The sequence below is a fragment of the Coptis chinensis genome, chromosome 9, assembly GCF_015680905.1.
Source record: "Coptis chinensis isolate HL-2020 chromosome 9, ASM1568090v1, whole genome shotgun sequence".
In the NCBI taxonomy this organism is placed as follows: domain Eukaryota; kingdom Viridiplantae; phylum Streptophyta; class Magnoliopsida; order Ranunculales; family Ranunculaceae; genus Coptis; species Coptis chinensis.
Genome location: NC_141464.1, coordinates 42,774,150 through 42,881,181, shown reverse-complemented (window position 1 = coordinate 42,881,181; position 107,032 = coordinate 42,774,150). Strand labels below are relative to the sequence as shown.

General features: G+C 38.3%; 5 protein-coding genes, 2 long non-coding RNA genes and 1 pseudogene across 12 annotated transcripts; 3 read left to right on the top strand and 5 right to left on the bottom strand.

Annotated features, from left to right (window-relative positions):
* Window positions 1-35,682: 35,682 nt before the first annotated feature.
* On the bottom strand, window positions 35,683-36,804 carry LOC147476153 (acid phosphatase 1-like; annotated as a pseudogene). The gene is made up of 4 exons (XR_015207807.1): window positions 36,723-36,804; window positions 36,284-36,527; window positions 35,980-36,190; window positions 35,683-35,896 (listed from the first exon to the last, which is right to left on the bottom strand). The product of XR_015207807.1 is annotated as an acid phosphatase 1-like (transcript).
* Window positions 36,805-41,440: 4,636 nt separating this feature from the next.
* On the top strand, window positions 41,441-42,461 carry LOC147476152 (MDIS1-interacting receptor like kinase 2-like). Its single transcript, XM_086584851.1, has 2 exons — window positions 41,441-41,785; window positions 41,918-42,461. The coding sequence occupies exons 1-2, from the start codon at window positions 41,578-41,580 to the stop codon at window positions 42,265-42,267; spliced, it is 558 nt and encodes a 185-aa protein (XP_086440977.1). The 5' UTR covers window positions 41,441-41,577; the 3' UTR covers window positions 42,268-42,461.
* A 4,285-nt stretch (window positions 42,462-46,746) lies between these two features.
* LOC147476151 (uncharacterized) lies at window positions 46,747-47,094 on the bottom strand. Its single transcript, XM_086585642.1, has one exon. It carries the CDS (start codon window positions 47,092-47,094, stop codon window positions 46,747-46,749), a length of 348 nt encoding a protein of 115 aa, XP_086441768.1.
* Window positions 47,095-50,185: 3,091 nt separating this feature from the next.
* LOC147476150 (uncharacterized) lies at window positions 50,186-59,688 on the bottom strand. Of its 3 annotated transcripts, none has more exons than XR_015208980.1 (4): window positions 59,588-59,688; window positions 59,269-59,365; window positions 58,859-59,070; window positions 50,186-50,371 (listed from the first exon to the last, which is right to left on the bottom strand). It is a non-coding gene; the product is annotated as an uncharacterized LOC147476150 (long non-coding RNA). The 3 variants fall into 3 exon arrangements; XR_015208979.1 differs by lacking the exon at window positions 50,186-50,371 and adding an exon at window positions 58,541-58,777; XR_015208978.1 differs by lacking the exon at window positions 50,186-50,371 and having other exon boundaries at window positions 58,541-59,070.
* A 506-nt stretch (window positions 59,689-60,194) lies between these two features.
* Window positions 60,195-64,103, top strand: LOC147476149 (uncharacterized). Its single transcript, XM_086582891.1, has 3 exons — window positions 60,195-62,275; window positions 63,418-63,508; window positions 63,729-64,103. The coding sequence occupies exons 1-3, from the start codon at window positions 60,299-60,301 to the stop codon at window positions 63,917-63,919; spliced, it is 2,259 nt and encodes a 752-aa protein (XP_086439017.1). The 5' UTR covers window positions 60,195-60,298; the 3' UTR covers window positions 63,920-64,103.
* Window positions 64,104-64,239: 136 nt separating this feature from the next.
* Window positions 64,240-71,394, top strand: LOC147476148 (glycerol-3-phosphate dehydrogenase SDP6, mitochondrial-like). 2 transcript variants are annotated; one of them, XM_086582894.1, is made up of 6 exons: window positions 64,240-66,532; window positions 67,106-67,579; window positions 68,245-68,570; window positions 69,023-69,183; window positions 70,036-70,294; window positions 70,875-71,394. In XM_086582894.1, exons 1-6 carry the CDS (start codon window positions 66,190-66,192, stop codon window positions 71,199-71,201), a joined length of 1,890 nt encoding a protein of 629 aa, XP_086439020.1. In that variant the 5' UTR covers window positions 64,240-66,189; the 3' UTR covers window positions 71,202-71,394. The 2 variants fall into 2 exon arrangements, with proteins under 2 accessions (XP_086439020.1, XP_086439018.1); XM_086582892.1 differs by having other exon boundaries at window positions 68,239-68,570.
* Window positions 71,395-71,869: 475 nt separating this feature from the next.
* Window positions 71,870-77,086, bottom strand: LOC147476147 (ent-kaurenoic acid oxidase-like). The gene is made up of 9 exons (XM_086584865.1): window positions 76,749-77,086; window positions 74,958-75,282; window positions 73,706-73,855; window positions 73,241-73,498; window positions 73,038-73,118; window positions 72,874-72,952; window positions 72,385-72,491; window positions 72,174-72,292; window positions 71,870-72,082 (listed from the first exon to the last, which is right to left on the bottom strand). Exons 1-9 carry the CDS (start codon window positions 76,988-76,990, stop codon window positions 71,977-71,979), a joined length of 1,467 nt encoding a protein of 488 aa, XP_086440991.1. The 5' UTR covers window positions 76,991-77,086; the 3' UTR covers window positions 71,870-71,976.
* Window positions 77,087-92,531: 15,445 nt separating this feature from the next.
* On the bottom strand, window positions 92,532-95,437 carry LOC147476146 (uncharacterized). Of its 2 annotated transcripts, none has more exons than XR_015209084.1 (5): window positions 95,355-95,437; window positions 94,524-94,640; window positions 94,250-94,414; window positions 93,958-94,096; window positions 92,532-92,836 (listed from the first exon to the last, which is right to left on the bottom strand). It is a non-coding gene; the product is annotated as an uncharacterized LOC147476146 (long non-coding RNA). The 2 variants fall into 2 exon arrangements; XR_015209085.1 differs by having other exon boundaries at window positions 93,958-94,083.
* Between the last annotated feature and the right edge of the window lie 11,595 nt (window positions 95,438-107,032).

The following is a 107,032-nucleotide window of genomic DNA, read 5'->3' as shown; positions in this document are numbered from 1 at the left end:
CTAGTTCTTCTTTCTTATCTTCTTTCGTAATATTTTTCACTGCCCCCGGTGAAAACTGCACCATTGTAGAATCCAATAGGGGTTTCTCCTCTTCAATTGATAATAATTGTTGACGAGAAGAGAATAGATGATGCTTTACAGCAGTATCATATGATGAAAGTTGGTTGGATTTGTCCTCACTTTCCAAGATACTATTCCGAACCACATGATCTGCCTGGGATTTTGTATAATCTTCAGTTGGTGTAGAAGTAGAATCTTTTGAAGCATTCCTTGGATCATTCGGTTGGTGGTCAGTGTGTTTGTCTGTCGTGGGATCAATGGTAGCACAAGTTTGTCGTTCACGAGAGCTTATAGAGGCAGCTCGAAACAAAAGGTGTTGGCACTGCCGCTCGCTTTCATAATTAGACGGTGGAGGATATTCCCATGCAGGATCACTGTATCAGTGTTTCCTTGTTTGAGATAATTTGCCTTGTTGGTCAGGAAGAGAAGGTTCGTGGGTTCGCCTAACTAACAAAAGTGATTTTTTTCCATGGTGGTGGTAGTGACAATTTTTAAGAGGGGAAACACCATCCCTCTTTGTGTGGTTAGAATCGGAATCATACATCGATTCGTGGGAGGAAAATTCGTATCCCTTCTCTGACTTGAATTTTCGTCGCAAACTAACAACCGGTGATGGAGGAGGGGAAGAAAGTTCACACCTTCTTGAAGGGGCAAAATTCTCGCGGCGGCTGCAATCCATATCATAAGTTCTCCCATAATTGTGATCGGCATAGTACTTCGACCCATAGAAACTTCGATGATCGGGCGGTGGCGGTGACTCTCTTCTACTTCTCCTACGATACTCCATAATAATTAACCAAGAAAATTAAAGAATTTTTTTTCCCACAATGAATAGTGCTCGGTGAACAGTAACCCGCAATGAACAATGTTCCGGTGAACAGTACTCGTGAACAATATTTCTTTTTAAAAAAAAAAATCCAAAAATCAATTGGCTCTTGATACCAAATTTGATGTATCTTGTTGGCGGAAGCTTCAACAATGGATGAACATCAATAAGATTTAATAAATCAAACACCTAAATCTAGGGTTTAAACCTTCAAACATGAAGAACAATTCACAAAGAATTAATAATCAATAATGACCATCCAACAATGAAGGCCTAGATGCCTTTATATAAGAAAACAACTACTAATTAGGAAGCCAAATAAAATAAAAACTACTAATTAATTAATAATCCATGCTCATGCATCACAAACAATGTATATTTTTTCATTAGAGCAAACAATTCAGAACCTAACAATGCAGAGATCTAAGTTTTATAACAATACTACAACTACTTGATCGAGTATTCAAGAAGAATACTGGCCTTAAAATCAGATGTTTATCTTTTAATGTTCCCACAAAAGATAATTTTATTTTTAAGTTCTTGCCAATGGTGTTGAAAACATGATGTAGGTTCTTGAAAATGGTTCTCATGCAACCAAATGGATAATAGTATAAAAATTACAGAATCCTAAAATTACAAAATATTTAAATTCTAACCAAAGTCAAGTTCGTGAAAATGTTGAAATTAAGAGCCAAAATATTAAGGAACAAAACCAAAAATAAATCGCCAAAGGCCATGGCACATGAAATTGGGAAGACAGAGGTAATGCATGGTAAAGTTTAATGCCAACATTGCCCACTACTATTAACGTATATTATATGCGAATTCATACCTCATTATATACATTGTAGCCTTGTAGGCCTTCGTCTTCATATATTGAAAAGAGATGAACAAATCCAAAACTTGTTAAAATAGTAAAAAGTCTATTTCTTGATGTTCAAATAGTACAAACTGAGAGCGCACACACACATAAAAAGAAGAAGAATAAGAAGTAAAAGAGCCATAGTTTAGTCAAAACATTTCAAGAAATGGCTTTTATAATGGGTGAAACATTTATGTTTCAATAGCCATGAAGCAAAAGGAAAGAAATAAAAGAAAAAATATTAGAACACAATGTACATATGTCTCACCTTCAAGGTCATGTTTGAATTTCCATCTTTGTCGCCTCCCATTGTAAACCCAACCTGATGGTGTGCAAGTGAATGGAAGTGGACTTCCAATATGCTACATAACCAAACACAATTAGATCTAAGAGTATAGGAGGACACATTAGCTTTAAAGAATAATAAGAGGACATCTTGTCATATATACAAAGGAAAATAGACTTATAAACGTCTACTGCCCGATTGTGAAATCTTGTTGAGCGTCTAACCTTATGGCCTGGTATGGAGTTGGAAAGCTTCTTCTTCTTGCCTGATTGCAATTTGCACATAACCACCATTAAAGGAGAAAACACACAGAAGAAAGTTCTGACCATTTTTTTTTTTTTTAAAGTTCTGACCACCACTTCCAAATGCAAAGAACACTAATGTATTAAGAAAATTACACTTCTTAGCAAACCTTATCGACATTTAAGAAAGTATGTCAACTTCCATTCAAAGTTTGGATTCACATACATTTCCTACCACAGCTACCAGCTTATTCAACATGAATGGAGGGTGGGATTTGTTATGGGAGTGTTGCACACGCTTGAAAAGTTTTGAATTTAGATTAAACCTTTAAAGTACGTATATTTTTCTTACATCAGGCAGTCCTTACAATCTTCTCAATCAAAACTGCAACCAATAAAAGTACAAACTAATTTTTATAAAATAATGCTCTTCATAATGTACAATGAAATATATTAAAGGATTAACGGCTACAAAATTAGTGTCTTCACCATTTTATAAAGGTTCCCGCTTTCCAGGTTCCACTTCTCTCATTGTTGGTAGGAACTCTACATCCTTCAAAATTTCACAAATAAAGTTGCTGCAATGCATTACAAAAAAAACAATGATAAAACAAACAAAAAATTGTTTTATCACCACCCCTAGTCTCATTGCAAACACTATCATTATCACCATTACCAAAATCAAGTCAGCTTTGTTCCAGCTTGAATCAAATGTTCAAGCTCTTTTATCCCAGATAAGAAAAATTACATCAAAAACAATATTAAAGGACTGTGCAAGATTAAGACTACCATGAGTTAGCTATAATATCAACATTGTTAAACATCTACTTAGTCATACAAACCATTTAGTTTTATTTTCTTATTATTAAGAGAAATCTAACACAGGTAGCAACCATAAAACTAAATAACTCAAAGCATATTCATCATTCAAAAAGGAAACACACTGATTTGGTGAAGCTTCTAGTTCACGCAAACTAAAGAAATGATGACCGTAACTAGCATTTGCTACTACCCAGGGTTCTCATTAATACTATGTGACAAATTAACTGTAAACTACATTTGTTCGCATCAGCTAGTTTAAGCAGGAAAATATAACTCTAGGCTAAAAACATTTCCGTTCATGTTTAATTATGGAACGGCAGGCTCTAGCCCAATCAATTTATTAACAGTTGATTTAGAGTATTGCTCTAATGTATAACTTGAAAACAGTGACTGACGATAATATGTACTAAAATTGAACGCTTAAGTTTATAAAGATGCTTTAAGAATATACAAAAAGATAGCAATCTACAAAGAAAACACTATACAAGATTAAGACTGATAAGAGCCCAAAACTGTAGTTTTAACCCCTTAATAATTATACTGTTAGACCAATTATGTGAATAATAAGTAAGAGTTAACACTGATTACGCGTTTTTATGCATTTCAGGCTTCAAAGTCCATTATGTGCATAAATGTACCACTTTAGCGAGATCTGAGAGCAAAAGTCAGTGAGAACTTCCGAAAGTCGTATCTTTGGACTCGGACCTCCGAATTGGGCATACCTTATGTCAAAACGACCGCTCGGAAAGAGCTTTGTAATGGTCCAAGCCTTGACCCAATCAGAGGAGCAGAAGTGGACGAAAAGTCTGTGGAAGTCAACTGCAGCTGAAGAGGCCTTTTTTGGATTTGAAAGAATTGGGTTTTGGGCCTGATTCTCTGGCCCAAACCCTGGCTCCAAGCCCATGCACGAATTTTGGATCTGAATGTATAAGAACAAGAGCTTAAGTCTTTGTTAATGGTAGATTAATTAGTAGAGAATTAGGGGTTCATAGCTTAGAATAGAAAGTAGCCATTAAAATAGCTTCTAGATCTAGATTTAATTGTTTTCTTTAATTAGTTTCAAATCCCTTATTAGATTAAACCTTCGAATCTTGTTCTTCATTTGATTAGATCAATAAAGTAGTATTCTTTATCCATTTCGATTTTGTCAATTCCAATTCTAGATCTAATTTCAATTCATGTCCTTAGTTCAATTTAGTCATTAAATTAGATTTCATTATTGTTTAATTAAATAAATTTCAATGCTTTATATTATGTTTAGTTTTAATATAAATGAAAATGATTGAATGATTCAAGGCTAAACCTCCATTAGAGGGTTGTGAAGCCTTGATGAAAGCTTGAGTCCGATTATCGTAGAGTTAAATTATTTTTTTCTATTCCACTCTAGAAATGATTAGTTCACCATGAGAATGGGTTTAATTGTTCACATGCTAGTTATAATTGGTAGAAATGCCATGTATAATTAGGGATTAGGAATAACCAATTGTTCTCGAAGCGATTCAATTCGGATTACTGACGATTAAAATTCGTTAGTGGATTAAGTTGAGTTATGGTGGAATCAATCCCCTCTAACTCCTTATCATAGAATCAACGTAGCATTCCCTTAGTATTCTGATAAACCCACTAGTTGCATCTTGTGGGTAGTTGCATCGTAGTATAATTCCCTTCATTAAAACTCTCATAGACTTAAAAGCGACTAGTTAGATTAGAAAACATCCATGCTAGAGCACTAGAGTGGAACGAACTTATCTACTCCACTATATCTCATAGGATTGAGAGTAGAAAGATTTGATAAACTAAAGAGCAACAAATAAGTTTAGTTTACTTACGTTTTGAATTCATCGTTTATTTAAGTAGGTAAAAGCTAGTCATTTCACGTTATATCAAATGGCGCTGCCATCTTAGTTGCACTTTAGCATTGTTTTCATAATATAATTAGTTATTTTTAAGTCCCATTTCACCCACCCACCCTTGTTTGATTCATCTGGTTTGCCGTTTCAGTTTTGGAAAAATTCCATGCGAAAACGACCGAAGCGTGCCAAAAGAGAGCGACCAGCTATCTTCTTGGACTTCGTTTATACAGCGGCCAGCCAAACAAAGAGAACACCAATCTTCTTGGAGCTCAACTTTGCCTTGGCCAGCCCTAAGAATGATAGCCCAGCCTTCTCTCTAATTTCGGGATTTCCACGGTTTGATTTGAACCCGAGTTGTCAAGTTTTTCAGTGTTCTATTCTCTTATATACCGAACACGCCGTAAACAAGACGCTATTCATAAAAGCGAAGCAAGGACCTTGATCGGTATTCCTTTCTTCCACACCTCGCGTCTCCTTTAGAGGTTTATACTAGTATATCGAAATTGTTTGGAGTGTTGCATGTGTAGTTAAGCTCGACTTAGTCTTGCATGAGAAGGTCCGGGTACAAAAACACCGAACGTAAATACACAACAACATCAACAATCAAGTCTATCTAAGTATATACCACACACTACACCTCTAGCTACTATTCCACACACACCATACGATATAATGGGGAAGAAAGAGAGACTCCTCTCTCGGACTTCTACAAAGCCTTGAGCGATAGCCCTAAATCTTGCATCGTTCTAGCGGACCCGATTGGGGATTTTCGATTCCCCAAACATATTTAATTGTTACCCGTTTTCCATGGTCTAGACCATGAAAAACCTTACCAACACATCGCGTGGGATTGAACAAGTCCTTATGACATTCCACCATCCTACGGTTGGTGCGGAACATTTAAACTAAGGGTATTTCCTTTCACATTAGCCGATAAAGGCGCGCCTTGGTTAATCGCCCAAGCGCCTAATTGCGTGGACTCGTGGGCTAAACTTGTTCAAATTGTTTATGGAACATTTTTACCCACCCCTAAAGACGGATGAAATGCTTTCCAAGATTCATTTCTTCCGACAAAACCTCATGAATCATTTTTCGAGGCATGGAATCGTTTCACCGATCTCCTTATAGAGTGTCCACACCATAACCTAGCAAAAGACCGTTAGTTAGTTGCCATTTTTTCAAAGGACTTCAACATCACCATAAAGAAGTCCTTGACATAATGACCGGGGTAGTTTCCTAAGTAAAGGAGCCACGGAGGCTTACAAATTTTTAGAAGACCAAACTAAACGGAATAATAATTGGGGAGTGATGATATCCCCCTTCCGCTAGTTCTTCTTCAACAAAGGCCACCGGTATGTTTGAGAATAAAACCGATCCAACTTAAAAATTTACTCGAATCTCTAACTAAAAAGTGGAGGCTATTTACGTTCAACAAAAGCCTATCCCCATCATGAATGTAAACTCCAACCCATGTACTTTCTGTTTGAGTCCGAGCACCCCCGACAATTATTGTCCTCTAGCTTATGAACAACAACCACCGAGCAATTGGGATAATGTTTACTCTATTAATAACTATCCTATTCCTAAAGCCCGCTTGAGACAAAGATCCCAACTTCAAATGGAGAAATAATCAACAAGTAACACCTCCGTGGTACAATAATCAAAACGTTAGGCAAGCAAACAATTATAACCAAGCTTCACTTAGACAAGGACAAGGACAAAGTCAAGGGAATTATAATAATTATAACAACCAAGCCTTAACCTAGGCAAGGTCAAGCACAAGGTCAAAATAATTATAATAATTATAATACCAATAGAGGTATCGTTCGGTTAATAATAATAACTATCACAACCCACCCATAAATAATCAACGAGATAGTTCCACCGCACCACCCGTGACTACTACACCTACACAACCGGATCGTTATCGACGCTTTTATACAGGTTACCCAACAACTTTTCCAATCAATGACTAAATCAAACGAAACGGATCTTTACAATCAATAAATCGGGGCATACAACGGTTAGCCCAAGAGAAACCAACCAAAAGGCGTGTTTCCGGTCAAGCTATACCAAACCCTAAAACAAAGAAACCGCGACCTTTGAGGTAAACGGTAATTCTAGTAATGCGGACACTACAATCGTAGGTGACCTAAATGCCATCACCACTCTCCGCTACGGAAGAGTGGTTGATAACAAAAATAATCTGCTACCTGTAGTTACCCCATCAATACTCCTACACCGTGATATCGAACTAGATGCCGAAATAGAAAACGAGGAGCCTACCACGGTAGAGGTACCGGTTAAACCACAACCAAAGAAACCGAAAGCCAAGGTTACACGGCAAGTAGAGCCATATCGCGAAATATAGAGCTTAAACCACCGTTCCTCAAAAAATTAGCCATGCTAACTAGGGATACAAACTTTGAGGAAATTAGGAACGTTTTCAAGAATCTAACGATAAACCTCCCTTTTCTCGAAGCTATTAAAAGCTTCCTAACCACGCTAAGTTTCTTAAAGAGTTGTGCACTACTAGGCATAAGACGAACATACCCAAAGACGCTTTTAACCGAAATTTCCCAACTTTATCCGAAAATAATGGAATTGTTAAGTACAAGGACCACGGTCGATCCCTCAAAAATGCACCTTAGGAGATTCCCACGGCGACCGCTTTATTAGACACGGGGCGAGTGTTAACTTACTCCCAGATACTTGTATAAACAAATAGGTCTACAGGAAATGCAACCTACAAAAAATAACGTTGCAATTAGTCGATCGGGTCTATTAAGTATCCTAAGGGTGTAGTCGAAAATGTGTTGGTAAAAGTTCAGGATTTCTACTATCCGGCTGATTTTGTAGTCCTCGATCACGTAAGCTAACGACTCTGTCCCGATCATTTTAGGGCGCCCTTTCTTGGCAACCGCCAATGCGCTCATTAATTGCGTGATGGTTCAATGTCCATGTCTTTTGGCCATCTTGTTTGTTGAAGTCAATGTTTTAAAACAAGGACACGCGGTTACCCGATTCGCCTATGGATGGAGAGGTTAGCATGATCGAGAGCTTTGCTCGAGATTATTTCAACAACACGTTCCCCGATAGTCATATGCCCAAAATTCTTTCCTTTGGAAAGTCGGACTCAATATTTTCATTCCTACACTAGTCGATACACATGTTATTGGCGAGGATGGGATAGATGACTTTCTCAAAGGCGTAGAGGACTACCATAGTAATGTGGATATGACCAATCTAGATGGGGAATTGATGAGTTTCTTCGGTAGGTGACAATTCACCCTATCAAGAACTAACTTGCCTGAACAACCACCTCGATGCCCCTCCTTCCACCCTTTCAAAGGAATCTCGAGTTTGCACTTTCGATCCTGTTGTTTCTTACGTGCTTCATAATTTTTTAAATCCTCCTAGCAAGCGGATACTTGGAAGGACAACCTATTTGACACCTTCATTTTCAGAATTGAGGCCGGTCCCTACACACAATGAATGAGTTCGATGCTAAAACCACATCCTCATTGTGTACAAAGCGCCTTTCTAAAACTTATCCATATCCACCATATCCTTCACAACCATTCACTTTTCCACACTTATTTACTAGTACACCCACTCATTCAAAAATGAAAAGAAGGTGCATGATAGGTTACCTGATAGGGTTATCCAACTTCGTTTGGATTCCACTAGGGTCTGTGTCATAGGAAATCTTGGTGTTTCATTGTATTTGGATATGTTTCCTCGATATTTATTTATGGAATGATCCACAACTATTTAGGTTGTTGATATATGATCAATTGTTCATACATATGTTTTAGATAAAGTCTTGAGTATCGACTATAAACGACTCAAATTTCGTGTTGGTGCATTTCCTTTCATTCCAATATATTGGTGAGTGCACCATTAAGGTAACCGGGCCCTCCTATGGAGTGTGTGGGTCTGTAAGTACCGGATCCTAAGTCCACGGTTCACATAGTTCCGTTTTTCCACTCTTGCATGTTTTCTCGGATTTTTGAGTCATGTTTCTCTATGGTGTGAATTATGTCTTTATTGCTTATTGTTTTTCCTTCTAAAACTAAAATAAAAAAAAAAAAATAAAATAAACATAGTAATCTATGAAGTCTCGAATCGACTTTAAAAGACCACATGCTAAAACAAATTTTCTAAAATTCTTGTAAAAAATTTGTTTGGGGTGTTCAAGTTTAAATTTTTCGTACTAAAGGTTTTATGTCCCATTAGAGTTGCTTAGGCCGTTTTATTGTATTACGATTCGGATTGACATGATCTATTAATTTAGAGTTCATTCGTTAAGATAACTTACGTCATGCACGCACTTCGAGGCGTTTTCCACTATCTCGTATGTCATCCGAAGTCGGAATAGAGTGTTTTATGGATCATTGGATAGGAAATTCTCTCTGATCATTTCCATATCTCATTCGCAAAAATCGGACATGTAACGGCGGGAATTTTGATTTGAAATTAGCGAAAAAATCGAAAAATAAAAAATTTCGATTTTGGGCTTGGAACCCAACTTCGCCCACCAGCCCCATGGAGGAAGCTCAAGCTCTTACCTTCTCCACGAACAGTTCATCGCGTTCTTCATCTTCCACCGCCATTACCATCTTCCAAACCAAGAAAAAAAAAAAAAAAAAAAAAAAAAAATAAAAAGAAATACCATAAACCCAGCCCAAAATCATATCCCAACCCATTTTGTTTTGCAAACACCAATCAAAACAAACTCCACCAATTTAAAACTCGAAAACCACCGAAAAATCAAACCAATTGGTGCTGCCGCCACCCCACCACCTCCACCGTTCTTCAAGTCGGTCAAGTAAAACCACCACCACCACATCTTATTTAAACCCCAATTCTTATTCCAAACACTAGATGGCTCAACAACGCCCGATTATTCGAACAAGTGTTCATCGCCGACCATTTCGCCGTTTTTTACGGTGAATCTAAATGGCTAGTAGAGACCGGAGTAGTTACGTGGTACTTTCGACCGAGGACTTCTATCCGCGAAAACTTGGTCGACGGTTCTATAACACCGGGGAGTTGGAGGGAGTAAGATTTTGTGTTGGTGAGGAAGAAGAGGAGGAGTTGACTCACGGATCGTTGCCGAGATTCTAGGCATTCCGCCGAGAATCAATCTGGATGCCGTTTTTACGATCCCCGCTTTGACGGGTTGAGCCGTTGATGGGCGCATCTTGTCATCAATGGGAGCTACAATCCAAACTCCCATTGTTGTGTGCGCCAGCATCCACGAGGACCAACCAACCGCTACCGATGGATTGGTCGGAATGTCTAAGGCAAGGACAAGGTCGACATTGACATCGACCGACCTGCCTCGCCCTATGGATACTCCAGAGCCGAAGTGCGATTTACGTATCCTGGAGTTTTTTGGAACATGATCGAGGTTCGGACGGTCGTTGGCACCTCTTCCCCGCGGCTTATCACTAAGATCATGTTGAAGATGAAGGCAACTCCTCAGGATTTACATTACCCCGCCTCGGGAACCCGCGTATCTATAGGGAGTGTGTCCAACAAGTCCGGAAATTGCCCGAGGATAGGGAACAGTGGGAGGAGGAGCAGAGGGTAGATGAGGATGAGTCGGAGGAGGATGAGGGAGGATGGCACCTGCTTTGATACGGATGCCTTCGGAGGTGTTGGTCGATCTTTGGCGCATGGCTATGCTTCATAGGGGCATCGTTCACTCAACACTCTCATGCGGACCTCGGACTCGACGGCGACCATTCACCACAACTTCGAGATCCGCACCCAGAGGGAGAATGAGAGATGGGAGCAGGCGAGGGCTGAGATAGAAGCCCAGCGCCAGTTTAGAGTGGACATGCTAGCACGCTTCCCACCTCATACAGACTCTGCCTCTGAGGACACAGCTACTAGGCATGAGCGTCGTCGACGAAGGACGACTGCTGCTGGACCTTCTGGAGCCCAGGAGCCCAGGAGCCACCACTGAAGTTCAGGCCCTCCGCCACCAGTGGCGAGGTGTTTAGAGAGGATGAGGAGTGATAGTGGTAGTTATTTGTGTTTTATAAGTTGTTGTTTTATTTACTTTTGTTGTCTTTATTGTAATGTAACTTTTATTTCAGTAATGCGAATCTTGTAGTGATACTCCGAATGAAATTATAATATAAGGGTTTATTTTCATTTTGTGTGCTTGTTTCATATTGACCACACCTTCCAAACTTGTTTGGGGGTGGTTTGATTATTTCAAGCTGTATTTTTTATAAAAAACCCTAGTGTTAGAATTTACTGCGGAGTAAGGTGAAAATATGGTAGTTTAGGCATATCTGTGATTGAGAATCATTGTAGGATGAAATCTAGATTAAATAGGTACATTCAGTCATAAAATCCAAATAAGAGAATCTTGGGTTTGAATTAGAATCCGGGGAGATGAGTTGTTTCCGTTTTGAAGTTTGGAAATTTTAGGATTCCGAAACCTGCCAAATTAGATTTGGCAACTTTCCGATCCATTCTAGCAACTTTAAACCTATATAAACTTGATACAATCTATCCTCACAACTCACACTACACCTAAACTCCATCACTCACCCTTCACACCCGCGATTCCCACGTTTAGGCCTCCATTTTCACAAAATCAGAATCGGGCCGCCACGCTTCTAGTTGAGCGCATCATACCTAAAAATTCTGTCGAAAAAATTTGGTCGGGCGGCGCGCAAGTCAAGCGACCAGCGCAAAGTTACTGGAAATCAAAATACAAAGAGGCGCCAGCTTCTAAGTAAGTTAATGGCGCCAGCATGCTGACTTCTCCGACCAGAATTTTCCGGTTTTTTTTTGGTAGTTTCCTGGATCATTCGTAGCTATTCCAAAGCGTAATTTTGAGATGACATCTCCAATATTGATACCGAACAGTCTTTTCGAAGATTTGTTCCAAAGCACTACTTACGGTGCTTGGTTTCGTGAGGTGATCACATATGTTGGTAGGAACCTCTTATGGTAAGACCGGGAACTTTATTCGACAAAGACTTGCATCTTATTTTTATAATAACTGCATTTTCTTTGAGAGACCGGACGGAGAACAAGTGTTCTCCATCAACATTGACAATGAACCAATGGAGATTACCGGGTTCTTGCTAGCATTTGTTCTTGGACTTGCTATGCCCGGCCGAGATACAAGACCCATGGTGCTATTAGGTTACGATAATATGCATGTCTACACTTATGAGTCTTTGCACGAGGCTTATGGGGCGTGCATTTTCAGTATTGAGGACCAAGGGGACTATAACGTTGCCCTTGGTAGCTTTGTCCATGAACATAGAATCTGTTATGTTTTGGATTATGCTAAACATTTTAGGGAATGGCGTTTTTCTTACGTGAATGACGCCACTTGCGCCGTTTTTCCTTGCTTTAGCCAATGGACGCCGGTTCTATGACCTTCCCGGACTTTGATGTCTAGTTTAGCACGAGCCTATACCATGAGGCATAAGTACCTTCTTATGCCTGTTTTAATTTCACGTATTATGCTATGTTTCTTTCCCTGTTTTTGTACACGTTTCACCGGATTGGATTAAGGTAGACACGGTCGCGACCCACCAATAGTATTATTCGATCTTTCCGTTGCAATGACTTGGCATGGGTGGCGGATACAACCTCACCGGGTTTAGCCACTACACCCCATCGGACCAAGTGGCACTTAATAGGTTAGCAATCATAGATGATAAATGGCGTGAAGCCCGGCAAATTATCATAGCATGGCAGATCGCGAAGGAACCTCACTTCTTTGTAGAAGTAGAGGATGACGAAGATGACGAATAACAACGGAGTGGAGGTAAGTTTTAGTTTCATTGAGTGTCCGCTATGTCCCAAGCAATTTAATTAGGTTAACCCCATAATGGGTGGAACTCTTATAGAGTTCGTCGGTTTTATTTCCTATATTAGTACGTTCTAACATTGTTTTGCGGATGTTTACGAATTTCACGCAGCGCTTCAATGGTATTTTTCCTACCCTCTTTATTTACAATGCTTTGAGGACAAATCATGCTTCTTGTTTGGGGGCATAGAATCACGTGTAATTAAGACATCCTGTTAGGATATAGATATATATAATATGCATTTGTTTTCTAGTTAAAATTTCAAAAAATTTAAAAATATAAATAAATAAGTTTATGCTATACACTTAGGAATATTGGTATTGTTTTCTTTTCTCCATGCTCTTAACAATCTAGAAGTCTCACATAGTTGTTGCATCGTAATAATTGTTAGAAACTTAGGTTAATACGTAGGTAATAATCTTTGCATCTATCTATAAATATATTACGTGAGTATCTATGATTGTTAGCGATAAGTTTCTCAAATCTAGGCTAGAGTACTTATTCTACAAATCCTGTGAGAATATAGCCTAAAGCCTTATATGAAATAAACATTTGAGAAATGACACAAGGGAGAAGTAAAATCCGGATAGAAAATCACACGTCCCACTTGCTTGATCACTAAACCATATCCTAAGTGAGAATTTAGGCGCTTTCTTTGGATCGATATAGCAAGAAATTCAAACCTATGAATTATTTTCCGCTAGTCGCCACTCGAGCCTTTCATTAGCCCTTCCATAAATCACAATTCCTTTACCCCTGTTACAAAACAAAAAAAAAAAAAAAAAAAAAAGAATAAATCAACCTACCCAATTTAGAATAAGTCTGAAAATAGAATGAGTGAAGAAAGAAGAAGAGAAAAAAAACCCGTGTAAACAAAAAAATTTGTTAGTTGCTTCAGAAAATAAAGAAAAGAAGTTTCCATCCAAAGAAAAGAAAAATAGAAATAAAATAAAAACTCCAAAAAAAATAGAATAAAAAGGAGTCAAAAGCCAAGGAAAAGAAAAAAAAAAAAAAAAAAAAAAAATATGGCTAAGGATGGAAACAAAGTGTAGAAGCAAAAGAAAATAACAAGGTTTTCTCTAAGTTACATAATACGAAGACTCTATTATCTCAGACTTGTCCTTTTGAATATCCATTTCCTTCCTTCTTAAACCATCTCCTAATCCCCGTAACACCTAATAAAGACCTCTAGCTCAATTAGGAATAGGTTAGTGTGATAGTAAGTGGCAGATGTGTTTGATTGACCCGGCTTCCTTGTTGTCATTGAGATTGTAAGGTAAAGTGTGCCCACTGCATTAATCGGAGTAGCTAAACTTGAGTGCAAAAATCAGTGTTGTTTCTTGACTATTATTGTGAGAACCTACTTAAGGACGCTTATTCCGAAGTTCTAAAACAAACCCGCTAAACATTTGATAAGACTACTCATTGTATATATGTTTATTGTAGATGATTGATTATTATGCATATATTAACTTAGGGTTTTGACCGGTTATTCTTATGTAATTGCTAGAGAGATGTATAGATAGTTGAGCATGAATAAGGAAACAATAGTTTTATTTTCTTAGTCGTTGTAGTATAGATGAAGTTTGTGAGTACCTTCATCGAAAAACTCTCACGAGGCTATAACTTCGTCCACTAGGGAATTCCTAGTGGTTTAAGGCCTTGTTGCATATGGTCAATGCAATCGCTCTCAAATAAAACGAGAGTAGTTAGAACTCCATTTTTGGTCACTTATTCTAATTTCTCATATTTGCTTGAGGACAAGCAAAATGTTGTTTTAAGGGGTGGTTTGATAAGAGCCCAAACTGTAGTTTTAACCCCTTAATAATCATCTTGTTAGACCAATTATGTGAATAATAAGTAAGAGTTAACACCGATTACGCGTTTTTATGCATTTCGGGCTTCAAAGTCCATTATGTGCGAAAATGTACCACTTTTAGCGAGATCTGAGGAGCAAAAGTCGTGAAACTTCCAAAGCCGTATCTTTGGACTCAGACCTCGGAATTGGGCATACCTTATGTCAAAACGACCGGCTCGGAAAGAGCTTTGTAATGGTCTAAGCCTTGACCCAATCAGAGGAGCAGAAGTGGACGAAAAGTCTGTGGAAGTCAACTGCAGCTGAAGAGGCCTTTTTGGACTGAAAGAATTGGGTTTTGGGCCTGATTCTCTGGCCCAAACCCTGGCTCCAAGCCCATGCACGAATTTTGGATCTGAATGTATAAGAACAAGAGCTTAAGTCTTTGTTAATGGTAGATTAATTAGTAGAGAATTAGGGGTTCATAGCTTAGAATAGAAAGTAGCCATTAAAATAGCTTCTAGATCTAGATTTAATTGTTTTCTTTAATTAGTTTCAAATCCCTTATTAGATTAAACCTTGAATCTTGTTCTTCATTTGATTAGATCAATAAAGTAGTATTCTTTATCCATTTCGATTTTGTCAATTCCAATTCTAGATCTAATTTCAATTCATGTCCTTAGTTCAATTTAGTCATTAAATTAGATTTCATTATTGTTTAATTAAATAAATTTCAATGCTTTATATTATGTTTAGTTTTAATATAAATGGAAATGATTATGAATGATTCAAGGCTAAACCTCCATTAGAGGGGTTGTGAAGCCTTGATGAAAGCTTGAGTCCGATTATCGTTAGAGTCATCGTATTTTCTATTCCACTCTAGAAATGATTAGTTCACCATGAGAATGGGTTTAATTGTTCACATGCTAGTTATAATTGGTAGAAATGCCATGTATAATTAGGGATTAGGAATAACCAATTGTTGCAAGGCGATTCAATTCGGTTCTGACGATTAAATCGTTAGTGGATTAAGTTGAGTTATGGTGGAATCAATCCCCTCTAACTCCTTATCATAGAATCAACGTAGCATTCCCTTAGTATTACGATAACCGACTAGTTGCATCTTGTGGGTAGTTGCATCGTAGTATAATTCCCTTCAGTAAAACTCTCATAGACTTAAAAACGACTAGTTAGATTAGAAAACATCCATGCTAGAGCACTAGAGTGGAAACGAACTTATCTACTCCACTATATCTCATAGGATTGAGAGTAGAAATCTTTGATAACTCAAGCACGTAAAAGTATAAGTTTAGTTTACTTACGTTGTGAATTCATAGTTCATTTCGTAGGTAGACTAGTCATTTTTACAGTTATCAAAGACCATGAGTTAGCTATAATATCAACATTGTTAAACATCTACTCAGTCATACAAACCATTTAGTTTTATTTTCTTATTATTAAGAGAAATCTAACACAGATAGCAACCATAAAACTAAATAACTAAAAACATATTCATCATTCAAAAAGGAAATACACTGATTTGGTGAAGCTTCTGGTTCACGCAAACTAAAGAAATTATGACCGTAACTAACATTCGCTACTACCCAGGGTTCTCATTAATACTTATGTGACAAATTGACTATAAACTACATTTGTTCGCACCAGCTAGTTTAAGCAGGAAAGTATAACTCTAGGCTAAAAACATTTCCGTTCATGTTTAATTATGGAATGGAAGACTCCAGCCCAATCAATTTATTAACAGTTGATTTAGAGTATTGCTCTAATGTATAACTTGAAAACAACGACTGACGATAATATGCACTAAAACTGAACGCTTAAGTTTATAAAGATGCTTTAAGAATATACAAAAAGATAGCAATCTACAAAGAAAATATGACGTATTCAGCATATTTAAACGCCATTTTCGGTCGATGCACCAATATGAAAAGCTCCATATACACCATTAGAAAAATTGAGAATATGTGCTAATCTTTAGAGGCATTTCATCAAACATTTGTAACTAAAGAAAAAACCCCAAATGTCACTAATTAAAATCATATACCTTAAGAAGCAAAGATTTGCAAAACAAAATTCCTCCCTTGTCCGATCCACCATCTTCTCCTCTCCCACCACCGTATCCTTAGAAGTTGAGTCAAGACCTGAACCCGCTGACAGAAGTGATCGATTATCCACTGGTGGGTAGCGAAGAAAAAGATGAATGAGATGGGTGGCTACTTTATCCAGCCGGAAGTAGGTGATTCTAGACCAGCAAGTGACTTCTTCCCTCTTTGCATTAGCTATTTTGTTAATACATATATCCGATCAGTTGGTTGCCCGCTGACTGGACTAAAAAAAGTTTATTTAGCAGTAGGGGTTCGAATCCTCTATAAATTCTGAGTATGTTTTACGGTTGTGACCGAACACGACTCGAGGAACTGGCAAAACAGCATTGCCCAAAAATCAAAGAACTGTGAGGATTTTCTTGACATTAAATTATCAAGAAATTGGTCCTAAGGCCCAATTTTGGGGAAAATGAAGTCTAGAGGACACGGTTTTTTGTGAGTAACTCACAAGGACAAATTTTGGGGAAAAGTAACTCACGAACCCACTATTTCAAACAAGGACAAATTTTGGGTAAATGGCAGTTATACCCTTCCGTGAAAATAACCCTCAAGGACAAATGACCCGGATTTAAAATAAATATTTTTTTATTTTACCCTTTCTGTCATTTTACTATGAACAATGAGTGTTCATACCTTCTGCTGGTGTATGAACAATGATTGTTCATATCCAAATAGGTGAATATACCTTATATAATATATTGATGTATGAACATTGAATGTTCATACCCAAAGGACCAAGGACTATGAACATCGAATGTTCATACCAAAAGGACTATGAACATTCAATGTTTATACCCAATCAATGTTCATACCCAAAGACTATGAACATTGAATGTTCATACCTAAAGGACCAAGGACTATGAACATTGAATGTTCATACCCAAAGGACTATGAACATTGAATGTTCATACCCAAGGACTATGAACATTGAATGTTCACTATGAACATCGAATGTTCATACCCAAATGACTATGAACATTGAATGTTCATACCCAATCAATGTTCATACCCAAAGGACTATGAGCATTGAATGTTCATACCCAAGGACTATGAACAATCAATGTTCATACCTACCAATTGAAAAAAAATTAAAAGTAGTCATGAACAATGATTGTTCATGTTTGATGTATGAACACTTTTGATGTATGAATAGTGATTTTCATACTCCCAAATAGGTAAGAACAATCCATGTTCATAACTGGATCAATGTTCATACCTATTGGATCATTGTTCATAGCTCCAATAGGTATGAACACTCATTGTTCATAGCTAATGTTTGTAATTGGGGGTATGAACAATGAGTGTTCACACCTGCTTAAAGGTATGAACAATGATTGTTCATACTAAATACACCAGGTCGTTTCATCTGGGCAAGGCCGTTAATTATTTCGCGTTAGGGGTATACTTGACATTTCATCTACCCGGTCCATTTTTTATTTCGCGTCAAAGGTATATCAAATGCAAATAAAATGGCGCCGCTTGGTATATGAGTGCCCCTTGATAAAACGAGGATTTCAATTTGGTACAGTTTTTTTTACCACCAAAACTGACTTACTATCCCTTGGTATACGAGTGCACTCCCCAACCATCTGAAGAGGCTTGTCCTTTCAACATCCCTAATGCACCTTGGCGACAACATCCGAATTTGGCTTGGGCCCCCCTGCCCAACAACAAGCTCCTCCGGGTGTCAACAACGCTCCTGTACGACCACCCGCGAACTACAATTCCTACCGTCAAGGAAATCCTCCGCAATTCCAGTAAAGTAATTTTCCCAACAACGCAAATATAGGGTACGAAAACAACCGCAGCCTTGTTCCCGCTAATCAAGGATATGGCTACCAAAATCAACTCGTAAACAATAACCGTGAACTTGTTCCTGTTGCTCTACTAGTACAATCCACTGTAGATAAAATAGTTGAAACTTTTCTGACTTACATGAATCAACATAATCAAATCCTAGCATCTATCCAACAGTCTCTTCACCTGTTAGCACAGGATAAAAGTCAAAAGGGCTTGTTCCCTGGCCAAGCAGTTCCAAACCCTAAGCCTACAAACACTGCCTTTGAACTCAACAATGCACCAGGATCTAGTAATCCCTGCCATGGTGAGATAAATGCCATCACCACTCTTCGTTCTGGCCGAATCGTAGACAATCACATACATATGCCAGACATCGAATCAACGGAAGCCGTGGCTGACGTCCTTCCAATTCCTACCTTGCAACTTGTAGTGGACAAAGTTGTTCCTTCCAAATCTACATCCACGTCCCTAAGGAAAGACGCCACTGATCCATATGCGTGATTCCGCCCTAAAGCTCCATTCCCTGCCCATTTGGCAAAGAACAAACCTGACGAACATTTTGATGAGATCTGCGAAATCTTCAAAAATTTGACCATAAACCTACCTTTTCTAAATGCGCTTAAGCATTTGCCCAAGCATGCCAAGTTTTTGAAGGACATGTGCACAACCAAACGTCATACGAATGTTCCTCAACAAGCGTTCCTCACTGAACAGTTTCCCTCGATTACTACTACCAATGATGTGGTTAAATACAAGGACCCAGGTCGACCAACTGTACCATGCACGTTGGGCAACAAATATACCGCTACCGCACTTTTAGACCTAGGTGCCAGTGTTAACCTATTTCCCTACTATTTATTTAAGCAGTTAGTTCTTCATAAATTAAAATCTACCAATATGACTCTACAACTCGTGGATCGCTCCATCAAGTACCCAAAGGGCATAGTAGAAAACGTCATAATCAAGGTCCAGATTTTTACTACCCAGTTGATTTTGTCATTCTAGATACCGAAGTAGCCTGTGACTCCATTCCTATCATTTTGGAACGTCCATTTCTGGCAACTGCTAACGCTCTCAAAAATTGTCAGGACGGGTCAATGACATTGTCTTTCGGGAACCTTTCTGTCGAAGTCAATGCATTCAAATTAATGAAACAATTTCCCGATCCTATAATGAAAGGTGAGATTAGCTTGGTTGATAGTCTGGCACAGGATTATTTCACAAACTCTTTTCCTGAAGACGAGGTACACCAATTTCTTTCTTTTAATAATCCTGAGTTTGACGATGACTCGTACATTAAGGATGCCCACACATTATTAGAGTCATCACCACTATTTGACCCTACTATTGTGTTACCATCTGATTCAGAAGAACCAGACTCACTCTTTTCCATTGAAAAGACGGCCCCTCACGAATCCTTAATCCCCATTCCTCCAACTCCAAATTTAAAAGATCTACCCTCTGATTTGAAGTACGTGCATCTCGATCCCGATGGTTGTCACCCTATAATAATTTCTTCTCACTTGACTACCGACGAAGAAGCACGTTTGATTCATGTCATTCGTGAACACCGCTCCGCTATCAGATGGTCCTTAGATGATATCAAAAGAATAGACCCTAGTGTATGCACGCATCACATACATCTAGATGACGACTCAAAGACATCGCGAGAACCACAACGTCGCCTTAACCCCGTTATGAAAGAGGTGGTGAGGGAGGAAGTTTTATGTTTACTTGATGCGGGTATCATATACCCTATCTCTAATAGTGACTGGGTTAGTCCTATCCACGTTGTTCCCAAAAAGTCCGGCATTCAAGTTGTACAAAATGAAAATGGTGAATGCATCTCCACTCATATTCTATTAAAATGGAGAATTTGCATTGACTATCGCAAACTTAATGCCAGAACACGTAAAGATCACTTCCCTCTCCCATTCATTGACCAGATGCTAGAACGTTTAGCGGTCATGCTTACTATTGTTTTCTTGATGGCTATTCCGGCTACTTCCAAATTGTCATCGATCCCGCCGATCAAGAAAAGACAACTTTCACATGTCCCTTTGGAACCTTTGCATACAAACGAATGCCTTTTGGTCTTTGCAATGCCCCAGGCACCTTCCAATGTTGCATGCTTCACATTTTCAATGATATGGTGGAACGTTATATGGAAGTCTTCATGGATGACTTTTTCATTTATGGAAATTCCTTTGACGACTACCTATCCAACATTTCTAAAGTGTTAACGCGTTGCGAAGAGAAAAATATGGTACTTAATTGGGAGAAGTGTCATTTCATGGTGACCAAAGGAATTGTTCTAGGTCATATTGTTTTGAAAGACGGGATAGAGGTTGATAAAGCTAAAATTGTTTCGCTACCTTTCCCACGAACAGTTCATGATATCCGTGCCTTTTTAGGCCACGCTGGGTTTTACAGGCGATTCATTCAGGATTTTTCTAAAGTTGCTCAACCTTTAACCAATCTCCTGCTAAAAGATGCGGTATTCGACTTCAATTTCGATTGCAAACAAGCTTTTGATTTGCTAAAAACCGCTCTGACTACCGCTCCTATCATTCAACCCCCTGATTGGTCTCAACCATTCGAACTGATGTGCGACGCTAGCGACTTTGCCATTGGCGCCGTACTAGGGCAACGACGTGATGACAAACCCATTGTCATTTACTACGCTAGTAAAACTCTTAATAACGCTTAACGTAATTACACAATAACTGAGAAAGAATTCCTAGCTGTTGTCTATGCTTTGGATAAGTTTCGCCCTTACCTAGTTGGATCATCCACCATCGTATATACTGACCATGCCACACTACGGTACTTACTCGCGAAAAAGGACGCCGAAAAATGATTGTTCCACTGATCCTTCTCTTGCAATAATTCACCCTGGAAATCAAAGACAAGAAAGGAACCGAAAATGTCGTGGCCGACCATTTATCAAGGCTGGTTGGTGACATTGACAGTGATTCTGAAGCCATCTGTGATTCCTTTCCAGATGAATATTTGTACTACATTTTCTCCTCTCCATGGTACGCGGATATCGTTAACTATATAGTTACTGAGGAAGTTCCTTTCTCTTGGTCACGTCCTGATCGTAAAAAGTTCTTATCCACTGTAAAATTTTATTTCTGGGATGACCCCTACCTCTTTAAGTATTGTTCTGACCAACTCATTCGTGGCTGCATTCCCGACTGAGAACACACTGACGTGTTATCTTTTTGCCATGAACAATCTTGCGGTGGTCATTTCAGTAGGAAGAAAACTGCAGCCAAGGCATTACAATGTGGTTTTTACTGGCCTACCCTTTTTAGCGATGCACACGAACATTGCATAGCTTGCATTCGTTGTCAACACCTAGGTCGAATTACTAAACGCAATATGATGCCCCTAAATCCTATTTTAATTGTGGAAATTTTTTATGTTCGGGGGATTGATTTTATGGGACCCTTCCCTATTTCTCAAGGTTTTCTCTACATTCTAGTCGTTGTAGACTATGTGTCCAAATGGATTGAAGCACTTGCATGTCGCTCAAATGATCATAAGATTGTCGTGAAATTTGTAAAAAGAAAACATGTTCTCTCGTTTTGGTGTCCCCAAAGCTATCATCAATGATGAGGGTAAACATTTTTGTAATAAAATTTTTGGTTTTTTAATGAAAAAATATGGAGTTATTCACAAAGTTGCTACTCCATATCACCCACAAACAAGTGGCCAAGTGGAAGTCTCCAACAGAGAGATAAAGTCCATTTTGGAGAAAACTTGTCAATCCATCAAGAAAAGACTGGTCTCTCCGCTTATCAGATGCCTTGTGGGCATACTAAACAGCATTTAAGACACCTATAGGGATGTCTCCTTACCGTATTGTTTTTGAAAAATCTTGTCATCTGCCAGTTGAACTTGAGCATCGTGCTCTTTGGGCCATCAAAAGTCTCAATTATAATATCAACACGGCAGGCGAGAAGCGTAAACTGTAATTAAATGAGCTTGAGGAGATTCAGAGTGATGCTTATGATATCTCAAAATTCTACAAAGCTAATATTAAAAGAGTGCACGACAAGCACATTTTGCGTAAAGATTTCAAAATTGGCCAAAAAGTTTTGTTGTACAACTCCAGATTACACATTTTTTCTGGTAAATTGAAAACACGTTGGTCTGGTCCTTTCATTGTATTAGCCGTGACCCATTATGGGGCAATCTCTTTGCTTAATCCACAAGATAACACTGAATTTCAAGTAAATGGACAACGCCTCAAACATTACCACAAATTATGCTCCCCAAATGTTGAACAGACTCTTCCTTAGGATCCGGTCTACATAGACTAGATGTTTTGTTTGGCGTACTCAATCTTGTTTCTGTAGAGGGTACGCCATTTTGGTAGTCGGGCCATCTTCTATTTTATGATCTCAAAAGTTCTTTGAAGTATGTGGTTGCAAGCGCCGAAACCTTAGTCCACGAAAACTCTATTTCAGAATTGAGTATAAATGTCTTCTGAAACATGAGCAAACGTGCCTGCCGGTAAACGATGGGTACCAAAAATTTCCCCTCCTTCCTTCTCTTCCCTTTTCTACTCTTTGCCTCGCGATCTTCAGCTAATCTTTTGGTGTAAGTCTCACTTATCACGAATAGGTAATGGTCGTAGTACTTTTGCTTGTAAACGACGTGCGCGAAGGATGGGGTAGTGTATGCATTGTCAAACACCTTTTTGTCTAGGTCTTGACTTCCTATCCGATACTAGCCAGTTTAAGGTATACTTTTGTCTGACACCAGCTACGCAGGATAAACTTCGCCGCCGCGCCGTTTCTCCCACGGGTTGGGAATCGTCTTGAGAATTTGACGTTAAAAGACTCGCAAACATCTTGAGAATCTGACATTAAAAGACTCGATTCATCTTGAGGATCTGACGTTAAAAGACTCACTTTGTATATATGTATATATTGTTGCATTTTCCCTTTGCATTAAGTTGTGCACATAGAGATTCGTGTTCAACATCGGATGTTGCCTACTTTGGACACTCACAGGCAATGGATTCCACCAGGCCAACCCCTAGAATTGGTTACTTTGAGTTCCCTTTGGGGTGGTTTGAGGATATATAGCCGTATGTAATAAGGGCAATATTATTTTAGACCGTAGTGCGCACGGTCCGGGATGGTACCGTCCTGTCTCTAACCCCATAATACATAAAGGTGAAACCACAATCTGGCTGGATTTGGGTTCGCTCTAAGAGCCGACATGATAGTTGCCTAAGAATTTAGATAGTGAGTTTTCTGGACATCCAGTATTTTTCACGTAAATCTCCCTTGTATATAAATAAAAACTCTGTTTATAAATAAAACACCCATCCTTCTTTTCAAAAAAATCTTGTGACCTTTGAGAATGACTCATATAATTGGATGGCATTTTTCGTGCCGATCATTTCGATAGCTCATTCATCCAATTCGGAGTCCGAACGAGTCGTGGGTGAGCGTTTAGATTTTTTTAAGCTTAAATTGGGCTTTAGGCTTGATTTGGGCTTGGGAAAATTTTTGGGCCCAACTAAATCTCATATTCTCGGCCCATTTAAACTCGAGAAACCGAACCACACGCGTAACAACCTCGTTTTTCTTCTTTGTTAAAAATCGGATCTTATTCCCTCTCGATTAAGTCTCGCACGAGACAGGCCCACGTTATATCCAGGTCTCGCGCACGACCACCACAACTCCAAATCCAATTCCCTTCTGTCAGCAACTCCAAATTCTCCCCCTCATCTCAAATCAATATCCATCCTCTTCATACGATCACCAATGGCCGGAAACAGGCGGATTTCGGTGGAGAAAAATTTTGGAGCTCTATTTGAGAATGGGTTGTTTGCTCCATTCTTCGATATGGAAATACACTCTAGAGGATGGAAATATTTGTTATATGCCAATGGTGGGCTCTATTCAACAGATTTGGTGTTGAAATTTTACAACAATGGGAGCTTTAATGGCAACCATTTTTGGGTCACCATCAACGGGGTGCGCCGCAAAGTCACACCCGCTTTGATCTCGAATGTAACAGGCATACCTGTGGTCGACACTCAGCAGCAGTCTGTGTGCCCATGGACTTACAACCTAATGCTTGACACACTTATCGAGGTCGAGTACAATATGGATGGGAAATGCGCGTATTAGCGCTCGGTGCGACGGAACCAGCTAGCTGTGACTAAATGGCTGGGACAGAACGTCATTGGCACCTCGAAGCCCTCGGACATTAACAAGACATTCCTCCACCTTCTCTGGATCCTCCAAGAGCGCAAGGGTAACTTCTGCATAGTCACCTTTCTTTTTGATATCATTACGCACGCCACCCTCAAGTCAGCCCCTCTTGCCGTTCTTGTAACGCAAGTTATGATTAATTTGGGTTTACTGTCTGCCACCCCATTACTCCCTATGCCACTATATGAGAATATGCTTATTTTCTAGAAATGCATACTGGCCCCTTGGGAACCCACAGCACCTATGGCAGCTGAGCACGCTAACGTAGGCCCATCTCACCCACCCTTCTTTGATGAGACTGCTATGAGTAAGATAAGACATCCTATGGATGCCTTATGTGCTATGAACAGTGGCATGAGAGACATGTACACTCGCCAGGTATCGATGAAACATACCTCGGGCGAGTTAAGGACGGATATGACCACTCATCACGAGTCGCTGACAGACAACATGGGCGAATTTCAGCAGGAAATGCGAGCTTCCATGAATGCATTTCAAGACCAAATGACTACTTGCCAGAACCAGTTCCAGCGAATGCTCATGGCGAACCAGCATCAGTTTCAAGCTCAGGTGATGGATACTCTAGGTGATATCCAGGAGCAATTAGCCTTCACGGGAGCTCGTCCTGCATGCCATCGCAGGACTCCTGGTTCTTCTTCTGTATCCCCTGAGGATTCTCCTGCAGCCCCTGAGGATTCTCAGTAGCCAGTTTATTTTCCCGGTCTTGTATATTATTTATGTCGGATATTTTATTTACGTGTTTGCATTTTTATTTTCCAACCTAGGATGCATGTTATTTCCTACATGTTCCAAAAATTTTGCCTTGTCAAATAGTATATTAGTTATCTCCATTATTATATTATATAGGTAGAAACATTTATAATAATATTAGTAATAATAATTTATATATATATATATATATATATATATATATATATTTATATATATATATATATATATATATATATATATATATATATATATATATATATAAATAATTATTATTATATATATATATATAACGGCAAATTTTACCGTAAACCAAAGTTTTGCAAAACAGCTAGGAAACAGTCAGAAATCGGTCATGAAATCGCATCCTAAAAACGGTTAGAAAATGGTCAAGAAATCACATCCAAAAACGATCAGAAAATGGCTCAATTTTCTTTCTATAAAAACGTTCAACACATCCTTCACATTCACTCCTTTCATCTTCTCCCCTCTACACTTCTTAGTCTAAATATCGTTTTTTAGTTCGCTCCAAATTTCAAGCTTCATAGATGCACTATAAAAGTTTGAGTAGCAGCAGATTGAATATGCTACTCAAGTCTTCATGCTCGGTTGATTTATTATAGTAATATTGTTAATGTGGCATATTGTCTTATCTAATATTTAAGTTTGTATTTTATTCCCAGTGTCATTATAATGTGTGTTCACATCTCTGTACATTGTTATATCTTATTGTGATATTATATCTACATCTTCCTTGTCATTCTACTTACACTATTTACGTAAAAAAAAAAAAAAAAGGCACTCCTTGTAGTCACATGCCCCGTTCTTCCCATCCACACTACATCCACTTTCGCGCCATGTTTTAGAAGATACACGTGGTCTAACTACCCTATGACACCTCGATTCATATTTTCTGGATCTTCGGATTGGTGTCTATTTATAGCAAGGATAGACACCTCTAAAAATTCAACTTCCCCTTTCCACTAAATTTTCTTCACCAATCCATCTTTAATGGCCCTCACTCGAATTTTCGTGTCCGAGCAAAATTTTATAGAAAATTTCCAAAACGGTCTTTTTCATCCATTTTTTGACACAGAAATTTTATGTCGAGGATGGTTCCCTCTTTTATATCATAAGCAGGCATTTTATTCCAGAGAATTGATCCTGCTATTATGTAAACACGGTTATTTCCAAAACGGGCAATTCTTTGTCCGTGCAAACGAATGCGAGCGTGAATTGACTATGGAAATCATCTCCGAAGTACTTCAAATTCCCATTACAAACCAAGGAGTACACCTTCAGGATTCACCATTCGACAATATCAGACATCTGATGTTTGCAACTATCCTTTACGGTGAATACAATCGGAAAAACCGTATTGTTTATCAGCGATCCTTGCAAAGAAACCAATTATCTGTGATCCAATGGCTAGCTCATAATGTGCTCGGCACATCTAAGACTTCCAAAATAACAAAACCCCTCCTCCATCTACTCTGGGTCTTGCAGACTAACTACAATGATTTTTGTATTATTAAATTTCTCTGGAACGCGATCGCACGTGCGAGGAAAAAGGCAGCTCCTTTGCCAACCATTGTGACACTTATCATGATGCGTTGGGGTTTTTCTATTTCTGTTCCTAATACACCTCTCAGAACAGCTAACATTCTCACCATTCACTCAGTTTGTAGGAACGGTTTCTGGAATCCCGACATTGCAAAAAACCACGCCGGTGCAGAAACCGACGAAGCTTGTTCCACTGATAACATCTTCACTGAAAATGCATTATGCAACATATTTAATCCTATGGAAGGCCTTCGTTTAATTTAACAAGGACGGATGACATTATACAAACGTCAGAACATTATCATCACTAGTCGTCTTGAATTTCACGACCTGCAGACAATACAAGAAGAGGAACAAGCACAATTCTTGCACAACCACAACCAGTTCTCGACAAATCACACCCTCATAATGGATAACCACGCCGAGATTTACCAGACACAGAGCGAAATGTTGCAACGGGTTGTTGCACGGATTGATAGCATCGAGAATCTTATAAATGGATTTCTTTCACAAAAGGACCCTCGCCATTACTTGGGCCCATGACACAATTTAAATTTTGCAATTTTATATTCTTTGTCATTTTCTTTTTAGTTTTTAAATATAGTGCAATTTTCATATGATAAATAAATGTAATTTGTTTTAATTAGTCATTTCCATCGTATTCTCATTTTTGTTTATCTTTGTCTATAGGTGATATCTTTCTTCACACGTCTTCTACGATGGCATCTCCAAAGATGATTCCAGAACAATCTTTCCATTCATTGCTGAATTCTCCTGCATATGGACATCTTTTCAGAGACTTCATCACTCGAGTTGGTTGGAACTCCTTGATACTACACCCTGAGCAGACATACTCTCCAGGTTTGGCAACTTATTTTTACAATCATATGGAGGATCTACCTGCTGATGGTTTCGTGCCGAATGGATTTGCAATCCGCATTGGTAACACCCGCCACCCTTTTTACGAGCCAGCAGTTGATATGGATCTAGACCTTCCACCTTTTCAGCCAAACATCCCCATTCAATACATGATAGAAAACAACTTTAATGACGACTCTTGGGAAAATTTTGTCACCCGTTATGGCGATGGCCTTGCCCAAGTCATTGAATGTGCAGAAGCTGGCCGATGGCCAGACAACACTATTCCACTAGCCAGTATGACCATGAATATTGGAACTGCCATGTTATTCATTCTTCTGAACATCATGGGGGATTGGCATTTTTCCACTGCCTCAAAATCAGCTTGTAAGACATTCCATGCCCCGCCCAAAGAACATCTGACCTTCGACATCACAGACCTAGTAATTGAGAACCTTAAGAGGGCTCGGTCTTTTCGGCAGTAATATATCACTTTGCCAGTTACAGCATGCAAGATAATGAGGACGTACTTCCCACAGTTTGCGGCCACTTTCCAGGACTGGGTAAATGTTACACCCCGAATTTCGACAGAATTCGGAAAAACATTATTTGTTTCCGACTCTTCGATCTCCGAGGTTTGACGCACTCTCAACTCCCAAAAACCCATAAACAGTTTAAATAATGCGGATAATTAAAAACCAATAAAATTTCAACTTAAACAAAAGTCATCTCCATTACAAAAATTTACAAATGAAAATGCAAATAACTTTATCTCAACTAAAAATCTATATCACCTCAAAGGAAAACAAGGCATATCTTGAAATGCGACGCTAACGCAAACCACAAGCAGCAACCAATCTTCTTCAACACTAAACCTGTCAATACTTATCAACTATGTCCATTTAATGAACACACCCGATAAGTAAACATGCAAATCGGGTCAGCATTATAAAAATGCTGGTGTGAGTAGCTTTAAAATAAAACATATACTTATACATATATATACACAATCTATAAGGCAATTAGTTCCTCCACCGAGGCGCCTTAACTTTCCACGACTAATATAACATCCTTACGTACAATAATTAAGGCAGGTAGTTCCTCCACTGAGGCGCCTTAACTTCCCACTAACCACACAACAAACTATACACATAATAAATAAGGCATGTAGTTCCTCCATCGAGGCGCCTTAGGTTCAACTAAACAAATAACCAACCAAACGTATTATATCCGTACCGCATTTCATGCTCAATAACAGAGTGGGTCGTCTCTGCCCAAGTAATTAGTTTGACCCACCCTTATGCCAAACCATATACAATCATATATTTAAAGATATATAGTTAACCAACATATTACCATAATTATATTATTTACGGCTTTCTTTGTGTGTCCCTAAAATCACGTCGTATCTATGTCTTACCTAGTTTCCCTGGCTACCACAATCGCTACCCAACGCCGAACATGTACATCCACATGCCTCCCCTTACATAATGTACTACTCCGTATGTAAACTACCCCGAAATGGGATGCCGCGCACTAGGTAACCCTCACACGGAAGCCATTATGCAAGTACTGCCACTATTCGGCATAAAATATCATGCGTCTCGTTCTATTTTGCGAACGGAATAATCAAGCCACTATTCGGGTCGCGCCCGGAAGGCCATTCAGATTTACTGAAATGCCAGAAGGGCCAATCACATTACTTACGCCCGAAGGCCATTCAGATTCACTGAAACGCCAGAAGGGCCAATCAAATTACACACGCCCACACAGGGCAAATCACATGAGTTATGGTAGTCAGGTTCTAGGATTTTCGTTACGTAATTTATTCAGGTGTCATACATTTATGACTCATAATCATTTCACTATATCACATGCATGTTAAATACATTATTGCACTAAGCCACAATATTTAGAAATATCTCAATTATATCTCATAACCACTTTCATTCTTTCACGTGCCAATATATTATTGCACTAAGCCATAATCCCGTGGGAAAATATCCACACATACTATACTATCTCATAGTAGCATCTCACATATAAAATAATGGAGTGTTTATACATTTATTTCTCCAAAACTATTGCATTTAATATATATATCCCCACATATTATATAATGTCACAATATCAACGTCAAATCTTAATTAGATAATGACCACCAAATTTATATAAGCCTCCACAGCATTTTAGCATTTGATTTGTCCATACAATTTACAACATAAAATGCAAAGACAATTAAAATGATCCCACAAATCACAATCAAAGCCCAATATATATATGTTTTACACACTACTCACGTCAAATCTTAATTAGATAATGACAAACAACGTTATATAATTTTCGACAATATTTTATTATTATATTTGTCCATATTCTTAAATATGTGAAAAACTGGAAAAAGTCAACATTCCACACTCAACAGTCAAAGGTCAAAGTCAACATTCAATGGTCAACACTCAACGGTCAAGGGTCAACAGTCAAAATCAACAGTCAATGGTCAAAGTCAATGGTCAACGATCAACGGTCAAAGTCAAACTGTCGTTTCCATGTTCGACAGGTTCAGGGTCATAGGCATGGTTCATGGCTAAGGTCAATGTGCATGGCTCATGAGCTCATGGCTAAAGTAATGGTTCGGACCCAACTGGCCAAGCCCAAACCTTAGAACCCGAAAGTCTAAAACCAACTTATTTATTCCACCTGACCCAATTGGGATCTATATTAAGTCCTATGGACTGGCCCAAACAATATTAGAAATTGGCCCAAAACAGTTAAGTGGTTCGGTCCAAAAATTGAACTGAAACCGGCCCAAAAACTTTAAATTAAACTGGTCCACAAATTAAAACAAAACCGGGCCCAATCAAAACAACTGAAACTGGCCCATAGAACTAAACCAAATTGGTCCAAGCTTAATCTGGTTCGGCCCAAAGAAAACCAATTAGAAAAGGCCCAAACAAAATAAGGTTTTTGGCCCAACCAACAAACACATTTCGGCCCAACATACAATAAGGGGTTTGGTCCAACCGATTAGGCCCAAAGCCCAAATCGGCTACTGTTCATCTTCTTCAACAGCCTCCACCACCAGCCCAAATCGACCACCACAAGCCTCCACACAACCACCCAAACAAACCAACCGAAAATGAAGAGGGTGCAAACCCCCACCACTTTAACAAACACAAAATTCCTCAAATCATTCAATCCTAACCTCACCCAAAACTAGATCTAGAATCTTATCACCGCCATTAACAAATTTGTTCCAAGCTTCGACAAATTTCTATTCGACCGCCCTCACCCACTCAAACACACCCCCTTTCAACCCATTATCACTCACCCAACCAAAATCAACCAAAAGCAGCTCAACCACCGGCGCCATTAACGCCTCCAAGCTTCGGCAGCCATTGACGCCCTCTACCGAGCTCCAACAGCACTTCCGCCAACCCCCAACCACCGGTCTACAGCCCCTCATCAGCCAACAACTTATAACAAAACCACCCAATAGTTCAAAACATGCACGGCGATTTTTCTCTGGCCGCCAGTAACGACCTCATTTCCAACAGTTCAACAGTTTAACAGTTTAACAGTTCAATACTAACCAAAACAATATACGAATAATTAACCCATTTAATAAATAACGCGACAGATTTTAACAGAAAAGAAATCGACAGTAACGAAGATTTTATAAAATAAAAATCTATAAAATATCTACTCACAAAAATGAACAGCTCGACAAAATCCTCCTAGTCCGAGTCGTCGCGCTCCAACGCTCCAGCAAACGAGGTTTTAGCTCTGCCTCCATTTTTAATATATTTTATTCTCTATGAACCTTATTTTCCAGAACAATACGAATATATACTTGGGTTTGAAACCCAAGCCCAATACAGACTCGGGCCCAGAAACCAGGCCCACATATCCAAATCCAATCCAGTGAATTTTTAAATAAATAATTTAATTAATAAATTAATAACTAAATACGTATTTTAAATACGGGCGTTATAGTAAAGGTAGACTCTATGTGTCTAACAAACAAGATAATCCGTTCTTTGCGATTTCAGGTATGGCGGCGCCCTGCAAAGTATCTAAAGAAAGTTCGTTGCTTCCTTAATGGCGATAAAATGATAGCTCATCTGGACACTTCAAGAAAAAGGAAGTGGGGCGAAGTCTGGAAAGCTATGATAGATTGGCGTGACGCAAATGAATGACATTTCTACAGAGACGAAGCAAGGATGGATCATCCCCCAGTTCGTAATTGGGGCAATGTGAGTTGATGTACATATTTGTTTTACGTTTTGATATGAAAAATAAACAACCTAACAGTGTGCTTTCACTTTTATGATGTATAATATATAGTGTGTTACAATAAATTTTTGTGGAAGATGTCAACTATATTTTTGCTCAAAGCCTCTCAGGTATGCTCTTTCTTCCTCTTAACACTTTGAGGACACAGCGTCCGACTGTTTGGGGGTGATGAGAACATTTCACAAAAATTAAGCATACATAGTTGTATATAGTTTTACTTTATGTCTAAATAAACGTATTTAGTGACAAATTCTCATTTCCTTTCTGTGATGAAAAATATTTAGAAATCTCACCCTAGCAATTGAATTAGGACTTCTTCTTAGAAACTTAATTTAATATGTATGCAATAGTTTTTACATCTTTTCATGAGCATTCATGCACTGACTATCATTAAATGTACACAGCAGTAAGTTTCTGGGACCCACGGTTAGACAACTTAGTTTCCATATCATGTAAGAATCTAACCAAAAAGCCTAAAAATGTGTGATATGTGAGTAATGACACAAAGGAGTAGTTTTTCCGAATAGAGAAGTTCACACGTCTACTTACTTGATCACTACCCGAATCCTAGGTGAGAATTTAGGCCTTCTTTGGATCGATATAGCCAAGAATTCACACCTGTAAAAAAATTTACCGCTAGTCGCCCCACTGAACCTTTCATTAATCCTTTCTATTTCACCAAAAATTCATTACTCATCTATTAACCACAAATAAATAAGCCTACCTAGATGATGAGTATGAGAAATAGGATGAAGTGCGGAAAAAGGGGGGTCAGAAGAAAAGAAAAAGAAAAATAGAAATGTGTTTCCAAAAATCAAAAGAATTATCAAAGTTAGAATTTCCTCCAAAATCAAATCAAAAGGGAATACAAAAGCTTGAAAAAGCCAAGTATGGAAACCTATGTTAGAAGCAGGAAAGAAAATAAGGATTTCTCTAGTATAAATACCTTGAAGACCTTATTCTCTCATACTTATCATTTTTAAATTTTCCATTCTATTTTCTTCTACACTACCACCTAAGCCCCATAAAACCTAATAAAGACATCTAGCTCAATTAGGAGTAAGGTGGTGTAATAATAAGTAGTAGATGTGAATTCTCGACCTCGGCTCCTCTGACTGTCATTGAGTATGTGAGCAAACGTGTGTCCACTGCACACTAGAGTTAGCAAAACTTGAATGGAAAAATAAGAGAGAAATTGTGTTTCGACACATACATGTGAGAACCTACTTAAGGACGTTATCCAAAGGATCTAGAAACGGCCCTGCTCGTACATTTCATTACAAAGATCACTGTATGCATGCTCATATGTAGATGTTTTGATTATTGTATGTATATTAACTTGGATTTCGAAAGAATTAATTCTTGTTTCCCCCGCTAGTGAGATGTATAGATATCTGAGATTAATTAAGAAAACGGGCCTTTGTTACTGAGTCGTTGTAGTATAAATGAAGTTTGTGAGTATCTTCTTTGGAAAACTCTCACGAGGCTATAACTCGTCCACTAGAGTATTCCTGATTCAAGGCCTTGTTGCATACGGTCAATGCAACCGCACTCTGCGAAATGAGACTTAGCTTAGGACAACACATTTTTGCCACTTATCATTTTAATGTCTCTTCTTTGCTTGAGGACAAGCAAAGTGCTATTTGGGGGTGGTGTGATAAGCACCCAAAACTGTAATATTAAATCCCGAGAGACATAACATTTTGGTCGATTATGTATTTAATAATTATGTTTTCGTACTTTTGCAAGTTTTCTCAGTTAACGTGAATATAATGATAAAACATGCATCGAAGTACGGGAATATTGGAATATTTGAAGTCTTCCCACTCAGCCCCAGTGAAGCCCAACAAAGCCTGACTAGAGCCGAAGTTTCCAAAGAAACAAAACCAGTGCAGAACGGGTTCGCATATAAAGAAGCAGCAAACTTCCGAAGCTCACATCTTTCAAACCTGGACACCGACTTCGGCTAGTGAACTGCTAGAGCAACCAGGGCGACGAACTCTACGCAAAGACATAAAGTTGTAAAAACGCCAAAATTGGCGCCGCCACTAGACACACCACGTGGACCCACTCTGCGGGCCCAAAAGGCATAACGAGTCAGCATAGGCAGGTAGCAAGTGATGGTCACAATTTTGTGCCACCTTGCAAAAGGAGAAGACACGTACCAATTCAAAGTTTAAATTGAATTGGGCTGAAAGACAAAACCAAACATAAATTTTGGTTTGATATGGGACAAGAAGACAAAAACTAAAGTAAAACAGTTCGAGACAAATCTTTGTATTTCAAAGTTTTGAATGTCTCAATTTAACAAAAAGACAAAACCCAATTAAAAGGCTTCACGAGAGACCAGCCTATATATATGTAAGGGGGGTCTTCAATATTTCCCCTTCAGCATTTTTATGCTTTAGCTTATGCTCATTAGTTAGTTAGTTAGTTTATCGTCTGTAGCTTCATTCCAGCACTTTACATTCCTTCATTTTCTCTTCCAGCATCTTCAATACTGTAAGTTATTTCTTCTTAATAAAAGTCATTTCTTTTCAAGATTAATATTTGTCCTGTATTTACTTATTTATTGTATACAACAAGTTTAATTATTCCTCCAATGACCATGAGCTAATCCCCTACCGGGGAGGGTTATCTTTACTTCGTGTGAGAATCTGGATTGATACTTTAATGTTCTAGAATCACCGCTAGGAATTAGGTGTAGATTATATATCCGGTCCCAAAATGATTGAGACTCGCATAAATTTGAGTCTTGATGCTCCGCAACGCCTCTCGCTAAAACCCAAAATGTCTCAAGTGCGACTTTCTGCAGTGTCGATACCTCCAATTTGTCCAGCTGATGTAGAATCGAATCAGGAGCTGAAATGATATTCCAGAGATTAAATATTAGTTCAACTCCTTATGCTAGTGCAATGCGACTCAGATATGCGGGCATTTCGCTAGGGATCGATACTCAACGTCGTCTCGGGTTTGTCTATGAACTCGACATGAATTAGAGCTGTAGTAATGTAGTAATATAAATTGTTGAAAAATAATTCTTGCATAAGTATGATTAATTCTCTCCCTGTTTCTCTATCTTTGTTTATTTACGTCGAAATCACCGTTATTTATTTACATTATTTGTATTACCGTTAAATTACTTAAACCAACTAAAAAACCTAAAATCCTACTCACCAAAAGTTGTAATTCCAGTTGTAAACCTTGTCGAGCCCTAAGGTTTGGACAATTCCTTACTCGACCCATCCTACCAAACCCACGTGAGTAAGATAACTTGACTAAACGGACGACTATACGGACTTTGGACTTTGGTCCTCGGAGTTCGGACTGTGGACTTTGGACTTAAGTATAAAACCAATAACGTGAAATCTTCGTTTTATCAGTATACTTGACTTTTCATCTATCCGGTCATTGTGAGTTACGGAAAAAAAAAAAAAAAAAAAAGTGTCCTTAAGAGTTACGTTTTCGGCAGTTTTGTCCTTGAGAGTCACTCCCTATTAAATTATTATCATGCAATGTAGTACATATGATTTGGAAGTTTGAAAGACCGAGTAGCTGTTGGTGAACCAAACAAATTACTCCACTGATCTCCAGAGTTTCCATGAATTCTATAGCCTTCGTTTTCCAGCTCCTTTCTCTTCTCCGATTTATATACCTCAGCTATTTTCCCGTGATCCGAAGGCTCCCTACGTCGCACATTACAATTTTAATTAAACATTATTGATCCTCATAAAAAACATGAAAAAGAAAGAAAGAATAGAAACCATACCGTAATATAAGCCTCTCATAGCCACTATACCCTGCTATTAGAAGATTTTTGATAGTGGAACTCCTTTGGTGTTCATCTCGTCCTGTCAATAGAATTATAGTAAATCCTAGGCGTCGGAGCTCATTGTACAACCTTAGACTTGCTGGAATTGCAAAGACACGCTGCCGAATCCGGCCACTGATTGAATGCAATGTCATTGAAAATCTCCGTCCTAGACATAACGCAAAACCATCAATATACAAGAATATGCATATAGCATAATACGGTAACTACATTAAAACTTAATTAATTAGTAATGGCATACTCGAATCCATGTTCAGCATAATATGGCAAGTTAGAAAGCAAAGTCTTCTCAATATAAAAAATCCAAACATCCTTCCCGTCACCACGAATCTCAACAGTCTTTGCAAACTCTAACGAATCATCAGCAACTAATCCAGAATCAGAAACACACTGATCCCCAGTAACATAGTTTTTCACAAATTCAAGACACCTTTCTGGAATTGAATGACTTGGGAGAGAGATGAACACCAAGACATCCTCGAAGCCTAATATGCAACATAATTAATTTTAATTTATTAGGCAATGTTTTACTTTATCCAATGGCGCCAAACGATATGATTAATACATATTAGGAAAAGATATAGATCCGCAATCTCACAAATACTAATAGCAAAATGACGAAATAATGGACAAAATATATATATATATATATAGTGGGAAAGTAAATCAAAGTAAGTTACCTCTTCGACGGGCTTTTCTCTGAGGCGTTCGGACAACCTCAACGCCTTGATCTCCGCCTGTGCTTCTCCTAATTCCCTTTCTTTATCTGCAAAAAAAATATGTATATATATATATATCTTCATGTGCGGAAATCTAGATTTTAAAGAAGCAGATCAAATGACATTCCCACCTCTGACTTCATTTTCCCAGCGATTGAGCTCGACTTTGACCGGGTCCGAGCCGTGTAATAGATTTATAAAGTCATTATTATCAGCATCCATACTCTGGAAGGCTTGGCTTCTTTGATAGAACCGGAAACAGTCAAATGATTGGGCTTGGTTCCGGACTCATTTGAACGAAGTAAGCCATTGGTTCCACAGATCCAGTCTTGAGTATCAATAGAATTGATTGTGGCATTACGCCGGATATTAGGATGGAAATTATTTGTAGATTAATCAGGAGAGTTTGACCCCGGAAGAGAGGTTGGGTTTAGGAAGAGAAAGAGATTTCTTAATCGCCTTAATTAATATAATTAGGGTGTGTTTGTTAAATTTTAACTCATGGAAAGGAAAGGAAATAAAATAGGTGGTCCACTATGGAATGGAATGGAAAGGAAATAATTTTAAATGGTATGTGTTTTAGAACCTTGGAAAGGAAAGAAAAAGCCTTAAAAGGAATAATCGTGTTTGTTTAGCTATGGAAAGGAATAATTGTATTGTTGAGTGGAGTGTATTAGTAGTAAGTTCCTATTTATCTATTTTTTCCTTTCCTTTCCACAAAATTTTTAGGGTTAGAAAAGAAAAAAACCTTTTCCATTTGTTTCCATGGAAAAGCCCATTCATTTCCTTTCTTTAAAAAACTATTATTTTCCTTTCCTTTCCAAATAATCCATCATAACAAACACAATCCTAATAATTTTGTGTTGGTATTAATGGTAATTAATTTTGTGCGTGCGTGGGTTTGGTTTTTTAATTAAAGAGTGTTAAGCAATGCTTTAATTAAAAAATAATATTGACACTAAGAATTTATATGGGTATAAAAAGACCAAATAGTCATTCTTAATAGTATTTAAATATTTAATTTAATTATTTATTTGGGAGTATTATATGTAAGAAAAATACCTGAATTTAAATGTCCAGATTAGTTATAGAAAATACTACTAGTTGAGATTTGCTTCAAATAACATTTTTGAAGTGAGAATATTTCTTAAAAGTGTTTTTCCATTAATCACATACCCTAAGATTTATATTTAACATATTCAAAAGGTCATAGTCTCATGGCCTGATCCTTGTGTGGGTATTTTTTTAGTCTGTTTATGAGCTTGATTCGTTTACTGTTCATTGATACTTGTGGTATGAGTTAGTTGCATTGGTTACAAGCAGATGGGCATCAGGTGTCTCTGATCATTTGATTGGCTGGTCAACATATTGACCCTTGAAAATTTTTATGTGACCATTCTAGTCAGGAAGTGTCTATTGCTTCCTAAGCCCTGAAGAGTTTGATTTGATGTTTCAAGGTTATCTCCCGTCTACATCCCTTAGGTCACCTGCATTCATTTTTCAACCCGATTCGTTTGAAATTGGTATTGCATTAATTGCATTGCGACGTTTTGTGTTTGGTCACTACATATTCATAAATTCTAAACAGTTGTGTTTGATTAGTTTTTTTGTTAAAACCTGAGAGAAAACCTGATTGGTGATAATATCACCTGAGCCTGAGAGATTTATAGCACAGCTAGTTCATGAAAAATTTGTGTGAGATGTTTTCTGACATCCATTTGACAAATAGAATATCATTTTAATCGTACTTCGCCATTTTGCTGTGTAGGCAGTAGGTTCTTAGGATTTTCATTCATTTCTTAGAATTCACGACCCCGCATCCAACATACATAATCCGACTAGATTGACGAGTTGCCTATCAATTTATCATGAATCAATTGTGATAAGTTTGGTCAAACACTCATCTTGCGATAATTGCAATAATTGGCTGCCCCAATCAAAATAAATTGCCATAAATTGTGATAATTGCAATAAGTTTTGGATATCATCTCGCGATAATTGCAAGTCTTGAAGTGTTAGTCACCTGCCCCAATCAAAATAAATGGCCTTCGATACTACCCCACAAAAAGCATGGTCTAGCTAGTGGCGGTTTACGATCAGCAATAACGCCACAATCAGTGATATTCCAGCACTATATATCACGTAGCCAAGACAGTGAAACTCACAACCCCATCATCACAAGTTCATGGCTTCGTATCACATGAAACTGCTGGTCTCTTTTCTTGCCTTATTAGTTTTACTGTTGTTTTCTTCTTTGAATGTTAACTCTTCTTCTACTAGTCCCAGTAAAGATGCCCATGCACTTATCAATTGGAAAGATAGCCTTCTTGGTGAGACCACTTCTGCACTATCTTCATGGGTACTCCCTCCTAGTCATGTCAATTCTTCTCATCACTGCCGCTACTGGTTCGGTATTTCTTGCAATTCAAGGCGGGAAAGGTTGTGGAGATTAACTTAACAAAAACAGGTTTGGTAGGAACACTTCAAAGTTTCCCCTTCTCAAACCTTCCAAATCTTAATCGTTTGGACCTCAGTTTCAATTCACTCTATGGAGCCATTCCAGTCCAAATTACTGAACTTTCTGAACTCTATTATATTGACTTTGGCGCCAATAATTTATCCGGTGAAATACCATCGGAAATGGGCCAATTAACAAGTCTCCAAAGGCTTGATTTCGCGCAAAACCATCTTTCTGGCTCCATTCCTTCTAGTTTGTGTGATTTGAGAAACCTAAACTATCTATCCCTCATTTCAAATCAATTTTCAGGTTGAGGTCTCTTCTCTCACTAGGTCTTTATCAAAACAATCTCACTGGTCCAATTCCACGTTCTTTAGGTAATTTGACCAATCTAAAATATTTGTACTTTAATCAAAATCACCTTGCTGGATCCATTCCTTCAGAAATCGGAAGTTTAAAATCTCTTGGGGAACTAAGTGTCAATACAAATCATCTGAGCAGTTCAATCCCTTCTTCATTCGGTAGTTTACAAAACTTAACCCTATTGTACCTTTGGCAGAATGAACTTTCTGGTTCCATTCCTTTAGAAATTGGAAACTTGAAATCTCTTGTGAAACTAGATCATAGTAAAAATCATTTCAGTGGTTCAATCCCTTCTTTACTGGGTAGTTTACAAAACTTAACCATATTGTACCTCTGGGAGAATGAACTTTCTGGTTCCATTCCTTCAGAAATTGGAAACTTGAAATCTCTTGCGGAACTAAGTCTTTGTACAAATCATCTCAGCGGTTCAATCATTTCTTCATTCGGTAGTTTACAAAACTTAACCCTGTTGTACCTCTATGAGAATGAACTTTCTGGTTCCATTCCTTTAGAAATTAGAAACTTGAAATCTCTTGCGGAACTAAGTCTTCATACAAATCATCTCAGTGGTTCAATCTCTTCTTCATTCGGAAGTTTACAAAACTTAACCCTGCTCAATCTCATGTCTAATAACCTTTTTGGTTCTATACCTCAAGAATTAGCGAAAATGAAACTGATTCAACTTACCTTATCTTTTAATAACTTTTCTGGTTATTTGCCACAACAACTATGTGAAGGTGGACAACTTCAAAATTTCTCTGCATTTTCCAATAATCTAATTGGTCCCATCCCCAACTTGAAAAATTGTCTAAGATTGTTTCGACTTCGACTAGATGGAAACCAACTCACGGGAGACATATCAAATTCATTTGGCATACATCCAAATCTTTATTTCGTTGATTTGAGTAACAACAACTTGTATGGCAATCTTTCAAGTAATTGGAGTGAATGCAAAAATTTAACAAGTTTTAAAATAACTAACAACAAACTCACTGGTACCATACCTCGTGAGTTTGGAAGCTTGACTCATCTAGGAATGTTTGATCTCTCATCAAACCATCTCACAGGAGAGATTCCAAAAGAAATAGAGAACTTGGCTTCGTTAGTCAATCTCAACTTGAGTGATAACCATCTTTATGGCAATTTGCCTACCGAGATTGGAAGCTTAAGTCATCTTAAGAAACTAGATTTGTCCACCAACAATCTGAGTGGGCCAATACCAAAAAAGATAGGTGATTGCTCCAGCTTGTATCGTATGAAGTTGCGTAAAAATAAATTCAATGGAAGCATACCATCTGAATTAGGCAATTTGGTTCACAATCAAGAGTTGCTCGACCTGAGCCAAAATATGTTTTCTGGTTCCATTCCACCTTCATTTGCTAAAATGTGTAACTTAGATAACTTGAATTTGTCGCACAATATGTTCTCTGGTTCAATTCCAAATTTATTGTCAAAAATGCTAAGCTTGACTTCTGTTGATATATCTTACAATGCATTAGAAAGTCCAGTTCCTGATTGCAAAGCTTTCTGAGAGGCTTCAACCGAAACATTTGTTAACAACAAAGGCTTGTGCGGTCAATCAAAAACTTTGTCACCTTGCAGATCTTCCGAAATAAACAAAGGTCTAAAGGAAAGAGTTAAGCTAATCAAGATCATTATTATTTGTCTTGTGGGATTGTTCTCTCTTTTGATTGTAATGAACTTGTTCCATGTTTTATAAGAAAAAAAGAGTTGAAGAGGAAGTGACAAGAGCAATATGTAACAATTTATTTTGTATTTGGAATTACAATGGGAGCATAGTACATGAAGATGTTATTGAAGCAATGGAGGGGTTTAACGAGAAGTATTACATTGGGGTGGGAGGATATGGAAGCGTCTACAAAGCGGTTTTGTCAACTGGACAAGTAGTGGCTGAGTATCTGGAAAGGGGGAGCTTATCTCAACTTTTGACCAATGTAGAGGAAGCAACTAGTTTATTTGGATTGGAAGAAGAGGATGGACATCATCAAAAGTGTAGCTAACGCCTTGTCTTACATGCATGGTTGCACACCACCATTGATTCATCGAGACATTTCGAGCAAAAATATTTTGTTAAATTCAAAATATGATGCTTGTGTTGCTGATTTTGGTATTTCTCGAGTTTTAATGCCCGAGTCTTCCAATTGGACTGCACCTGCCGGAACGTTTGGTTATTTAGCCCCAGGTAAATCTTTCTTTTTCTCTTATTCAATATTTACATTTGATTCGTAGGTGAATTGATGGTTTTCTAACATTCGATTTGGTTTCTTTTAAAAGATCTGACCACATTTAAATAAATTTTTCTTCATGCATGTAGAGTTGGCTTTCACAATGAGGTTGACTGGAAAATGTGATGTGTATAGCTTTGGAGTGTTAGCACTTGAAGTGATAATGGGAAGTCATCCTGGTGAATTTTTATCATCTCTTGCTACATTATCCTCTACAAGTGGATCAAATGTTTTGTTGAGAGATATATTGGATAAACGTCTTCAACCTCCCACTAAGGAGCTCATCAAGGAAGTATTGGTAAGCGCAAAACTGGCATTTTTCTGTGTAAATGTTAGTCCTGAATCTCGACCCGCAATGGAATGTGTTTCTCGTAAACTAGAAAGTTTGAAGCTATCTCTTGTGGAGCCATTCCACATGATAATTGTTGGACAATTGTAGGGTGAAGAAGTCTGATACTATTTGAAGTTTTGCTACAATCATATTTCTTGTTATTGCTCAAAGTGGGGATTGTCTTTGGTTCAATAGTCGTATTTGTGTAGTTTTTGTAATGTCTTGTATTACAGCTAACACTATCTTCTGTGATGATGAAATAATAAAATTCCATGTGTTCTCCGATCAATGGTAGTTTTTTGGAACCTTGATATTTGTATTGCTGCATTTTTCGTAGTTTTGGGTGACAAAGGTTTGTTGTGCGCTAGTATAAAAGAAAACAAATCACAAATATTGCAAAATATACAAAGGTGATATGTGTATCCTTAACAATCTCATATGTGTATCCGGCCTTAACGGTAGTATCTGTAGAACCAGAGGATTCAATTCAATTCAGTTGTATATTTACTTGATTAATTTCTAAGAAAATTGCAAGATGTTTATATAGAGATTACAAGAATCTAAAATAGGAACTAAACTAAAACAGTCGGTGATGTGGGTTTCTAAACAATACGCGAGGCGCGGGTCGTGCTCGGGTTAAGCTTTAACAGAGCGCAGTCATCGTGCTGTATCTACTGTTTGCTCATCAAGACATAGGCGCAGGTCGCGCTCTATTTGTGCTTTGGCAAAGCGCAGGTCGTGCTCTCCACTATGAAGTGAAGAATAACTTCTAATACATACAACTTTCTACAGTCCCCCCTCAAGTTGGTGCATAGATGTCAATCATGCCCAACTTGTCAACTGAGCTGTCAAACACCTTGTGAGATACACCTTTGGTAAGAACACCAGCTAATTGCTCCTCTGAGGTTACAAACGAAAAACGAATAACCTTCCTGTCAAGATTTTCTTTAATAAAATGACGATCAACCTCCACATGCTTTGTTCGATCATACTGAACTGGGTTATATGCAATTTGAATGGCGGCTTGATTATCACAATGTAAATCCATAGGCTTTTGAAGCTTGAAACCCAATTCCATCAAGACAGTACGGATCAATAACAATTCACATACTCTCTGTGCCATATCTCGAAATTCAGCTTTTGCACTCAATCTGACAATAACTTTCTGCTTCTTACTACGCTAAGTTACAAAATTTCCACTGACAAAAGTGAAATATCCTGATGTAGAACGTATATCAGTTTTATCACCAGCCCAATCTACGTTTGCGTATCCGACAATGTCCAATACATCATACTTTCCAAACAGTAAACCTTTGTCAGGTGCCTTCTTCAAATACTTCAAGTTACGAGAGACTGCATCCATATGTTCTTCGCTAGGACAATGCATAAACTGACTAACCACACTCACAGCATAAGCAATATCAGGTCTAGTATGAGAGAGATAAATTAACCTTCCTACAAGACGCTGATACCTTCTTTTATCAGTAAGAACTTGATCAGGATGAATGGCGAGTCCATGATTCATCTCAATGGGTGTCTCCATTGGTTTGCAATCCAACATTCCTGTTTCAGCAATAAAATCTAGGACATACTTCCTCTGTGAGAGTGAAATCCCATGTTTAGACCTTGCAACTTCAATACCCAGAAAATACTTCAGTTGTCCTAGATCCTTCATTTCAAATTCTTCCGACAAATACTTCTACAATTCATTTATTTCCTTTGGATCATCCCCTGTAATGATCATGTCATCAACATACACAATTAGAGCTGTAATCTTACCATCCTTGTGTTTGATAAACAAGGTATGGTCAGAATTGCTCTGTTTGTACCGGCCAAAAACTCTCATTGACTGTGTAAGTCTTTCAAACCAAGCTCTTGGAAACTGTTTCAAGCCATACAAAGCCTTTTTCAGTTTACACACCTTCCCAACATCTTTGGGATGGTTCTTCACACCTGTAGGCATATCCATGTATACTTCTTCCTCCAAATTCCCATTTAGGAATGCATTCTTCACATCAAACTGGTGCAAGGGCCAATCTTTATTTGTCTTTAGTTTAAATTAAAATTCGGATCAGATTGATTTTCGCCACAAAAAAAGTCTCCTAATAATCAATTCCATAACTTATTGTGTATCCCTTTGGCAACCAATCTCACCTTATATCTATTAATAGTTCCATCTGCATTAAGCTTCACAGTAAACACCCAACGACATCCAACAGTCTTCATTCCAACAGGCATATCAACTACCTCTCATGTTACATTCTTTTGAAGGGCTTCCAATTCTTCATTCATTGCTTTCTTCCATTTTGGATCTTTCAAAGCATCCTAGACGTTACTAGGAATAGATACAGTAGATAATTGATTTATGACATGTGCATGTGACTCAGAAAGGCTATGGTTAGACATAGAGTTAGCTATAGGATATTTGGCATTGGCTTTGATGTTTGGTTCATATTGTTTCTTAGGAACTCCCTTACTAGTTCTTTGTGATTGTCTAGTTTCAAGACTTTTTAACCCAACATATTCATTAACGGTTATAGGAGGTACCTGAGGCGGATCATTCTGATCAAAGATCTTCAGTTATTGATGTAGAGGGGGAAATGTCTTGTACTACAGTTTCAGATACATCCGGATCATGTGCTTCTGTCTCTACTGCTACAGGATCAATTTCTGCTTCAGGAACTTCAAATTGTTCCTCCAAGTGTTCCAATTCACCAAAGACATCAGGATTCCCTTCACCGGCACTCTCCCCCTGAAGGGAATTCTGGGATTCTGGGAAACTCCCCCTGAGTAATATGGGTCGGATTCATGGAATGAGACATCAAGAGATATATGCAACTTGTCAGTAATTGGATCATAACACCTATACCCTTTCTGAAACTCGGCATAACCCACAAAAATACACTTCTTCACACGAAGATCAAGTTTACTTCGTTCTGGTTGTGGGATATGGACATAAGCTGTACATCCAAACACTCGAGGCTCCAAGTTAGGCATGGATGGGATGGACAAAAGTGTATGGAGTTTCTGATAAGGATTCTGGAACTCAATTACCCATGAGGGAGTACGGTTTATAACATAGGCTGCTGATTTCACTGCTTCACCCTAATAGGATTGAGGTACATTCATGCCAAACAAGGAAGCACGAACAACTTCCAACAACTTCCTGTTCTTCCATTCGACTAAACCATTTTGCATTTTGTTGTGGGGGCTACTAGAATTGGAGGTTTGATGGCCAATTCCAATTGACCGCAAAAAAATCGACATGAAGCCATTCACAAATTAAGCCACCATTATCGGTGAAAAACCCGATAGATTGTTGATACTGTGTCGCCACCATTTTGTAAAAACCAGTAAACATCTCATATATATCACTTTTGTTTTTCAGTAATGACACCCAAGTCATGCGAGTGCAATCATCAATAAAAGTCACATAATAGCGAACTCTTAAAAATGAAAAAACTTTGGCAGGACCCCAAACATCAGAGTGAATTTTCATAAAAGGAACATGACATCTATTAATACTTGGTGAATATGAAATACGGTGGCTCTTGGCCAGTTCACAAATGTCACAATGAAACTCAGAATCACTAACAACTGAAAATAACTGAGGTTGCAACCTCTTAAGATAACTAAATAAAAGATTACCTAACCTACGATGCAATAACCACACAACTTCTTTTGCATTCTCGACCCTATTGACCTGATTAGCTTGCCCTAGAGAATTTTTCTGTTTCTCTCCAGTTTCTGTCAAATCCAGATAGTACAGTTTCCCCCTTCTAACACCATAACCAAGGACTTGTCGAGTCAGAATGTTCTAAAAAACACAGAAGGATGGATAGAACGTCACAGTACATGTAAGTGCTAGAATTTGACAAACAGACAATATATTATAAGCAAGGGATGGAACAACTAAGATAGATTCAAGAGTGAAGGTTTTAGATAACACAATAGAACCTTGTCCGCTAATCGGAGTTGGAGTGTCATCTGTAGTAGAAACAGCGGTTTGAGATGAAGCTCTAAGACTTTCCACAAGGCTAGGGTCATTTGTCATATGGTCAGATGCACCCGAATCAATTATCCATGTACTATTCGAAATAACCTTACCATTCATACTTGATTGAGTTACATTAGGCGAAGCATGGTCTGGATGTCCATGCACAGCATTCGCAATGGCAGCCTTGTTTATATTCTTTCGTGGCCTCTTTGAGAAATCCCACCAATCAGGATAGTCAATCACTTTATAACATTGCTCCTTGCTATGACCCAATTCTCCACAAACACTGCACTTTTTATCTGCATAAGGGTTGGATTTACCTTTAAACCAGAGAAATCGGGTGGAGTAATTGTCTTGCTATGAACAGCCAAGACAGAGGATTCAGTTGATACAGCACGCCCCATAGCCTGTTTCTCCGATTGCACCTTGCGAATGTAAGCATAGCTTTTCTCCAAGGAAAATTTAGGGTCCTTGCAAAGAATCTCTCCATGCACCTGATCATACTTCGAATCGAGTCCACGCAAAAATATATGAACCCGCAATCTGGACATTGTTGATGTGTCCTGGACTACAACTGCAACATTGTTATTCTAGGAGGTCACCCTTTGATCAATCTCCTGGAACATGGCCACCAATTCGTTGTAATAGGAAGGAATGGGTCTCCCATTCTGCTTCGCTTCAAAGCACTTTGTATTCAATTCAAAAATTCGAGTTTCATCAGAGTCATCATAGAAGGTCTTCTCCGCAGCCTCCCAAATGTCTTTAGCAGTAGGAAGACGAATATATCGATTCATAAGATAAATCTCCATAGAATCAATAAGCCAATTTTTCACCTTTTCATTATCTGTTGCCCAACCTTCATATTCGGTCGAATTCATATCCGGTTCAACTTTTGCGCCAGTAAAAAAACCAATCTTTCCCCTTGCTCCAATACGCATCCGCATGAGAGGAGCTCATATGGTATAGTTGGACTCATCTAATGAAATAGATTTTGGGAACGCGGAGTTGTCTTGTGGGGTGTAGTGGTGATGAATGACGTTTGAAGAATTGTTGTCAGATCCAGCCATTGCAGAAAAAAAACGAAAAATTTGGGTTTGAGATTCAAGGATGGTTTGATTAATTATTGTAATACGCAGCGGATTTCAATGGTTTGGCTCCGATACCATGTAGAACCAGAGGATTCAACTCAATTTAGTTGTATATTTACTTGATTAATTTCTAAGAAGATTACAAGATGTTTATATAGAGATTACAAGAATCTAAAATAGGAACTAAACTAAAACAGTCGGTGGTGTGGGTTTCTAAACAATACGCGAGGCACGGGTCGCGCTTGGGTTAAGCTTTAACAGAGCGCAGGTTGCGCTATATCTATTGTTCGCTCGTCAAGACATAGGCTCGGGTCGCGCTTTATTTGTGCTTTGGCAGAGCGCAGGTCGCGCTCTCCACTATGAAGTGAAGAATAACTTCTAATATATACAGCTTTCTACAGTATCCTCAACACTCCCCGTCAAACTCAGAGGTTAGGATAGACGCGTTCGGAGTGCAGAAGCTGAAAGCAATGCTTATGAAGCCCTTGTTGAACAAATCGGCTGTCAGATCAACAAAAGGTACAAATTGAACTAAATGAGTGCCAGAAGCAACTGGCTCATGAACAAAGTGGTAGGTAATCTAATTCAATATGCTTGATGTGACCATGATAAACTGGATTTGAGGCAAGTGTAGGTGGTGCTAAGATTACCACAGTACAGAGTGACAGGCCTTGAGATATGTAATTAAAGATCCGAGAGTAAAAATGCAATGCAGATGGTCTCAACACACAGATGAGCAAGAGAGCGGTACCCTGATTCAGCAATAGATCTGGCTGTTTCCCGGATATATTTTAGGAATGTAGCATCAAATTGCAGTCGTAAATAAGCAGTAGTGAGTAGTAACAAGTAACGACAAAGCGATAAATTTTGAGGAATAATGTGTAAGCTGATATTGTAACTACAAGTAGAATTGTAGAAAACAACCAATGAGGGAAAGAAATTGCAGCTCAACTGTCATGATAGCAAAATGTGGGGCACTGTACTAGTTTCTTAAGGGTATGACATGCCGGGGAAGAGAAATTTTCAAGAACTTACTGCTGCCAAATGCCTGGTGCTCATGAAAATGCCTTGACGTTAGTATTTGACAGATCAATGTTTATGTTCTGCATCTCAAATGCTCTCTCCCAATGTATCACTAATTCACTACTCATTCACATACAAAAATTGTTCAAGACTTTGAACAATTTGACTTTTCTTTTCACATACAATACTATCTTGTTTGAAGCTAAGTTCCACACTGGACAACCACAAAAGAAAGGAACTAAACTTAAAATTAGAAGCATTGTAAAGACTGTAAGGATCTATGAAACAACTTGGATGTTAATGGCGCATAGGGTGCAATGGTGAATATATCACAATTTAGATCACTATCTATTCATCACAATTACTAGTTTTTTATATCCTCCTGAAACTCCCTGGAAATAATGTCGTTTACGGTCACAATAATCCGAAATTCCTACAGAGGTATCTTGGGATCCGGGCGCCAGCCGCCAGATGTTCCTCTGCTGGACTGTTCCCGTGTGTGCAAACTAGGGCTGGAAAGAGGTGCAACCATAAATTAATGTAGGGTCGAACCACTGATGACGTTCAAGAGAGATTACCTAGACTTACGCTGGTATACATAAATTAGTTGCTTTGAGCAACATTAAACGTCAATAGAAATATGGATGACAACCAAGTGACCAACGCAACCTTCAACGTCAATAGAAAGGAATGTTGTTTAGGGACACAATAATCCGAACTTCCGATAGAGGTATCTTTGGATTTGCGTACCAGAGGTTCCTCTACTAGACAGTTCCTGTGCGTGCAAACTGGGGCTGTGAAGAGATGCAACCATAAATATTATTCAGGGTCGAACCACTGCTCACTTGAAGAGAGATTACCGAGATATACTCCGGTATACATAAATCAATTGATTTGAGCAACCTTTAACGCCAATAGAATGACAACCAAAACAAGCCTAACCTTTCTCATTCAGCATAAATCTATTATGGGAAAACTCATTCTGCTATGAAATCAAAGCACTCAATTGTGAAATAAACGAAATTAGTATTCCTATTCATTTTCACCGAATACAACCTTTGATCTGTGTATATTTTCTTCTAAATGGATTTTTTTTTTTATATATATATGAAACATTGTGTGTACCTCATATGAAACAAGTTCACTACATATATTTAGTACGGTCTGTGATATCTAAGAACACTTTATTTCCTATGCTCTAAGATCACCTCAATAGAATGAATGAAAGGAACAGAATTCAAGAAGATGAATTGAATATGCGTTTTATTAAAATGGCGATCACACTTTACAATTTATTTGTTTCTCTCTCCTCTTTACAATGATTTTTTGGATAATGAATGAATCTCTTTTTCTCTTTCCTTCTATAGTATCCTAATTTGGCCTTGACCGAGTCAATCTTTGCCACGTGTTCCCTGTCTTCTTCCTTCTCTTTCCCATTCAAACCTGTAAATGTTTAAACCTAAACCCGAAATATACCGAAACATATATTTCAAGTTTTGAAATATTAGATATATTGACTTTATGCACGATATTTCCCCACTACACGGTCTCAACTTTCTTGCAGCTCTCAGCTGTTGTATCCACTTTTTATCCTGCTCAAATTTGCTCTGTAACAACATATCTCTGCAAGGGAAAAATGCTTTGCATCAATCGCTTCTACCAAATTACTAAGCAACGGCGCATATATGAGAAAATACTTGATATAAGAGAATTATATTGTCACAGCCCGAATTTCTAAACAATAACCAAGTGAATATTTGAAATATAAATATCTCAAACATCACTAGGTTCATTTGTTTAAAAACCCAGACTATGACAGAGGATACTACACATACAAACCTTAATAGCCATGTCATAAAAGAACAACTTAAATTAAAATAATCCCAATAATTATCTGCCATTGCTTTATTAAGATATCATCCGTCCAAATAAAATATCAACTAAACTCTCATAAATAAAATTCCTCACTACCATGTTCTCATGCCATGCAAAAGGTAAACTACGTTATTACATTCTTCCAATAAAGAATCAGACCTAAACGAAAACTAACGGACTGCTCCAGGCACGAATCCCAATCACACGCTGCGGTTCTATTGCCTTCCACCTATGTTCCCAAGAACACACCCACGTTAAAAACAAAGCAAACGTAAATTGGGTCAAAAATGGAATTTGCGGTATGAGTAGACTAACTACATATAAATATTTCAAACTTTACTTATCCAACTAACACTTTAAATCTATCATAACCTAATCATTCTCAGCTTGAAAGACAGGTAGTTCCGTCATCTCAACCGGCATAGTTTCTTCCCAAGCAAAACTTTCATTTTATTAACTTCCATTTTATTAACTCATTCTAATAACTCCTTTTAATATCTAAATAATTGAATTACACTTACCGATATCCGCCGCTGTATAAGGGTAGGACCGCGTCCCTGCACAAAATATTATTAAGTCCTACCCTCCTGCAAAAGAAAATTAGAACTTGTATATAACCTATGTAGATATCCTATATGTATTCAAAAGTAAGCCCAAACACACTCTCATAATCAAATCAATTTCTCTTATCAATTAATCAATTACTTTTCTTATACACCCACCCTTTAGTACCTACTCCACGATTTGCACTCCACACATTTGCCAAAATCACACATCCTCCCGTGCCTCTCTCCCAATCAATACCACAATATCATAGCCATCCCTGAACTTTCATTCACATATTTCACAGCCTCTTTGGGCACAAAAACTCAGGTCATTCATGGCACATTCAATGAATACCTTAGGTCATTCCCGCCACATTCAAGGAATACCTATCATATCACTAACGGGCCATTCATGGCACATTCAATGAATGCCCTGGGTCATTTCTGCCACATTCAAGGAATACCCAATCCTACATTCTCGTACACTGAAGGAATACAACTAACCCACAAAGCGAATACCTTAGTTCCTCTTTAGGGCGGCCCCATCTTTAATCTGGTCATTCATGGCACATTCAATGAATACCCGGTCATTCATGGCACATTCAATGAATACCCTTATATAACACTAACGGGCCATTTATGGCACATTCAATAAATGCCCACCTAACATATGACTTCATCACCGTAAATTCAATTCCAAAACTTGAGTGGAGAATTCTAAAGGGGTGTGGTAAGTTTTGTTTTACGCGATTATTGTACTTTTATTGCATAGATTATTTCGGAGAACGTAGGAATATCTTGATTCAATTATTTTTGGTTTACGCGTTATTAATTTTATGAATGTATAAATGTAAGTAACGTTGTGTATCAAAAAGACCGAAAAATCACAAAGCAAGAAATACACGCATTACAAGTATATTTATAAAGGTCCTAGCCTAAGGTCAAACACGTTAATAGTCCTAGACTTATCCTATTAGACCGAATCATAATTTTAGGAAAAAGTCAAATTTTCGGTCAACTGGTCAAAGTCAACCCCGGTCAATAAATCAAAGTCGAGTCCACTCGGTCAATAGATCAAAGTCGAGTCCACAAACTCTTCTAACCCAAAGGCCCAAAGTCTAAGGCCCAAAAATAAAAAATCCAAAAGTAAAAGATATTAGCCCACACGATTTTGGCCCAAGCCCAAATTCGTTTTTACTCGCTCATTGTTCATCTCCTTCCCTCATTCAACTTCCAACCACCACCACCACCGGCCATCCATGACAAAAGAACCCAGCCGGTTTTCATCCTCGCAAAAACCCCTACACACCTATCCTAAAAATTCATGATTACGTTTATCTCAGAAAAATCACATCTCACGCCATTAACAACCTTTGAGCTTCGGCGGCTCTCCTCCAGACCCAATCCACCTAACATATTCACCTCAACCCAACAACCATGTCCCAACAAAAATCCAAACAACAACAACATTCAAACAACACATTACAAATCCGGACGGTTTGGGGTCTTGGTCGAACGCCATTAATGGTCGTTTGAAGGCTTCCCTCATTCAACTTCCCAAACACCAATTCGATACCCCACTCTTCATTACCACAACCAAACATCATCAATAACATTCAAATTTAACACTTCAACATTTCCACAAATAAAAAATGAAATATACTTCAACCACAAAACAGAAGGACGGTTTGGTGCTTTGAGTGTTGATGGCGACGCCATTACCCAATCATGTCCGGACTTCGGCGGTTTAAATGCCAAAATTCGTCCTAGTTATTTATCATAGTGTTTCCAAATGGTATCTAACATAGTCGACACCATTAACAGAATCGGCACCCTTTAAATGAGTTTACCGGATAAAAAAACCAACATTATCAGTAGCGAGAAAACAAATATTTAAAAGATCGCCGACTACTCACCGCTTAAAACCGAACAAATTTTCCGAGAGCCGAAACCCCAAAACCCAACGCTTCATCGTTCTTGCTTAAACCTGACGATCTTTCTTGTTCAAACCCCTTTTTTTTTTTTTCTCAAATTTAAGTCCAATGGCTCCCCTTATATAGAGAGTAAAATAGAGATAGAAAATAAAATCCTTTGACTTTAGCTTCTATTTTGTTGATTTTAAATTCTACTTTATTGACTTTTAAATTTCTATTTTGTTGATTTTAGCTCCACTTTTATCGACTTCAACACTACTTTTAGAGGGATAGGGAGCCATTGGACTCAAAGGGATAAAGAAAACTCTCTTTTTTTTTTTTTTTTTTTTTTAAAACTCCCGTTTTGTTTTTCCCTCAAAACTCTACGTGAGAAACCCATATTTTCTGGTTTTTAAAACCTCCCCGAAAACAAGGGTTTTAAACCTATCTACTTACTTACGGGTTTTTATCCAAAAACTACTGGATATCTTATCTCTGTTATTTATTTACATTATTATTATTATTATTAATATTAATATTATTATAGGAAAAGCAAATAAAAGCTGGGGTGTTATATATATTGTACAGGCCTAAAAAGAAAATGTAAGTTTATTGGACTGGCTCACTGGCAACTAGAGAAATTTTGTGTGATTGAACTCTTTGGTCCGAGTTCGGGAGAGCATTTTAAGTGTGCTAGTTAAATTTCAAAAAGCTACATAATTCGGGATTACTAGGGACTGGCAGCAGGGGCGGATGTAAAGGTTGGCTGACCGGGGCTACAGCCCCCCCCCAAACTTTCTCCAAAAAAAAAATTAGTAGTATGCACACTACTACACTAGCCCATAGATGATAGGCCCACAAGTCACAATCACCTATAATTTGGTCTTGTCACGTACTCACGTTTGCTTTCTAACTTCCTATTACTCTATTAGCCGAAAAAAAAAAAAAAAAGGGAATCACAACTCACAATAAGGCCCACAAGTCACTATCTCTCTCTCACAATTCACACTTTAAGATTCTCAAAAACAGTAACACCGAAAAAAAAAAAACATAAAGGTCAACCAAAAAAAAAACGGAAACGTACTCTGTGTCGTACACAGTCTCGACGATACTGTTTACAAGAGAAAATTTTGTTCTCTATTATTATCTTCTTCCAGTCGGCAGTTTCAATTCCGCGCCTAACCTATTTATCATTTTATTTCATATTCGGCTATTCATTAGCTAAGGACTAAGGTAAATTGTTTTGTATTATGTCTATATTTTTTATTTCGTTTTTGTTTTTTAATTTTCAAATTCTAATGTATTCTCTACTTGACTTATTGTCTTGTTAACTTATAGTTTATATTGGAGTATTAGATTGTCATTTAATTTTTTGTCTTATTTAATTAGTTGAATATTATTGTAGTTATTATTGTGATATTTTTTTTTTTTTTTTTAGTATAGAGCAAACTATTGATTACGAAATTATTATGATCTATCTTAGGTAAGAATGTCTGAACATCAAGCTCGTAAGAAAATGAAAACCATGTTTTCCTTCTTTAAACCCAAAGATGTCACCCCGGAAAATGATGTAACTTCTACATCATCTAGTCTTGATATTTCAAGACTTGATAGAGATGGCCAACCTCCTTCACAAGTTCAAGTTGTTGAAATTGAGCAAGTTGAACCTTCTCCTCAAGCCCAAAGAGTTAGTGTTGGAGAAGTTGACTCCACATCTTTATTTGAACGTGATCCGGGTAAACGTATCTCGATATATAATTACCGGTTAATCAACAAGATGATGTTCGACGAGCTTTTCTTGGAAAGGGGGCGTTGGTTACTTGAACTCGATTGAGAAAGAGTATCCATCCACCATATTCGAAAGCAAACTCGCCGGTTCAACTCCCTCTTGGTTCACACTATTTCCTTGGCTAGAGTACTCACTCCATACGGATAGAGCTTATTGTTTTCCATGTTTTATATTTGAAACAAATCCAAGCCGTCCCCGTGATTCACTATTGAAGGTTTTAAATGTTGGAAGAAGATTAATAATGGAAAGAAGTGTTCCTTTTGCAACATGAAGGAGGTCCATGCTCACCCATAGGTCGGGCGATGATAGCTTGTGAAAATTTCATGAATCCTTTTCGACATATAGATAATGTGTTAAATACATTATCTAAAGAAGAGGGTTGTTAAGAACCGTTTGCTAGTCAAAGCTATTCTTCAGTGTATTCAATTTCTTGCACTACAAGGGATTTCTTTTAGAGGCCATGACGAGTCCAAAAAGTCAAAAAATGGTGGAAATTTCAAGGGAGTGTTGGGATTTGCAAAGTCGATGTTGAATGACAAGGTTGCAGAATTATTAAAAGATGCTCCGAGAAATGCCACATATACCTCACATTCAATTCAAAAGACACTTTTGCATATCTATGCCGATAAAGTGAGAGAGAGAATTCGTGAGGAAATTAGTGATGCAAAATTTTGTGTCCTTGTTGATGAAGCACAAGATAATTCAAACAAGGAGCAAATGGCGATTGTCCTGAGATTTGTTGATAGAGGTGGTTTTGTTAGAGAGTATTTTCTTGGTATTGTTGGTGTTAAAGACACTTGTGCTTTAACTTTGAAAGAAGCTATATGCAATATCCTTGCTCGCCATAATTTGCATATTATAAATATGAGAGGTCAAGGTTATGATGGTGCTAGCAATATCGTGGTCAATGGAATGGATTACGTGCATTGTTTCAAGGAGTGTCCATATGCATATTATGTGCATTGCTTTGCACATCGCCTACAACTTGCTCTAGTTAAGCTTCTAAAGATGTTTCTGATGTTTGGTTGTTTTTTTCCAAGTTGGCTTCTATTGTTAATCTTCATGTTGCTCTGCCGTAAAACAGGAGTTGGAAGATACTTTCGGAAAAAATGAAATTGATATCTTTGGTAGCTAGTGGTGAACTTGTTCTTTCGAAAAGGAGCTAATCAAGTTTCTACTTTGCAAACGAAAGGGGAGATACTAGATGGAGTTCTCATTTTGCTTCGGTTTGTAGCCGAAAAGAGATGTTTGATTCAATTTGTATAGTTCTTGAAAGCGCCATGAAGAACGGGTCAAGCAACTCTATCGTGGAGAAGCTAAAGGTGCTATTCTTGCAATGAAAAGTTTTGAGTTTGTCTTTCTTTTTCATTTATTGCATAAGACTATGGGAATTACTAATGTCTTGTGTAAAGCCCCGCAAGAAAAGTCCCAAGACATTTTAAATGCTATCGACTTTAGTCTCCAAGACGAAAAGCACTTCTTCAAGAATTAAGAGGATCTTCTTGGGACGCTTTCCTTAGTGATGTGATTTTGTTTTGCAAAAACATGACATTGATATGTGCGATATGGGTGCTCGACACATGGCGGGTACAGTCGTTCTTACCGCCAGAAAGATTACATTACGCTTGAGCACCACTACCGCTGCCGAAGTTATTTAATGTCGTAATAGATTACCGGTTGGTGGAATTAAATAACAGATTTCGGAAGAAACAATAGAGCTTCTTTATCTTAGTTCTCGCTTTGATCCGAAAGATGCTTTTAAGTCCTTCAAAGATTGATGACATTTGCAAACTCAAGAAAAAGTTTTATTGTGGAGACTTCACTTAAACAAGAGATACATCATTTGAAAAGTCAACTGCAACATTACAAACTTGATGTGCTCAAGCATCCTCTTTTTCAGAAGTTGTCTACCATTTCCGAATTATGTCAAAGACTAGTTGAAACAAGAAAGATCAATATCTATTATTTGATTGATAGATTGATTCGCCTTGTCTTGACACTTCCTGCTTCCACTAAACTCTGAACCAGCATTCTCAGGCTATGAAATTGCTCAAAACACGACCAGAATAAGATGGGGATGAATTTCTTGCAGATTGCATGACTATTTACATTGAACGGGATTTTGCTAAAGAAGTTGATTTGGATGCAATAATAGATGTATTTGATAAGAATCCACGCAGGTCAAAACTTCACTAGTGTGATGCTAATGTGCTATGTTATTCTTGCACATTTCTTTATTATATTTGTCTAGGTCTATAGTGAAAACACTATTTTGTCCATTTTGGGTAAGGTAATAAAAGCGATAATTCTTTTGTTTATCAATGCTAGCTTATTGGTTCCTAAAAAAATCTTTAAAGATTAACTCCATGGCAGCCCCCCCTTATCTAAAATCCTAGATCCGCCCCTGACTGGCAGGACCCCGCAGGACCATAGGCCATAAAGTATCATAAGACTATTTGATAAAAATAAGAAGCCTAGCATTTATAAAATTTCTATTATTGTTACAAGTTTTTTTGCTGACCCATGAACTATGATACTGAAGATAACTCTATACCCAATATTACTCCTACTACTCTACAGTGGACACTTCCTAAACAAGGCTATGTCAAGCTTAATATATATGCCTGTTTTTCAGAAAACACTAACTCCTATTATGGATTTATTCTTAGAGATAATAATGGAGAATTTATTGCTGTAGGAAATGAACATGGGACAGACCTTACAGCAGAGAAAGCTCAAAGCAAAGGTGTACTCCAAGGAATTATATGGAGCAGAAGGTTCAACCACCGAAGACTAGAAGTGGAAGTGGACTCAAGGACAGTCAGCAACTTTTTGAACAAGGAGGAAATGAGTATATCTTGGACTTCACAACTACTACTTAATGATGCATTAGCTATTTTGTATTCCTTAGAAGATACACATATTGTCTGGGTTAGCAAGCACAAAAATAATGCTGCTCACTCTATTGCCACACATGGCAAGTCTTTACTTATGCCTACAGAATGGATACAGAACCCACCTCTATGGCTTGGGGGACATTCTGGATAGGGAATTGAAAGAAGCTTTGTACTTTTGGATCCTTAATATATATATATATATGTGTGATGATTAAAAAAAAAAAATAATAATAATACTAAGGACTGCAATGGTAACAAGTGCCCTATTGAATCTGCACTCTTAAGATATAAACCACTCCTAAAAATAGTCATATAGGTAAAGAGATTTAGATACTAGGACTACTAGCACATAGTATCTGTAGATTATTTGATGGAACGGGTGAACATTAGTGAACATCCTTTCTGAGATGACCTTAAGTATCCCAAGATGCCCTGACGATGCAACCATCTTCATCCCAACTTCTCTGGCTACCCAATTAACTCATTCGGCCTCACTGTTCACCACCTGAATATCAAGTAGGCCAAGTTTCTTCTCTTTGGATGAAGTGATAGGTGGGCTTCCAGTGTCTACCAGCCTCTGAGTACATCAAGTCCTAGGTAGACACTCAAAAGGAATTTAAACACTCTAGGAGTATATCTGATGACTATGTAGTTTAAATTGATATTTTGTCAATCAAACTGGAAAAAATACTCATCTGATGACTATGCCCTAAACCCTAAACCCTAAACTAAAACCACTACCCCAAAATTGATCCGACAATCGATAGCCATGTTCCTACGATTGAATTGGTGGATAACATATCGAATTTGTTCCATTGGAAGCTCCAGTAAGTGTGTACACCTTTAGCATTCCACATTTGTTAAACCAGATAAGCACACAAAATAGCATGCTTTATAGGAATGCAGTGCTCATTGGGCTACAGCCTCATTGCAGCAGGCAAACATATACTCAAATAGATATAGTCATATAGTAGACATCATTGCTAACTAAAATTATTTGCAGTTCGCCCTTCTGAGTATTTTGTGATCTTCAATAGTAACGATTTTTTCTGATAACTGCTTCCTTTGAGGATCTTATAGAAATTGGTAAGATCACTAAATACTGGGAAGAAGTCGCTGACATAATTTTTCACACTATTGCTTTCGTGATGATCATATATGTGGTGTTTTTGTCTTTTATTTTCTCTTGTAATGCAGCTAAAGTTATAGTAGCATATTTATCATTGAACTTCCAAAATTAAAAATAAAACAATATTTCTCAGAAAAAAAAATACCCAGTGCAAAAGAAAAGTTCAATGAAAATTTCCCTACACTGATCAAATAAAGGGATATCAACAGGCTTGGCTCCCAAATACCAAGTCTCCTTTAGAAGATCAACAACAGAGACTATACCATACACTCTCAACTCCTTTTTCTCTTGGTATAATTATTCACCAGAAACAATATCTTCAGTCATTTTTTCCAAGAGTATGTTAGATAAGCATTCATTTTCTGCAAGTAATTGTTTTAGTTGCCAATGGTTTAATAAAAGAAAACAGGAAAATATTAGATTTTAAAAGATATTCATCATACCATTTGTTTGGGCCCCCCTCTTCTGAAATATGTACAAATTCTGTCCAACATCTGTAGTTCTCCTTTTTCCCATTTTATCCACCACAGCAACTTGAGCAACAGAGCCCATGGTTGGTTCCACTTTCAGCATCTCTAGTTTTCTTCCTGCCTTTATGGTGTGCAACTACAGTTCATCCACCTACAGCAGCAAGGGATTCTCTCTGTTTTCTTGACTGTATTCAGTAAGTAAGAAATTAAGAAGTGATCTTTGGGAAAGAAGTGGACTCCAAATTTCTAGGTAAATATACCAAAAAGAAAGGCAATAGCTACATCCAACAAAATGCATCTGAACATTTATGTTCAAATACACACTTGATGTCTATTTGAACAAGAGTAGAACACATTTAATAGATAGTAAGATAAATAAACACCTGTTCATCCTGTTCCCCCTGAGAATTATAAATTCATCATTTCTTTGTTGCAGTATCTTCAAACCAGGCCTACTCTGATAGTAGTTGGTAATCCACTCTGCAAAACAAAAAAGATGTTATTTCTCATAAGCAAATTATGCAAAAAAAAAAAAAAAAAAAAAAAAAAAAAAAAAAAAAAAAAAAAACAAAAAAAAAAACCGATAGATTTGTGACCTCAAAACTATAAAATATACACAAAAGAAGAAAATAGTGATCAAAGATCATGGATGTATAATTATTCAGAAATAGGAAATACCATATGTATATTTGAATTACATACCATCAAGGAAAACGAAGTTGTTTTACAAATGAAATGATAGACACTAACACATTAGCTTTTTATTTCTTTCTCATCAGGTGTCCTAAAGAATTCGTAGATGGCATGCCATGAGAAGAGATGGAAGCGTCAATAAGAGTAATAGCCGGCCCATGCTATCAAAGGCGTTATGCGAGGCGAGGAGGTGGATATAGTCCACAAACTCCTACGCAGTGCCTAAGCAATGCCTAGGCGCCAAGCTGTAGTGTTTTTCATGGGATCATATGTTCAAATAATCTTAAAAAAAGCAATAATGTATCCGGCCTATAGCACTTTCATAAAACCTCTTGAACGGTTTTGTGATTTTTTCTCATTTTTAAGGGTAAAGACAACCGAAGGGAAGGTCGTAGCTACTTTTCCGACCTACTATTGCGACTCATTACTTGACTGACATTGGTTTACATTGGAAAACACCCTAGTCCAATACTCATATGGTCGATTAACCTAGTTATGTTTCTCCACAAGAGACTCCTGAGCCTCTGATGCCCCAGATACATATACCCTTGAACACTTCAAAACATATATTTTCTCCATGACTGCTAGGGGTGAGTTATAAAAAAAGGTGGGGTGTAATAATAACAGTATAAACGGTGGGGGTGCAACTAGTAGTTCCACTCGAGCTAGCAAATGTAACAGAAAAGAAGCTCTTTCTTCCCAAACTCAAAAACTTTCTCAATGGAAATTTTAACCTCTGATAAATTTCTCCTCCACCATTCAAACCTTTTCTTCAAATCAAATTTTCACAAACCACCTTCTTTATTCCCACACTTTTTTCTCAAAAAACATCCGAAAAAACAATCTTTTTGCACTATTAGTACTTCAAATTCATTAAATTATGGCGGGTGGGAAGATTTAAAGTTAATTGAAGACTTAAATTACACTAGTAAGTTTGATGAGTTACAGAGTTTCTTGGTTTCTATTGGAATTAATGATAAAAAACATGTTTTTATGTTTGTATTAGGATTTTTTTCAGCTTTAGCCATTTCTAGAGTTAGGGTGTCTTCTATTTTGGTTTTTCCAGCTTCTGTTTTAGTTTTTGCTTTTGGTTTTTCGTTGGGCTTTTTTCGTCAAGGCGGTGTGAAGGAATTAAGTAGGAATGGTAGTAATAAGAAAGGTTTTAAAGATGAGAAGATGAGGAAGTTAGTGGAATTGTTTAGTGAGCTTGATGGTAAGGTAGTTAAATTGGAGAAAGATATGAAAATTGGTTTGGAATTGGATAATGTAGTACAAGTTGGTGAGTTTGAAAGTTATTGTAATGTTGTAAAGAATATAAACTTAGATATCCTGCAAGCGAAAAATGTAGTCGAGGCTTTGGTAAATGATATTACAGTTGAGTGTAACGGAGAGTCGGTTGATCATGGGCAAGTTGAGAGGAATTTGAATCAGAAGTCTAGTAGGAAGAAAAGAGAGGTAGGTGCTAGCAGTTCGGATATTTTTCAGTTTATTGTAGGGATGTTTCAAGAAAATGGAAGTGTAGCAAAACCTAGTAAAGTTAAAGATATTGTCAAGAAAGAAACGGTTGAACCATTGAATTTCAAAGGGGTGAATAATCCATCTGGTAATGATGTTTTGGTTGGAAGGAATGAAGAAGTGAAGATTTCTGAGGTTAATAGTAAAAAAGGAAATACAATGATGGACTTTAACAATCGAGCTTTCAGCCAGGATTTAGCTCAAACTTCAGTTAATGGAGACAGAAAAGCACAAGTAATTCAAGAAATGGTGAATGGGAATTCTTCCATGAAGGTTAATGATCTACGGACACTTAGTAGGGATGAAGTGTTTAGTCGTCATAACTATAGTTCACAATTCGTGAACAATAATGGAAACATCATGGAGATAGGACGTCAGAATGGGAAGGAAATGTTTATTAACCGTGATAATTTGTACGATCCATTGGATCCTGGTGTTGATAGGAGATCTACTGAAGCTGATATGAGGTCATTTACAATGGAGTCGAAGGCCTTGCAGCAAGAGGAAATAGTCGGGGCATCCAATGGATATCATGTGCACTCTTACAGGGAAAAAGGTGAAATTGGACGGTACAAATTTGATGTTACAGAAAGGAGAGAGGTATCAGACGATGCACACAACTCAGATAACCAACGAACTGCCTGTGATTTAGAAGAGGATTCTGCATCATCATCATCAGTGGTTTCAGAAGATATTATGTTCAATAAACATTTGACAGAGGCTACCGACCTTCTCAAAGAAGCCAGGGTGTGTTTAAAGGATGAAGTTGATGAAGACAGGGCAGAAGTGATACTATACAAGTCTGCTAGTTTGCTCTCTAGAGCAACAGCCTTGAAGCCAATGAGCTTACTAGCTGTAGGCCAATTAGGAAATGCTTTCCTTCTTCACGGGGAACTCAAATTAAGGATGAGTCGTGAGCTGAGAACCTTCCTTTCAAGAGGTGACTCACTATCAAGGCATAAAAGTCGGTTAGCACTCAAGAGTATAAATGAGGAAAATATGAGCAGAGATAGAGTTGCATCAATTCTTGTTGATGTGTGTGAAGAATGTGAAGAACTCCTGGTTGAGGCAGGAAGAAGGTACAGAGTGGCCTTATCGATAGATGGGAGTGATGTTAGAGCCTTATATAATTGGGGCCTTGCTCTTTCCTACCGCGCTCAGTTGATTGCGGATGTCGGACCGGTGAGTTTCTTTATCATCGTCAATGATGGACAACTTTCCTAGTCCAAAAACATATTTGTTAATTACTCTTTCTCATAATGTTATACACCAATTAGCATGATACCATTGATACACAAGCATTTAAGTGGTACAGTACTTTCTTGAAACCTAAAACATATGTTATTTTGTATCCACTTGGACATGTTGTCAATACGCCATTGCCCTATAATCTCGGTTGTCACTTCAGTGCCGTTTGCTGAAAGATGTGCATTTACAAGTACCTTAAATAGATACTAATCGGTATGCATTTATGTAGTCTGTTGCTTGTGTACATTAAAATGGAAGCCGTAACCATGTCAAACACTACATTTTTAAACTGAAAAAGGCGTGTACATGAATGTCCATGCGTGTTTCATCCGTAGAACGCAACTCAAAGTACAAATTTTCTGAAATCATACTGTCAAATGCTGTGCACAAGTGAATTGATTTGGTGGTCATAAGAATGATCTGCAATATGAGCACAATTATTTTACTTATTTACTGTTTCATATAGTAATTCTGTTTTAGATTCTATGTGAAGATTTATCAATCGGGGAATATCACCAGTGTTTGTTTTGGAAAGTATAGACCATAATTATCATTTAAAATTTTCATAATAATGTTTTATTTTCTGTTTTAAGTTAGTTCATCTAAGATGCAACAAAAGAAGTGAGGAACATAATTTTAAGAAGTGTACGATGTACTGCACTTGTGCTACCCTAATTCCCCCTCCCAAGTCCCAACTAATTTTTTTGAAAATGGGCCTCCCTAGATGTGTAAACTACACTACAGTGGAAAGCCCACCTTGACATGTAGTATTCTGATGTGTCATGAGATGGACACGATAACCTCAGATCTTGATGATCCGTACTCCACAACTAATTGAATAGTAGTTACACATACCAGGTGACACCAACTATCCATTCAACAGACTTTTTATTGGACCATTTGGCAGTATTTGATTTACTGTTCATTGGAGGATTTGGAATTATAATTGCAGTCAAAATATATGACCTGTTTATTTCAGTCTAGGTATGAGAAACTTGATACCGGAGTTATCAATTCCACTTTAATATATTTATTTACATTTACTGAAAGTTATTAGCGATTTGTTTCATACTCAGGAAGCAGCGTCTGATGCTGATAGGGTCTACTTGGCAGCAATTGACAAATTTAATGCAATGATGTCAACAAACAAAGCATATGCACCTGATGGTATAATTCTCTTACTCCCTGTAACATATTAGCACCTGGTTAGCTAGTGTTGCTCATATGAAGGGTTTTCGCTAGATACTTCTATCATCTTAATTTAAAATTGCTTGGTTCATTTTTTTTCTGTATGCGCTTGTTTCATTCAATATGCCCATTTGAAGAAATTGGCATCTTTATGAAAAGTAATTTTGACATGCTCGTTTTACATTGTGGTGTAAAACAGCTTTGTTCAGATGGGGTGTGATATTGCAACAAAGATCACGCCTGCGGCCAAGCAAACCTAAGGAGAAGATGAGGCTTCTGCATCAGGCAAAAAGCCTTCTTGAAGATGCAGTCTCTATGGATACTAATAATCTTCAAGTAAGAGAAGCTCTATCATCTTGTATATCTGAGATCGAATGTAGAAGTTTCTAGCTGTCAAAGTCATAGAAATATTTAGTAAAATTATAAGACCACCACCTCCTGCTTCATACCCATGTTTCCTGAATTTTGGATTACGGCTGAAGGGAGGGGTGGGCACTCTAAACAGTTATAAATACACATTACACATGTCAGATACTGGCAATATAATTTTGCAATAAAGTTTTGTATTCTGTTAGCATCTTTATTAAATTGTAATGTCTTCAGATTCTGTTCATAACCATTTGTTTTTTTTGATTCCTTGTAGGTTCTTGTAATTCTTTTAAAATGTACCCTAAAATGTATTTCCTTGAGTGTCATTATCACAAACTGTTTGGGCATCTGTTTTTACTTTTTGTCTTATCTTTTTTGTTTTTTTAGGTCTAGTGGTCCACGCTTAACACTTTCTTTTAGAGCTATATTACTTCTCACTGCTCTATAATTCTGGAAAGTTTTTAGTTTTCACTTTTCAGCAATCAAAAGTTTACGAACATCAGTAGAAGCAGAAAATGCAGAAAAGACCTCCCAATGATATCTAAATGAAAATTTGAGCATTGTTTCATTCTGACCCAACAGTGCTGTCACCAAGTTACATTCAACTAATGGCAGTTTAAAGGCACCTACTCTCTTTACATGGTCGTAATGAAATTAATGGCATTCTCTAGGCATCACTGTTTGTGAACCTTAGATAACATGCCGACGAATTCGTTAGTCTGAATTGTTACATGTCAAAATTACGGATTAGGGGCAGAACTAGTAGTCAGATCTCGTGTTTAATTGGGATAATAGATCAGTCCTATGTGGCTTGCATTTTCTGCTATTTCAAATTTCCAGCACACAGGAAAGCTGCTTGAGCGTCTGCTAGTCAGCTGAACTGAGCTTTTTGTTTTGACAATCTACTGGAACAGCACCATCTCGCCATGGTTCAGGGTGCACTTTCTTACCTGGCCCTAGATTACTGTTTCAGTTCAGATTAAAAGAAAACTCCCAAATAGTAGAAAAAGAAAGTTTCTTGTACTCTAGCTGAATGCCTATGCTAGGCTTGCTGTTAACATTTTATACCGCTCATATATATGTAGATCAAATCCTAGGGTGATCAACTAGAAGGCCATCATATGCCTAGCTTCAGGCAAGTTTAGGTTGATACTCTATATGCATGTTATTTGGTTTCTGAAGAAGGGACATGCATCTTATTTCTAGCAGCAGCATCGTCAATTCGTCATCCATAAAAACTCAGGTCCCAAAGACTAGTCCGTCTGAAATGGGAAGTATTTCCATGAATGCCTGTCAAATCTTCTGGTTCAGGTATCTATTCGCACTGAGCCACATGAAATTTTCAGGATGGTAGTTGAGCAGTTCTCTACTCTTTTCCTCCGCATTTCAAATTCAGCAATATTGACCTTTTAATCAATTGATAGGTTGAGCTTCATCTTCTCATGCTCATTATATGATACAACAATGAAAATTTATACTCTCTTGACTTTGGGAGTTCCTTGCAGAATGATAAAGAAAATTAATCATTAAAATCTGAGTAAAGAATATGGGAATCTAGTTTCTTCCAAACTCCAAAGCAAATGATTCACCAGTGGTGAAATTATTATATATATTTATATGTAGCTCTGCATGGCTTCCAATTTACCTTAAAAAACAGTCGCAAAGTTTACTATGAAATAGATACAACCTCGATCAAACATATCACGCGACTATTTGACTTTATTTTTGTTGATTGTATGGCCAAAAAAGGGTCTTAAACTAGTTGCCATGGTGCAACTCTCTAGCTAAGACTTACGTACTTTAACAGTACAGCTTTCCAAGTCCTAACAAATGAATTCAAACGGTTTTCCCGGTAGAGATAGAAAGCAGGAGGTTTGTTTGTTTCTGGTCTGCCACCCTTGTGATCTATTCACCTATCATCCATTCTGTTACACATTCCCATACTCCAAAGCATATGTCCCGTTCTTCCCATTCTTATCTTTTGTTCTCTCTTATTTCCAAAACCAAATACCAACTTACGTCGGTTCCTTAAATTTCTCCTCCTTTTTTTTTTCTCACGGGTTGTCCGTGTTCACCTCTCCTATTTTCACTCTTTACAAAACTCATCACCACCTTTCATACATACTATACATGCTTGTGTGGTCATTATTCCAACTACTTGTGACTCTTCTTGCTTCAACATTGTTGTTACGTTTCTCAATGATCAAATTATATATTATAACTGTCTCATTTCTTATCTCATAAACTTTACATACACTACAAAACTTATCATTGTGTACTTGATTTTCACAATGCGTTGTAGGATTATATTAGAAGCATCAGCTGCAATATTTGCAGTGAAACTTGGGTTAAATGAAGGTAATATATATGCAAGAGATAAATCTTCTGGGATAGTACCTATACAAGAGAAGATATTATCGACGGATGGGATTGTGCCGAGTAGATTAGAACAAGTTTCTAAGTTGAATGGAAGTAGTTTGAGTAAGCCTTTAGATATTCTTGTTATTGGAGGTGGTGCTACTGGTTCTGGTGTTGCACTTGATGCTGCTAGTCGTGGATTGAGTGTTGGTCTTGTTGAGAGAGATGATTTTTCTTCTGGGTCTTCTTCTAGGTCTACCAAGCTTCTTCATGGAGGTAAAGGCTTCTATTCTGAATTGTTATTTATTCTGTTTTTTGGCGAATTATATCCTGAAATGTGTGCATCATCGTTTTGCATATTGTGATTCAAGGGAAGGTTTGAATTGCATTTGTGATGCTTTATTGTTTTACTTTGAAATCGAACTTTATTGAGTGACAAGTTTGGAAGAGAAAAGGCTGGGAGTGAATTATTAAGGCACAACTCAAGGTGCAGTAGTTAGGTAGCTTAACCGTTATTGTCAATGAGATTGATTTGCAACATTTTGTGCTTTTCTGAATTGTTGTTTGCCTTTCTTCAAAGAACCCTCGAAAGATTGAACAAAGAGAGGCTGTTATACTTGTAATTTCTTCAAACATTATTTTATAGAGTTTGGTTATCTGGTATAATTAAGTTCTAATTATGTCATAGTCTCTGAAGTTAACTGTGACATTTAGGAAGTAAAACCTCCACCACCCAGAGCTCTCAAAACCATGTAGAAAAAGGTTGCTTCTATTTGACTTTGTAGAAATATTCTATGTGTCTATGATGTTGAGTATTATTTCTTACGCATCATCCTGTGCCTAAATCAGGTGTGCGTTACTTGGAGAAGGCTTTCTTCAATCTTGATTACGGTCAGCTTAAGTTAGTCTTTCACGCACTTGAAGAGCGCAATCGTGTTATTCAAAACGCTCCACACATGTGCCATCCTCTGCCAACTATGACCCCCTGTTTTAGCTGGTTTGATGTAGTGTACTATTGGGCTGGCTTGAAAGCTTATGATCTAGTTGCTGGGTCTGCGATTTTGCAACTATCTCGGTATTACCCAGCAAAAAAGGCTCTTCGTGATTTTCCTACTCTTGCTAAAGAATCTAATGGTCTGAAGTTGAGAGGTGCAGTTGTTTATTTTGATGGACAGATGGATGATTCACGTCTCAACGTTGCAATAGCTTGCACTGCGGCTTTAGCTGGTGCTTCAGTGCTTAACCATGCTGAAGCGGTTTCTCTTCATAAAGATAAGATCTCCGGACGTGTAATCGGAGCTCATATACGAGACCATTTAACAGGTATGTAGTAAAACCTTTTGTCACCTTAGATGAAACTTTACTTAGTTTTTGGACACATCAGTAGTACTCATTTTGAGCATTCATTGAATGTAAGGCAATTTTTCCTGTGTAGTAGATTGTACGTACTACTTGGTTCATCCCTGAAAAAGTCCATTCATATAAATGATTGTATCCTTGAGTAAAGTCGAGTCAGTGTGATGGTTTTGATATTTTTAATGTAGTTAAACAACCAAGCGGAAGTGTTTTAATTTCGTAACTGTGAGACTAATATTATGCATAGATGATCAATAAGGTAATAAAGAGTTGTTTTACTGAACAAAAGAAACACATTAAATTTTCAACTATGCCGTTCACATCATCTTACAAACGAGTTGGTCAATTGTGTCATTTCTGAAGTCAGTGTTATTTCCAGCTGCATGGTTTTCGTAGATTAGTAAGTACATATGGTAATTATATTGAAATATGCTTTTACTTAAAAACTGTTATTGCCGAGTACTCATCTTTACCAGGAGTTCCAAAATGCAGTTATTGCTTGGACACTTTGAGCAAATGTCGGTTATCATCAAACTTCTAGTCTTTCTGTTGTATATGTAGATGTTTTGTTGATCGTTCTGTATGTACATATACTCCGATATATCTGACTCAAAAATATGCTGCAGATGAAGAGTTCGATGTATATGCAAAGGTTGTCGTAAATGCTGCTGGCCCTTTTTCTGACAGTTTAAGGAAGATGGCAAATAATGGTGCTACAAACATCATTAGTCCCAGCAGTGGAGCTCATGTGGTCCTTCCAGATTACTTTACTCCAAAGGATATGGGTTTAATTATTCCAAAAACCAAAGACGCTCGTGTGGTGTTTATGCTACCATGGGGTGGGAAAACATTGGTTGGAACAACAGATACTAGCTCTATCATAACTGATCTACCAAAACCACGTGAAGAGGAGATAGAATTCATCTTGAGTGCCATTGGTGACTACTTAAATATTGAGGTATGCACTATGGTCAAACTCACCTTACTTTGAGTATCTCACCATGAGATAGATGCTTTGAACTTTTTTTAAATTACCCCAATCAGGTGATCACCCATTTCCTTCTCTAGTAAGCTTCTTGTAATCAGATGTATCTACTATTAGGCTGGATAGCGCATTTTAGTTAATATAAATGCATTAGCTTACTTGACGCCATTCTCTTCTATTTTGTGTGTTTGTGATGGAGGGGATATGATTTATGGCTCCTAACGCCGGGATATTTAAATTATATGGGTACCTGACATGACACCACATGGCAGGTGGCACTAGTAGTACTTGACCTACCAACTGCACCTGCTATGTGTTTACCTTGATATTGTTGTTAAAAATTTTAATTAGATTATAGCTACCTTGTTTCAGAAGACTGGTAATATGTGATAAGGTTTGTGGTACTTAAGTTAATTGGATTTCAGGTTCAGAGATCTGATATTCTCTCCACGTGGAGTGGAATACGTCCTTTGGCCACTGATCCTTCATCAAAAGATACTTCTAGCATCTCCAGGGATCATATTGTAAATGTCGAATGCCCTGGATTGGTAACAATCGCTGGTGGAAAATGGACTACGTACCGAAGGTACTATATCTTTCTTTTCTGTATGTCCTTTTAATCAATATAGTTATCATTTTCGTATGACCTTCCATCTTCAATTCAGACCTGTATGAAAAAGAACTTACATCACTCTTTAAGTATATATTTTGGACCTTTCAAGTGGCATTCAAGCAACACTGACATCAAATGTTTGCGGAGATGTGCAGTATTTTAGTTAAGGGAATCACTTGCACTGCATTATATGCTTCTGGAGATGTAAGAATGGTTTGGGACAATCCCAGATCCCTTGTTATTACTCCTAACAACATAGCCAGTTACCTATAGTCTAGAAGCATTTCTCTTCTAAACACCGAAAGTAACACCCCCCCCCCCCCCCACACACACACACACACACACACACTCATACCACAACTGTTAGCTTTATCTTATGTGTATAGCCATGGTACTACACCAATCTTGGTGAAGATTACCTACTCTCCATTCAGGTCACACTCCCAAAATAAACTTGACCTAAACTCCTAAATGGGCTGCACGGAGATTAGCATAAGAACGAGCTAGGTGACCCAGGTACATTCCTAGTGCCCCAAACTGTAGTTTGCAATCTTCATCGGATAAGGATGACACCAAGCTGGTTTATGATATTGCCAGCTAGAGATGGCCGGTGAACAAACATAAATTAAGTTTTCCCTTCTCCCTCCGGCAACAGTGTGTTCGGGTCTTGCTAACAACTTATGTTTTTAATTATAAACTGAAAAAGATCTCTGTCATTCCTGAACACGCTCTAACCTAATGTTATTCTATGGTAGAATGATAGACAAAAACTTTACATGTATGCCCCTTTAAAGTCTCAGGACACACTAAGCACTGTGTTTACAGCATGGCAGAAGATGTGATCGACGCTGCCATCAAGCATGGAGAGCTTAACCCTCTGAGTAGCTGTGCCACAGCCAATCTTCCACTGATAGGTGCTTATGGTTGGGAGCCTTTGTATTTTGTGCAGCTGGCTCGGTCTTATGTACCTATGAAGAAAACAAAGGGTGGAAAAATTGTGCCTGAGGCAATGGATACAACAACTGCAAAGCATCTCTCAAGTGCCTATGGAAGCATGGCCAAAAATGTGGCAACTATTGCACAGGTTAGATCATAGAAGCGTTAATACGTACCATCTCAACGTACTATATAAGGTTTTCATATGCTGAAAGAATTATAGAAAAATAATAAGGGTTAGTTAGTGTTACCCCCACCCCCACCCCACCCACCCACCCACCCCCACCCACCCAAACTAGATGGGACATTAGGGTCTCCCCCCAATTGCACAGAAAAAAAAATACGGTCAACCCAAGTTGACTTTTTTTTTGTGCGTACTTGGGGGGAGACCCTAATTTCCTCATCTAGTAGGGGGGAAATCCTAATTGGCTCATCTAGTGGGGGGGTAATACTAGTTAACCCTCAGAACCCAAATAATAATCGAAGGAAATTCTCAAAATCTTAGTACAAATTGTTGAGCCTTGTAGCTTGCCTTGTAGAACATATAGCAGCTTGCCATATGCTGTATCTATATATCAATTGAAAATTCTGAAAGCATGCAGAATCTGATCTCATTGGCACTGCCCCTACAGTATCTGCCTGTGTTTTCTTTGCCACTATGTTGCGTGAATGCACTGTTTTTCTAGATATCAAGTGTAGTGACAAAGTCTGTGGTTATCAAATTGCAGGATGAAAAATTAGGTAAGAGACTTGTTCATGGGTACCCTTACCTTGAAGCAGAAGTGGCTTACTGTGCTAGGAACGAGTACTGTGAGAATGCAATTGATTTTATTGCAAGAAGAACGCGTCTTGCCTTTCTGGATGTCCATGCTGCCACACAGGCCCTCCCAAGAGTAATAGAGATGCTTGCAGATGAGCACAAGTGGGACAGTAAAAGGCAGGATCAGGAGTTTCAGAATGCTGAAGTGTTCCTCCGCACCTTCAGAACTTCCACACATGACGCTGGACATTCTTCTCAGCGCAGCATGGATATCAATGGTGCCTTAAGTAGATAGTGGACAGATTTTGAATGACCAAATGGTGGATTTAGGAAATTTTTACTTTTTATTTTTTAGCAGATACAACTAGAAAAGAGATGAAAAAGTCGAGAAAGAATAAAATGAGGATTAGGAGGGAACCAGTGTAATTGGATGGTATATATTTGTCTAAGATTCTAACATTTTATCAATTATTTGATGACTTGCAAAACTACAAGTTTTTCTTGTACTAATCCTTTTAGCTGTCTTCCGTAGAGACCTTGCTTTGAAATGCAGCATAAAAAGGTAAACCTTATCAAATTTATTGAACTCATTGCTCTGAACCTGTTCTATATATGCCATCTTGATTAAATTCAGATAAAAATTTATTGAACAGTGTCATCTCAAAGCCTACAATATAATCAGTTAAAATTTTGTAAAGCAACTTTTCCAAGTTCCTTCTTAAAAGGAAAAAAGAATATGTGTACGAGTTCCTAGCACATAAAGCCGTAAACATTGAGAATAGAACTTTGTAAAACAAATCAGTGTTCTTATTTGCAACTACAATGAAGACTGTGCATTACAAAGTTGCATTGAAAGACTTCCACTGTGCAAAGAGTTTTGGGTTTTTTTTTGTCGTTTCATTTGTTTAGGTTCTATTTTAATAGAATTACTTTCCCTGGTTTTAAATTTTTAATAAAGCCAAATGATGCAACGCCCATTAAATATGAACCAAGACATTTATTTTCGTTTCCATACATACAGCATAAACTAGACATACGATGATACAATAACCATCCAAACACATTACAAGTCATAAGATCTCATCCCCTATAGTACTGAACGCAATTTTAAGTCCATCTTCTAGTGCTGGATGAGGGAGGTATTTTATCTTTGCATCTGGATTTATGAGTTCCCACCTACAATCCAAATGGAAAAGTCACGTTAGTATTGTTGTGCTTAATCACATTAAATATATTCAACAACACAAATCTAATATTCTTGTATTACGTGTAGCCTGGAACCAAATGGTAAATGAAAATGGCAATTTGAAGTCTAGCAAGCGTGTTGCCTGGACAAAACCTCATTCCCGCTCCAAATACTTGGTTTGTACCAGGCTTTGGAGGTTCCTGAACAAAGTAATAAGTCTTAGTTCAATTATTAATTTAAGAGGTATCTTGTAACGAAATCCTATTATAATGACAGTTAAACTGCAACTTACATTCCATCTCTCTGGGTTGAAATTCATGGGATCGTCAAAGTTCTTGGCATCAGTATGAAGATATCGAGTCCATAAAATTATATTCCAACCTTTCGGTATTTTATAACCTGCCAGAGTCAATTTGGTTAGCAACTAGTAAAATTTAGTAGGTACTGTTTGATCCAGTAGTGGCTAGTGGCTACATATATACATAACAAGCAGGTGCAAGGACATGTATGTAAACACTTGGGTCAAGGCTATTGGACTGCATTTCTGAGACTACATTTCTGAATCGATGTACAACTGTATGAGATAGTTGGTCTGATATGATAGATAAGCAGAGTTACTGAGGGTGAGTTACGTTAGATGAACGGTCGAAGTATGATGGAATTTGACCTCAATCATTCCATTGCTTCATGGTGAGTTTCTTGCAGAAAGACACGGTTGGATTAGCAAATCGCCAAGAAATTTTCTTTGAAATATTTTGCTTCATACTTTTATCCATCTTACCTTGATAGGAAGTATCTTCTTTTACCTCTCGAAAGAAAAAGGGTGAAATATTTGCCATTCTCAATGTTTCTTCCACCACCTGCAGATGTGACCATATGTGTCATACAATAATTAACACTGCTGTAAAGGTAGCATACAATGATGTTGGATTATGTTATATAGACCTTGTTTGTGTATTTCAACTGAGCAAGATCTTCACTTGTTATGTAATAATCTCCTTTCTTTCCCAAAGCCAAAATCTCTTCCTGCATTGCCAATTGTAATATAAACAATTACGAAGAATGAGATAAACAATTCATGGTGTCATGGAAGAACGAGACAACAATTCATAGTGTTTTTTTAAAGGACAACAATTCATAGGCATTACACGAATCTTTTGAACCACGTCATGATGCTTCCCTAGATAGTAAAGCGCCCACATTATTGCAGTAGAAGTCGATTCATAGCCTCCAAATAGCAGAGTAATCATGTTGTCCAGCACCTCGTCATCACCTAGTAATTTTCCTTCCTCATCTCGCATTACCATCAATCCTTCCATCAGATCATTTTTGTCCTTGCTCATGCTTCCACTTTGCTTCCTCTTTTCTAGTTCTTCCCTGAAAATTGCGTCCAGCTTCTTCCTACACTGCCAATATATATATATATATATTTTATCATAGCAGTTTTTTTGCAAGCCATTCATCTTTTTTGTTATTATAAACCGAAAAACAAGAACCAACAAGATTTAGAATCTACATCCAAGGAAAAGAATAATACAACAGTAAAGACACCATATCAGTAGAAAGCGTAAAAACTGTATTGAATATTGGTATCAGGTCTAAATATTAATAACCTGAAATGCATGATAGAATGCTGTTCCAGGAATTTTTGATGGTTGCGCTCTAACTCCCCGAAGTAGGCCCGAAAAATACTGATCCATCACATCTAATATAGGACCAGGTTTAAAGCTGACGAACATATTACTGATGTTTTCGAAGGTTATCTGTGGAAACATGAGAAGGAAATAGGATCAAAATTTATAAACATTACGTTGTTATGTTTCTTAAAGTCATCGAGTTCGCCTTACAATTTAATTAAAAAGGCTAGCTCCACTCAACAAAGTACTAACTAAAATGAGTCAATTATGGTTACACCTATCCAGAGTCACCAAGATATGATTACTCCTTTTCCCCAACTACCCAATAGACGAGAAAGAAATATGTATGAAGGGTTAGTTGCTGAAAATGAGGAGGTCGATGATATAGATGACTTATCAGATTATGAGGAAAAAATATTTAATGACCACTTGCCTAAAAGCAGGTCGAGGCATGAAACGTCTTCAGAGGATTGGTCTACTGTAAAACCAAAAAGAAGCAAAAGAATCCAAGAGCGTTCTTCTGGAGAAATTGAGCCTACTCTCGCAATGATGAAGAAGGTAAAGTCACTAACCAAAACCAAAAAGAGGTATCTTGAGGATTATACGAAAGAGTTTTGGAATGACACTTTGGGACTCACATACGTGTGTTATGCTTGCGGGTGTTTTTTTCTATAACTATGAGAAAGTGCAATTTCATCTTAGAAAAGATCATCCTAAGATAGTAAAGCAAGTGAAGGCTAGAAAGTAGGAGACCAAATGAGACGATTCCTATGAATACTTACTTGTGGTATGTGTAATGATTAATCTCAATTTTGTGAGGGTTTTATGCCTATTGTAGTCTTTGTATGTTCCCTTTAATGATATGGGTCGAATGGTTGCAATACCGTCATGGATTATCAATAGGTCGCCTTAGTGGTATTTGCTCTCTGTCTTTGTTTGGGGCTTGTGGATTGAAGGTAGACGGTACCTCAGGCTATGGTTGATGGGGTTGCTGATTGTGGTTTTCTTGCCAGTGTTTGTTCCTTCAAGAATGTACTTGTAGGGAGAAATCTCAAGTGTTTTAGGCTTGATGTCTTATGTTATGTGTACCTCCCTCTAATGATCATACTCCTAGAGAGGGTATATAATGTTTTTCTATGTGCAATAAACAGGTGGGGTCTGCATTAACCCCAGCAAACTTTTCAAAAAAAAAAAAAAAAAAAAAAAAAGTACATTAGTTAAGTATGACCTTCCTGGTTTCTTCTTTTCCATTGACTCTGCCTTTCTCTGCCCATGAACGCAGGGAGGAGACTATATGTGGTTGTATAATAGTTGTGATTTTCTTGAGGGCATCAGGCCTGTTGATTGCATTGGTGAGGTAGCTCCTAAGCCTGGTATGCGGTTTACCTTCCACTATTGCAAGAGCATGCAGGCCAAAAAGCTCAGTTGATGGCCATTTTTGTTGGAACAGATCACTCGACTGGAGGACGTACTTGTTGAAAGCTGGTGAGCAACCAATGATTGATGGAGATCCGAAGAGGTAGGTACGATACATTCCCACTCCATCACCATATCTGCTTATCAGTCATACACAAAAATGTTAGATATTTTGAATGGAAAAACTGAAATTGTATGTGTCGCTCTTGCATAAGCCAATTACTGGGAGTTAGTTACTTGGTAACTATGTAACTATTTGTGAATGCATGAGTGAATCAAATAAATGTGTGATCCTTCAAACAAGATAGGTGTCCGTTGAAGAAAGTTTCTAATAGACACACTACTTTGAAAGGTTCTAATAGACACTACTTAACCGACCTACTAATGGTAATTATTGATTTACATGTGTCCGTGTGTATTGCAATGCAGACCAACGTTATCCAAATAGTAAGTCACAATAATAGGTCTAAAAAGTAGGCCCGTGTAGCACTACATACTCTTTCTAAAGGGCATGAAGTCTTTTCAAAAGGACACAAAACCTTTTCCAATAGGTTTCACATATGTTGGAGTGTTCTGACCAACAACTATATAAACCCAACCTCTCTATGCATTAAAAAAAAGAATATCATGCATTCACATACACAATTCTACACTCACAAGTGCATGTATTTTGTTGAATTTCATCAAGTTTTCAATTTGGGAGTACAAGCATAATTTTGGTTCGCCAGGCGTGTAGACTTGTAGTGCTACATCTACATTGATTGATTGTTGCATCCTGGGAGACAAGTTGTCATCAATACGGTGAGCACCATTGCGGGGCAATATTGTATTTAAGGAAATACTGTGAAACACTAGACTGGATCGGTTCTTATTTCTTTGATTTCCATAAGACTGTAAGTTATTCTTTTATCATTACGAAAAATGATTTAAAAGGGTATCGAACTTTACAAGTTTTGACAATATATGAACTAATTTTTTTTTTTGGTTAAATTGGGGACCAAACTTTTTAATTTTTGCAATGTGGGGACTAGTTACACATGTAGTCTAAATTTCTCACACATAATTCACAAGTTGTATACATTGTTATACATTTTCTTATCAAAGTATATCCATATTACAACCTCATGACCATATAAATTAATTCGAATTGTGAAACACCGTGTGAGAAATTTAGATGTTATATTACACATGTCCGCATATTGTAAAAATTAAAAAGTTTGGTCTCCAATTTGACCGAAAAAAAGTTTAGTGCCTATATTGTCAAAATTTGTAAAGTTCGATACTCTTTTTAGTCGCTTTTCCTTCATCATTATTTGTGGTTATTGAATTTTGGTGAGATCACGAATATATACACTTACTTAATTATAATTCAACAAAAAATAAACGACAAAAACCAAAACTATTGGCCATCTTATGCTGTTGTATACTTGTACTTGTACACAATAATATTTGAACTGTAACAACAAAGTTTCTTCCTGCCTCTATAGTTAACATAGAATGGCAAGACACCAAAAACAGCCTCTAATGTCGACAAACGTAAACAATAACTCAGTCTTAAATGCTGGAGCGCCATATTGTAACTAACTATATTTCGATAACTGACCTATTACGTTTTGATGTGATAAAATCATCCGGCCGGCGCACTATATTGAAGTACCAAAGGAAACTGAGCATCTCTCCTATAAAAGGTAGACCCATATGGCCAGGAGGAAGTTTAGTAGAGCCAGAGTGAGCTTTGAGAGGAATTAAGAACCAGAGTTCATTCCATGACCAAAGTATCCACACAAGCAATGGTAAAACACCAAACAGAATAGCTATCCACCAAGATTGTGTACCCTCCTCCATCTCTCACTCTCATTACAAATTTTTGATCTGATATCTTGCCCATTTATAAGTTTATCATAACAGTGGTGTTTTAGCTTGATTCCTGGAGTTTGATTCTTAAGTAATAAGACAAAATGCATTCCCATATAAACAAGTATTTATTTTGTTTGCTGAGCTGATTCGATTCCTAATATAATAGTATTATAACAACCTAGCTAACCAAACTAGCTAGAAACATTTCCTATAAACTTATGTACTAAAACTCTTGCGAGTAACATAAGTGTCTGACAACCATGTTAGGTAATTACTTACCAGAAAAAGGAATTACAAAAAGAGAAAGATAAAGAAAACAAAAGGTTAGTATACGAATAATGAATGTAGATTATTTTAAAAAATAAGGGGTATGGAGTATGTAAAGGTGTGTTTTGGGTTTCTTGTTGGGACCGGGTTCGCTTATGAGCGAACTGCCTACGATCTCTCGTTGGTTTTCTCTTTTCCTTTCTTTCTTTTCTTTCTTCCTTTTCTTTTCTTTTCTTTCTTCCTTTTCTTTTCTGAGGAGAGAGAAATCAGGCCCGACGTAGTTCAATCAGGTGGTATTTATAGGCTTAGGGAATTGTTCATCTAGTAGACACGTGTGTCTATGGTACACGTGTAAGGTGGAGATCGTGAATGAGTGTTGAAATTTGGTTATATTATAAGTCCCGTCTTTGATTGGGCGTTGGCGGTTACCCCTATTTCCCGGGGATGGGTAATGATTACCCCTGTTGGTGATCATTACTCGAGGCGTTCTGCCATGTGCTCGTACCGAAATATCTTTGTCCTCCTTTCTCGTAGGTCGTTCTTGGAGGTCGCGGCGTTGAGTTTGCTGTACCGGGGTGTTCTTGAGGGAGCTGCTCACAGTTCGGTCTTGAGGGTCGATGTCACGAAGTTAAACTACGTTGCGCGTCATCGGTGTTCTGAGGGAGCTGCTCCCAGTTCGGTCTTGAGATAAGATATCGCTCCCCTACACAGCCCCCTCTTAGTAGAGTGTTTATGCCACAAGAAACGTTATGCTGAGAGAAAGAATGTGTGGAACGTGAGCGAGCTATGGTGGACGACTTCGACCCGGGGCGACATGACTTTAATTCCGCATCGCGATGCTTTGGCGGGAAAGGGAAGTTATGTCGTAACATGCACGTGACAGAATCATAGTAGTTGAGAGAGAAACATGTCGCCGCATTATTCGGAACTGTTGAAAAGACAGTACCTTGGAACACGTGTGCGGGCTATAGCCTAGGCTGTAATCATAACTTTTTGGTAACTGAACAGGCGGTTTATACAAAATCAAATTTGGGACATCGAAAAGGCATTGCGTGTTTTCTTCTTCCACAAAAACGCAAGCTAGGGTTCCTCAGGTGAGTTCTTCTGCTGCTGTTATCTTTCCATTTTCAATTTGCTTTCCTCCCTGTCAGTGCGTTTTGCTAAATAGGTAGGTCATCATAAGGGTATAGGGTTTCAGCTTGAGTAATTGGTAGGGAAAAAAAAAAAAAAAACTTGCCGTAATGTCTGATTCTGATGACACTCGATCAGAGGAGGTCCGAGAGATATCCTTGAGTTGTGGAGAGTACGAGGATGAAGAAGCAGTGAGTGTTGGCGTGGAGGTTGATTTGGAAGAAGAGGATAGGATAGGTGAGGGTAATGCCCGATCTAGGTCAGGATGTGACGTAGCCAGTACGTCAGGTCGAGGGGATATGTCGTCATCAAGTGATGTGCCCCTTAGAAGTGTAAACCGTCGTGCTGCTAACTCGTTCCCCGAGCTGAGGCAAGCATATGGGATTAATGTCCCTGACCTGGAAATATACGAACCACGATTGAGTGAAAATGTTCGGTAGTGAGGAGTACAACCCGCCAAATGGTGGAATAATAATTTGTGAGGGCCGGTGAGAGCGCATATGCACATACCGTTCTCGAAACTGGTATGCGACTTCTTGGCGCTTTGTTGGAAGTCTCCCCGGTTAAGTAGGTAACACACGGCGATTATTTAAGGTGTTCGACCTGGCTGAATCGAGTGGGGAATATGACATAAAATATCTCGACATAGTGGAACACTATGTGGTAATGCAGCGATCGGGGAACATGAACTTTAGCTTGCAAACCATGACGACGCGTTCGGCTGCGTGATCGATGGAGTAAGCAATGAGGCCTGGACTAAGAGGCCGTTGTTGCTAGTTGGCAACTACTGTGTGAACGGGTGTATACTGCAAACTAGGATTTGTAACATATCCGGTGGGTAGGACGTTTTTCTGTTGTTCCTTGTCAGAACGTTTGATAGTTATTTTAACAGGTCTTTGTTTTACTTTGGCTGCAGAGTTTTCCGTGAAGAAGCGAACTGATCGTGGGGAAATAGAGAGGTTCGCGCGGTTGACTCGTGAAGAGAAGCAAGCGAAGCTGCCTGAAGTTGCACACTTTTTTGTGGAAAAGGGTGGGCCTGCGATCCGGGAAAAAAGGAAGGCGCAAAAAGACCGAGCTCGAGGTCAAATAAGGGAGGAGCTGATGGAGGCGCGAACGAGTGACTTAGTAACACGAGAAGAGAGGCAACGGGCGCATGGCGGTGCGAGGCGACCTGCTAGAGGTGGTACCTCCGGAGCGGGAGGATCGAGCTTCCGCCCTAAAGGAGGTTCGATCGATGCACCTGTGGAGTTGGAAACGGTGGTTTTCAATCCTCGGCGAGGAGCAGGTCGGAAGAAGGCCGCTATGACGCCGAACAAGACGCTGCCCGAACTACGAAAGTAGCGCGCGCACTCTTGGAGAGAGCTCTAGCGCCGTGGGCGGTTCTGATGGTGGCCCAACTGGGGCTATGGTTTCTCGCCGGAGTGGAGCCGCGACTGGCGCAGTCATGGACTTGGCCACTTCGGGGCGGGTCTAGTGCGCCCGACGGAGGCGTGAATCCACCCACTAGCGCCGCAAAAGCTCCACGTAAAGGCAAGTGGAAAAGCTGTTATGGTGAGTGACGACTTAGAGGGCGCTTCGTGTTCCCCGGATGAGAATGGGGCGAACGAACCGCGGAAGTGGGCGGATCAGAACTTCAGATCGAGTAAGATATCGGGTTGCCTTCTAGAACAGATAGCTCTGGATGGCAATCGCAGGGAGCTGGATGATAAAGGGCTGGCCGATAATCTGAGGCGAATGGAAATTGCCCAATGTTTGGTATGCGTATCTATCTTTGTTTGATGTAACTGTCTCCGTATAGACGCTATTGTGTTGTGGCTATTAACCATACGTGTGTATTTGCAGCTGGTAAGTGGGTTTCAAAAATTGAAGGAGATTGCCCAGTTCGTGGAGGCGGATAGAGAGACGGTGGTGAAGCTGTCTGATGAGCTGAAGAACGTCCAGGAGGCCTCGAAGATGGAACGCGAGGAACTGGAAGGTCTGAAGAAAGCTCATCAAGAGCTGAGTCTGGCCAAGATGTTGAAAGACGAATTTGAAGAGCCGAGGCAAAACTTCTGAGGAGCTGAAGAGAACATCCCGGCAAAATGTGGAGATTGGTAGGTTGAACAATTATGCCTTTACAATCGCAAGAAGGTTGCTCGGACGCGACCAAAGCCTATGATGTTCGGATGCAGATTTCGTTGAACCGAGGCAGATTACAACGGTTTGAAGACAGATCATGCATGCGCGACGCCTTTACCTCGGGGTAACGGGTGCGGGGAGGAATTAGTAGTGCTCTGTTGCTTGAGGTTTTGCCGGGCGACCGCGATACCGCATGGCCGATGCTACCGTGGTTCGATGCCTCATGAGTTTAAAGTTGGATGGAGTATCCGTGATAGTGGATCGGTACGGATCTTTGAGATTGATGAATCGCCTTGACCCGGAGAACTAATTATGGAGCCCGGAGGTGGCGATTTGTAATTTTGTTATTTAGTACTGTCAGCTTATAAGCTGTGATACAATAGAGCTGGTCTCCTAGGGTAACCTGGGCAGTTCGTCTTGTTACCTGTATGCTTAAAGTCTGAAGAAACGACACGGTGCTCCGCTAAATCTTTGGGTACTTTCGAGTGATAACGAAGGTTATTTAGCCGGGTTGGATTTCCTGAGTAATCTCAGCAACCCGGTTAACGTATTATTTTGCTATCTTGCTAATATAGATCGGTGCTTGTGCGTATGCCATGATTGTTGCTTATTTCTTTATTATTGTTTGCTCAACTATAATTGTGTGTGGCGATGGTGCATGTGGCGAAGAATGGTAGGTATGTTGTAATGACAACTTCTCGGCGTCTGGCGGAGATGTTTGCATGAGCGTGTTGTTGTGAAATTATCTGCAGCTCTGAGGTGGTGCTCGTAACGAGGCGACCAGATCGCTGGCTGCAGTTCTGTGAGGCAAGTCGAAATGTTTCGTGTTCAGTGCCGCTAACAGTAGTGTTTCCACGCGTGCCTGACACGTGGAGGAATACGAGCGGTTCAAGGAACGTAATGATGGCAGGCAAATGGCGTTTGGCGTCTCAAGGTAATTAAGAGGCGCTTAGGAAAAGACGTTTCCTTTTGAATAAAAACGGCTTATCATATACCAAGACAAGTATTTGCTTGCCTTCTTCCCAAAGCTTTAGTCTGCCTACTTGCTCTACGCATTTGCTGTGCCTCTCCGCCATTGCTGCTTATCCAGGTATGTTTATTCTCTGCTGGGAGACTTCTTTCGTTGATAAAAGGTTAGTGTAAAAACTATAGCTCGTGTGATAATACGTTTGTGGTCTAGGTTTTTATCATGGCGAGATGTCATCCGTATGCAAGGGGAAGGAACAGCACGAGGGAGACTTCTCCGCTGATAATGGAAAATATGGAGTTTGAGCCTCACGTGCATGACGATCGTGGGAAGAGGAAAGCTGAGGCTGCAGAAGCGAAGAGTCACAAGCGTCCTAGGAGGGCTGGACGTCCGTCTGGCGGCATTGTCTTTAGGTCGCCAGGGCGGGTAGGTGACACTGATCGTCATGCTGCAGAGTGTAGCGACCTGAGGCGAGGTCGTGCAGTCGCTGGCGAGAGGTCGTCCCCGCGCTGTGGTGATGTGGGGAGTGAATTCTACTACATGGGGAGGACTGGGAAGAAGCATATGGTGAAAGCCAGATCGGGCTAGGCTTCCACTCGGCCCATAGCGACCGGTGTCTGAAGGGATCGTCTTGGATGGTGACAAGGCGAGGTGAAGGATGAGGACATGGACACGCCATCGGGGGCGATGGATATGGCCGCTTGTTTGGTAAACTCGGACACACTAAGTTGTTATGTCGATTACTAAAGGCAAACCCGATTCTTTAACTTGCTTCATGCAGTTTTTGCGAGGATATGACAAGGCGAAAGATGTTGTACAAAAACGCGGAGATGGATGGCAACCCTCACGTCGAGCTAGGATGTATCGCGAGCCGCGTGGGGGCGGAACAAGAGAAAACCGGAAGTGATGACTACCAAGTACCGAACGCCACGAATCGGTGAATCTTTGCGTTAGTGACGGACGTGGACGGAGTTAGAAAGGAACTAGGCGTGGTGGTATTTGCTTATTCTAAGAAGTGCGGAAAGGTGGCGCAAAGCGAAGAGGGCGATACTGAAACCCTCAGCGCTCGCCGCTCTGGGCGAAATACGATCTTTTTGAAAGCGAGTCGCGGCGATGAGCGAGGGCATGAGATCGCGGTGATGTTGAGGTCGGCTCGGCATACCGCCGACTAAGCGCACACCGAAGATAAGCATGTCATCGGTGAGAGTTGAGAAGGTGATCTTGGTTTGGCTCTGTCGACCATGACTTGTAAGTTCTGTTTACATTTCCCTCTTTTATCACGGGGAGTTAACAATAGAGCTGTGTTTTCGGGCTTGCCCGAAAGCGGTTTCGCCATTTTATTCGATGGACCGGTTTTCCACGAAAGTGGCGATTCAATACTTGGTTAATTTTGTAATGATCATCGATCCGATTTCTGGGTAATCCCAGGTCGGTGGGATGTAGCTGTTATGATGAATGGTTATACAATCTGATTGGAGATGTTCCGTATGTATATTGCCGTGGACTGGTGTGTAATTAGCGCTCTGCTTAGGATTCTAGTAATATGCGTCCTGTCTTGAGGTCAACCCTAGAAATATAGGTCGTCGACGTGAGAGGAATTGGAGGGGTCACTAGATCATGCGGGCTCCAGGGAGCGATCTGCTCATGGAGAGCGTTCTGGTGTTGTCGATCGTAGAAATATAAGTCATCAGCATAACAAGACTTGTAAAGGCTGTAGAGCCTGTAAGCTCCAGAGAGCTGTATGCTCGCGGAGAGCGTTCTCGTTTAGTCGATCCTAGAAATATAGGTCCTCGACGTAACAAGAGTTGGAGAGGCTGTAGAGCCTGTAAGCTCCAGAGAGCTGTATGCTCGCGGAGAGCGTTCTCGTGTGGTCGATCCTAGAAATATAGGTCCTCGACGTAACAAGACTTGGAAAGGCTGTAGAGCCTGTAAGCTCCAGAGAGCTGTATGCTCGCGGAGAGCGTTCTTGTGTGCGACAGCGGGCTGCTGGCTGAGAATGGTGGACCCAGTAAGCGTGTTGCTTATCTATGCTGTGTAAACTGGTTGACTTGTCAATACAAGTAAATAGATTATACCGTACTAGCTAACCCAAGAAACGTAGTTTTCATTAATGTGAACATAAAGATATACAACGTGAATATCGCTTTCTTGGTAAACTTTTTCAAGATAAGTATTCCAAGGGCGGGCAATATCTTCCCTCTTGGGTTCTTAGCCAAGTATGCTCCATTGCCCGACGGACCAGCGTTCCACGATGTAGGGGCCTTCCCATGTGGGTGCTAACTTGGAATCGTCTTGCGTCTTTTTGAGCACTAGGTCTCCAGGTTGAAAAGACCTAGGATGAACTCGCTTGTTGTAGGAGTTCTTCAGAGTTTGCTGATAAGATGCGACTCTGATGGCAGCTAAGTCCCGCTTTTCTTCCAACAGGTCGACTTCTCGTGCTAACACGGAGTCGTTATGTCCTGACTCGACAAGTTCTGATCGAGTCGTAGTGACTGTCAGCTCGGTGGGAATTACGGCTTCTGTGCCATAACATAAGGAGAATGGAGACTTCGCCCGCGGTCTTGGATCGGTAGTGTGCGGTGGGCCCATAAAATATTCTCCAATTGATTTGGCCATTGGCTTTTATTCTTTTCAATCTTTTTCTTCAAGTTTTCCAAGATTGCTTTGTTACTGGCTTCTGCGTGACCATTACTCTGAGCGTACTGTGGAGTAGAAAAGGCGGAACGATCTTCCACTTGGCTAGAAACTCTTTAACCGTTCTGCCTTTGAACTGAGGGCCCATTATCCATTACTAATGTGTGTGGCAAACCAAATCTGGTGATGATGTGGGTCCAAATGAAGTTTCTGACATGTAACTCCTTGACGTGTGCTAAAGGAATAGCCTCGACCCACTTGGTGAAGTAGTCGGTTGCAGCTAGGAAAAAGCGGAAGCCAGTACTCTTCTATGGGATGAATGGGCCCATAATGTCCATGCCCCACATGTGGAATGGCCACGGGCTCGCTATGCTGATCAGTTCGCGAGCAGGTTGGATGATATTGTGGCCAAACGTTTGGCATTTGAGACATTTGAGGACGTATGCTTTGGCATCGATCTGCATCCGGGGCCAAAAATATCCTTGAGAGATGGCCTTGTGGGCTAACGAGCGACCGCCGGCATGATTTCCACATTCTCCTTCGTGGATTTCTGCAAAAATCAACTGACCCTGTTCTGGGGTAATGCACCGTAAATGCGGGCCACCAGCGGATTTTCTGAACAATTTGTTATGAACCAAATAATAACGTCGCGCTTGGTAGGGGATCCGCTTATACAATGCACTCCTCGGGGCGCGCGCGGCTTGGATATAATCAATGATGGGTTGCATCCATGTTTGACTCAACTGACTGGCGGAGAGAGAAAATAGGTCGCTTATCATCAAGGTGTGGTCGACTTGGTATGCAGGTCGATCGACGATTTCTATGAGAATTTGTCGGGGAACGCAGCTCGGGGTCTGGGTAGCCAAGTAAGCTAAACTGTCTGCGTGGCGGTTCTCCTCACGCAAGAAATGATGTATGTGTACCTGCTTAAAAGAAGGCAATAATTGATGAACGACCTGAAGATATTTTGAAAGATTACCTTCATGGGTAGTGTACTCTTTTGCAACCTGGCGAACAACCAGTTGCGAGTCGCTAAATACTTGGAGCTCTGTGACACCGAGCTGCAGCGCCATACGAAGTCCCCTGATCGGCGCCTCGTACTCCGCCTCATTGTTGGAAGTGGCGAAGTCTATGCGAACGGACTTTTCCATCACCGTTCCATCGGGTGAAACTAAGACAACCCCGATGCCGCTTCCGCCGGGATTGCTGATACTGTAAAATGAATAGTTTACCTACGAAATGAACGATGAATTCAAAATGTAAGTAAACTAAAACTGGACTTTTACGAGTCTCAATTATCAAAGCTTCTACTCTCAATGCGAATTGCACTAAGTGGAGTAGGAAGTTCGTTCCACTCCTAGTTCCCTAGCATGGATTGTTTTCTAAGTCTAAGAAATCAGTCTTAAGTCAATGAGAGCTTTACGAAATAAGTAACTAGACTACGATGCAACTTACCCACAAGATACAACTAGTCAATTAAATAAACGACTATGAAATTACTACGTGATTCTATGATAAGGAGTTAGAGGGGGAATTGATTCCACCTTAACTCAACTTAATCCACTACCGACGAATCGTCGTAATCCGAATTGAATTGCTACGCACGAACAATTGGTTATTCCTAATCCCTAATTACACATGGCATTTCTACCAATTCATAACTAGCATGTGAACAATTAAACCCATTCTCATGGTGAACTAATTATTTACGGCATAGAATAGAAATTACTTACGACTCTACGATAAACGGAATCAAGCTTTCATCAAGGCTTCTCAACCCCCTCAAATGGAGGTTTAGCCTTGAATCATTACGCAATCATTTCCATTTAGATTAAAACTAAACATACTATCAAGATTCGAAATTTACTTAATTTAAACAATAATGAAATCTAATTTAATAACTAAAATGAAATAAGGACATGAATTGAAATTAGATCTAGAATTGGAAATGACAAAATCGAAATTAACAAATAGCTATTTATTTATTAATACTAATGAAGAACTATGATTCTAATAGTTTTAATCTAAGACAAGAATTTGAATTAAAACTAAACTTAATTAAAACAATCAAATCTAGATCTAGAAGCTATTCTAATGGCTACTTTCTATTCTAAGATATGAACCCTAATTCTCTACTAATTAATCTACCATTAACAAAGAGCTAAGCTTTTGTTTTTACTAGATTTTTGGACCCGTTCAACGAACGGGGACCATTTTTATATGATTTTTTTTCCATTTTATTATTATGTATAAAAAATATTACTTTAAAACTATATTAAAATGTGGGTTGTATACAAATGTGTACTTAAGTCATAAGCCCATTTGGTAATCTGTAATACGAACTAAATTGATGCATACAATCCAATTTTATCGCTTATGCCCATAGTGCACTTCTTAGGGCTATATTGCATTTTAGACATAGCCTATAATAAAGTTTGTTAACTCATTTAATTGTGGTTGAGTTTAATTTTTTTTTTTTAAATGTGTCCTTGGTCTGAGTATTATTTATTAAGAACTTTTTATTGATATACAAACTTGCACTTATTGAATCGTTAAGTTGTGATGGAAGAAGAATCAAAGAATTGGAACGATAAAACTTGTATTAACCGAACTATTATTTATCTGCTACTATTTATCAACGTTTGTGGAATTTATAGTTAAAATATTACAAACATGTATGCAACTTTGCATAATGTTGTTTGAATATGCTGTAACATTGTTTGAACAAAGCGTTAGAGTGTATTTTGTATGTATGAATAGTGTATTAAGCCCAAAAAATATATGAATAACGTCAAAAGCCCAAAGTCTTCTAAATATGTATGTACTTTTACTTAAAGCCCAAACTTTGGCCCATGGTCCATTAATTGGTTGGAGTTTTGTGATGGTGTAGTCGTCTAAACATCGAGTTGTCCATAAAATCGTTTTGGCCTCATTGTTTATTTTAAAAAACCCAATGCATTTATATAAAGTTTCGATTTTTAGTTAATTATTTTTGAGTTAAGTTAAGTATAGTTGCATCCATTTTAATTAAGTTTTTAGGTTAGTTCAATGCATTTGATCCAGTTTCCAATTTTTTGTTACATGATATTTTTGGAATTTTTTTCAACAGTTCTTTTTAATGGAGTAGTGTTACCTACGAGACTTTCCTTTTAGACATACTATTGCGAATCGATTATTTGGATAATGTTGGTTTGCATTGCAATACACACGGACATGTATCTCTATGTAAATCAATGATTAGGACTTTTGACACATCAATAGATTTAAATAGTAGGTCAAAATGTTAAATTAGTGGGTGGGTGTAACTTTACTGGTTTGAAAATAAGACATATTGTAAACACTTGTCTATGAGCTTTGAAATGGGCTATGTAATTTTGGTTTGGTCTCTGCTTATTTTCAACATTAAAGGTCCTGTTTCTGATGGTAGGCAAAATTCATTTTCACTGTATTCCATCTAACCAGATAAAAAGAATGATTATGCTGAGCAATGGGTGGGTATACCGTCTTTTGGGATTTGTTTCATGGAACTGCCGAGGCAATTGTCTCTTACTCTGTTTTTTCCCCCTGATGCCACTACAGGTATTCCATCTAACCAGATAAAGTTAGTGAATATAACTTTGGTGTTCCCCCTCTCCAGATGGTCAGTATTTATTACATGAGAAGAAAAATAAAGATTATGCTGAGCCATGGGTGGGGTATTTATTACATTAGAAGAAAAAGAAAAATTATGCTGAGCCATGGGTGGGTATACCATCTTTTGGGATTTGACTCTTCGTTTTTACCCCCTGGTATGCTTTGAATTTGTCTTGTTTTGTATTGTACATCTATAAAATCACCACCAAATTTAAATGAAAAGGATTTCATTATTCGTAGTTTAGTGTCCTGACAGCCTCATAATACAATTATAATATATATGTGTGCATATTAAAATTGCTATATGGCATAACATCAATTAATTAGTGGTGTGAGAGACTGAAAAGTAGCTTTCAATATATTACCAAAGTGTATTCCCTATTACCTAGCTTGACAATGTGTTAAAGAACAACTTACATGAATAGGAAGGTGGTGATAATTTGTTTTTCCTCTTTCTTTGATAGCTTTCAAAATCTAACTCGGCTGCTAGGTTTGAGAGTTTTAAGAAAGTTTGTTTGCTAAGTTTTGAGAAGAGTGAGTTTGATATAAGAAGTCGAGTTTTTGGTTTAGTAGGTTTTAAAAATTTTATTTTATTAGGATTCGTATGAATGGGTGTTTTTTTAGGAGTCTATGAGAAAGCCCGATTAAGTTAATTGGGGATATCCATGAAATTCAGTTATACAGGTGTGAGGCATTTGCAGTATACACTCAATAGAATTGTCGGGCAAAGTCTGGAAGGAGAAAATGAGAAGTTTCAAACTTACACATTGAGAGTTTAGAGTCATATAGGATCTTAGTTTGCACATTCATTGTTGCAGAAATTTAATAAATTGTTAAAGTTAAAGAAGTGTTTCAGTGAAGTTAGAACCTGTGAAAAATATATGTAAAAGAATAAAAAATTATTGGTTAGTCATTCATCCCTACCAAGTGCACTTGCAAACAAATGTAGTAATTTTCCACGTGGAACACTCTGAAATAATTTTGTGCGAGTTCTCAGTATGTTTACGACCCATGGATCCAATTCTCACCACTTCAAGGTTTAGTCAAAGTAGCTACCAAAAGTCATTGAAGATCATTGGCTTGCATTGACAAATTTTATCTATGACTTCTTCTGCCTCTCATTGTCCTCAAATGTATCGTCAGTGATTATCAGTAACTACTCACAGGGTGTTACATCAAATTAGATAGTACATACATGTAATCATACTGTTGATTTGAGCCAAGTATTCCTGGTGAATGTTTCTCTGCTCAATCCTGTAGCTCGATCAAATTGTTTGTTTTAAACCGATTAATCAAACACACACTTACTCTAATCCTAATCAAACACACACTTACACGCAACTCAGTTAAGCCACAACTCTATGAAAGTGCAAGGATATTTAGGCAGAGATTTTCTAAGTCAAATCTAATATACATCAAAAAACAAAAGCATAGTTTCATGGAAAAGCTCAGCTCAAGATTTAATTTACTGCAATAACCCTAGCAGAATTGGCTTCCTGGCCTCAAAGTGAGACTTAAATTTCCTGATCTCACAGGAGTCTAGTTGAGAGTTGATACAATTAAGAAGTCAATGTCGGCATATGCTGAGATTTTAGGTACAGTCTCAGTCGGCACAACACATAAATCAAAACAAAAGGTTATAGTTGATAATGAAGTAAGGATATTTATGTCCTGCATAGAATATTTATGTCTTCACGAATCCTCTTTAGCTGCTCCCGCCTTATATCTCTTAACTTCACATTAAGTTCATGTAGCACTGGTGGAGATTCTCCCAGAGTATTGTCACCCTAATCAATCAATGGACATTTATTGACGATTACCATCTCACCATCACTATTCATCACCACCAAACTGTAATGCATCAGCTTCGTATACGATGCAGTGTTCTTCTTGTGGTGTCTGAAAAAGGCCAAGAACACATGCTTAGATGCCAAAGGAGAATGCAACTAACCACCAGTTCTTGATGATGAAAGAAGCAACTCATTAACATGAAGTTTTAGTTTGTGCCTTGAAACTCCTAAAAGATTCTCACTACATAGTCTACCATCATTTACATTGTAACAATGATTTTCTTATTTCAAGTATCAATTATATGGATTGCAGATATATACACAATTATTCAAAGTACCTTCGAATACCACCTAAGTTGCATAACGAATGCTTGTAGTTTGTTCCATTACCACCAATCAAAGCAAATAACCAATCACAACCTTCATCTTTGAACCACCTAAAATAGTTCAATTTCAATGTATTAGTGAGATAGACTCATATTCTACATGGCTCAATGATTGCACAAACTTTCTTATACTCTCATCCATTCACTTGTCTCTTAATTAGTAAGGTAAATGTTCAATATGGAGAGCCAAAACATCATATAACCCATCGAGTTAGTCTTTGTAATTTCATGTACAGTCACGGGGGTACCTAGAATGTAAAAATGATTTTCCCTTTCATACTGTTCATGTACCTGGCAAACCAATTCTTTAATTAAGTCATTATTTTTCATAACTATGGTAGGTTAAGTACTTGTTAACCCCAAACCTAAACGAATTGAGGTTTGGTTCAGGTCCTCATAAGAGTTGATGAGCGTGCTTTGAATCGTTATATTATATGAATTCCATTATGTACCTTGAAAAATTAAAAGGGGCAATTGGAATAGAAGTCACAACCACCCCTGTTTCTACGTACTGCATGTTCTGATTCTGGTGACAACAAAGCCTTTACAAAAGCTCTTTCCTGTGGTTGCATGTTGCGTAACACCTGAGAAAAGAAAGCCAACACATACTAAGTTCACAATCATCTCTTCATGTGATCGCACTGCAAAAAATTTCCATCTCATTCATGCAAAAAGACCTATATTAGTTTCTCACGACCCATTCCTCCCTACTAATTATTATAGGGGAGCATCAAAAATCTATTTACCAATGTGTGTACCCAAGATCAACTAACCGCAAACTCGACTTCTCATATTCTAGCTACTTGTTATACTCTTGTACTCCGAGTTTTAGTTTTTTGGCTGATCAACCACTTTCAAATTCTATTACTATGAAGAAAGTTTAAAACAAAAATCATTATCTGTGTAATGTTTAGAACAACAAAAATTGATTTGTATATCCTCCTGGCTATTCTCACACTGGTGTGGACATATCTTAAAATCAGGTAGGGTTGTTTTTCCCTATATTCTGATAGATTATCTTATGAAAGAGATTCCTTTATTGGCCCGTTGCCCATATATAGCCCCATACTGTGATTCAAGTGCCATTCGAAAGAAAAGGATGTCACTGAAAACCTTCAACAAAGTGTCCAACTACTACTCTATGCTCCACACTTTTGAACTTGTCATTTTTAATTAAGAACATAATTGACAAACAACAAACAGGTAAGTTTTGGAATGTAAAGGTTCCAAGAATCTATGTACAATCATACCTGTACAAGATCCCTAATTTTCACTATTAGAGCTCCTTGCCTAGGAGGAACATCCACCGATTGACTTTGATGATGAATCTGTAGAACTGTAGAAGAATAGTGATTAAAGTAGGATCTGGCTCTGAGTGTGCAGGATAGTAGTTACCAAGCAATGACCCACTTTTCATCTATTCAATGTGTTCAAAGATAATCACGACTAATACCTAAAGCCTCTAAGAGAAGTGAGGAGATCGTGTTTTGCAGTTTGATAATGCTAGCATCAGGTACTCATCATTCTCTCTTTGCAAAAAGGGTACACAACTATTAGGTAATAAATCCTAAATCTTAAAGAACTAAAGCCAAAAATCACTTCAGAAACATTTTCCACTTGCAAGGTCTCACTACACACAAAAATCAAATAGGCTAGCAAACAGGCAAACAACAACCTAACGACTAAACTTTGATCTGTATAAGTCCAATTTATAGGTCGGAATATCTAACCGCAAATGGACCATTTACTCGTTAACCAACAAATCACATGAAGTGACTCATTAGTTTCATTAGTGTGGAACAAAACCTTAATAAATAATTGATGAGTCTATGAGGAAAACAACAATTTGCAAATAGGATCACTTGTTCACGCCAATTTCCAACACTCAAAAATAAATAATGATTGAAAATTGAGAAATCAACAAAACCAAGAAATGAACACAAACATATATTAAACAACAAAAGTAGGCGGTGTGGCGTTGAAGTGATTAATCATATATTCAATAGAGGAAATAGAGAGTCGAGTGGAAGACCAAAGTAAGAGGTCTAGTGAAGTAGTCAAACCTCAGATGTCAAAGTCGCTGAGAGAAGTGGGTGTAATCTAGAAAGTTGCATTTTTTTTAAATTTATGTGTCCGAACTTTGACGCCCACATATAATGCAGTTTTATTGCACATACTAAATCCATTTGTTGAATATATAATCCTTGGTCCTGGGGGAAAACTAAAGAAAGAAAGAAAGAAAGAAAGAAAAAGCAAAAAAATGAAGAGAAAGGGAACACTTTATAAACGAACTTTTGATTTGGCAAAACAACAAAAGCATGCATGTGAGACTGATATACTTGGTGTCTACACAAAGTGGTGTTGGAATTTCTAAAAAGAAAAATAAAATCTCACCCAATAACCTTGTCTTTTTGCAGTCACGAAGTCAAAATTGAAACCCATCTTTAGACATCTCTTAAGATTTTTTCTCAAACAAATAGTTGACACAGGAGTCAGGACTATAAGACACCTAGCATGAAATAGTCCCTAGATGTTCTTGCCAATACAAACTTGATATTAGCTGCAAAACATATATATAAATACTGAATAAAATAAACAACATATTGAAAAGAAAAGGTTTTGTTTATGAATTGAAAATAAGGATAAAGTAATCATTTTGTGACAGGAACAAAAGTAATGGAAGACATACTTGCAAATATTTTGTCGTAATGACTAATAATGATGAAGATGAGAAAGATGATGCTGAGGATAGCAACCCTCTTCCAATCCTTCTTGACATTATCAAGTACCCCTGTCTTGCAAAACTGGTAGTCAAACAACAGATTCTCAGTCGTCCAAGTAGTACATTATGCATAAGTACATTGTCTTAAGCCTACACCCTTGGAATGTTGTGCATACTGTGGGCTCCCTACAATACAAATTCTATAAGAAGCAAAAATAAATAATAAAAATAAACATATCATAACTGAAGCTTTTTACATGAACAATTGGTTGGAAGAGAAAGCTGAAAATAAAAATAAAGTAAATGAACCAAACAGGTTACCCGTGAACTACACTTGCTTTTTAGAAACCGTATACAAATCAAATGTAAAGAACCCATGCTTGGACGAAGAGAGGTTCTACACTGCAAATTCATACTTTCTTAGTTTTCATATTTTCGCCACTAAAACTTCAGATCCAAGTTTAGCTTTAGATGGGTCAGGTCATCATGTGTCCATTATTAAGAATGCTACAGACAATTAGTCTTGAATCAAAGAGTATATTTTGAATCAAAAAGCTGAAGGAGCTATAATCTCTTTACTGCAACACCTTATGCTAGTTTCCATTAGATGGTTTTTTATTTTTCCTTTTTCTTTCAAATGTCACTGATTGCAGAGTTCTTCCTACTTGAGGCTGATTCTCCTAGTGTCTGGAAAGAGGTGCTGAGAGGCTCTAGAGCTTATTTCTTTGTTTTTAAGGATGGATAGGTCAAAAGAATCATGGCGGAGATGCAATTAATAACAACACATCACAGAGAAACCACAATTATAGAAGAGGACGCAGTAGACCGCCTAGACCGCCCACAACATATTCTCAAGGGGCTGGTGGACCTTTACGTACTCAAAATACCAGTCCACGCCGAAATGAACCCAAAGGCTTCAGGAGTCATCCTTATAGTTCTGTAGTTCGTAATGAGCCCGGAGGCTCCAGGAGTCATCCTTACAGTTCTGTAGTTAGTACTGATCAACCCGGAGGCTCTAGGAGTGATCCTTACAGTTCTGTAGTTTGTACTATTGGCCACATCCTAGAAAGTGGTGGTTTCACTGCAGGTAAAGGAGGTCCACTACTCTATGCTACTACTGTTGAAACGGGTAATGCAGAAGGATCTACCACGTTACCTCAAATTGGAACACAGAATGCTCCACACAAAGGAGGGGTTAATCAAGAAGGATATACCAATTCATCACGTTCTGGTGGAACAGGCAATGCTTCAATCCAATATATGAGCTCAAATACTAAGATTCTGTTAAACGAAGATAAAGGACAAACCTTAGCACCCCGGTTCGGTGGTCTTAGAGATGGTCATGGAATTCCACCACTCAATGCAACTACTCTTGCAACTGACTACCAAACTGAGCTGCTAATAAGGTTTGACCTTGTGCAGATGCAAGTATCCTGCGTATTAAAGCTATTTTACCCATAAGAGAGTGAGAAAAATCTTTAGTTTCTTTAAAACAAAAAATCTATAATTTGTTAACCGGATAGATGAACGCAAAAGAAAATAGGCAAACTATCTGAATAATATTTGCATTGCATTAGAAAGCAAAGTAAAAACAATTACCAGCCATTCTCGGTGTCCTTGAAGATCTTCAATGTTTAGAAATTTTACAGCGACAGCCGACAGACTGAGCCTTAAATCCTTGTCGTAAGTTCTCAAATAAGTTAGTAATATATACTAAGAGTAACTTCGCTTGCACAGGTTAAGAGGTTAAAATATCATCTCCGTCTTCATGAGAGAATAATACGAATCATCAGTTTGTGGGATTCATAAGCTGGATTAAAATCATTAAGAAATGAAATATGTAATAAGCAAGTATTGCCAAGACATCTCTTACCTCCTCAAACACCAGACGTGGAGAAAGACATCCCGATGCAAGCCAAAGAGAGAATTTTGTTGAATAATCAGGTCCTAACATTCCATTTCTTGTCTCTTTGTAAATCCTAATCAAATCCTACATGAAGAGTTTAATAGAATCTAATAATCATGTAATCTTTTTCATAAACATTTACCAAATTTTAAGACGATATAGATTATGGCGCCAAGACACATACTGGATATAAAAACGTTGGTGCTGAAATTTCTATGAACAAAAAAAAGATAGAAAATGAATATTGGATGTATAAGGGCACTCACAGTTAGAGGAACTTAAGTTACTCAACTCTTTGGTGCACTAATACATGCACTGCAAGTAAAGGGTGGGATCTACTGTTCATGCATGTATGCTTTCTGCAGGACATTACCACAACATGTATACTTCTCCTAATAACACTACACTCATCACTAAAAACTATGTTTCATCACAAAAAGTATACAATAAATTATTTCATTTTTCCTACTTGCCAAAAATTAACTGTAGATTTCCATAATTTCTTAAAGGGAAAGGAAGACAACCTTTACAGACATTGAAGAGACATTGAAGGGAAGACTGTAGAATTTCTCTTGTTCTTTTTTTCTTTTATTCATACTTAGTTTGGTCTTACTGAAAATAAATCCAACGGAGAGACTTGGTCAGTAGATAAGTTGAAAGGTATATCTCATTTTCTTAAAAATGTAATGCAACGTTTACACTTTGTACATATATTTTCAATTTTTCAACAATGCATCTTTAATTTCAGAAACAATATGCAATTCCATGCCAAGAAAGTTATAAGGAGCAATTTGTTACCTTACTCCAAAAGTACTCATTGACTCTGCTCAATGCTGCACTTTCACCTCCAAGACAGCACATACCTTTGCTCACCTACATCTCATAAAAATAGCGAGAAAACACAGGTTCAAGAGGATTCTCTTTCAACCTCAACTCGATGGATAGAATACCGGGCCAGTTTTCTACATATTACAAATCAATTTATTTTGAGATTATTGGATATAGAAGAAAGTAAAATGTTGAGATTAGCTTCATGTCTTTTTGTTAGTTGTGTAATTTCCTTGTAAACATACCTTAGTAACATCGGTTTGGGCAAAGGTTGAGGAAGAAAAGTCACAACAAAGTCAATCCTAGAAATTTCGATGATGGTGATACTTCTCTTGGTAGGCTCAAGAAAGACTTAGTGAAATAGTGACCGTAGTCAAGATAATTGTTTCTTCTAATCAATTATCATAGTGGAGGAGAGTGGAAAGTGTATCATATGAATGGAGAGCATATATTTGATGTTCAGAGTTGTCTTCTTGAGGGTACATAGATCGAAAAAGATTCTGAAATTTTATAGAGAAGTCTTAATGACGGGTTAGTTTCGGAGAGTTAGTTTCGGAGAAAGGGGTTCTGATTCCTATAACGCCTTCCAGGCCATGGAGAACATAACTAATGAGTTAACCGTGTCAAATTGGTTTGTAATCGAGTCTGCTGTGATCCAGGCTGAATCCCTTCCCATGAGATCGCTTTCTTTTGCTTCTGTAATTATCTGGGTGGCTAGTTCTAACGAAGACCAAACAATGATGAAGACCCTTGATTGCTTGTCATCTAGTTTCTCAAGTTCTTCTTGGATGAAAGATTTTGGATTAGACAGAGAAGACAAAGGTGGGAAAGCTGCCGAGTGCTCAATCTCTGCGCCTACAGCTTTCAATGCATCTGAAAGAAGTGTCAGTAGCACCATAGCCATCCGTAACAGCCAAAAATGGGGATATAGATGAAATAATGGATGCTGAAATCAGCTTTTGAAATGTGTTGTTTGTTGTGTAATTTGGTCGCATGTAGTACCAAATGTAGAAGAAAAAGCAAAGAATAACAAACCAAAAAGTCAAGACCTGGAAATTTCTTATCAGTGATACTTATCTTGGTAGGGTCCGGGCGAAAATGGAAGTATGCTTGGTATTTTCATGAAGGATGGACATCTTCAAACTAAAGTACTGGACCTTCGAAGCTTACTTTTCCCGTAATGGTCTTGTTAGCAGGAATAATGTTTGGGGGATTTTTCGGAATTGGTGGTGGAATGTTAATAACCCCATTTTGTCTTCAGATAGGGTTACCACCTGAGGTATATAGCCAGTTCTACGCAAGTTTACCCACTAAACTGAAATCCGAGATGAAAGAGAGAGAAGTTGGGAGGCCGGAGCGTAAGAAGGATTTTTCTGTATCAAAGTTTTTTTTTTTTTTTAAATCGCAGAGTTTTTTTAGGTTTAGGTTTGATCACTTTTCGGAGTTTCTGACTTTCGGGTTTCCAATTTCTGCAGTAGTGTGGGGTTTAATGGTTTTTTGTTAGGAGATAAATATTATTACTTAATAGAAAAGGAGATTTAAACAAATACAAGGAGGTTGTATAAGGTTTATTTAATTTATTGTTTTTTACTTTGAGGAGTCCATAGAAAATTAAAATAGATTAGGAGATTTAAACAAATCTGGGGAGGTTTGACTAATTATTATTCTATCCAATTTTTAGAGCCAATCATATTGCTCTAGGTGCAAAATAGAGCGATCTGGTGAGGAGAGAGAATGTGCGCGAGCTTTTATATATATATATATAGATACATCCAGATCCAAAAATCGTGCATGGGCTTGGAGCCATGTTTTGGGCCAGAGAATCAAGCCCAAAACCCAATTCTTTCAGTCCAAAAAGGCCTCTTCAGCTAGATTCGGCTTCAACAGACTTTTCGTCCACTTCTGCTCCTCTGGTTGGGTCAAGGCTTGGACCATTTCAAAGCTCTTTCCGAGCCGGTCGTTTTGACATAAGGTAGGCCCAATTCGGTGGTCCGAGTCCAAAGATATGGCATTCGAAGTTCTCACGACTTTTGCTCCTTTATCTCGCTAAAAGTGGCACATTTCTGCACATAATGGACTTTGAAGCCCGAAATGCATAAAACACGTAATCGGTATTAACTCTTACTTATTATTCACATAATTGGTCTAACGGTATGATTATTAAGGGTTAAAACTACACTTTTGGGCTCTTATCAAACCACCCCCAAAACAAAGATTTTGCTTGTCCTCAAGCAAAGATGAGAAATTAGAATAAGTGACCAAAAATGGAGTTCTAACTACTCTCGTTTAAGCTGAGTGCGATTGCATTGACCATATGCAACAAGGCCTTAAACCACTAGGAATTCCTAGTGGACGAAGTTATAGCCTCGTGAGAGTTTTCCATGAAGGTACTCACAAACTTCATCTATACTACAACGACTAAGAAAATAAAACTATTGTTTCCTTATTCATGCTCAACTACCTATACATCTCTCTAGCAATTGAATAAGAATAACCAAGTTAGAAACCTAAGTTAATATATGCATAATAATCTATCATCTACAATAAACATATACACAATGAGTAGTACTATAAAAATGTTTAGCGGGTTTGTTTCGAGAACTTCGAATAAGCGTCCTTAAGTAGGTTCTCACAATAATAGTCAAGAAACAACACTCGATTTTTCCACTCAAGTTTAAGCTACTCCAAAGGTATAGTGGGCACACTTTACCTTACAATCTCAATGACAACAAAGGAAGCTGGAGTCGATCAAACACATCGCCACTTACTATCACACTAACCTATTCCTAATTGAGCTAGAGGTCTTTATTAGGTATCAAGGGGATTAGGAGATGGTTTAAGAAGGAAGGAAATGGATATTCAAAAGGACAAGTCTGAGATAATAGAGTCTTCATATTATGTAACTTAGAGAAAACCTTGTTATTTCCTTTTGCTTCTATACTTTGTTTCCATCCTTAGCCATATTTTTCTTTTTCTTTTCTTTGGCTTTTGACTCCCTTTATTCTATTTTTTGGAGTTTTTATTTATTTCTATATATTTTTCTTTTCCTTGGATGGAAACTTATTTTCTTTATTTTCTGAAGCAACTAACTAATTTTTGTTTACACATGTTTTTCTCTTCTTCTTTCTTCATCATTCTATTCTCAGACTTATTCTAAATTGGGTAGGTTGATTTATTTTATTTATTTTGTTTTGTTTTTGTAACAGGGTAAAGGAATTGTGGTTTATGGAAGGGCTAATGAAAGGCTCGATTGGGCTGACTAAGCGGAAAATAATTCATAGGTTTGAATTTCTGGCTATATCGATCCAAAGAGGGCCTAAATTCTCGCTTAGGATATGGTTTAGTGATCAAGCAAGTGGACGTGTGATTTCTCTATCCGGATTTTACTTCTCCCTTGTGTCATTTCTCAAATGTTTCGGCTTCATATAAGGCTTTAGGCTATATTCTCACAGGATTTGTAGAATAAGTACTCTAGCCTAGATTTCAGAAACTTACTGCTAACAATCATAGATACTCATGTAATATATTTATAGATAGATGTAAAGATTATTACCTATATATTAACCTAAGTTTCTAACAATTATTCTGACCTTGGCAAATACGTGAGACTTCTAGATTGTTAAGAGCATGGAGAAAGAAACAATACTAATATTCCTAAGTGTATAGCATAACTTATTTATTTATATTTTTGAATTTTTGAAATTTTAACTAGAAAACAAATGCATATTATACATATTTATATCCTAGCAGATGTCTTAATTACACGTGTTTCTATGCCCCCAAACAAGAAGCATGCTTTGTCCTCAATGCATTTAAATAAAGAGGGTAGGAAAAATACCATTGAAGCGTGAAATTCAAACATCTGCAAAACAAGGTTAGAACGCGTCTTAATATAGGAAATAAAAACTGGACGAACTCTATAAGAGTTCCACCCATTATGGGGTTAACAGAATTAAATTGCTTGGGACATAAGCGCATTACTAACGAAACTAAAACTTACCTCCACTCCCGCTGTTATTATTCATCTTTGTCATCCTCTACTTCTATAAAGAAGTGAGGCTCCTTCAAGGTCTGCCATGCTATGATAATTTGCCGGGCTTCACGCCATTTATCATCTATGGTTGCTAACCTATTAAGTGCCACTTGGTCTGATGGGGTGTAGGGTGCAACTGGTGAGGTTGTATCCGCCACCCTTGCAAGTCATTGCACGGAAAGATCGAATAATACTATTGGTGGCGACCGCGGTCTACCCTAATCCAATCCGTGAAACGTGTACAAAAAATAGGAAAGAAACATAGCATAATACGCGGAAATTAGAATGGCATAAGAAGGTACTTATGTCTCATGGTATGGGCTCGTGCTAAACTAGACATCAAAATTCTGGGAAGGTCATAGAACCGGCCCCCGTGGCTAAAGCAAGAAAAACGCCGCAAGTGGCGTCCATTCACGTAAGAAAAACGCCATTCCCCAAAAATGTTTAGCATAATCCAAAACATAACGGTTCTATGTTCATGGACGGGGCTACCAAGAAATAACGTTATAGTCCCCTTGGTCCTCAATACGAAAAATGCACGCCCATAAGCCTCGTGCAAAAACTTCGTAAGTGTAGACATGCATATTATCGACCCAATAGCACCATGGGTCTTGTATCTCAGCCGGGCATAGCAAGTCCAAGAACAAATGCTAGCAAGAACCGGTAATTTCCATTGGTTCATCGTCGATGTTGATGGAGAACACTTGTTCTCCATCCGGTCTCTCAAAGAAAATGCGGTTATTATAAAAATAAGATGCAAGTCTTTGGAGAATAAAGTTCAGCCGGTCTTACCATAAGAGGTTCCCAACAAACGTATGTGATCACCTCACAAACCAAGCACTGTAAGTAGTGCTTTGGAACAAATCTTCAAAGATGTTCCGTATTATTATAGGAGATGTCATCTCAAAACTACTCTCCGGAACAGTACGCAAAACAACCGGGCACAAGTCGCGGAAAACTGGAATTTTTCTGGTCCACGGAAGGCGGTGGCGGCTCAACTAACTAGGGCGCGATTCTTTTTGTATTTTGAATTCCAGTGTTTGAGCGAAGTCGCTTTGATGACTTTAGCGCTGGCGGAAAGCAAAATTTTTTTCAGGAAGTGTAGAGCGAGCCTCGAAGGATTCGTGATTTGCGAAAATGGAGACGAAAACGTGGGAATCGCGGGTGTGAAGGGTGCGTGATGGAAGTTAGATGTAGTGTGAGTTGTGAGTGTAGAATGTATGAAGTTTATATAGGGTTTAAGTTGCTAAAAAGCGGATCGGGAAGTTGCCATAAAGTATTTACGGCAGTTTCCGGAAATCCTAAAATTTTCAAACCCTAAAACGGAAACAACTCATTTTCTTGATTCTAATTCAAACCCAAGATCTTTTAGGTTGATTTTATGATTGAATGTACCTATTTAATCTAGATTTCATCCTACAATGATTCTCACTCATAGATATGCCTAAACGGCCATATTTTCACCTTACTCATAATAAATTCTAACACTAGGGTTATATAAAAATAAAGCTTGAATTGATAAAACCACCCCAAACAAGTTGGGAAGGTGGGATCAATATGAAACAACCACACATACTGAAAATAACCCTTATATTAAAATTTTCATTCGAGTACCTTTCACTACAAAATTCAAAATATGAAAATAAAAGTTACATTACAATAAAACAACAAAAATAAATAAAACAACAACCACTATCAATCCTCAAACTCTCTAAAACACCTCGCCACATGGTGGCGGAGGGCACACTCTCTAGTGGTGGCTCTGGGCTCCCGAAGGTCCGGCCGGCCATCATCCTTCGACGACGCCATGCCTCGTGGCTGTGTCCTCGGCGAGTCCGTATGAGGTGGGAAGCGTGCAAGCATATATCTTTAAACCGGCTACTGGGGCTTCCATCTCATCCTCGCTGTTCCCATCTCTCATCCTCTCTCGGGTGCGGATCTCGGTTTGTGATGAATAGTCGCTGCGTCGAGTCCGAGGTATGCACAGATAGTGTTTAGTGAACGATGCCCCTATGAAGCATAGCCATGCGTCGCGATCCGACCAACACCTCCGGAAGGCATCCATTATCAAAGCAAGTCACGCCCTCCTCATCCTCCTCCGAATCATCCTCATCCTCCTCCTCTATCTCATCCTGTTTCCCTATCCGGCGGGCAAATATCAAATTTGGCGGACACACTCCCTATAGATACGCGGGGTTACGGTCTTAAGGGGGTAATGTAAATCCTATCGGGCGAGCTGCTTTCATCTTCAACATGATCTTGGTAATTAACACGGGAAGAGGTGCCAAAGACTTTCCGACCCCCTAATCATGCTCGGCAAAAACTCCAAGATACAGAAATCGTGCCTTCCGCTCCTCGAGTACCCATAAGATGTGGAGGCAGGCGGGGATCGATGTCACCGACCTTGTCCTTCCCCTAGGACATTCCGGCCCGATCCACCGAAATGAGCCACCGGTTGGTCCCGAGGATGCCTGGCGAACACAATGGGAGTTTGTATTGTAGCTCCCATTGATGATCCAGTCCCGTCAAAGGCTCTACCCGTCAAACCGGGCTCCCGTGAAAGTGGCATCGAGATGGATTCTAAAGCGAATGCCTAGAATCTCGGCCAATCGATCGAGTCAACTCCTTCCCTCTTCTTCCTTACCAACACAAAATCCTACTCCCTCCAACTCCCTGTGTTGTAGAACCGTCGGACCAAGTCTTCGTGGTAGAAGGCTTCGGGTCGAGAGTACCACAAACTACTCCAGTCTCTACTAGCCATTTCGTCACCGTAAAACGGTAGCGAAGTGGTCGGCAGATGAAAACTTGTCTCGGTAAAATTCGGCGCTATTGAGCCATCTAGTGTTTGGAATGGAGTGAGGGTTGAAATGTGATGTGGTGGTGGGATTTTAATAGGCGGTTGAAGCAAATTGTGGTGGTGGTGGAGTGGTGGCGGGCAAAGACAAAAAATTATGAATTTTCGGTGGGTTTTAGTGATGGAAATCGGTGGGGGTTGTGGTGGTATTGTTTTAGAGATTTGGGTTGGGATTTGATTTTGAAATGGGTTTATTGTATTTTCTTTTTAATTTTTATTTTGTTTTAGGTTTTGGAGCTTTGTTAATGGCGAATGGAGGAAGAAACGATGAACTGCTCAGGGAGGTAAGAGGCGCGCCATCGTCGGTGGTGGGCGAAATGTTGGGCCTAAGCCCAAAATCGAAATTTTTGATTTTTTCGATTTTTCCACGAACTTCAAATCAAAATTGCCGCCGTTACCGGGTCCGATTTTTGCGAATGAGATATGGAAATGATCAGGAGAGAATTTCCTATCCAATGATCCATAAAACACTCTATTCCGACTTCAGATGACATACGAGATAGTGGAAAATGCCTCAAAGTGCGTGCATGGCGTAAGTTATGCTTAACGAATGAACTCTAAATTAATAGATTATGTCAATCCGAATCGTAATACAATAAAACGCCTAAAAGCAACTCTAATGGGACATAAAACATTTTAGTCATCGAAATGACGAACACCCACCCCAAAACAAATTTTTACAATGAAGCTTAGAAAATTTGTTTTTAGCAGTGGTCTTTTAAAGTCAGATTCCCGAGACTTCCTAGATTACTGTGTTTATTTTTATTTTTTATTTATTTATTTATTTATTTTATTTTATTTTTTATTTTTATTTTTATTTTTTATTTATTTTTTTTTTTTTTAACAAGGAAAAACAATAAGCAATAAAGACATAATTCACACCATAGAGAAACATGACTCAAAAATCCGAAAAAATATGCAAGAGAGTGGAAAACGTGAACTATGTGAACCGTGGACTTAGGATCCGTACTTCTGTTCACACACTCCATGGAGGAGGGCGGTTACCTTAATGGTGCACTCACCAATATATTAAAGTGAAAGGAAGTGCACCAAACCACGAGAAATTGAGTCGTTTATAGTCGATACTCGAGACTTTATCTAAAATATATGTATGAACATGCATTGATCATATATCAACAACCAAAATTGTGGATCATTCCATAAATAAATATCAAAGAAAACATATCCAAATACAATCAAGCACCACGATTTCCCTACGACGCAGACCTAGTGGAATGAAAATGAAGTCGGATAACCCTATTGTGTAACCTATCATGCACCTTCGCTTTTTAATTTTGAATCGCGTGGGTTTTTTTAGTAAATAAGTGTGGAAAAATAAATGGTTGTGGAGAATATGGTGGATATGGATAAGTTGTAGAAAGACGGCCCACCTGAATGAGGATGTGGTTTTAGCACCGAACTCATTCATTGTGTGTGTGGACTGCCTCGATTCTCCAAATGAAGGTGTCAAATAGTTTGTCCTTCAAGTATCTCGTTTTTTAGGAGGATTTTAAAATTATGAAGCATGGAGAAACAAAAGGATCGAAAAGCAAACTCGAGATTCCTTTGAAAGGGTGGAAGGAGGGGAATCGAGGTGTTAGTTGTGCAAGTTAGTTCTTGATAGGGTGAATTGTCACCTACCGAAAGAAACTCATCGATTCCTCATCTAGATTGGTCATATCCACCTTACTATGGTAGTCCCTACATCTTTTGAGAAAGTCATCTATCCCGGCCCCCATCAATAATATGTGTATCGACTAGTGTAGGAATGAAGATGTTGAGAGTCCGACTTTCCAAAGGAAAGAATTTTGGGCATATGATTATCAAGGAACGTGTTGTTGAAATAATCTCGAAGCAACGCTTATCATGCTAACATCTCCATCCATAGGCGAATCGGGTAACTATGTCCTTGTTTTAAAACATTGACTTCAACCGCAAGATGGCCAAAACATGGACATTGAACCATCACGGCAATTAATGAGCGCATTGGCGTTGCCGAAAGGACGCCCCTAAAATGATCGGACAAGAGTCGTTAGCGACTTCTGTATCGGACTACAAAAATCAGCCCGGATAGTAGAAATCTTGAACTTTACCAAAGACATTTTCGACTACACCACTTAGGATACTTAATAGACCGATCGCCTAATTGCAACGTCATTTTAGTGGGTTGCATCTTGTCTAGACCTATTTTATCTATACAAATAAAATGGGAGTAAGTTAACACTAGCCCCCAAGTCTAATAACGCTGCCGTCAGATAGGAATCTCCTAAGGTGCATTGTCAGACATAGGGACTGACCTTCGTGGTCCTTGTAATTTAACAATTCCATTATGTTCGGATAAGGTTGGGAATTGTTCGCTAAAAAGCGTCTTTTGGTATATTTGTCTTAATGCTAGTAGTACACAATTCCTTAAGAAACTTAGCATGATGTGGTAGCTTTTAATAGCTTCGAGGAAGGGAAGGTTTATAGTTAGATTCTTGAAAACGCCCCTAATCTCCTCGTAATTTTGTATCCCTAGTTAACATGGCTAATTTTGTGGAAACGGTGATTTCTGTCTATATTTAGCAATGGTATCACCTAGATGTTTAACCGTGGCTTTCTGTTTCTTAGGTTGTGTTAATCGGCGGTACCTCTACAATTGGTAGGCTCTTCAGTTTCTATTTCGGTATCTAGTAAAATAAGGTGTAGGGAATATCGGTGGGGTAACTATAGGCATAGTTACCTTTTTATCAACCACTCTGCCGAACGGAGTGGTGATGGCATTTATCTCACCTACATTTTCATATTCATTACTAGTATTATTGGTTACCTCAAAGCCGTGGTTTGTTGTTTTAGGATTAGGTATTATGTGACTCGCAACACACCTTTGGTTTGGGCTTTATCTTGAGCCAACCGTTGGGTTAAATTATTAACGGATTGTAGAAGTTGTTGGTTAGATTGAGACCATGGTTTGGAAAAGTTTTTGCCTCACTTGTATGAAGGTGTCAAAGGCGATCGGTTGTGTGGGTGTAGTAGTCCCAATGGTGGTGTGACTGGAACCATTTCACGTGAATTATTTATGGGTGGATTTTGATAATTATTATTGACGAACGATACCTCATTTGCATTATAATTATTATAATTACCTTGACCTTGTGCTTGACCTTGTCGAGGTTGCACTTGGTTGTTATAATTATTAAAATTACCCCACCCCATCCTTGTCGTGGTGGAGCTTGGTTAAAAGTGCGGAGCCTAACATATTGATTATTGTACCCTTGAGGTGTGACTTGTTGGTTATTTCTCCAACCGGAGTTGGGATTTTGTCTCCAAGGGGCGCTAGGTTCACTATTAATGGAACAAGCCTGCTCATAGGCTATAGGGACGATTAAAGTCGGGATGCTCGGGACACCAAATAGAAATTACATGGGTTTGAATTTACATTCATGACGGGATAGGCTTTTGTTGTGCAAATGGCCTCTACCTTTTTATTGAGTGATTTCAATTAGAGTTTTAAGCTTCGAATCGTTTAATTTCAAACATACCGGGCGGCCTTAATCGTTGAAGAAGAATCCACTAGGAGCGGGAGTAATCGCCACCACCCCCAATTATTATTTCGCTTTAGTTTGGTCCTCTAAAATTTATAAGCCTCCAGGCCTCCTTTACTTAAGAAACTACCCCTATTCATTTATGTCAAGGACTTCTTTATGGTGGTGTAGAAGTCCTTTGAAAAAAGGTACGAACTAACGTGGTCTTTCATAAGTTATGATGTGGACACTCTATAAGGAGATCGGTGAAACGATTCCAAAGCCTCAAAATGATTCATGAGGATTTTGTCGAAGAAATGAATCTTGGAAAGCATCTCATCCGTCTTTAGGGGTAAAATGTTCCATAAACAAATTGAACAAGTTTAGCCTATGAGTCCACAGAATTAGGCTTGGGCAGCTAACTAAGACGCCTTTATCGGGCTGGGTGAAAGGGAATACCCTAATTTAATTTGTTCCATGCAAATCCGGATGGTGGAATGTTGTTAGGACTTGTTCAATCCCTAAGCAATGTGATAAGGTTTTTCAAACTACACTTTTGGGCTCTTATCAAACCACCCCCAAACAAAGATTTTGCTTGTCCTCAAGCAAAGATGAGAAATTAGAATAAGTTTGACCAAAAATGGAGTTCTAACTACTCGCTTTCAATGAAAGGCATTGCATCGGACCATATGCAACAGTCTTTAAACCACTAGGAATTCCCTAGTGGACGAAGTTATAGCCTCGCGGAGAAGTTTTCCTTTAAATGAAGGTACTCACAAACTTCATCTATACTACAAACGACTAAGAAAATAAAACTATTGTTTCCTTTATTCATGCTCAACTATCTATACATCTCTCTAGCAATTGAATAAGAATAACCAAGTTAGGAAACCTAAGTTAATATATGCATAATAATCTATCATCTACAATAAACATATACACAATGAGTAGTACTATAAAATGTTTAGTGTGTTTGTTTCTCGAGAACTCGGAATAGCCCCCTTAAGTAGGTTCTCACAATAATAGTCAAGAAACAACACCGATTTTTCCACTCAAGTTTAAGCTTACTCCAAAGCAGTATAATTGGGCACACTTTACTTTCCATAATCTCAATGACAACAAGGAAGTTCTGAGTCGATCAAACACATCTGCCACTTACTATCACACTAACCTATTCCTAATCGAGCTAGAGGTCTTTATTAGGTATTATGGGATTAGGAGATGGTTTAAGAAGGAAGGAAATGGATATTCAAAAGGA

What these genes read in the sequence shown, in the direction of transcription:
- LOC147476147 (XM_086584865.1), bottom strand. Translation starts at nt 76,990, where the DNA reads ATGGAGGAGGGTACACAATCTTGGTGGATAGCTATTCTGTTTGGTGTT. An exon ending in ATCACATCAAAACGTAATAG is followed by an intron (nt 75,283 to 76,748) that starts GTCAGTTATCGA and finishes ACTGATAAGCAG; the next exon opens with ATATGGTGATGGAGTGGGAA. An exon ending in ACGTGGTTCAAAAGATTCGT is followed by an intron (nt 73,119 to 73,240) that starts GTAATGCCTATG and finishes TTGGCAATGCAG; the next exon opens with GAAGAGATTTTGGCTTTGGG.
- LOC147476151 (XM_086585642.1), bottom strand. Translation starts at nt 47,094, where the DNA reads ATGCGTATTGGAGCAAGGGGAAAGATTGGTTTTTTTACTGGCGCAAAA.
- LOC147476148 (XM_086582892.1), top strand. Translation starts at nt 66,190, where the DNA reads ATGCGTTGTAGGATTATATTAGAAGCATCAGCTGCAATATTTGCAGTG. An exon ending in TACCAAGCTTCTTCATGGAG is followed by an intron (nt 66,533 to 67,105) that starts GTAAAGGCTTCT and finishes TGCCTAAATCAG; the next exon opens with GTGTGCGTTACTTGGAGAAG. An exon ending in AAATGGACTACGTACCGAAG is followed by an intron (nt 69,184 to 70,035) that starts GTACTATATCTT and finishes CTGTGTTTACAG; the next exon opens with CATGGCAGAAGATGTGATCG.
- LOC147476149 (XM_086582891.1), top strand. Translation starts at nt 60,299, where the DNA reads ATGGAAATTTTAACCTCTGATAAATTTCTCCTCCACCATTCAAACCTT. An exon ending in TGATTGCGGATGTCGGACCG is followed by an intron (nt 62,276 to 63,417) that starts GTGAGTTTCTTT and finishes TTTCATACTCAG; the next exon opens with GAAGCAGCGTCTGATGCTGA. An exon ending in CAAAGCATATGCACCTGATG is followed by an intron (nt 63,509 to 63,728) that starts GTATAATTCTCT and finishes GGTGTAAAACAG; the next exon opens with CTTTGTTCAGATGGGGTGTG.
- LOC147476152 (XM_086584851.1), top strand. Translation starts at nt 41,578, where the DNA reads ATGGACATCATCAAAAGTGTAGCTAACGCCTTGTCTTACATGCATGGT. An exon ending in GTTTGGTTATTTAGCCCCAG is followed by an intron (nt 41,786 to 41,917) that starts GTAAATCTTTCT and finishes TCATGCATGTAG; the next exon opens with AGTTGGCTTTCACAATGAGG.